Raw genomic sequence first — 144,179 nt, forward strand, 5'->3', positions numbered from 1 at the left:
TAATATATATAAATATATGCTTAATTAATAAAGTAATATATATAAATATATATAAAATATATACATGACTACAACAATGTAAAAAGGACAGCAAAATGAAATTCAACTTTATGTAATTATAATAGATCAGGTAAGAATAGAAAAAAAATCTTTCATTAAAAGATAGGAGATTGTATAGAACATTACATATGATAGAATTAGACATTTTCCATGTGTATTGGTTTTGTTAACCTTTTTTTTAAAAATTTCCTCACAAGGGAAGACTTGCTAGAATTGGGTGGAAAAGGAAGGAGAGAAGGTATTTTTGTAAATGGATGGGATGTAAAGGGCATCATTAAAGTTTTAATAATAATAATGATAGCTAAAGTTTATATAATGCTTATTATGTACCAGATACTATGCTAAGCACTTTACAAATATCTCATTTGAATCCTTACAACAACCCTGAGGAGTGCCATTATTATACCCATTTTGTTCTTTGTGATTTCATTTAGGGTTTTCTTTGCAAAAATACTGGAATTTTTTGATACAAGAGGCAAACACAGGTTAAATGACCAGGATCCCATAGCTAGAAAGTGTCTGAAGACAGATTTGAACTCATCAAGATGATTCTTCCCAACTCTATGTCCAGCACTCTATTCATCTAGCTGCCTCTATTTTACTACTTAACTTCAAGAGGTCATGTCTGTGTATCACCTACATTTTTCATGTCTCTCTCTCCCAGAGTGCTAAATTTTATGATGATTTTTAGAAAGAGAAAAAAAAAAAAAGACTTGTATAACACCAAGGCATCAAAAGTCTGTCATATGAAGAACCACACAGCTACCGTCTTCCATTTCTGCACAGAAGGTATGAGGACGTATTCCAACACTTAGCGTAGTGCCTTGTATACAGTAGGTGCTTAATGTTTGGGGCTTTTTTCACTTCTCTTCTTGGGGTCAAATTTAGTCATATTTGTCAGCATTCAGTTTTCATTGATTTTTCTTTGTTCCTTTTTTCTTTCCTATCTATCTAGTAGTTACCATTTAATCTCTCTGGCTTCGGTTCGCTCATCTGTGAAACAAAAAGCGTTAGCTTCCAGTAAGGGTTTTTAATGCGGTTTCAGGGGCCAAAAAAAAGGTCATCTTTATTTCGATATATTGGTTTCCCTTATAATTCCATGTATTTTATTTTACGCGTTGGAGGAGGGGTCCGTAGACCTCCCCGAAGTGCCAAAAGGGTCCTGGACACATGAAAAGAGGAAGATTTGACGATCTCTGAATTCTAAGTCTTATGGTTCCGTGCCTCAGCTCCGTTCTTTGGCATTACTACGTTACCTTGGGCAAGTCATTTCCCCTTCTCCGGACCTCAGTTCCCGGCCTTGTAACAGGAGTGAGTAGCGGGGGGGGGCGCTCACGGGGACGTTAGTCTTGGACTTCCCGGGATAGCGGACATACGGAGGTTCCCTCTGGTCCGGATCCAGGGCGGGAGGCGGCCCCGAAGACGTGACCACGCCTGGCCCGCGGCCTGCCACGAAGTGACTGCCACGTCAGGACAACTTCACAAACCGTGTGCGGGGTAGGGGGCGCGACACCTGGTCTTGCCCAGGGGGCTGCGCGGGCGGGCGGCGGCGGCGGCGGCGGGAGGACGGAAGCCCTGGCGCGGCCCCTCCCCCGGCTCTCCAGCCCAGCGACGGCCCCCGCGGGCCCGGCCTCCTGCCCGGGGCGGGGCGGGGCGGGGCTGGGAGGCAGGGCTAAACTCTAGCCGGGCGGGCCCGGCGGAGGCAGAGAGGCGGAGCCCGAGGAGGCGGCTGCCGCGGAAGCGCGCGGAAGGAGGCGGAGGCGGAGGCGGAGGCGGAGGCGGCGGCGGCGCGGGAGGCGGAGCGCAGGAGAGGAGGCGGAGCCATAGCCTTCGCCGCCGTCTCCGCCGCCGCCGCTGCGTATCCCTGGCGCTCGCTCGGGCCGCCGGGGGCGGGGACTGGAGGACGCGGCTTCCTCGGCTCAGGAAGTCTCAGGGACCAGAGCCGAGCCAGCTGCTGGGTGCGGAGCCGAGGAGCAGGAAGCGGCGGCGGAGCCGGAGCGGGGCGGCAAGGCCACCATGGAGACCCGCTACAACCTCAAGAGCCCAGGTAGGGAAGGGAGCGGCCGCCCCCTCCCATCTCCTAGCACGCATGCGCGGACGGACAGACGGACTGACGGACTGGCAGCTGGGGAGGCCTTGGGCCGCCGCCCCTTCACCTGTCACGGTCTGAGAGCCCCCTTCCCTCCTGACTTCGACATTTGGACCGGGCTGAGCGAGACCTCCCGGAGCGAGCCTGGGCCCAGGGAGCCATCCGCTTGTCCAGTGGCCGGCCCAATTCGAGCTCTTGGGAGAGAGGGCCCAGCTCCGACTTGGGCTCCTGCCCACGCCCTGCCCCCACCTTGCGACCTGGGCCTCAGCCCACTCCTCTCCCTCCCCCCATTCTTCTTCCTCCCCTTTCATTCTTCTTAAAGGGGCGGCATCCTAGAGGCAGCCGGAGATGCTCCGCCGGCTGTCCGCGCCGTCTCTTCCGGCTGCTACCCCCGGACTGGACACTTTTCCGGCAACTTCGCGGACCCGCCTTTTGGGACGGGATCGGGGGTGCTGGTGTGTCTGCGTACCTGAAGACTAGGTGTCTGTGGGGAAGTAAAACTGAGCAGGGGTCTGTGGAAGTGTTTCTGGGGCAGACCGTCCCCTCCCCCCTCGGCACCTGGGAAATGCGGGAAGAGGCGCAAAGGGGAGCGCCCGGAGAAGTCAGAGGACCTGGGTTCAAATTTGGGCCTCTGTGACCTTCAGTAACCCCCTTAATCTCTCTGGGCCTCATTTTCCTCCGTTATAAGGACACTTGGCTAGGGGACCCCAAAAAAGTCACATTTCCCTCCCTAAAACTGTGATCCTATAAAAATGTGGGTCCTTTAGCTCGATATGACCTTGGGGGATCCATCCTTTCTGAGATTGTTTTCTCATCTAAAATGGGGGAGTTGGCCCTGGCCCCACTTCAAGTATTCTTAACCTGGAGTCACATGAGTATTTTTTGGGGGGGGGGGAAGAGTGAGACTTATGAACTTGGATAGGGAAATCAATTACATCTTGTTTCACAAACTTGTAGCTGAAATTTAGTGATTTTTCTTAATTATTTAAAAGGAGTCAGTAACAGAAAAGAGTAAGAACTCTTGTTTTTATAGTCATCTCTAAATGTCCTTGTGGTCTTAGGTTGTTAATGAGTTAACATGGAACCTGAAAGCTTTTACCTAAAACACTTTTTGATTAATTATCATTGGCCTTACAACCCTTTCTATGAAGTGAGTGTTGTGAATATTTCAACTAGGTGAATCCTAAATTCCCTTCTGAATCTGTAGGTCATCAATATCATGCAACTTCATATATGTGTACATTTTACACATGTATATGTATGTATCTATACCTACCTACTTATCCATCCACCTATCTGCCTGTTCTTGGAGTCAAGGATAAATTCGTCCCTGACCTGCTTTGTTCATGTCCTGACTGTGTGATCCTGTAAAAAGTCACCTAATCTCAGATATTGTAAATTGTAAAGCAGATGTCTATTTGCAGTGGGAGAGGGAATTTCCTCTTCTGGAGTTCCCTGTCTTCTGGAAAACATGGCCCCAGACTATCTACTGATTCCCATATATATATAGCCAATATTTAGGGTGGAGGGGGGAGTGGAAGATTGTTGGGACCAGTAATTTCATGGGGGTAGGGAACTTTTGATGAGGAAACACTCCATTGATAAGAATCTGTGAACAAGCACTTCTTTTTTTTTTAATTGACAAAACATATACATGGGTAATTTTTCAACATTGACCCTTGCAAAAACTTCTGTTCCAACTTTTCCCCTCCTTCCCCTCACCTAGATGGCAGGAAGTCCCATACGTGTTAAATATATTAAAGTATATGTTAAATACAATATATGTATACATATTTATACAGTTGTCTTGCTGCACAAGAAAAATTGGATTTAGAAAGAAGGTAAAAATAACCTGGAAAGAAAAACAAAAATGCAAGCAAACAATAGCAGAAAGAGTGTAAATGCTATGTTATGGTCCACACTCATTTCCCAGTGTTCTTTCAATGGGTGTAGCTGGTTCTGTACATTTCTGATCAATTGGAACTGATTTGGATCTTCTCATTGTTGAAGAGAGCCACTTCCATCAGAATTGATCCTCATACAATATTGTTAAAGTATATAATGATCTCCTGGTTCTGCTCATTTCACTCAGCATCAGTTCATGTAAGTCTCTCTGAGCCTCTCTGTATTCATCCTGTTGGTCATTTCTTACAGAACAATAATATTCCATAACATGCATATACCACAATTTACCCAGCTCTTCTTCAATTGATGGGCATCCATTCAATTTCCAGTTTCTAGCCACTATTCAAAAAGGGCTGCCACAAACATTTTTGCACATATAATCCCTTTCCCTTCTTTAATTATCTCTTTGGGATATAAGCCTAGTAATAACACTTTTGGATCAAAGGATATGCACAGTTTGACAACTTTTTGAGCATAGTTTCAAATTGCCCTCCAGAATGGTTGGATGCATTCCCAATTCCACCAACAATACATCAGTGTCCCAGTTTCCCCACATCCCTTCCAACATTCGTCACTGTCTTTTCCTGTTGTCTTAGCCAATCTGAGAAATGTGTAGTGGTACCTCAGAGTTGTCTTAATTTGCATTTCTCTGATTAATAATGATTTGGAGCATCTTTTCATATGGCTAGAAAAAGTTTCAATTTCATCATCTGAAAATTCTCTGTTCATATCCTTTGACCATTTAACAATTGGAGAATAGCTGAATAAGCACTTATTAAATGTCTATTCTGTATGCCAGGTACTGGGAGAACAAGACCAAGATAAACAAGGAAGTTGACATTTTATTAGCATAGCACACGTAATAATTATTCACATATGGTGCTTTGAGGTTTTCAAAGTATTTTATTTATACATTATCATTTAATCCTCATATTTACTCTTGTTAGGTAGGTGTGATCATTATCCTCATTTTATAGATAAGGACATTGAGGTACAGAGAGCTTAGGTGATTTGTCCAGTGTCAAACATTTGTATCTCAGTCTATGCTTGAAATCTAGTCTTCCTGACTCTATAAGGCAGGGTTTCTAATATGTCTCAGTATGAATACTTCATATGAAGGAGGAGAGGCCGAGAAAAATGAAATCCCTTATTAGTTAGTACCTGACCTGACACAGTAATCTAGGATTCTGAACTAAGTCTAGAACTATTTCCACTATCTGGTACCTCTTTTGTTAACTACATAGATGTTTGTATATGTTCTCTTCATCAGGGGAGAAGGAATTCAAAACAAAAACTGCTCTCTTGTTTCTGGAAAAAATGGAAAACATTTCTTGGAAAATAATGAAGCTCTTTCTTAGTCCTCAGATTTTTATTCCTAGCTTCTCATTTGGTTTGAGTTGGATGGGTAGGTAGGAATACAGGCAAACTGGCCTGTTATAGAAAGAGCTGGCTAATATGTAAAGAGCTGCTGTGTTTTTTTTTTTTTTTTTAAGTAAAAAGCATTGAAAATTCTTATTTGAAGAAAATATTTTCAAATCTTTTATGAACCACCTCAGATGAACATGATATTTGATCTCTCCCACCCCTTTCCCATTTAAGTAATTAAGTAAGGTCTTTTCTTTTTTTCTTTTTTTAATTTAATAGCTTTTTATTTACAGGATATATGCATGGGTAACTTTACAGCATTAACAATTGCCAAACCTCTTGTTCCAATTTTTTACCTCTTACCCCCCCCCACCCCCTCCCCTAGATGGCAGGATGATCAGTAGATATTAAATATATTAAAATATAACTTAGATACATAATAAGTATACATGATCAAAACGTTATTTTGCTGTACAAAAAGAATCAGACTCTGAAATATTGTACAATTAGCTTGTGAAGGAAATCAAAAATGCAGGTGTGCATAAATATAGGGATTGGGAATTCAATGTAATGGTTTTTAGTCATCTCCCAGAGTTCTTTTTCTGGGCATAGCTGGTTCAGTTCATTACTGCTCCATTGGAAATGATTTGGTTGATCTCGTTGCTGAGGGTGGCCTGGTCCATCAGAACTGGTCATCATATAGTATTGTTGTTGAAGTATATAATGATATCCTGGTCCTGCTCATTTCACTCAGCATCAGTTCGCGTAAGTCTCTCCAGGCCTTTCTGAAATCATCCTGTTGGTCATTTCAGTAAGGTCTTTTCAAACACAATCTCACTTGATTGTATAAATTCTTGAAGGTGAATTGTTTTGAGTTTTGTTTTTTTTTTAAATAGTACATCTTATTACCAAGCTATTATCCTAGAGTATATATTTGGACATTGAGCCTAATTTTTAGAACACATTATTACTATTATGCTTATAAATACTGTTTTCACTTTTTTTAATTTAAGAGTTCAAGGTTGCTAGTTTTGGTGTGTATGTATATATTTAAATTATGAATTTGAGCACTTTTATAAAAGTAATAAGCAGTAGCCTGTAATATGCTAGTTTTTCTAATCTTTATTAATGCTAATTCACAAAACTCTTCATATAGTAAATCTGTGCTTTTCTGCTGTGTCAAAGTTAGTTTTTCTCAAGATTATCTTAAAATAGAAATGTGGGTAATTATAATAATAATTATCATTATTAGACAACCCATGGTTTAGTAGGGTCAGAAGACCTGGGTTTGGATAAGGATGGATATTTTATGGTGTGGGATTATGGATAAGACAGTTTGCTTCTTTTTCTTAGCTTCTCTCATCTATAAAAAGAGGAAAATAACAGCTGAATTACCCATCTAAAAAGGGTAAAATCAGACTTTGGTAAATTCTTTAAAATATTATAACACTATGTGTTGTTATTAACTAGTTTGATGACTAGTTAATAGAACATCCACCAGAAAGTTCTGATATATGATATACTTATATACTTGTAGATTTTACTGTTTGCCCAAATTATTAGCCCTTGACAAGCCTGGAAAGAATGACAGAATTCTGAACCTATCCCATATATTTGCCCATCTCCAAAAATAAGCACAACTTATAAGCTGTCCCCCTCAATGCTTAGCATGATTGTCTGAAATGAGAACATTTGTTGAATTCAATTGAATCTTGTTCTTAAACTTTAGATTTTAAAATCTTTAATCAAAAATACCAGATTTTTTTTTTTCAGCTAGATTAAAGTTTTCTGCTTCTTATATCTAACTTCACTTGCTTTTTAACAGTACATCAGAATTTGTCAGTAGACTGTTTTTGAAGTCCTTGTGTTGGGATTGCCAGACTTAAGCCCAAATCCAAATTCTGCATCATTTGAAGTTTCTTTTAAATGTTTTGTTTCTTTTCCCTTTGAGTTCACTTTACTTTTGAGAAGATCTCTAACTTTTAAATGAAGATCATTGTTGGAAGAATAGAAGCATTTTGTTTGCATTTTGCCTTCAGCCTGAAAATTGTAAACAATTTAACAATTTTTAAATGGTCTATGTTCTTCCTGGTTCTCTCTTGTGGTATCCTCTGGACTTGAGAACTGACTAATTCTGTAAGCTGCCTTCACTTCCTGACTAGTGGAATCAAACTGAAGAAAATTGAATGACAAAGCAATTGCTGGAATTTCTCTTTAGACTTTTCTTTCTATTTGAAGAATGTAACTTATATTTTGCTCATAAAATACCATTTGCCAATCTCAGAAATTAAGAAACTGCTTTAAAAATATGACACTAGCATCCTATAATTTAGTAATGCTCATATAATAATTATTATTTTTACCATATGAATTTTGCTTTCACTATGACTTTTAACTTTTTAAATGACTGTTTTGTACAAATCATCCTTAACTTTTCAGGATGCAAACTGGAAGTAGTCACAGCGTCAGAGATTTAGAACAATTAATTTTAGGGATAATATAGTGCAATTAACTCATTTTACAGATAAGGCAACTGAGACACAGAGAAGGTAAGTGCTTAGGCTCACCTACATGGTAAGTGATAGAGCCAGATTCCATTAAAACCTAGAATTTTCCATTGTACCATGGGATTAGTACTAATGATAATAATAGTTAATATTTATGTAGTGCTTCCTATGTGCTAGGTACCATGCAGAGTGCTTCACAGTTATCTCATATGATCCTCACAACCCTGGAAGATAGGTACTATTATGATCTTCATTTTATAGATGAGGAAACGGAGTAAACAAGGGTTAAGTGATTGTTGTCAGGGTCACACAGCTAATAAGTATTTTAGTTAGATTTGAGCTCAGGTCTTCCTGAATCCAGACCAGGTGTACTATCCACTGTGCTCCCTATCCTAGCTGCTTTTAATTTGTAAGATGGAAGAGTCAACATGCCTAGCTGGGGATCTAAGAACTAGAGTGATTTTGACTGTCTTTCTGACTTGCTATCTTCTATCCCTAATCTGGTTGTTCCCTAATCTGATTGTTTTGATCTAGATTTTTATATTTCTGACTCTTAACTTGGTGACTCTGATTTCTGATTGCTCTTTAAAATAGTTTTGTTTTTACATTCTTGAATTTAGTATTTCAGTAGGAGGGATTCGATCTCCTTCTGTCAGAGACAAGCATAAGCTCCAGGCATTCTGCAACTTTCATTTTGACAAATTTAATAAGAAGCTTACTTTAGTCATTAAAATTCTGAACTCATTTAAGTTCTGAACTTTTACAACCACAAATATCAAAGAAAAATTGGTTCCCTCTGGGGAAGAATAATAGGGAAGCAGTTAGGATATGACTGATCAAAACTCTTTTGCTATTTCCTATTCCTGTCATCTTTCACCCCTACCTCTTCTTTGGGAATTTTCAAGCCTGGGTTCCATGAAGAGAGCTCAGAGAGAATTTCATCTTCTAGGGGTTCTGCAGAGGTGTAGGGGTCAGAAAGTGAGTAGTCACACTGAAAGGAAAACAAATTTATTAGTACACTGAGAAAGATGTCTTGTATCAGTAATGGCTTCAACTTTTTAAGGTATAGCTTGGGTTTTTTGGTATTTTTTTTTTTTTTTTTTTTTTTAGGTTGACTTGCAGTACAGAACCAGTGAATTGTATTATAAGGTAGGATGGAGATGGGGAAATGGGCAAGCCTTGGGATCACAGGAATCATTAAAAATCACACATTTTCTTGTGGGGGATGCATTTTTCTGAGATTTGCCTTAACCAGAATTTGTGTATTGGCAGCAAAATCTCTTAAGGTGGTGGAGGCCTCTTTTAAAATGGAATCATTCTTGTTCATTCTATTGTTACCAGTAGGGACAGAAGACCTCACAATTCTGTTTCCTTGGTCTCAAAAGTTATTTTACCTGGGGAGCAGATGTTTCTCCCATTGCCACAGTATACAAACAGATTCATCTGCTTTTTCCACATTGCACTTGACATCTTGAATTCTTATTTTAACAAACCCCCCTTTTTAAAATAGCTTTTTATTTTCAAAATACTTGCAAAGATAGTTTTCAACATTCACCCTTACAAAACCATATGTTCCAAATTTTTGTCCCACCCTTCCCCCCATCCACTCCATAGTAAGCAAGTAATCCAATATGTAGAACTAGAAACTCTTGTTAAAGTCTAAAATTCTTTTTTTACGGAGACTTTGACATAGTGTCTACCTTTTTCTAATTTTTCTGTATAACATTGCAAATCTATCTGCTTTATGTGTTTAGCTCCAGACTGGGGCTGATGAGGTCAGCCTTCTTTGAAGTTACATTGGATTTAAGGAAAGGACTCAAAAAGAGAGGCTTGTTTTCTTGGTAATTCTTCCAGAGTTCTGTTATTGCTTAAACTGAAATTACTAGGGGTATAATTTTTTATTATTGATAAAGAAATTTCATTATATCAGAGATGATTAAAGTAGTTATAGTTACATGTTCTATCACATACATCTATTATTTAGAATGTCAGTAGAATACATTCTTGTTTCAAACTTAACTATTTTTGTTGAGGTTACTATTATTATACTATACACCCAAGTTTGTAGTTATCCTTACTCTTTACTTCCCTTTACCTCACATATTCAGACAGTTGCCACATCTTTTCCATGTTATATCCACAATATTTCTTGCATCCATCTCTCTATTCATATGACTACCACTCTAGTTATGATCCTCATCACCTCCCACTGGAATTCTTGCAGTAGACTTCTCTCAGCTATATGTAGTTGACAAATTGATATTTCTAAAGCTCACTTAAGACCATGTCTCACCTTACACATAAACTTCAGTGGTTCCTTATTACTTCTAGAATCAGATACAAACTCTTGTTTGATATTTAAAGCCCTTCATAATCTGTTTCCAATCTACCTTTCCAGCCTTGTTATGTATTACTTACTTTTTTGCACTGTACATTCCAGTTAAATTGTATCACTCTTATCTCTGTTCTTGTACTGACTGTCTCCTATACCTTATGTACTCCTGATTCTCTTTTTTTTTCTCTATGCAGTTGGGGTTAAGTGACTTGCCCAGGGTGATGAAGTTAATGTTAAGTATCTGAGGTCAGGTATGAACTCAGGTCCTCCTGACTTTGCCAGGTGCTCTGTCCACTGTGCCATGTAGTAGCTGTCCCTCTCCACTGCTTAAGAATATATTTCCCCTTCAAATCTCACTTTTTCTGCAAGCCTTTCCTTATTTTCCCCAACTGCTTTTATAGCCTCTCCCCCTTCAAATTACCTTGTATTTATTTTGTATATCATGTATACATGTTGTCTCCAAATTCTTTTTGGGCAGTGCCCTATTTTATAATGTCCCGGTTCGCTCTTTGGAGGGCCTCAGGATCAGAGTCAGGATCAGTCAAAGTCCTTGGTCTTTAGGAGGAGAAGTCAAGGAGGCATGCAAGTTGCCACGACGCGACTCATTAAAGATGAATCCTGGACTCAGGAGTCTGGAGACTAAAATCTTCTCTCTTCAGCGTACTTTCAAGAGAGTCTGACCCTCTCCCTCAGCCCTCCAATCCTTGTCTCTGATTACCTCATCATAACATTCAGCAAGCACCAATCCTGAGGAGACCCATCACATTTATCATATCATATAGAACCATTATCTCACATTGAGTAGATAATTAGCTTTGAGTACTCTGCTGTCTTTAAATTCAAATATCTTTTCAGAGTTCCAGTCTTCTACACTATTTAGATATATTTTTTGTATTTACAGCACCTAGCACATTGCTTGGAACAAAGTAGGTACTTAAATACTTGTCGATTAATTGATGTAATTTCATGTTCTTCAAGAAGTCCTTGTGCATATTTTGGATGTTAATAATTTTGATTCTGGTTGTGATAGAAAAAAACCAAGTAACAATTTTAAAGCAGTTAAATTTTTTTTTTCTCACTACTGAGTCAGCATTTTGGGGAAAAAGCTTCAGGATTATCATCAGAATACCTGGGTTGAGTCCCAGCTGATTGCCTTCTTGATAATTTATTTTGTTCATGATAATGAGTAAATCATTATTTTTAATCAACAATTCATATCTCTGGATCTCAAGGATCCCTTATGCAAAAATGACGAGGTTCATAAAATTAGTGCATTAGAAGTAGAAAGCCTTCAATTACATGAAGGTCTAAGATACCTTCCAACTCTAAAATCTTGTGGGCGTATAATACAGATTTTAAAAATTTCTATTGTATTTCATTATTTTTAATTAACAGGAATTTATTTTATCTCTCCATCTTCCCTTTCTCTGAAAAAAAAAATTTCCTATCAGCTTAGATAGTCAAGGAAAACAAATTAAAGCATTGGCTTCCTTTAAAAACTTGTGCCTAATTTTGCATCTTGAATTCATTACCTCCCTGTTAAGCTGTGGGCGGCATCACTCCTCTGGAATTGTTTGTTATTGAATCGATGAAAGTTTTTAATTTTTGAAAATTGTCTATACAGTGTTATTATTTATAAATTATTCTGGTTTTGTTAATTTCATTCTGACTCAGTTTATTCAGTTCTTCCTAAATTTCTCTGAAACTTCTTTCATCTTTTTTTATGTGTTTAATAGTACTCCATTACATTTATCTGCTATGACTTGTTCAGTCATTCTTCAGATGATGGGTATACATGGTGCGTTAAAAGTTTCAATTACATTGACTAAAAGACAGTGTACTTTAATTGCATATTGCCTATTTAAACTTGGAGAAGGGAGAAAAGGGGAATTCTAGTGTTATTTAGAAAGGTGTTGAGGGAGAATAAAATATGAAAAAAGAAGTGTAGAGCTTCTTTTAAGGCATTAATTGACTTCTGTGCTTCTGTATTTTTTATATGTGTTGTTGTTGTATGAATGTGTATATACACATATGCATGTATAGTTATTCTATATGAATATATTCATTTTAGAATGGCAAGAAGTATACTAACCAAATTGGTTCTGCCCTAATCATTATAAAATAATGATATTTTTATGTAATATTTTTTATCATCTAAATGTTTTGCATTTACAGCAAGTTTTCTTTAGAGGAGAAGGAAAAGCATTATTGGCAAGCAATTTATATAGTGAACCAAATCTCTCAGAACTTTGTCTCAACAATCTTTTTAAAAGGACAGATTTGATTTTGATTACATAAAGTTAAAAAGGTTTTGTACAAACAGAACTAATGCAGACAAGATTAGAAGAGAAGCAGTAAACTGGGAAACATTTTTACATTCAAAGGTTCTGATAAAGGCCTCATTTCCAAAATATATAGAGAATTGACTCAAATTTATAAGAAATCAAGCCATTCTCCAATTGATAAATGGTCAAAGGATATAAACAGACAATTTTCAGATGAATTGAAACTATTTCTAGTAATATGAAAAGGTGCTCCAGATCATTATTGATCAGAGAAATGCAAATTAAGACAACTCTGAGGTACCACTACACTACACACCTGTCAGATTGGCTAAAATGACAGGAAAAGATAATGAGGATTGTTGGAAGGGATGTGGGAAAACTGGGACTCTGATACATTATGGGTAGAATTGTGAACGAATCCAACCATTCTGGAGAGCAGTTTGGAACTATGCTCAAAAAATTATCAAACTGTGCATACTCTTTGATCCAAAAGTGTTACTATTGGGATTATATCCTAAAGAGATCTTAAAGATGAGAAAGGGACCAACATGTGCAAAAATGTTTGTGGCAGCCCTTTTTGTAGTGACTAGAAACTGGAAATTGAATGGATGCCCATCAATTGGAGAATGGCTGAATAAATTGTGGTATATAAATGTTATGAAATATTATTGTTCTATAAGAAATGACCAGCAAGATGATTTCAGAGAGACTTGGAGAGACTTACATGAATTGATGCTAAGTGAAATGAGCAGAACCAGGAGATCATTATACATGGCATCAAGAAGATTATATGATCATTTCTGATGGATGTTGCTCTCTTCAGCAATGAGATGATTCAAACCAGTTCCACTTGTTCAGTAATGAAGAGAATCAGCTACACCCAGAGAGAGAACTATGGGAAATGAAGGTGGACCACAACATAGCATTTCCACTTTTTCTTTTATTGTTTGCTGCCATTTTTGTTTTCCTTCTCAGGTTTTTTTTCTTTTTTTCTAGATCTGATTTTATTTGTGTGCAGTGGAAATAAGTATACATATATTGGATTTAACATATACTTTTACATATTTAACATGTATTAAATTACCTGCCATCTAGGGGAGGGAATGGGGGGAAGGATGGCAAAAGTTGGAACAGAAGGTTTGGCAAGGGTCAACGTTGAAAAATTACCCATGCGTATGTTTTATAAATAAAAAGCTATTAAAAAAAAAAAAAGGACAGCGATTGAATGTTTGGTCTACAAAAGGCTATAAAACTGGTTATACTCTTTGATCCCACAGTACCATTACTAGGTCTCTGTGCCAGAGATCATTAAAAAAAAGGGAAAGAACCCACATATACAAAAAATGTTTATAGCAGTTCTCTTTGTGGTGGCAAAGAATTGGAAATTTAGGGATTCTATCACTTCGGGAATGACTAAACTAATTCAGGTATATGAATGTCATAGAATACTATTTTTTTATAAGCAGGAAGATTTTATAAAAACCTGGGAAGACTTAGATAAACTGATGCTAAGTGAAGATGGAAACATACTATTTTCACTTTTTTTCTTTCTTGTGATTTTTCCCTTTTGTTCCACTTGCCCCTTTTCCTTCTTTCACAACATGACTAATACGGAAATATGTTTAATAAGATTTTACATATATAATTTATTATCAGATTGCTTGATGTCTTTGGGGAAAGAGAGGAGGGAGGGAAAGATAAAAAACAATGGGAATCAGAATCTTAGAAATGTTGAAAATATATATACATGTAATTGGAAAAAATAAGATACTATTATTGAGAACAAAAAGAATGTTAGATATAGGTTTACTCCATTGGTATCTGCTTCTCTTTTTCTTAGTAGATTTAAGGTTAACAATTTCTTTTCTTTCTTTCTTTCTTTCTTTTTTTTTTTTAAAGCAATGTAGAATAACTATATAATGGGCAAACAATCTGAGCCTCTTCATCTTCCAAATGTGGGTGGGTTTTTGATTCAAGTTAGCTAAACAATTTACTATGCACTTACCATGTGTAGAGCATTATACTAGGGAATAGAGACACTACAATTAAAAAAAAAACCTGTTCTCATGGAATTTATACTCTTTTCCTAGTTATTCCTTAAGAAGACCATCTACAATCAGTTTCTCCACTTTCCTCTTGCTCTTGAAACTCTCTGAAGTCTGTTTCAGTTGAAACTCCTTTCTGCAAAGATTTCTTAATTGTCATGTCCAAAGACCTTATTTCAGGCCTCATTCTCCTTAACCTTTCTTTTGCATTTGATACTATTTACCATTCTCTTCTGCTTTGGTTTTCATGATACTGCTTTTTCTTGGTTCTCCTACCTATCTGATGGTCCTCAGTCTCCTTTGCTGAATCTTCATATACAGGCAGTGCTTACTAAATTTTTATCTCTTCCCTCTGTATTAATTTAATTGGTGATTTCATTAGCTCTCTTGAATTATTGTCTCAATGCAGATGATTCTTAAATCTATTCTGTTAAACCTGTTCTGACTGCTCTTATGGTTTCTAGGCATGCATGTCTCTCTATTGGACCATCTCAATCTGGATTTCCCATGGAAATCTTAAACTCAGTATCTCCCAAACTGAACTCATTATATTTCCTCCCAAATCCTCCCTTCCTCTAAACTTTCCTATTATTTTGGAGAATACTATAAAAAAAATAATAATATAATAATACTCTTCCAATTACCTAGGCTTGAAACCTAGTTATCATTCTTGACTCCTCACTCTCACTCCCAATTCTTATAAGAATCCAGTCTGTTGTCATTTGTCAATTCTATATTTATAACATCTAACATACTCTTTTCCTCTGACACTGTCTTCACCCTGGTACAGGTGCTCATTATCTCACAACAATCTCTTGGTTCTATACATTGTTGTTTGTGTATTACCTCCCCTATAAGGTTGTCAATTTCTTGCAGAAGTAGTTGCCTTTGTAGCCCCAGAACTTAGTACTATTCTTGGTACATAGTAGATGCCTGATAAATAGTTGTTGACTTCTATTTGGATTGGAGGTGGGAAGGAGATGTAACTTGTTCATAGATGTTTACACAAAATATATATAAACTAGTCCTACAAAACCGCTTTGTGTAGCAACTGGCTCTTAAACTTTGTGTTTGAAGTTAAGGACGCTAAATGTTGAGACTTGAGGACAGTCGTGGAAGATACCTTGATGGAAGAGAATTTTTTAGGTGGCATTTTGTTTCATTGGTTCCAATATCTTTTTTAATCACTAGGCATTAAATACAGTGAGGTCTTGCATTTTCCAGTCATTTGTGTAATATAAAAATAGTATACTATAGATAAGTATTTTCTTTTTATAATAGCTTTTTATTTTCAAAATACATACAAAGATAGTTTTCAGCATTCACCCTTGCAAAATCTTATGTTTCAATTTTTTTTCCTTTCTTCACTCTCACTCCCACCCCTTCTAGGCACAAGTAATCCAATATAAGTTCTTCTAAACATATTTCTACATTTATCATGCACAAGAAAAATCGTATCAAAAAGGGGGAAAAATGAGAAAAGGGAAAAAAAAGTACTCAAACAACAAAAAAAAAAGATGAAAATACTAAGCTGTGTTTCACATTCAGTTCCTATAGTCCTCTTTCTGGATATAGATGGCTCTATCACAGGTGATGGCCTGAATTATTTCATTGTTGAAAAGAGGCAAGACCCTCACAAATGATCATGACATAATCTTGTTGCTATATGCAATGTTCTCTTGGTTTTACTAAACTTCACTTAGCATCAATTCATGGAAGTCTCTTCCAAGCCTTTCTGAAATTAGCCTGCTGATCATTTTTTTTTTTTTTTTGGGAACAATAATATTCCATTACATTCATATACCATAACTTATTCACTTATTCAGCCATTCACCAACTTATGGACATCCACTCAGTTTCCACTTGCTTATTACTACAAAAAGAGCTGCTACAAACATTTTTTGCACATGTGGGCTCTTTTCTTTTTTTTATGATCTCTCTGGGATACAGACCCAATGGAGACACTGCTGGATCAGAGGGTTTGTATGCACAGTTTGATAGCCCTTTGGGCATAGTTCCATAGATAAGCATTTTCAAAAGCTTCTCTGTTTCACTTATTTTCATCAAGGGCACTTTGAGTATGTTTGTAGACATTAAGAATCAGAGATTCTTAAACTGGAGGGACCCCTTTGGAGGACTGTGGGAAAATTTCAGAATGTCAGTAAATTTGGATGGGAAAAAATACATTTTTATTTTAGTACTTTTAGTTTACTTTATAATCCTGTGCATTTAAAAACATTATGAAAAGGTATTCATAAGTCTTACCAGACTCACAAAGGATTCTGTAATATCAAAAAGGTGAAAAGGCTTGGGCCTAGATCAGTCTTGGAAAGATTTTGTAGATAAGAAAATAGATATGGGACAATGTAGTTATCTTGATGTCCTCATGATTGTTATTTTTAGTTGTATTGTCATTGTTGATTTTCCCCAATCATTCAAGGGAATATTCTTCCACACTCATGTATCTTGAATATTTATCTTTAGTCTCCACAAAACGATATCTTTACCACAGACTGACTGTTTATACATGGTCTAGCACATTGAAGTCTGAGATATCTAAATTCAAATGTAATTAATTTTTTCCACTATTAGTGATGGTCGAAATAATGTTAGCAATGTTTACAAATTTTTTTCCCTCACATGTTTGTTGTCAGCTTTCCCATTTCATTGTTAGTAATTTTGGGGTGATCTGAGAATCTCATGTCTATCTAGATTCTTAAAATTTATTTTTTTCTTCACTGCTTTTTCTTTATGGGATGATAATCATTGCTCTACTATTCTCTTTTGTATGATTTTTATAAATGAGTTTTTATTTTAAATTAGTATAGCTCTTGAATATTATATTTCTTTGCTTGGCAAAGATCACAGAATTATAGATTTTGTGAGTTGAATGGATCTCAGTTAATATTTAGTCTTAACTCATGCATAAAAGTTATCTTTAATGTATCCAAGAAGTGGTCCTCAACCTTCTCCACATAGTCATTTAAGAAGATAGACCTCATTGGGGCAAATCATTCCGTTTTGGGAACAGCTTTAATTTTAGGAAATTTTTCAAGTCTAAATATGCCTTTTGGTGACTTTTCTATATTACTTCTGTTTCTGCCCTTCAATGTCAAATACATACAGCAAGTCAAAGTGCTCTTTCATATGAAAATTCTTTTGAATATTTGAATATTAATCTTTTCTGAATCCTTTCTTCATGCTAAGCATGTTCAGTCAGCCTATCCTCATAAAACCATAGCGTCAAGGCCCATCACCATCCTGGTTGCCCTGCTGAGTATTTTACCTCTTTATCAATGCTGCCTCCCAGAAAAGAGCAGATTACTCGTAAGTGAAGTTGGATAAGGATGAACCACACTAGAACTTGTCTTTCTCTATTTCTAGAAGCTATGTCCCCATTAATACACCAAAAATTTTACAAGCTTTTTTGTCTGCATGTATCCCTGCTGACTCATTGAACTTGCTGTCCACTAAAACACTAAGATCTTTTTCAGAAGTGTTCTTTACTTGTGCTTCCTAATCGTTTTATATTTGTGTAGGATTTTGTCAAGGGGAGGTTTTGGGTACCCCAGTACAAAATTTTACATTTATTCCTGTTGTCATTTTGAGTACTGAGAGATATTTTTGAGGTATTTTTAAAATTCTTGCATTAATTTTCAAAATTTTATTTCAGCTGTCAAACGTTTAATGAAAGAAGCAGCAGAATTGAAAGATCCTACAGATCACTACCATGCTCAGCCTTTAGAGGTAAGTTTTCCAATAATTGTAATGATCCAAGTTGATCACATTTATAGAGGAATTGACAGTTTAAGGTGTTTTAGTAGCCATTTTAAATAATTTTAAAATCATTTCCTTAAAATTTTCTTTCTTTAACATCATCTTAAGTAGAACTACTTGACTTTGCTTATTGAGATAAGAACTCTTACTCTTGTCCTTTTAACTTGTTTAGCTTTGAAAAACAAGTTGAATTTGAAATGAGGCATCCAGTTGGAGATGTTCAGTAGACAATTGGTGATTTGGAATTGATGCTTGGGAGAGACCATTCTGAGTATGTAGACCTTAGTATTATAATAGAAATTATAATTAAACCTATGGGATCTGATGAGGTTGCCAAGAGAGACAGTGGGAAACGGTTTGGGGGGAGACACAGCATTAATGAGCCAAAAAAAAAGACCAACAAGGAGCAGTTAAACAGTTAGAAGGGAAACCAAGATAGAGCATTGTCATGAAAACCCAGAGAGGAGAAGAATATCCAGAATTAGAGAGATTGTTCAGTCATGTTAAATGCTTTAGAGAGGTCAAAAAAAGGATGGAGATTGAGAAAAGATCATTTGAGAAGTGAGTGATAAGAGAGGAATTGGAGGCAGTGAGTACAACTTTTCTAGGGGCTTAGCCCTAAAGCAATAGAAAAATATAGGATAATAGTTCAAAGGGGGGTAGAATTAGGTGATGATGATCTTTATAGCAGAAAGAGACCTATGTATGTTTGTATGCAATAGGGAAGGAACAAGTAGATAGGGAAAGACTGAAGATTGAAGAGAAAGAGAGAAATGATTGTAGTGGCTTGCTAATGAAGCACCACAGGAGGAGATGGGATCAAAAGTGCATATAAGGGCTTGACCTTGATTAGAAAGAGTTTTTTCTTTAGGGATTGGCATAACAGAGAAGAGAATAAAGATAATTTTGAGATCATAAGAGTTTTGAAATGGAGAAGAGGGAACTCAGGGTAAATAAACGAACTATATTTTCTCAGTACAGTATTAGCTGATGGTGTGGAGAGAGTAATATGGAAGACTTGAAAGAAGTGAAAATTTGGAAATGCTTGCTGTGGGGGAGCACAATAGATTTAGAATGAATTTGGGAGCAGCAGGATTATCTTAGTCCAGTGAGGGGCATGGTCAGTTGATAGGACAAGTGAACAGGGAATTAAAGAATAGAGTATTACAGTTCTTTGTAATATTGAACTAGATAAGTATAGAGTTGAAATTAGGAAAGGAGGAAAATGAAGCCATAGATGGCCTAGAAGCCATAGGAGGGTACTGAGGAATTGAGAAACTAAAGTTCATGATGAAGAGGAAGCATAAGTCTAGGAAAAATGAGGCATAAGGAAATAAGAATTTTTGAATTCTTGTTTGGAGATCAAAGGTGTGACTACCAATATATGTGGCTGAAGTGGATTAGTAAAGGAAGTAAGTGATGGGGAGATAAGATTGAAGACCTTGTAAGCTAGGATTTTGAAGGGGACATTGACTTTAATGATGAAATTTTCTATTATGAGAAGAGGAACTCTGGAGATAATATTGTGGGCCATCTCTGAAAATGGAGAGGGAATAATTTGAAGGCTAGTAGATAATTGGGATTGGTTAATATTTGGGATGTCTCAAAAGTCTTTTCAGCTACTAGAGTCAAACTGCATGAAAACTTTCAGGATAACCTTGTATTTGGATGGAATGAACTTTTAAGGAGAAAGGAACACAGCATTCCAATATTTTATTCCCCCTCTCAGTTAACAAACATTTATTTTCTCTTGTTCCTACCTCATTCTTACACTAGAAGAAAAGAAAAAAGAAAAAGAAAATCCTTGTAACAAAAGCATAGTCAAGCAAAACAATTTCTTGCATTGGTTATGTCCGAAAATGTACATATCTTTCTGCATCTTGAGTCTGTCACCTCTGTGTTAGGAGGTAGGTAGCATGTATTATGAAGTTATATCAACCAGTTAAGAAGCTTTTAATGAAAAATATATTGTGTTAGATATTAAAATGTTATTACACATTAAACCTTTTATTCTGGGATGGTAAATTTATATTTCATCTGTTGGTAACTGAAGAATACAAAAGCTAAGTGCTTTTCTAGAACACAGCCATTCAGTTCTCAGGCAAGATTATAATATAAGTAAGGAGTATGACTTCTCTTTTTTTTTTTCCTGAGGCAGTTGGGGTTAAGTGACTTGCCCAGGGTCACACAGCTAGAAAGTGTTAAGTGTCTGATGCCATATTTGAACTCAGGTCCTCCTTACTTCAGGGCTGCGCTAGCTGCCCGTATAATTTTTAATTTCTAACATGATGTTCTATTACTTCTGTGCCTTTGCACTGACTGTCCCCCATGATTGATATTCTTGCCTTCGTTGCTGCTACCTTTTTAGAATTTACAACTTTCTTCAAAGTTTAGCTTAAAAACCAGTTATTATATGAAGTTTTTCTTAATCTTTCCAGTTGCTAATTTGCCTCTTATATGTATATATATGTATCCTCAGTAACAGCAGAGATTAATAAGCATACTGGCACTTAGTAGGCATTTAATAAATGCTTATTGATTGATTGATAAATCATGTAGATCTCCTTTACTAATAGCAAATAGTTCATCATCTTTCTTTGCTTAAAACTTAACAGAAGGGTATCTCATATATCACTGTTCAAATCCATTTTTCTTCAGCTTCATCCTTTGGATTTTTATGTTGGGGATGGGAGGTAGCAATCATTAAGTGCCTACCATGTGCTAGGCCCCTTGCTAAACACTCTACAAATATTATGTAAGTTGTTGGGTTATATGTGGTAATCTGATAACAACAAGACACTTGGCAAAGAGTCTCTCTTTTTTTATTGGAGGGTGCCATGTCAGGTATGGACACTAGAATCTGTGTACATAAGTGACCACCAATAATAGTATCTAATTCTTTGTTTTATGGAATAAAGGTGATCTATATCTATAAATGTGTCTTTGTCCAGAGATGAGTCTGAATACTCTTTCATCTTTAAATAACCACCTTAAATATTCATCATTAAACCCTAAAAACAGGTTATTATGTGAATAGTAATGTACCTTGATAGTTATATCAGAAAAGTAAGGTATACTTGTCCTTATATTTTTGGTAATGTTTCATAGTCATATATGATTGTTTTCTTTAGGATAACCTTTTTGAATGGCACTTCACTGTTAGGGGCCCCCCAGATTCTGATTTTGATGGAGGAGTTTATCATGGACGGATAGTATTGCCACCAGAATATCCCATGAAACCACCAAGCATTATTCTATTAACAGTAAGTATCCTAGACTTTAAGAATTCCTTTATTTTGAGTAATTAGATTATTTTGATTTTTTAAATAAGTAGCCCACATAATTTTTGTATTGCATGCTGAGAGATATATAGAATTTTTTAAAAATTTAACAAATTTAACAAATATATTTTAAAAGTTCAGGCAGATTTAAAGTTGAACAATATTTATATGTGTTTTGGAAAACAACATAAATAATTTTGGCATGCTCTAATTTAATAGTTCAGAGTATGTTTGCAAGGTCACTGTAGATTTTGTCATTATATAGTATGCTAGATGTTCAGTTGAATTCTGTCCTTGGGTTCTAGGCTTTCTAACCATGGTCAGACCCCAGAAGGAGTTGTGATTTTGTCCAAGAATTTCCTATGTAAATGAATGTGCCTAACTCTTTAAAGTAATTATAAATCTTTTCCAGGAAAGCCTTAAAAAAGCTTCTGGGACTTGATATATAAACAAATTGTAATCCACAAACAAAAACTACTGAAGAACCACCCATGGGGAATCCCTCCTTGATTTGAAATCTGATCTACATCTCCCCTATCACCTTTGTCAACTATGGCAGTTTCCATAATTCACATGACTAGCTGCTGCCATCAAAGTTGCTGAGAGTGTTGGACAGTCCTGGAATATCTAAACTGCCTTTTTCTTGCTTGTCCATACCTTCCTGTATCACACCCATATCAATACATTCAGAGATTAAATCTTAGAGAAAGGACTCAGTACTTCAGCACTTCTCTCAGCACCTCAGAATAGTAGTCAGGATCACACTCAGTACCATAATTCAGCTTCATTCTGGGTAAAATATACTTTTGGAGATTGACTGGAGAAAACAGCCATTAAACCAATTTCTGAGAGAAAATGCATTCAGAAGTTTGACCTCTCAAATAATGAAACAGTCTGAGGATTTCTACTGATTGGGAAATGCTCTTCAGTAATGCTGATTCTCAGCCCATCTGTGCCTGCCTATTCCATATTACTCTTGTCCATGTTCTCTTACAATGTAGAATTCCTTCTAATATGGTGAGAGTCTTCCTTGCTATCTCTTAACTGTAAAGGGGGTCTAATGGAATACTCTTATCAGCTGCCATTCTTTATTATCACCATATGACCAGGCCATCTTTTCTTTCTATGTACAATTCCTGATCTTTGAAGTTCCTCATTGGTTATATGTTATAGCCTTTTCATACCTCTCTGTGACATTTACCTTTTTTTGGAGGCAATTATATTCTGCCATATAGCAATTCCTGCAGAATATTAGTACTAAAAATAGACATTTGCTTTCATCATAAATTTGTGGTCTTTAGTTTCCAAAAGTTAGTCCAGATCACTTTTCTCTCCTATTCAACTCTAGAAAGAACTTCTTATCCATCTGATAAACTGATGCTTTATACATACTGATAAACAAGCTTTATAGGTTATTCCCCAAAATACAGGTAATAGGCTTGAGACTAATTCATATTTTATTTTGAAACTTGACTTATTGACATTGTTGTCATCTTCTAAGTTTCTGCCTTGATCCTTTCACCATAGCATATCTCTGTGGTCGGGTCCATTTTTGTTTTTTTACTCATTTTTTTCTGCCTATCTCTTGACATTTTACTTTTTGTAAAAGTTGGGCTCTGCTTCTGGAGTGGCCTAGGCACTGTCCCAAGCTTATTATGCCAGAGTGGGTTTAGGAACTTCCTACTGGCTTGCAAGTAGTGGGGTGTAGTTAATGCTATCTAACACTTGATTTTGAGTCACTGCTGCTGGCTTGCGCTGCAGCTCAGAACCTCACTGCTGCCTTATACTGACTGCTGACTTGCCTGGATAGAGGCTTACTACTGATTTGCACTGGAAGTGGGACTTTGCTGATGGACTGCCCTTTTGCTGCTACCTAATTGCACTCCCCTTTCACTCTAATGCCACACACCTTTCCTGTTGATCTTCCAAACTGTCTTGATGTAGAAAACTGTTTTTCTGCTGTAAAATTTGTTCTGAAGCATAGAAATTGCAAGGTTATTTGGAAGAGAATTTGGGAGAACCCAGGCAAGTTCCTGCCTCACTCATCTTGGCACCAGAAGTCTTACAGTTATTTTGAGTGACTTGATTTGGAAGAACTGGAATGAAACTGGGGGAGAGTACAGGGCAGTCTTTTTTGCAAAGAAAGTTTCTTGGTGAAATCAAAGGTGTGTGTTCTGGGAAGTTCTTCTGAAAAGGAGACAGTCTTATTCATTTGCCATGTAGAGAAATAATAAGAGAAATTCAAAGTGGAAATTTCCTGAAATCTTGCAACAAGTTGGGAGTAGGGAGTAGGGGTGACTTGCAGAGGCTTTTATATCTTCCCAGAGTTTTTTCTTTCAGCAACTAGAAGCTTGATCTCTGGAAGAGTCTGGAATATAACTACTCTGCTTCTTGCTACTTAACAGTCATGATTCACATTTGTGCCTTGACCTTTTTGCCTTTTGTATAATTATTCCCTCAATTCATCTTCTAGTGCAACTTGAACTAGTATCTTTTCATAAATAACTAGTATACTAGAAGGGTTAAAGGCACTGGGTTAAGGAATCTGGAGACCTAATTACTACTCTCAGCTCTGCCGCTAGTTGTTATGTTAATGTGAACAACTTGTTTACCTGATTTGGGCCTGGGAAGGAGGATAGGTTGGGGGAGGTTGGACTCAATGATAGAAAGTTGCTTTCAATTTCCCTAATATTCTTTTGTATCTTAGTACAAAGAGGAACCATATTTTTTATTTGTTTCCCGTGATAGAATCTAATGTGGTAATGCAGAGTTAGGAACTAAATAAATACCTTTTAGGTTATTATATTTTTGTGAATTCAAATTAATATTTTAAATATTATTAAAAGCTAAGAGTTTTACAGAAATATTTAAAACATGTTTGTGATAAGTATAAATTATTTTATCTTTAAGGCTAATGGAAGGTTTGAAGTAGGCAAGAAAATTTGTTTGAGTATCTCAGGACATCACCCTGAAACTTGGCAACCTTCATGGAGTAGTAAGTGTCAGTTTATTGCTGTAATTAACTTGTTTAAAGAACTTTTTCTTCCAAGATTAACATGATCACCTTACAATATTAAATATTGAATAGAAAAACTGTAAATTTAATTTAATTTTCATTTGCTTTCAGCTAAATACAGGATGGGGGATGGTGTTGGGGTGTTTAATTTTCTTAAGTATTCCATGTTATGATAGGTGGTGGGGAGTTATGGCACACACCCTCTCCCTTCCCCCCAATCCAGTGGTGGGAATCAAATGCTTTTTAATTTCACATATAGATTGAACATTTCGTTATTCATTTCAGTCAGAACAGCATTGTTAGCCATCATTGGATTTATGCCAACAAAAGGAGAAGGTGCCATAGGGTCTCTAGATTACTCACCTGAAGAAAGAAGAGCCCTTGCCAAAAAGTGAGTAGTTTACTTTTTTTTTTTAATCTGGTGTTTTAAGTTGTTTTTCAAACCTACAAAGCATATACTTTGAAGAAATGATACTTGTTTTTTTCCTAACTTCATTTTTAACTTCATGTTCTGACTTTTCTTAAATCTCAAGTTATTTAATTAACTTCACATAAAAGTAACAGTAAATGACCTGATATTTTGTTGACAGAAGAACTTAGTGAAATTCCATTAGAATTGTTTTAGGAGTGGAATTTTTTTCATAATGTTTCAGTCAAATAGAGTAGAACTCTGATGGCATGGTTAAGTTAAATACCATATGAATTTTTGCTCTTAAATTTCATCTGCTTCCTCAGTCAGAAGCTAAAGAAATTCTCATGTCAGGTTTTTGTTGTATAGTTGAGTCTGTGAAATGAAAAGAAGGGCAGTTCTGCTAAAAAAAATTTCCAGTAAATTTTCTAGTAGTCTGCAAATGATGGGTGTGCCATCATTACCATCTAGAAATGACATAGCTTTTTCTCCTAGGTGCACTAAAAGATTTTTACAAACATTCAGACATTTTTTGAGTTGCTAGGTACTGACTTTATAACTTAAATATTTTGATAAGACAGTAATACTATATGCATAATGGGAAAACTAATTCATAGGACCATAGATTTAAAGCTGGAAGGAACCAAAGATGTTAGTCCTAAGCCATCATTTTACATATGAGGAACGAAGGCCCAAAGAAGCAAACTAACTTACCCAAGATTGCACATGTAGTAATCATCAGAGGTGAGATGTGAACCCAGGTCTCCTAATTCCATTTAGCACCTACAGTATGCAGATTTTAGTAGGCTTTGGCATAAAATGACAACTCATAAGATATTCAATTCAGTGAATATTAATTTATTGCCTACTTGGTAGTGGTAATATAACCCCTTATCTTCTGACTCCTACTTTTATTTTCAACCTATCATAGATCATGGCATTTAAAGATAAAAGGAATAAAAAGAGATCATTAGATCCCTCACTTTCAAATGAGTAAAGCCATGTTGTTTTTCAATTAGCTAAGTAAATATATTGTTTGGAAAAATGTACATATGGAAAGTTTTTTTGAATATTAAATGGGAACCAATCACCTTAAACATGATGGGTTATTTTGAAAGACATTTGATACATTTGTAGTGTAGTTGAGTAAAAATATGTGCATGTGTGTGTGCAATATTTATGCAATATAAATAATGTGATTTCTCTTTTGGATAAATAAATACTGTATTTTGTAGACCTGTGTTAAGCTAATGTTTAAAAGCTTGATAGAATTCAGGTCTTTATTTTGGATGGAAAATCTTTTCTTGTATTTAGCATCTGGAAGAAAAAAATTTCTTATTTCAAAAGAAAAAAATTTCTTATTTCGAAATTTATATTGTAGAAGGTGGATTTTTCACTCTAAGGTAAGAAAATTATATTTTTGTTGTGGTGAACTTGTATTTATACTGTCATAAGTGTAACTATGTAAAATATGAGTATTTGTGAGAATGCTACTGAACCTTTTAAAAAATATAGCTATTTATTGAATTTACCCATATGGTTGAGGGGCAGGAGAATATATGTTACACTTAATAGTTTTGTTTTGAACAGAAAAGATTTCAATTTATGGTTTGATTCTATCGAAATATTCTGATTGGAAAAAAAATTTAATAATGTGTGCTAATTTTTTGAACCCATAGTTAGATGGCCAGATTTGACTTAAGAAAAAAAAGAAATCTGAAAAAAAATCTTTATTTTAGTTTTTCTAATATTTTTAAAATTTGATGTGACTTTAAAATGTACTTCAAAATGTATATGATATTCAAGGAAATATTTTCTTGGTTGTCCAACCTAGAAAGCAAATGAGTGCATATGTGGGATGAGCTTTTTGATAATTTTCTTTTAAAACAAGTTTATTTGTTCAGTGTTCATGTTTTGTAAAAAGGGAATCAGGGTTAAATTTAACTACTTCTGTTTCCATTCAATGAGAAAGTCCTTTTTAGCAATCATTTTAAAATTCTTTTATTTCTTTAGGTCACAAGATTTCTGTTGTGAGGGATGTGGCTCAGCAATGAAGATTGCCCTGTTACCTTTGTCATCAGGAAGTAATTCAAGTCAGGCTGATCAAGAAGCCAAGGAACTTGCTAGACAAATCAGTTTCAAGGTAGACTACATAATGAATTTTTAGAAAGAATTCCTCCCATTTTCTTGTCAGGAAGAAAATATATTTATTAGGGTTCTATAATAGTGTGTTTGTATTCTTTAGGAATAGCCATACCTATACTTTTGGAACTTATTCTAAATTAATGATATTTCACACTTTTGTCTCTGAATCTTAATTAGTTGCTCAATTTGGCACTTAATCATTTGTTGTTTTGCCTCATGTTGCTATAGCTTTTATTTCTAACTAGATTAAAATGAAAAGAGCCCTGGATTTAGTCATAAAATGTTTAAGCCCCCAAGTTAGAAAAGTGAAATATTGGAATCTACTACTTAATTAGCTGTGTAATCTTCGGCAAGACACTTAACTTTTCTGAGTTTATTTCCTCATTTGCAAAATTTGTGCTGTCTAACTTATATGATTTTTCTGGGAATTTTATTGAAATTATATTGTGTAAAAATGCCTTAAAAATTTAAGGTGACATTATTATCAGACACATTCTTTGGTATCTTTCACAGTGCTGAACACATAGTAGAGTTCTGTAATCACTAATCATGAATTGCTTTAGCCTCCTGTGTACCAAATGTTAGTTGTATCCAAAGACTTTACAGTCTTATAGAATATCAAAAACAAGAATTTTAGGTAGTTAATATAGAAGACAAAGATTGACAAGTGGTAATATAGAGGAAGCTAAGTTGGGCTGAATAGGGAGTTTTATTTTAGGCAAAATTAAATGATTATTTCCCTATTTGTGTAACTTATGAACTTAGTTTTATGTATCTTTTAAAATGCTATATAAGACCAATTATATGAAAATTAAAGTATTTTTATGTAAGGGCTCATGGACATAATTTTTTAAAAGATATATCAATTTTATAATAAAAATATGAAATTTTTCTCAAAGTTGGAAGAGAAACATTTAATTTCTCATCTGCTGTTGTTCATTTAATAATTAGGTTTTTCTTTTTTACCAATTTATTTTTAATTTTATTTACCAGTACAGCAAAAGGTAAAGAGCAAATTATAGGAAAATATACTTTAATTTCATATTATAACTAGTCTTAAAAAAAGGGGGATGAGAGAAGGATAAGAAAGAATGACAAAAGAAATAGAGAGGAAGAGAGAGTAGCAGAAAAGGAGAGAAGAGACAGAAATGGAAAGAGAAAAAAAATCCAGAAAGGGGAAGACATTGAGCTATAGAAAGAGAGAGAGGAGAAACAGACAAGAAACCAAGATGGGAAAGGTAGAGAGAGACAGAAAAGATACATAGAAGAAAGCAAGAAGGACTCCATAACTTCCAAGACAAGTGAATTGTATAAGTTATACCCTACTGTGTGGACTACCTAGAGCACTTGCTTATCTGTTTCTTCATAAAACAGTAATTTTTAAAAAAATCTCTTACCAGGCTACCCCACCTGTTTGATCTGTTTTATTACCTTGTCTCCTTTCTCACTCTTCTCTATTATAGTTTCTATTCCATTTTTTCCATCTATGTTTTGCTTCCATCTGCTCTGCCAATTTTTCATATTCTTTCTACCATCTCTGAATCACAGCACACCAATCCTGTGCTAACATGTAAAGAGGAAGAGATTAGGATTTCTACCACTATAGTTGGCATCACCTGTTGTTTTAAAAAAAAGTTTTATTGATGTCTTTATAGATTGCAATCATTTTTCTAACAGTTTCCTTCCCCCCCCCCCCCCCCGGAAAAAAAAAAAAAACCTCTCCAACTGTGTCTATCTACGTCTACTTTCTTCCCTAAAGCCTTACTTTACCAAGAGGAAAAAGAAGACTCTTTCTATAGCCTTTTGAAATCATTATTGGTTTACTTAATCTGAGTTCTTCTATCTTTTTTGTATTTTTATTTATGTTATAGTATGTGATTGTTTTCTTCCTCCTGTTTTGTTCCATTGGCATCTGTTAAGTGAATCTTCTCCTTCTTCATAAGTGTCATTTCTTAGCCTAAAATGGAATGCCACTACTGTTCTCCATTAAGCAGATGTTCTTTTTATTTCTTGAGGGTTTTTTGCTACTGCAAAATGTGCTGCTACAAGTATTTTGTTTTATATATTGGAATTTTGTTTTTATCTTTGACTTCCTTGGTGTAAAACTAGTAGGATTGCTGGAAATGAACAATTAGCTTTGTTTTCCAGAATGGTTGAATGAATTTACAGCTTCTGTAACAATTTCTTCATGTTTTCTTGACTTTCTATAACCTTTTAAACATTATTTTTGCCTTTTATCATTTTTGCTAATTTGAAGATAAGATTTTTCAGTTGCAATATTCAGTAACTTGGAGAATTTTCCTATATGGTTATTCATATTTTGCATTTCTTCTTTTGGAAACTGTTTGGTCATGTCCTTTGAGCATTTTTTCTTTTGAAAAAAATTGTTTGCTCATGTCCTTTGAGCACTTATCTACTTGGGAATGGCTCTGTTCATTATATATTTTAGAAAAAAACACAGATTTCCCATCCCCCCTCTCCCACTCTATGGTCCCCTTATTTTAGTTATTATGATTCCAGTTGTGCAAAAGTTTTAAAATTTTGTATAAGCAAAATTTTTCATCTTTTATAATTTCCTTTATCCATTGTTTAAGAATTTCCCCTCAGCCAGAGTTTGAAAGATATTTCTCCAGTTCTACCCTTTTTTAAAATATGGCTTTTTTTATATCTGATTTTATCTGAATTCTGCCTTCACCATCTTCTCTACTCTTATTTTCCTTGCTCCAATTAAAACTCATGAGATGCTTAGCTCCTTATGCAAAAACTGAGCTTCTCTTTTCTGTGCTTGCTATCCTATGGGTAAAATGCTGAGTTGTGATCCTTTTGTGAGGATTTTTGGTAGTTTTACATTAAGCAGATGTGATTGACAAACTTCATTTAGGAAATTTAAAATTGAATCCTAAACTTATTTCCCTTTTTTGTTATAATGTGGGAGTGGTAAAAATGATGATTATTAGATAGTCACACCTAAATACCATTTGTCTTAGGAACAACTGAACTCAGTAGATACATATGACTTTTCTTTAGTGTGCTATGTAGATATATTGTACAAATAAATACTTAGGCCATTTTAGGCATATAGTAAACAAAACTGTAGAACTGAAGTAATGGGACTTTTAGAAAATTATTAGAAATGAGTTTGTTGGGTGATTCTGTCCAAATGGAGTACCTGCAATACTTGATCATATTAAAAAAACAACAAAAAGTGACATTCCTAAAACTCTGGTTTAATGAAATAGGTACTTACCGAGGCATTTGAATTGATATAACAGATGTTTGCCTTTTTCCTGTCCTGTTGTTCAAATCTATGTGTATACCAAAGCTCCATATCATACAAGCCCCATATCACATACACCTTTTTTTCTTTATTTGGGTGAGACAATTGGGGGTAAGTGACTTACTCAGGGTCACACAGCTAATAAATATGAAGTGTCTTGAGGCTAGATTTGAATTCAGATCCTCCTGACTTCAGGACCTGTGGTCTGTCTGCTATGCCATCTAGCTACTCCTTCACCCTCTCTTTAAAGCATTCTTTAGCTATCCCATTCCTCACTGATTATATTTTCCTTCTCTTTTGTAGGTAGCCATTATTGACAGATTAACATTTAATAGTTTTCTGTTATTTCTTTTCTGTCATTCTTATTTCCCTAATTAGATTGTAAATTCTTGGAGAGTAGAGACAATATTTCATGTTTCTTTTGTATTCCCCAAATATGATTATAAACATTGAAGAGAATTAAAAACAGATAAAATTAAGTTTATGGATTACTCTGCAGTTTTTCTTCTTTATATATATGTGTGTGTTTGTGTGTATATATATTTTTTTCTTCTTCTTTTAGGCAGAAGTCAATTCATCTGGAAAGCCTATCACTGTGCCAGATTTAAAACACTCTTTCTCCATAAGTGATCCACAACAGGAAGGTAGATCTTCAACATTCCAGGATACAACAGCCAGTACATCGGTATGACTATTATTTCATATATCATTATTATTATTATTATTGATATGTGAGGGTATGGGAAAGAAAATAGATTTGGGAACCAGCTCTAGTTCTGCCATTAACTATTTACATAAACTTATATAGGTTGCTTTTCTCTCAGTTTGTTTTCTCCTCTATTAAGTGGCATGACTAAATTATCTATAAAATTCTCTAATGCTGTAATCCTGAACATCTTTGGTGTGCTAGACTCTGTAAAATGAACTAAAGGACATGACATGTATTTCTATTTATGCTTTAAATAGATTAGCATCTTTTACTTTTTTGTACCTAGTTTCACCTACTTGGTTAATTAAAGCACTTTGCTTATATTAAGAATAAAGGAATGACTTTACTCTCTGTGGTGGCTAGCTAGTTCCAGGTTTAACAGATTGCACCTTTAACCTTAATCAGTTATTTTTTTAGGTTTATACCCTAGATCATGAGGACAGGATGAATATATAAGCTCAACTACAGTTGTACTTATTATTCATATTTCACTTATATTTTAGATTTCACTATTATTCAAAACTTTGCTTCAGAAATCTTGCATTCTGAAATTTCCATTCCTGGCCTTTTCTTTTACCCCACCCTCTTATATACTGAATCTCTTCTTTGTCTTCATTGTGAATTCCTTGAACTTTCTCTTTTATTCCTGTTCATTACCATCATTTTGACTTCACTTGCCTCCTTTCTCAGCTTGAACCTCATTATCAACTATTTTAATAATATACTCACCACTAATTCATCCTCTTTATTGTCTTAACATTTTTACTTTGCCAAATCCTGGGTGACCACCTCTCCTTTCAATTTATAGGTTGCTAAGCAAGGTTAAAGAATAAATCCTATAATTAAGCTGCTTGGCTCTATTTTATATTCATATTACCTATTTCTGACCTAAGTAGACTTCACTGCTCTGCTATGTGACTGCATTTTTATTCATTTCCTATTGGATTAATAGCCAGTTTTCCATATTTACTGTTCCTAACCTTTTCTATTTTCTTCAAGTCTTTAGCCATAATCTAGCTTCCCTGAAGTTGAGCACATGGCTTCATTTCATACTTTACAGAAATTTGAGCAGTGCATTATGAGTTCTCACAACTTTCCTTCTCAACCTCTAAATCTCTTGTCACCTTCCTTTCCTGCTTAGTTTTTCTTTTTGAGAAGGAAATAGCTCCTTTCCAAGCCAAACTCTTTCTGGTTCTTTTGTTCATTCTGTCATCATCTTTTTGGGATTTGACTCCAATAGTCTCCCCTTTTGAATCTTTCTTTTTTTTTTTTTTTTTTTTTTTTTTTTTGCTTTAGTGCCTCCTGTATCTATGATCCATTGTTCATTTCCCTTATCCTAAAATAACCTTTCTTCAATCTTATTATTCTCATTAAACCATTGTCTTTTTTTTTTTTTTAATCTCTTCACTGCTAAATTTATCAGATTAATCTGTACTTGTTACCTGTACTTTTTATTGAATTAATTATGCTTAGGAACAAATTCTTTACTACTATTGGAGAGAGAAGAGAGCTGTGAGATTGCAATTCAGATTTAGCTCTCTCTACCTAAAGATTAAAGTTCATGTAAAGATTTCTAAGTATTCACACAGATGTAAAAGTCCTGTGAATTCAATTTACAGCTCAAAGAGGGGGTCAGGAGCAAGCCAGCTTCAAAGGAAAGGAACATCAAAGAGGGTTGCAGTTGTTGTTCTTTTCTGAAACTATTTTATACTCTTGTTATCAGGACAGAGAGCTTCTTAAGCTAAAATAACACTTTCTAGTATTTTCCAGAGGCTTCTGAAGGTTGTTTATTGCTCATTTAAGAATTAGAGTTTTTTATGTCTTTATCAGATCTCATCCCATAATCCCTGGAAACCTGGCTTCTGTTCTCCCCACTCAATTGAAACTGATCTACAGAAGGTTACCTTTGAACCTCTCCCCTCTCCCCCCCCTTAAAACTAAATTTGGTGTTATTTTCTCAGTCCTTATTGTCTCCCAACTTTTCTGCAGCATTTGTTGCTGTTAATTGCTTATTCTTTCTAAAATCCATTCTTTTCTTGACTTCTTTGACATAGTGCTACTCTTGTTTTCTTTCTAAACTCTTTTTTTCTCTTTAAAAAAATTTTTTCCCTCCCCCTAAATATGTGTATTTCCCAGGTTTTTGCCTTTTGTGCTTTTTTCCCTCTCTGAAATGTCTTTGATTTCTTCCATTCCCATAATATGAACAGTCATCTCTATACATCTTGTCTTGACCTGTTCCCCAAGCTTTGGTCTTGAATGTAACTGCTTTCTGTATATCTTTATCTGGACATACCCAATTTAAGGCTTTAAAAAAGTCTGAAATAAAATTTAATTATTTTGCTATTCCTCTTCAATCTTGTCAGTTTTCCTTTTAGAAACTCCTTTGAATCTTTTTTGTGTCTTCTTCCCCATTCTCACTACTGCTTTACTACTTTAGGTGAATATAGGAAGGGAGAATGTTCTAAACATAGGGAACAGCATAAGAAAATGCATATAGATTGTAGGAAAGTGAAGGCTGTTCATCAGAAATGTTGACTAGTAGTTCAGTTTAGGGGGGGAGTATAGAGTTAGAAGAAGTAAAGATAAGGTTGAGAAGTAGGTTGATAGCAGATTATATGGGAAGCTTTGAGCCTGTAAGAGGTTTGGATTTTATTCACTAGATATTAGGGAACTACTTAAAGGTTTTGAATAGAAGACCATCAAGAAGTAGTCTGTGCATAAGGAAGAATCATTATCCCATATAAAGGGATAAATTGGAACAATATAAAACCAGACTTAAGTAGGCTAGTTGGAGCCTTTGTAATAATTAGTAATGAAGGTTTGCAGTGAGTTGGAAATAGGAAGAATAGGATGATGCAGAAATATTGAGGTTGATTATATATGACTTTATGTTGTGTGCTTTTTAGAGCCCCCAAGTTGAGTTGCCAAAATATACTATCTGGACTAGCTCTCTGGAGGATCTCAGAACCAACCTTAGTCTTTAGATGAGGCAAGACTCCTGTGGATGGTCAAAACATGAAGTCCGGATATTCCAAATTCTCTCATCCTTATATGCCCTAATATCCTTATATAACCAAAGCAACACTGCTCATAGGCTAATATGCGGAACTATATAAACAACTTGCCTATTGTATGCAGGTGACTCTTTTCCACTTGGTATCACTCTGCTTTAATTACAACACAGGTTGTCACTGCCTCCTAGACTTCTCAGGAAGGCTGAGAGCCCTTAGGGAAAATGGGGAGCCGAATCAGACATTGTCAGCAGGTTCCCTCTGGGCTGAAGGGTCTTATATCTTACCCAGAGTTCCCCCACTGTGGCCCTCTACAACTTTGATTGGATTTAGGGGATAATGTGGAAGAAAATTAAAAAAAAAAACCAAAGATAATGACTATGCATGAATGAATCATAGTAACATTGTCATGAGAAGTAAGGAAGATGAATAGATTTTAGGAGAAAGATAATAAATTCAGTTTGCAATATGTTGAATTTGAGGTAATTGCAAGACATCCAGATTTTTTTTTTTTTTTTTTTTATTTAATAGCCTTTTATTTACAGGATATATACATGGGTAACTTTACAGCATTAACAATTGCCAAACCTCTTGTTCCAGTTTTTCACCTCTTACCCCCTCCACCCCCTCCCCTAGATGGCAGGATGACCAGTAGATGTTAAATATATTAAAATATAAATTAGATACACAATAAGTATACATGACCAAAACGTTATTTTGCTGTAGAAAAAGAATCAGACTCTGAAATATTGTACAATTAGCTTGTGAAGGAAATCAAAAATGCAGGTGTGCATAAATATAGGGATTAGGAATTCAATGTAATGGTTTTAGTCATCTCCCAGAGTTCTTTTTCTGGGCATAGCTAGTTCAGTTCATTACTGCTCCTTTGGAAATGATTTGGTTGATCTCGTTGCTGAGGAGGGCCTGATCCATCAGAACTGGTCATCATATAGTATTGTTGTTGAAGTATATAATGATCTCCTGGTCCTGCTCATTTCACTCAGCATCAGTTCATGTAAGTCTCTCAGGCCTTTCTGAAATTATCCTGTTGGTCATTTCTTACAGAATAGTAATATTCCATAATTTTCATATACCACAATTTATTCAACCATTCTCCAACTGATGGACATCCATTCAGTTTCCAGTTTTAGCCACTACAAAAGGGCTGCCACAAACATTCGTGCACATACAGGTCCCTTTCCCTTCTTTATAATCTCTTTGGGATATAATCCCAGTAGTAACACTGCTGGATCAAAGGGTATGCACAGTTTGATAACTTTTTGAGCATAGTTCCAAACTACTCTCAAAATGGTTGGATTAGTTCACAACTCCACCAACAATGCATCAATGTCCCAGTTTTCCGCATCCCTCCAACAATCATCATTATTTTTCCTGTCATCTTAGCCAATCTGACAGGTGTGTAGTGGTATCTTAGAGTTGTCTTAATTTGCATTTCTCTGATTAATAATGACTTGGAGCATCTTTTCATATGACTAGAAATAGTTTCAGTTTCTTCATCTGAGAATTGTCTGTTCATATCCTTTGACCATTTTTCAATTGGAGAATGGCTTGATTTTTTATAAATTAGAGTTAATTCTCTCTATATTTTGGAAATGAGGCCTTTATCAGAACCTTTGACTGTAAAAATATTTTCCCAGTTTATTGCTTCCCTTCTAATCTTGCCTGCATTAGTTTTGTTTGTACAAAAACTTTTCAGTTTGGTATAATCGAAATTTTCTATTTTGTGATCAGTAATGATCTAAGACATCCAGATTTTTAAGTAAGTTAGGGCTAACATTATATAGTAGTGGTTTTAGAATGACATCTCTTAGATTGTGACTCATTTTTTCAATAAATTTTGTCCAAAGAAATTGGTTTTGTACTCTTAGGGAGGTTTCAGAGAAACTACCGTGGCTATTTATTGGCAAGCAATATCTTGCCAGTCCTCATGTTCTCGATTTGCTCTCCTGTCTATGGCAACTCATCAGTTTTCAGTCAGGGGAAAAAAGTATATGGGATTAAGAGTTGGTTGGGAAATGTGGAACAAACAAGTTGTTTTAAGTAAGCCTTGGTAATCTTAGGTTATTTCACTATAGTTATTTATTTACCATTCTGTACTCCGTGTTAAAATCTACTGAATTTTCACTCTATTAGCATTCTGTAGCATTTAGAATATTTTATGTTCATGTTGAGGCAGTAGAGAATTCTTATAAAGTATTTTAAGTTATGCTAAGAAAAACACTGTGAGGGAGAGGGGGAGAGAGAAAAGAGAGTGTGTGTGTGTGTGTGTGTGTGTGTGTGTGTGTGTGTGTGTGTGTGAAATTTGGGTATTAGAAAAAAGTTAAATTCTTCATTTTTGTATCTTAATCTAATCCTATGCTCCTAGTAAACATTTAATGAATGTTGTATTGCATTGGATGATCTTTTCTTTATTCAGTTAGGTTACTCCTTGGTCTGTTTCTGGATTAGCAGTTTTTTTCATTTTGCTGGGCTTACCAAAGCATATTCATAGATTTGAGACCTCATAATCAATACCTCACCATGATGGGTTGAAAATTTATGTCATAAATTTAAACAAGAACCTCAATGGATGAGAAAGGTTGAAGAGGCTTGTAGCAATGCCCACATGGATACATGAGTAGTGAAGGATTTGAAAGTTTCCATTATACTTTTATTTGCTTTCTTTGAATTATAAAGGTTTTCTATAATTTTTGTATCGGAAAATTTGTCAAGAAAGCAATTATATACTTGCCATATCTGCTATTTCTTAAAATTAATTACAGATTTTATTGTAGTTATTTATAGGAAAAATGAGATTTTACCAAGTCACTGTAGATACATGTAGTTTGTGTTTTGGGGAGGTGGTGATGTGTTTCCTGGTGTTTCCTCTTTTATTAATGACATTTTCCAACTGAAACATAAGAACACAATAGTTGTTAAGGCTGGAGCATTTTTATGGCCTATTGGTGATATCATCATATCCATATTTATTGGATATAAATTCTGTTAATAATAGCTTAGCTAACATTTTCAGTAGCAGTACTTTTGAAGTAAAGCATACTACCATGTTATTGTCTGCCTTTGATATCTAAAACTACACATAATAACTATTTTTAAAATGAGATTCCTGCCTGTATTGAAATTGACAGGAAAAATGGAAGGAAAATAAAATAAAAATTTCAAAGGAAATACCTTTTTTTTTTTTTTTTTAGCCAATGTCTCTTAAGTAGCCTTACTGAATATCTTTTTCTTTAATAATAGCTTTTTATTTTTCAAAATACATGTTAAGATAATTTTCAACATTCACCCTGGCAAAACTATGTGTTCCAAGTTTTTCTCTTTCCTTCTCTTCCTCCCCTCTCCGCTAGACAGAAAATAGTCCAATATAAGTTAAACATTCTTCTAAACATATTTCCTTTTATCATGCTGCACAAGAAAAATCAGATCAAAAGGGAAAAAAAATGAGAAAGAAAAAAACAAGCAAATAACAACAAAGGTAAAAATGCTATGTTGTGATCTACATTCAGTTTCCATAGTCCTTCCCTCAGATGCAGATATTTCTCTTCATCACAAGTTTATTGGAATTGGTCTGAATCACCTCACTGTTGAAAAGAGCCAGGTTCATTCAAGTTGATTATCATGTAATCTTGTTGCTATGTACAATGTTTTCTTGGTTCTACTTACTTCACTTCACATCAGTCCATGTAAGTCTTTCTAAACTTCTGCTGATCATTTCTTATAAAACAATAATATTCCATTGCATTCATATACCGTAGCCATTCCCCAACTGGTGGGCATCCACTCAGTTTTTGTAAATATTTTTCCATTTCACTTATATAGTTTATTGACATTTAATTAAGCAAAATAATTCCTTATAGTTTAATTTCATCTTCATCAGTGATGTCGTCACTTTTTAAATTTTTTTTGCAAGGTAATTGGGGTTGTGACTAGGCCACCTGAATATCTTTATATACTTGATGTACTACACAGAATTGTTATAATCAGAGGGCTTCCCTTCATATGTAATTTCAAATTATTTTCATTTTCTAAAATAACAAAGAAAACCTAAAACCCACTGTGCTTATTATTATAAGTTGTCCTGCTAGGTTACCAATGAAGAATATAAGTCAGAGACTAAGATCAGACTGAGTTTGTTAACCTGATTTTTCAAGCTACTCCTCAGCAACAAGGAAACTATTTTTCTTTTCTTTTCTTTTCTTTTTTATTTAATAGCCTTTTATTTACAGGTTTATATGTATGGGTAACTTTACAGCATTGACAATTGCCAAACCTCTTGTTCCAGTTTTTCACCTCTTACCTCCCACCCCCTCCCCCAGATGGCAGGATGACCAGTAGATGTTAAATATATTAAAATATAAATTAGATACACAATAAGTATACATGACCAAACCGATATTTTGCTGTATAAAAAGAATTGGACCCTGAAATATTGTACAATTAGCCTGTGAAGGAAATCCAAAATGCAGGTGGGCAAAAATATAGGGATTGGGAATTCAATGTAATGGTTTTTAGTCATCTCCCAGAGTTCTTTCACTGGGCGTAACTGGTTCAGTTCATTACTGCTCCATTGGAAATGATTTGGTTGATCTCATTGCTGAGGATGGCCAGGTCCATCAGAACTGGTCATCATATAGTATTGTTGTTGAAGTGTATAATGATCTCTTGGCCCTGCTCGTTAAGGAAACTATTTTTCAAAGCATGAGTCTTGGTCAGAGAAGAAAATCATCTATGTGACATGAGCACAGGTAGCAGAAAATAAGGGAGCCTCTCCTTCAGGCTTCAGAGTTTCTGTTATCTGTACATATAATGTATGTATACATACAATACTGTTACTTGTACATTACAGAAATTTTACCTAAAAAAATTTCATTCACTTGCCAGATCTTGTGGGTTTTTTCCTCTACCACATCACATATATCCCCTCTGTTCATTTATTCAATTGATACTCTTTTTCAGGCCCTAATATCTCGCCTGCATTTCTTATTGATCTGTCTACCTCAGATCTCTCCCCACTTCAGTCCTTCTTTGCCAGAGCTCCCAAAATGATGTTCTTAATTTCATTCCCTTTGTTCACCTTCTCAGCAAACTCCATTGGCTCCGTAGGATTTCCAAGAAAAAATTTTTGCGTAGAATTGTAAACTTTTCAATTTTTCACAAACTGGCCCTTGTTGCTGCTTAGAAAGAGATCTGACATTCTGCTTCCCTCCATCCTAGAGCTCTATGATCCATTTATACTGCTGTTCTCTTTGAATGCAACACTTGGTCTCCATTCTCTGTGCCTTTGCTTTGGTTATTCCCCTGGCATACCTGGTATACTCTCCCTCCCAACCTTCAATTTTTAGCATCCTTGGTTTCTTTAAAACTCAGCTACTAAGTAAATGCCACTTTCTTCAGAAGAATTTTTCTGATTTACCCTAGCAGCTAGCATCCCCTATTTATGTATATAGTTATCTCACTCATTAGAATGTAAGGTTGAAGGAAGGGACTCTTATCAAATGAGAACTATATAAATAGCTTTTGAAAACCTCAAAAGAGGTTTAAAATTTTTTTTTTATAAATGCTAGCTGTTTTCTTTATGTTCTCAGTGCATAGCAGTGCCTGGTACAGAGTGAGCACTTAATATAATCTTATCGATCAATTGAATATTTTTAAGACTTGATTGGCATGAGGAACACTGATACAATAAATAGTACCACATCAGAAAGTCTTAAGCTAATACTTGAATGTATAGGAGCATGTTTTAAATTATATATAGTCTTTTAATATTCCTGTATATTTTAATCTTTTTTAACTATTCTATAATTTAAAGTGAAATTATTTCACCATTTTCATATAAATTTTACATAATAGTGATTATATAATCTGGTCATTATGGAAACTGCTGAGACCTCCTGGTATTGGGCCAGGGCAGCTGCTGTGAGAATAAGTACTACATAAATGCAGTGAGAATTTATTGTCAAATCCTGGATAAGCTATGTTTTTAGCAGTGAGGGGGCGAGGGATTGGTAAAAATTTTAAACACGTCAGAAAACGTCAAGCCATCTGTTGCATCTTGATACAAACTTAAAACTTTTTATAGTCTTGTAGGAAATAAGAATGTCTCACTCCCAACAGTGAAGACTATCTCTTTATTTTCCCCTCTTTACCAATTTTCTTATCTTCTCAGTCGGGACTGAAGTCCTAAATGAACTTTTGTATTTTCTAAAACCCACAAATAACTGATTCTTCTGTTTACTGAAAATTTATTGGCAAGTATGAAAAGATTGTCCTCTAAACTGTCACATTTGTAAATTTGTTATTTAGCACTGAAAATTTCCCTAGAACAAACTCACAAGATAACTATTTAATCTATAATATAGCTAAACTATAAGATTCCTTTTAAAAATGAGTGCAGTAGGCTAAGTGATCTTGAGACATCTTTCAGCTCCAAGATGACACAATTCTAGTAGTACTAGCTCATTTGGATTCTGAGAGCAGAACACATAACGAGAAAGAGAAGAGAAATGCTTTTTTCATGGTTTCCTTGGAGCAGTGCTAGTTCTAGGGAAGATTTTGATGTAGGCTTAGTTTATCTTTGCCATATCCTCACCCCTTTTCCCACCCTACCCTTATCCCTTACCTTATATTATTCTTTACTGTAAAATGCTAAGAATCACTGATTTGAAAAAGAACAGGTCTCAGTCTATTATGTATCTGAAGGGGGGGAAGCTTCTTTCTGTTATTCAGTTCAACAAACATTTATTAAATATTTGCTCTATGAAAGGTATCATGCTAGGTTTGGGGGTAACAAAAACGATTAATAATCTCTGCCCTCAAAGAGCTTATATCTATTGGTAACTGCTTAGGAGACTCTGGTGGTAGATAGTTTGTGAAGGTATAATAGTAAATAAGACTGGAAAGATGTCAGATTTTATTGTAGAAGGTTTTAAATGTCAAGTTGTTGATGTGTTAATGTTTTATCCTAGAGGCACTGAGGAGTCATTGAAGATTTTTGAGAAGGACATGGTCAGATTGGTGTTATAGGAATATGAATTTGGCATCCTTTGTGGAGGATACATTAGAGAAAAAGAGACTAGATCCAGGGAGACCAGTTAGGAAGATACTAACACATAAGAGATGATGAGGGCCTGAATTAGCTCATTAAGTTGAAAAAATATTAAGACACAAGGTATATGGTAAGGGTAGAATGGTAAAGTCTTGGCAGCTGTTTTTACACAGAGATTGAAAAAAAGAGGGAAATATAAAAGCTGTCAGCATTGCTTCAAAGCTGTAATCCAGAATGATTTGGAAGGATGACACATTTCCTAACAACTAGTCATTGAGCCTCTGCATAAAAATCCCTTGTTTTGATAGGGCTCTTGTTAAGAATATATTTTTTTTTTAAATTGAGCCAAAATATGCCTTTGCAATTTCCTCTTACTCCTCCTAGGTTCAAGTAGTACACATCTAATTCTTTACACAAAATAAGTTGGCTACTTAAGAGCACACTTGTAGAGCTGAAAGGGCCCTGAGAGGTCATCTTCTCAACTCTCTTCTCTTATAGATGAAGAAACAGTAGGCCCACAAAGAAAAGACACCAGTCTGGGCTGTGCAGGTAGCCGCAGTGGGTCTGGTACTGCCATTATCAGAATTCTTTACACTGTACTGGGCTGCCTCTAAGATCTGAAGATAGTATCCATGTCCTTTCTTATTCTTTTCTTTTCTAGCTAAACTTCCCCAGGTACTTTACACAAATGTGTGGATGACCCAGTTTCTAGTCCTCACCAACCTGGTTTCCTTTTTTGGATGTACTTCAGATTGTTATTGGCCTTCCCAAATATTACATAAAGCCCTCATGCTGCATTAAACATCCTCTCACTTTCAACTTCAAAATGTCATCGAGGTCTATCCTCTTACTTGTTCCAAGGTTCCAAAATTGCCCTACTCCTCAAAATTGCTTTTAGTGTAACTTGGTCCTATGAGGAAAGTAGTTTAAACATTCCCATTGTGTGAATAATTGATAACCCTATAAAAATTCCAGAGATATTTGAATTTTTAAGGGGGGATATTAATCCCCTATCTACAGAATATTGATGAGTATAACAAAATCAAGTAAAAAAAAAATTAAGGCCATGTAAGGAAAGCATTCGGTGGTAGGTAGGTTATCATGAAGGCAGGCCAGTTAATTGTCTCCAAGATCAAATCAACTATGGTGTTCCGTTTTCTTAGAATTTTCTCTTATTCTCCATGCGAACAAAATTTCTCTAATGGTCCTAGATTTGTTCATTATAACTTTCATGGGCTGGGATAGTGGGGTCTTGCATGAGGTGGAGAATGGGATAAGGGTGAGTATTGTTGGTGGAAGAGGTATAAATTGAATGCTTGCAAGCTGAAAACTGCCTATCTTTCCTTAAGACTTAAATCATTATTGTCGGTTTTTATCTTTTAAGCTTTTTTCTTATGTAAAGGAGCAAAGTGTTAACAATTGCTGAAAGCTTAGTTGTATCAACTAGATTTAGATCAATGGTCCTTGACATATAGATGACCATGTGAAGGAACTGATGCTAGTTAAAGCCTTATAATTAGATAAGATTGTCTCTTTTTGCATTTGATGAACCTGGATAATATCCAAATTATATTAGTATTTTAAAGGATTAGATTGTGGCAACTAGGTGGCACAGTGGATAGAGCACCATCCCTGAAATCAGGAGGACCTGAGTAAATCTGGTCTCAGACACTTAACACTTCCTAGCTGTGTGACCCTGGGCAAGTCACTTAACCCCAATTGACACCACCACCCCCCCAAAAAAAAACCCCCAAAAAGGATTAGATTGCTTATATCACATAAGCATATGTTTAAAAGCTGAGGTGCTTTCTAGGAATTGGACATTAGTTTGGGTAAGCTGTTTGTTTAGGCTAGGTTTTGGGGAAGGATGAGATTGGGGCTTTTAAAACTGATTAGCCAAGCAAGTTATGTAAAGTAAAATATTTGATTTAATTTGGATCAGTCTTAGGCTATCTGGCTTTTTGATTCCAATCTCTGGATTGCTAGTTCCATATAGATATTTTTATTCCTTTTAGGAATTTGTGTTTCTCTTAGAAACTAAGGAATTTTGCTATTTTAAGTGAAATTGAATGTGTTCTTACCTGTTGTAACTTTGGCAACTAACCAAGAACAACAAATACTTTATTTTGAATGTTTTCTAGCTCGTTTACCATAATTCAATTCAAGTAGCTATTTCCAGTTATTTGTTTATATTAAGAACATTAAGATTTATGGATAATTTGTAAAGTGATACTGCTATGTTATTTAATTTCTTTAGGTAGCAAAAGTAATAATCTGGCATCCCTGAAGTCAAAGAATCAGAATATATGAAAAGTTAATGTCTTTACTACTGTCTCCCTTTATGTTATTTTTAGAATCTATAATTGTGTCTCCCCTATAAATTCAGGATACTTAACCTGTGTACCTCATAAGGTATATTAAGAAATAGAGATATGGTCTATTAAACCTTTGTTAGGTTCTTAGTAGAAAAGTATCACAAATTTAAGATGATAGTATTTCTTCCTCAGTTAAATTACTACTGATAGCATATCAGTATTTGAATCAAGAGATGACAGAGGTGGAGCTGGTAGTAAAAAAGTCAAATGAGGCTTGTGTTTTTTCTTCTGCTTCTGTGAGGAGCAGAGGTATATGCGTTACACACACACACACACACACACACACACACACACACACGAATAATGTAATCATTATAAGTTTCTTGTGATGGGTTAAACAAAGAATTCAAGAGAAATGCCAGGATCAGGCTTTTTTTCCTGATCAACGAACAAAAGTATATCATAGTAAAAATTAAGCCTGTCCCAAATGTCTTTAGCCCACAACTACCCAGAAGAATTCTCTCTTTCCATTATTGCTGTCCTAGCTTAGAACACATTGCCTTTTAAGCTTCTTTGGGATTGTCTGGCACAGATTATGACTATGGGTGACAATACAGTAGTTTTGAGTTAAAAGAGTAACATGTCTGTTGTGAGGTGAAGCACTATATTGTATCCAGTTTTATTTGATGAATGTGCTTCCAAGGCAGATTGAATAATATTGATGTTCTATATTAGTGCATGATACAGAAAAGTTACATTAACTGCTGCTTTTGATCTATGAAACTGAAAGTAGGAGTCAACTTGTTTCCTTCCCCAGATGTCCTGAGGAAAGAGATAGTTTCTATACTTTCTAGTAAACGTAGTATTAGCAAGTATTGCTAGAGTACTACTGGAGATTAGCTTGGGTAACTAGTCAGTAGAGAAGACTCTGTGTAAATCCTTATTCTTACCCTGCCCCATAAGTCTGTTTCATCAAATTTAAGGTCAGTTTTAGGAGCTTAGAATGGTTCTTGGTAACCCTGTTCTTGTCCAAATTTATTTCTCTCGAATATATTCTAACATGTAGTGCTTGTATATTTGTGTATGTGTGTCTCTGAGTGTTTTTTTTGGGTTTTTTTTTTTTTTTTTTTGCTTCAATTAACTATTCTTAAAATTTCTTAGTATGATGCTCAGAACATTGCTGCAACTTCCCTACAAGAGCCTCCCCAAACCATTTCCAAGAATACCTCCATGAGCCCTCGACAGCGCCGGGCCCAGCAGCAAAGTCAAAGAAGAACATCGTCGAGTTCATCTGATGTTCCGGTCCAGCAGCCAAGAGCCAACCCCAACACGGATCATATTGGATCAGCCGTACTTATTGTCATCCTGACTCTAGCATTGGCAGCTCTCATATTCCGACGAATCTATCTGGCCAATGAGTACATATTTGACTTTGAGTTATAACATTGCTTTTGTCTTAAGAGCTGTGACTCGAATGCTTCATTAAACATTCTGCAGTGGGTATGATATAAGAACTGTTTACAAAAAAATTTTTTTTTGTATTTGCCCCTCACCTCCCTTTTTGATCCTTATAATTGTCAGTATATATTTAGACAGATTTTGAGGCTAATTATGTCGATAGAGAGTATATATTAGCAGTTAGCTTAAGGGACTGGAAGTCATAAATCCCACATCCCACCACTGGCCTGCATTATGACTCTTGGAAAATCATTTGTAACTCTCTATGCCTCAATTTCTTTATGTATGAATTTGTGATAATTTTTTGTAAAGTTCTTTGAAACTTTGGATAAAAAGTGGTGTTTAAATTCCAAGTGTTACTAGTAGCTCAATGCCCATTTGTATTGAGTACTAGATCTCTGCTTGAGTGGAATAATTGGGGAGCAGAGAAGAATTGAAGAGACGGAAGCAAAGCCCTCTTGCTTCTGGGGTTCAGATTCTAGTGTTTTGCTTAAATGTCATTCATAGGAGGTGAAGTAAAATTGGGCATTTTATGAAATTTATGTGCATGTGAGAAACCATGTTTTAGTAAAGGTGAAAAATTGCTTCAGACAAAAGCACTTAAGGAGAAAACGTTACCAAATTTGTGAAGAGAATATTGACTAAGAAAAGAGAATGATGCTTTGTGAACGTTTTCTTTTACTCACCAGATAGTTTCAAATCCCCACAAATTTTTAGTTTTAGTGAAAGAAAGGGTCCAGGCAAGAAAATAATTTCTTTTTCCATTGAAGTTACATAAGTTGATCTTAAGATTTGAATGTTGTCTCTGATTATTATCAGTTGTATATCTTTTTAAATTGAAGGTTATATAACATGTTCTTATAACACTTATAAATAAGGAATCTAATCATTCACCCAGTGCTACTATCTTTTAATTATTCCAAGATATGCATAATGTATTGAAGAAATGTTTTGCCCATCTTTTATGAAAAAGCAAGTAATAGAAAAAAGTGAGAAAAATGTGTATTTAAGATGAAATCAATGTGATTTAAGCCCAAGACTTAACTTTAATATAAAAAACCATTCATTTACAGGAGTATGTCATGCCAGTTACCCAGGGTTATTCCAATGCCTTGTGGGAAAACAGAGCCATGGAAATATTCTCTTTGTTCTTTAATACATGTAACTCAATGGCAACATTGCAGGCAATCACTGGGGCAGTATTATTGAAAAGCTTTGATTGTATTTCTTTTCTTGTTGTTGTTGTTGTTGTTCTTTTTTTAAAAATTTTTTGAGTCTGGGTCTCACTATCTCACCCAGGCTAGAAGGGCAGTGGCTACTCAGGGCCCGATTCCACTGCTGATTGATTAGTTTGGAGCTTTAACCTGCTTGTTTTTCCATCTCCGCTCCCTGGGGGCTCACCATATTGGTGCCAGACTTAGTGCAAACACCTGGTAAGCTTTAGTCTTAATTGTGGCTCAGAATTCCCAGGTTCAAGCAAACCAACCAGCAGCCTCAGCTTCCCTAGCAGCAGATACTACAGGTGTGCGCCATGATGCCTGGCTGATTGTATTTTTAATACAGGCAGCTCCCAACTGAAGAAAGGGCTGTGTTCTTAAAATTTATTTGGAAATTATTTGTTTTAGAATACAGAATGCATTTGCTCACCAGGAAAAAATATTATGGTGTGTTTAGATTCTGAGGCCAGCCCGAAAAAGACTTTAAATCAGAATGTAACTGATACAAGGTCTTAATCAAGTTTATTATGCAGTTTTAAACCTTTTAAACTTGTAACTTTTAAACTTTACTGACATAGGTTGTAATTATGAAACAATCTGTAAGTAGCATTGAAAGGCAAGTTTAATTTTGTTATTAAAGTTGATGCATTTCTTCTTTTCATCCACACAGTAGCTAGTTTTCATTTGTCACAAGATTTAAAATGAGAACACATTGTGTAAATCTATGTAATGTAGTTTTCCTGAGCCTTAATAAATTTGCTTTGCAATGATATTTACAGATTGTGTCTATCATGTCTGCAGCCTAAATTATTAAGCTTCAGAGAGCACAAAGACTTTGTGAAGAATCCTCCCCCAATACTGTATTGGTCTGAAAATAGGCTGCATCTTTCCTCTTAAATCTGGTTTAAATATAACCCAACATGGTTTGCAATTAACATTCGTTCTCCTATTCATTCTTTCTCTCTCTCTCTCTCTCTATCTCCCTCCCCTCTTCTCTCTCTCTATCTCCCTCCCCTCTTCTCTCTCTCTTCTCTCTTTCTTTCCTTCCTTCTTCCTCTTTCTGTATTTTTCATCTCCCCATCTCATTTTAAGAATATGGCCTATATTCAGATCAATATTTCACCTATGTTAATGATTGTGAAGGTGCCATAACTTATTGAATTTTTGTATCCCTATTCCTTAGTCCAGTGCCTTCCACATAGTAGGCACTTAATAAATTTTTGTTAAGTTGCATTAAGAGTTTAGTAGGCCACCAAGCCTTTTTTTGTTACTGTTTCTTTGAGAAAATGTGTTCTGAATTTCAATTCATGATGCTAAAACACTTCCCATGTAGGGCCACTGTGGAGTGGCCTTTTTTATCCAGTGAGAAGGGAATTCACTTGTCTTCCCCTGCCTCATTCACTCTCCTTTTCCCAACCACAATACCCAGGATGGTCACTGTTCACTTGATGAAAATAAATACTTGCCCTTCTTTCCTCTGCCAGTTTCCTTATCTTTGATCCTTAAATTCCTGGAGAGAGGGGTGCATGATAGCTTGGAGAATTTGTCCTATGATCTAAAGAAAGTTTTTCTAACAATCTAGCATGAGACAGCCAGCCATTTCCATGTATGAGAATTTGTTGAAGTTGGTTGGATGTTCTTGGCTGTCAAGCTGTGATCATTATAGTAAAAGGTTTTTTGTTTTTGTTTTTTTCCATTATAGTTATTAGTAAAATGACCCAACTGTCCACTTTGTCACTCCTATCTTTTCCCCTTTTCCAGCAGACACCTTTGAGCACAGCAAAAATTACCCCACCCAACCCCATGCTGCCTTTCTTCTCTCACAAGTTCTTAAGGACAGATACTTGTCATTCTGGCCTCTTTGGGGGAAATTAGGGAACAAGTAAGACTGCAAGGAGTGGGAAAGGATTCTCATTTAAATCTTTCCCCTAACAATATTCAAGAAAACAAACTTTTGCTTCCTTATTGCAGATTAGGGACTGCACATGGAGAGTGACCTCGTAAATCAACCTGTTATGGTTCCTCCTTTTAGTTCCTTGTATTTGTAGATGTGTTATTCACAGCTGCTTGTAGTCACAGAGCCTAAGTTTACATCAAGCTGATTAAAGTTAGCAACTTAAAAAAAAAAAAAAAAAAAAACTTATTCAACGTCTGTTTCATATAGAATTTTTGGGAAGATGTAATTAATTAGCTTTTCTCATTATATTGGGGGGGGGCTTTTATTTAGCACTTTGTTTTCAATGCTGCTTATTTTTCTTTATTATACTAAAAATAAATACTCAGTGTTTCATCAACATCTAAAGCTTTTTTTTTTTTTTGAAAGATTAGACAATTTTCTATTGTGTTTTGGGGAAAGTGAAATTTCTGCTCTGAAGAATAAAGAAAAATTTTCATTGTTTCTAAAATAAAATCTTATGTGAAAACCAGTCACTTCCTACACCTAGTCAGTTTCCTAAGCACTCTGAATTTTTCCACAGTATTTCTTGAATCTGACTGTGCCTCTTCACATTCATTGCCACCAACCTAGTACAGGCCTTTATAACTTTATTTTTTGACATTTTCTTTTTAAAAAGTTAACATTCATTTTTTAAAAATTTATTAAATATTCTTCCCTCCTTTCAGCCCTTCCTCCCCTTGAGAAGTTAAGCAATATGATATATAGAGGATATAGAAAGTCATGCAAAACATTTCCATAGTGCCTTCATAATTTATGACCTGGATTATTTTAATTAACCTACTGGTCATTTTGTGTCAGTATCTTCACTCTTTAGTTCATACATAGCTGCCAAAATCCATTTGTAGGTTCAACCATTCTCTTGCACAAGTCTCAAGTGAATCCTATAATAATGGTTTTAACCTACCTTTCCAACCATATGTCATACTAGTTCCCTTACTAACTCAATGTTCCTGTTGGAATGGACCTGTCAGTTATTCCTATGTTTGTCCTTCCCCTTACCAGGCTTCCCATCACCCATCCACTTGAAATATATTTCCTACAAGTTCCTGCTGAAGTCCTGTAGTTAGTAGTTGCTTAGGGTTCATGGAATAGGTTGGAACTACCACCTCTTCTTACCCCCTCCCCCACTTTACCTCACCCTGCATATAGGTGTGTATATAGACAGGTCTAAATTTAGATAGCACTGGGTTAAAGCTAACCTGAATTAATCAAAAATTCTGAATTATGGAATATATTTAAATTATTCATTGAAAATACAGAGACTTAATATTTAAAGAAAAAACCTTTCAAAATAGTCATGTTAATAAGCTTAGATAAACTCATTTCAATAATGCTGTCATTTCCCAAAACATTTTTTGAAGTCTTCTTTTGGAATTGTCTTTAGAGCTACACAAGAATATGTAGTCAAATTGCCTTATTTTGCATCCCCACCCCACTCCCTGCTATTTTAAACCAAAAAAAAGCATGATCAGACACACCTTATTAGCCCCCTTACTCTAAATTTTTAGCCTTCTGGCTTTTTTCATTTTTTAAATTAAGCCCCACCTTAAAAGAGGTTGCCATTATTGAAGATATTTTATTAAAGACAATTCAAGAGTTGGCAAGCCAAGAAGGACAAAAATTCATTTGCTTTATATCTTTATAAAGCTGACTGGAAAATCAGCTGAACTTTTCCTGAATTTATGGCATTGAATCTTTCTCCTGTTTATCATGCACATATCCTTATCCTGAGGGCAGGCTTTCTCTTTCCCTGGGTAGTTCTGACCTAAACCTACAGTCAGACATTCATAAACATCTTCAGTTGCTCCAGGGCTCTGTACTTAAAGGTTTTTGTCTTTAGGCAAAAGTCTTTATTTGAACCTCAGTGATCCTTTTTATCTTAGAAACTTTTAGAAAAAAACTTTTTAAAAAAGTCTTGACTTTTTTAATCTCTATTTTTTGTTGTTGTTATTTTTATTCTGTTAATTGGACACATAATATGGGATAGGTAGAAAGAAATACAGTATCCAAATAAGGGAAGTTAGATGCTATGTTAGAATATAATACTTTGGAAATTTCCCAACCTAATCACTAGCACTTAAACCAGGTCTAAATAAAGGATGCTTGTTTCTCATATCACAAAATCTCAATTGGAAGTGATTCAAGGTCATCTTTTTTTTTTTTAAATTTTTATTTAATAGCCTTTTATTTACAGGATATATACATGGGTAACTTTACAGCATTAACAATTGCCAAACCTCTTGTTCCAATTTTTCACCTCTTACCCCCCCCCACCCCCTCCCCTAGATGGCAGGATGACCAGTAGATGTTAAATATATTAAAATATAAATTAGATACACAATAAGTATACCTGACCAAAACGTTATTTTGCTGTAGAAAAAGAATCAGACTCTGAAATATTGTACAATTAGCTTGTGAAGGAAATCAAAAATGCAGGTGTGCATAAATATAGGGATTGGGAATTCAATGTAATGGTTTTTAGTCATCTCTCAAGGTCATCTCCTTAAGCAGGAATCCTGTGTAGAACATACACTACAAAAACTCCTCCAGACTAGACTTCAAGAAATCTTTCCAGAGACAGCAAAGTCAGAATCTTTTTACTGGTATGAGTCTGGTTTTTGGGACAGGACTACTGAAAAAAGTTTTTACATATATTGAACTAAAATCTGTCTCTCTGGAATGTCTTTCTTTCTGCATTTAGAGACTACCCTGCTTCTCCATGATAAGCCTTCAGATAGCTGAACGAAATTTTCACTTCCCCTCTTCCCACTATTTCTTGATCTAATCTTTATCTCAACTGGTTTTGAGTCCCCTCACTTCTAGTGCCTTCCACTAGAGGCACACCAGTTTCTCAAAAAAAAATCATGCTCTGCCTATGGTCTGACAAGGATAACATATAGCATATAGGATCAATCACCTCCCCTCATTTTGAAAACTAGAATTTGATAGATGCAGTCTTAAATTGGGGGGAATGGAAAGGGAAGCGGATATTAAGAATGGTTCAGTTCTTAGGCCATTTACAAATAATTTAAATGAACTAGAGAAACTAAACTAGTGGTGTTGGCATTCCAACTATAAATGAAAGCAGAAGAAATTTCTATTTCTTGGACATATCTATTTATTGGAAGGATTCTTCTCAGAAAGGCAAATAAAACTGATGAAGTTGATTTATTTTATCCCCAAATGAAACATATATTTCCTGACTGGTTAGTTTACCTTGGTGTGCTCATGGTGAAATTGAAGAAATGGATCACCATAAAGATAATTAGAATCTTTGCACCTACAGCTGGCACTGGATGAAAAATTTGTATGAACCAACTGCAGTCTATATATAATGACTTTAATGCAAAGGCAGACATAGGGAAGGCTGGCAAAAAAATGAAAACAAAAAAAGCTTCAGTATGAAATGATAGAATTGAAAGAAGCATGGTGTCCAGGACTAAAGCATTTAAAGGAGGTACAGCAGATAGAGCTCTGGGACCAGAACCAGGAAGACTTAAATCCAAATCCAGCCTCAGACACTTACTTGCCATGTGACCCTGGGCAATTCACTCAGCCACAGCCTCAGTTTCCCTATCTGTTTTGTTATCATTTCTGACTCTCTTATACCAAATGGGGTTTTCTTGGCAAAGATACTGGAATGGTTTGCGATTTCCTTGTCCAGCTCATTTTATAGATTGAGGAAATAGGTGAACAATAATTGACTTGCCCAGGGTCACACAGCTAATAGATCTGAGGCGAGATTTAAACTCAGATCTTCCTGACTTCTTTTCTTCTGTCCTATCCACTGTACCATTCCGTTGGCTCCAAGGCCAATCAGTAAGTTAGCAACAAGTATAGGATTTTTTAAAAAACAGTTTTAATATATTAGTATAAATAGTACTTATTGGCTAATTAAGTTTCCTAGGAGAACACATTCCTCACTAGAGCTCCCTAATTAAGGTTCATTTAAAAAGCGGGGGAAAAAAAAGGGGGAAATGGGTTCATTACAGAGGAAGCTAATCTTCATTAAAACAGGCTTTCTCAGGACCTTTTAGAAATAGCTATGCAATTTGTTTCTTATATAAATTAAAAAAAATTTTTTTGAACTTAGTCATCAGTAAATATGAATTTCCATATATATATATATGACAACTAGATAGCACAGTAGATAGAACTCTGATCCTGGAGTTAAGAAGAGTCCAAATCCATCCTCAGACACTTACTATTCCTGGGCAAGTCATTTAACCCTGTTTGCCTCAGATTCTCATGTATAAAATGAACTGGAGAAGGAAATAGCAGATCACTCCAATGTCTTTGCCAAGAAAACTCCAATCTTCTGGAAGACTTGGACATGGACTGAACAACCACTATTGAGATTCTTGTCTGCATCCCTCCTTAATTTCCTTTCATGTATTTTACCTATGTACCTTAAAGACTAGATGAAAATATTTAAGACTTTTGTGAAAATATCTTCCTTTTTGGTGTAAAATAGGTATTAAAATTCAAAGCATTGCCTTTATTAATGTCTCTTTGAGGCTAAAAATTAAAGAACAATTTGTTAGATAATTAGTCTCATGATAACTTCAATTCATGAATTTACTCAGTGTTTTTGCCTGTACCTTTGCATTCTTACAAACCTTTCCCATTCAGTCCATCTTGAATGCTCACAAGCCTTCCAAATGAAAATGACAGCTTGCTTGGTTTTATGTAGCCTGAGAGAAGGAGATTAATGATGTAAGCAAAAAGCTGTCATGGAGAAGGGATTTATAAAAATATATATATAACAGTTTCAATCAAAAGACTGAATTTCAGAATCAAATGGAAACGGAATCTGACTAAACAGGAGAAACTTCTTAATGGCCAATCACCAAGCAGAAGTGAGGGAGAGAGAAGAGAGAGAGAAAAAAGCCCTGATCACCAAACGAAACTACTGCTTCAGAAAACAGCCTTCCCTAATAATGATCTTCCAGGTTCAGCAAAAACCTGGGATTTTCAGCTGAGTCAGTCCGGAAACCAGGAAAGACTTGTCCTGTAAGAAGTAACTGGACAGTAGCCTAGTTCCTCACTGCCTTTCCCAAAATGCCTTATTTTCTCAGACTCCTTTTACTCCTTTTTTACCTCATCCTTCTTGTGGAAAGCAGGAATCCCAGGAGGAGAAGCTGGTCTGGACAGCTGGAAATGCCCAGGCTAAGGTAAGGAACCAGAGGAGGGTTCTGAAATTCTTGGGCATATTCTTCAGACTTCCATGTAACATTTGGTTGACCCTCTTGCTTGAAAGTCTTATTTCCTCATTAGACAATGTTTCTTGGAAGTCTATTATATGATGGAATTACATTCGGAATTAATCTGCAAATTCCAAGGAATTTGTCAGATTTGGATTTTCCCCCCTTCCAAAGGTTTGGAATGTTAATTATGCTACTACCCCCTCACAGTGAATTTACACCAAGCAAGCTCCTCTTAGTCTTCCCAGAACAGTGTTCTTTAATCTTAGTGAAGCTGGGGTTTCTAAACTACTGTCAAAAAAAGGGCTAACTTCCTATAGCTCTGTGAAAACAGACTCAAATACAGTATCCCTGGGCAAGCAGCAGGATTCAATTCATTCAATCGTCAAAAGTTTTATTAATCATCTGCCTACTGTGTGTGAGACAGACATAAAGACAAAAAGGGAAACAGTTAAATGATAATTCATTCAATTTGTTATTTTCCCCAGATGAAACTCTTGATTTAAGAGGGAAATTTCTGAAAACTATGTGTGGAGGGCATTGGGGAACAAAAGCTTTAATCCTCAGATTATACTTTAATTTCTCTTCACTAATATTTTATTTTTCTAATTACATGTAAAAATAGTTTTCAGAATTCATTCTTGTAAGATTTGGAATTCCAAATTTTTTCTCCCTTCTCCCCAAGTCAGCAAGCAATGATTATACACATCCAATCAATATACTTTTCTTTCTCAATGTTACTATATGTGAGAATCAATGTAGATAAGTTCCATTATCAAGGAATCATGCATCTTCCAACCCCCTATCATCCTTAATAGATATATGCAGAGGGGAAAGCCCCTTGAAAGCATTCTTTAGTGTGACAATAGGACTTAATCACTTCATGATTTAGAGGAAAAGATAAAATAATACAAATCTACCAAACTGAATTAAGTGGAATATGAGGAACTATAAATATGGTGCTTGTTGGAAAAAGTTCCAAGAAATGTAGGTGAGACATGGAACCTGTATAGGAAATGAGTAACACTATCTGGGTGTTTCTGCTTAATTGTTTTTCCTTATACAAAGGAGGGTTCAAAGATAGGGAAGGATAGTTAAAATGACTGATGAAAAGACAACTGTAATCAGCAAAATAAAATGAAATATATTAACCACCTTCAGATTATGATTTTTGTAAATATAAGTTAAACAATTTAGATTTTTTAAATTGGCATTTAATTTTTTTAATTTAAAAAATAACATATAAATACACAAAACAAAAATATATAATATGACTTTCCACTGGGCATAAATAGACTCAGGATCTGTTAAGTCTGTGAAGATTTCATTTCTAAATATATTCTGAACAAACCAGGGAACAGCTAAGATTGACTGTTAAACATCGATATTGGCTCCATACATAGTAATATAAAAATGTTACTGAATTAAATTTTAATTATTAAATATACAGTGATAGTATCTTTGAAAATAAGTTTGTTATTTCTTTATTTCTTTATTTCTAGAGGGTGATAGCTTATTCAGGGCTTATCTGTTCTTAAATACATAAACAGCAGTTCTTGAGACTTCAATAACAAACATTTAAACATTTTTTAGTCATAACCCTTTAAAGTATATAAAACATACATAATTACTTTCAGTTTTGCAGATGTTTATATTTAAATCATTAAGTTACCGAAATTTGTTTTTAACTATGCAGATTTTATTCCCCCTTTTCCTACACACAAAGAATATGACTCATTTTTTTGAGGAGGTTAGGAACAAGAGGGAAGATATAGATCTGTCACTCCTTCTATGGACAGTTCCTTCGCTTGTGCGATTCAACAACCTTTGTTTGACTTGTAGTCTTAGAGAGTAGTCTGGGATACTGAGAGATAAGCAGAACTTGAATTAATGTGATCCTGAATTCAAGATCTACCATTTCTTCCATTATATCATGATATTCCTTCCTCTTATTGCATACAAAATATCTGTAGTATAGTCTCATGAAGTACACTGCATTCTCTTCGTTCAGAGTTCAAAAGGGTCCCAACAAATCTTAATTTATTGCTACCTAACTTTATTTCCTTCTGCCCCCAAATTCCCCAAGTTATTTCTCCACCATAATGGATAAGCAGAGTTCATATTGGTAAAGGACATCACAAATGTAATAATACCTGAACTAAGTATTGTGGGTCTTGGGAGTTATGGCTACTAATAGCATTCTCTCTTCCTACCACATAAGTCTTCCAGCTCTGGGCTTGACTGTCAGTCCCAACTCCACTGATTGAGAAATCATTCAGCATTTATTAAATGCCTACTTTGTGACAAGTACTGTGCTTCATGTTGGGGATGCAAACTACAATGAAACCATCTGCCTTCCACAAGCTCACAGTCTTAATAGAAAGCGAATAGACACTTTTAAGTATATAAAAAAAAAAAAAATTAAGTAATTGAGAAGGTAGTGCACTAGCCACTGGGGAGGAGACTCAAGAAAGACCCTCATGTAGGTGATAGTATTTGAGCTGAGCTTTGAAAGAAACCATCATTTTAGCCAAGAAAGACTAGTGTGAAAGTCATGGAGATGGAAGATAAAATTGTACATGTGAATAAAAACAGGATCACTTTGGCTGGATTGTGTGTGAACAGGAGTATTGGATGATAAGGCCAGAAAAATAAGTGGATGCAGATTGTAGACATTTAAGTGCCAAGTAGAAGGCTTTGTGTTTGATCCTAGAAGTAATAAGGGACCACTGAAACTTTTTGAAAACTGAGTGATATGGACTTATAGAAATTTATGCTTTAGGAAAATCACTTTGCCAGCTGTTAGGAGGATGGAGTGAAGAAGAAAGAACCTGGGGAAAAGAGACCAATAAGGAGATACTGCAGTAGTTTATGGGAAGGTGATGAGGGCTACTAGGGTGGTGGCCCCATGAATGGAGAGAAGAGCCTGGATAGGACAGATTTATTTACTATATATTGTTTATCAGGGCACTCAAATTCTTGCTGGAAGGACTATTCCTCCACCATAGCATTTGCTTTTTTAAGTTCTTTATAGCTATTTCCAAGGTCCCATTGCATCTTGGAAAATCCCATGCACATTTCTTGCATGTGGTCCAATCCTGTGTCCATTACTATTTTCTTACACAAGTCATTTGCATTTTCTTCATTTTGTATATTGGTTGAATGCAGAGTATCCTCAATAGAGAAGATATGGGGGAGAAATGTAGTCCCATTTACATGCAAATAAGAATTTGCCTGATAAGAAATTTCAAAAGTCAGGAGAATTATAAAAGTAATTTTTGGGATGATAACTATGGACTACTTATAAGACCTTTTGTTAATTAACTCGCAAGTTTGTGGAATTTTTTTTTTCATTCATGACACTCCAGGGTTATGAAATAATAAGAAATATCAGGAGCAATCAGTTAATTTGCCCTTCCCTATCTTTGATCTCTAGCTGTCTTCAGGGTGGATACCTTAACCTGAATCTTCTATTGCCAGATAAAATGTGTTATGGCAAAAATTGTCTCCCAAGCCTTCCTTTGATACAATTTCTGCATCACCCTAGGTTAGTGCATCCACATAAAACTTAATTATAAAGTTTAGATTCTTCCTTTCTCCTTTCTCTTTCCTTGTCTTCTTTCCTTCTTTATGTACCTTTTTCTCTCTTTCCTTTTTTACTCTGATTCCTTTCTTTTTTCTTTTTCATTTTTTCCTTCTTTCCTTTTTAATGACCTTTTTTCCTTCCCTTCTTTCTTTACCTTTATTCCTTTCTTTTTCTTCCTTCCCTTCTTTCTCTTCCTTTCTTTGCTCCCTCCCTTCTTTCCTTATTTTTCTAAAACCTCTCACATTCCCCTGCTCCAGCTCATTGCCAAATTCCTACTTTAGCAAACTTCATGGCAAAACACCCTGTTGCCAAAGTCACTGTCCACATCTGTCCACTTACCAACAACCCTCCTTGAAGAGATAAGATAGTGATGTCAAAATCAATCTGGAGTTGGAGTTAAAAAAGTTCGGTTTGGATTGTTCCTTACTACCTGTATGATTTTAGTACAAGTCAAATAACTTCTTTTGGCCTCATCTGTAAGATGAATGAATTGTACTAGATAGTTTCTGAGGTCCCTGATCTCTTCTGGAATCACATAGAAATTTCTGACCCTAATCTTGAAAACTTTCCATTCATAGGGACCCTGGTCTGGCAGAGTAGAGAGGACATTAATCTTTCCTTTTTTTTTTTTTTTTTTAAATTACAGCCTTTTATTTTCAAAACATATGCATGATAATTTGTCAATATTGATCCTTGCAAAAATTTATGTTCCAAATTTTTCCCTCTCTTCCCCCCATCCCCTCTCCTAGATGTTAAATAATTCAATATATGTTAAACATGTTAAATATATATATATATAGTAAATCCTATATATATTTATTTATACAATTATCATGCTGCACAAGAAAAATTTCAAAAAGAAAAAAATAAGAAAGAAAACAAAATGCAAGCAAACAACAAAAAGAGTGAAAATGCTCTAGTGTGATCCACACTTAGTTCCCACAGTCCTCTCTCTGGGTGTAGATGGCTCTCTTCATCACAGATTATTGGAATGAGGTCATTAGTTTCAAAATAAGCAAGACCTGAGTTCAAATACAACCTGAGATAGCTTCTACCTGTGTGACCCTGAGCAAGTCAATAACACTTCAGTCTCAATTTCCTCATTATGTAGGGAGTCTGGCTGGATCTGTCCTTCCACATCTAAATCTATGGTCTCATGATTCACTAGTCAGCACTACCCTCTCTGACCTCATATACCTCTCTAGCCCAGTTTGTTAACTTCTCTTCACTCAAATCTTATCTTGATCTTTCTTCTTCATCTGGTCCTTTTCCTTACTATGAACATTCTCACCAAACTGTTACAAATACATGGAAGAGAAAAACTTCACTCTTCTCTCTCACAGTCTGGAGGGCATCTGTTTCTGGAAGCTTATCTAAATTAACTGGCCATTCTCTGGCCCACCAACATCTCATCTCCTCTTACTTCATTCAGCCTTTCACTTCCCATTCCCTTTCTTAGAAATTTGTTCATACTGAAAACTTGTTAATCGTTGCCCAGGTGTTTTGCTTTTGTTTTCTTTTTGATTATCTAGTTTGTAATGAGAGACTTATCTTGATTAGTAGATAGATTAATTGCAGGTGAATTTAGCCATTGTATTAGGGACATATTAGAAAAAAGAAAGTATTCAAAACTTTCCCAACAATGAGAAGAATTAGGGGGTGATGGTAAAGGAGACTTCTGTTTTAAATTAAATTTTATTTTTCAAAATGAAATAAAATCCACTTTCTCACCTCTATCCCCATTTGAAAAAGAAAAAGAAAAAACAAAGCTTCTTGTAACAATATGCATAATAAAGCAAAATAAATTCCCAATTGGTCAAATCAGAATAATATATATCTTGTTTTCTACCCCCAAGTCCATTACCTTTCTTTCAGGAGATGGATAACATGTTTCATCATAAGTCCTCTGGAATTATGGTTGGTCATTGTGTTCTTCAACGTTCTTAAGCCTTTCCAAATTGTTTGCTTTTACAATATTGATGCTATAATACAAATATTTCTTCTGGTCTTGCTCAAGTCACTATGAGGAAATCACTGACTTCATACTAGCCTTCTCAAATTTCTCTGAAACTATTCCTTTCATCATTTCTTACTGCACCTTAGTCTTTTGTAAGTAGGTGGAGCATCCAAGATGAGCTGGAGCAAATCACTGACTTCATACTAGCCTTCTCAAATTTCTCTGAAACTATTCCTTTCATTATTTCTTACTGCACCTTAGTCTTTTGTAAGTAGGTGGAGCATCCAAGATGAGCTGGAATCTGGGTATATGTTTTTTTTTATTCTCTAAATCAGTTAAATGACTACTGTACTGTTTGTCATGCTCTCTTCATGGTTGCCCCTAGACTACATCCTTCATAGAAAAAAGAATGTCTTAAAAATTAATGAATTATTTTAATGCAACAGGCACTTCCCAACAGACACTCAAACAACTCCCCTTTTAAGTCCACTTCCTTTTCAGTGAGGGCCAGCATGCATCTCTACTCCCATGATCTCAATGGGTTCACATTGTCCAGTCATCCTAACATCAGAAATTTGCACCTTCTTCAAACCGTATCCCTCCTTCCCCTGAGATCCCAAATAGATTATAATTATAATAGTGTCACTCTCTTTATTATAGTTTCTTTATTGTTAACAAAAAACCAAACAAACAAATTCTTAATCATGTCATCATCTGTTCTCTCAATGTCTTAAAAAACACTCAACTCTCATTCCTTTTTTTTGATATTTATGAGGACTTTTTTCATTTCCTACATCTGTAACTTTCTGAGAAAAACTTATATGAGAAAGATTACAGAATTCTAAAACTTTTTCAACATAAAGCTTTCTTATCTATCTAGATTCTTTATTAACAGAAATCAGATCCACGCTTCCTAGATGCCAACCTCACACCCTTGCACTATTCCTACAACATGACACAAAATTTTTCTGTCCTATAATAGTCAAGGCTTGCTTTTTATTCATCTTTATTCTCTGAGAGCCTCCACAGCTGTGAATCATAACACTTGAAGGAGTTGCAAAGCAGCCTTTACTCTAATGCAGATCTTCCTTGTGGATTGGAAATGAAATAAATTGGAGACAAGAGGGAAGAGAAGTCAGAGATGAGCGATTGCCTCTCAGTCTCCTTGTATCCTCCTCCTCCTCCTCCTCTCATAGCAAGAGATCCATTCTACAGGTCTGAGTTAGACTTCCAGCAGCCACTGGCAGATGACTCCCATATCACAACATATGATTATCCACTATGTTCAAGACAAAAAAAAAAAAAACAAAAAAAAAAACTTTTCAAGCACATCAACCTTGTCCCAAACACACAAAGAGCAAAAACTACCGAGTTTAATATTCTTATGCAGAATCTCTGTGATTTTATCTCACTTGGAACTCGTGATGTTCCTGAAATCAGAGACCATAGTGTCAAGGCTATGCTTTGACTAGTAGCAGGCTGTTGTGTCTTGTGAAAGAATGAACTTGATGTGTCCAGTTTTCTTTTAAATAGCAAAGCTTAAGTTGTTCATGGAACAGGCCATTCAATAGCTATTCCTTAAAAAACAAACAAACAAACAAAAATCTCACAAAGAACCTTTCATTAATGGTCCCAGGATTTAAATCTGAGTTCTCTCCTTTGGACCACAGGAGTTCAAGGACCTCAGTTATTCTAATCCTCGCTTCTAAATTGATGTGGAATTGTGTTCTGTTAAAGAGGGATTTTCTCTTTGAGATACATAGAGGCAGTTAGCCTGCCCGATTTATAATTTAATTTCTATGATCTGTTAAGCTCTCTAGTTGAGCTCTTCATCAGAATTCTTGGCACATTTCTGCCAATGAAGACAATACACAATGTCCAGTTCTTACTTATTTCTGTGTCAGAAGATCTGGGCTTTAGATATCCCTTCTTCCCCTTTAACAGAATTATCCCTTTGAGACCATATTTAGCCAAGAGGCCAGTTAGTTCTGGAAACCCGTGCATATGGTACTATTACTTTAACATTACACACATTTATTTTCAATGGCTTCAAACTGGGGTGCCATTCAAATTAAAAACATTTAATACTTCCTAGTTGTGTGACACTGGGCAAGTCACTTTTGCCTCAGCAAAAAAAGCAAAAAAAAAAAAGAATGGGGGAAATCTGATTCAGAATGATTCTGTAACATAGGTCAACTTTAAAATGTAAGAAGGAATTTTCTGCACTCTGGAATTTCATCTATCTCATATTCTTTTGTACAGTTAATTCCACTTAACTTTTCTGCTTACTAAATCTATTTTGAATGTCTCACCTGGAAAGAAAGCCATCTAGAAAAAAGGAAGCTCCCTTACTCTTTCTCTTCTCTCTGTCTGTCTCTCCCCTTCTCTGTTTCTCTCCCTTCTCAATCTTCAAAAATGAAGTTTTTGTTGGAATCTATATCTCAAATCTACATCTATATCTCTACCCAAAAATAAAAAATGGAAACCAGTTAAGTTAAATTCTTATTGAAAGGGAATTCTACTTTCTGAGCATGAAACAATTATAAATGAGGGCAAAGTAAAAAAAGCTCATTTAGTGCTTGGGAATGAAGGACTGCTTGAGAGAACAAAAAGAGTTCATAACATCATAGAGGTGGCTCGGTGGTGCAGTGGATAGAATGCTAGGCCTTAGGCAGTTACTAGCTGTGTTGCCCTGTGCAACTTTTGTTTAGTTTTCCTCTCCTTTGGAGGGGGAATAATCATATCAACTAAATCCTAATATTGTTTTGAGAATCAAATGAAATTATATCTTTGAATTATTTAGCCTAGTGCCCAACATATAGTAGGTGCTATATAAATGTTTATTCCCTTTCCTTTTTTCTTATTTTTCATAACTAAGGTTTAGGAGTGAGAATCATCTCAGGTCCTCTCCCCCATCTCCTAATCTCAGGCTTTTGACTAAAGCCAAGTCTCAGTAAAAACTCCTTGCTGCTAAAAGACTTTGTGCTCATGGAATCCTTGAAGGACAGGACTATCCCAAAAGATAGGTTGCTGGGAATGTCCCAATGGGATTATAATACTTGCTTATTTATTTTAGAGAGAGGTTGTGAAGACTCTTTGCAAGACTCAAAACGTGTCAGAAATGGGAGCTAATATAATTACAGCCACAAGTGCTGTAGTAGACTGGCATTCAAGGAAATGGAGCATTCTCCAGGTTTGATCCTCAGACCGCAGGAGGTTTTCAAGATTCTTTCGGTGGAATTGGTGAAGTCAAAACAATTTTCATAATAATTCTAAGATATTATTTGACTTTAAAATGCTCTTTCCTTTTCTAACTCATATTTCTGTGAAATTAAATATTATTCATATACTTCAACCAGATCGCAACAGATTGAATACTGAAGCAGATGTGAGAATCCAGTTGTCTTCTATTAAGCCAAACATTAAAGGAATTTGCAAAAATATGTAAAAAATGCTGTTTGCAATGATTTTTTGTTTGTTTGTTTTGGAAAAGATAGTTTTTTTTTGTAAAAAAAAATTGTGTTTATTATTGTTATTTTAAATGATTAAATACATATTATAAAACTTTATCAGCTGTAATTTCTAAGACTATAAATATATTATATAGACCTTAGATACACAAAAGTTTTTTAAGGTCTTCATTTGTACAGATCGAGCCAAAACAAATTGGACCAACCAAAGACCAACGAAGACAAATAAGTTCCTTAGTCAGGCAACCTCCCATTCAAAGTATGATATGGCATAGTTTTGAATCTTCATATGCAAATCAATAACCAACATTAAGTACCCTATTGTATTCAAATTCTTCCAAGGCTAGGTGCTAGAAAAGTTCAAAGTTTGGATATGACATAGTCCCTGGTCTCAAGGAACTTGGGACTCTCTTTGGGACTATTCACATTCAGTCATCATCAAATAGCTAAGATTTATGCAGTGCTTTAAAGTTGGCAAAGAGAGGTCCTCACAGCCACTTTGGAAAGCAGTCAATCCCCATTTGACAATGAAGTTCAAGGGGGCTTGTCCAAATTCACTACCTCTATGTTGTCTGTAAAAGCTTCTTAAACTCTGGGCCACAGTCCCGTGTGGGGTCCCATAACTGAATGTAGGGGTTGCCAAAAATTTGGCAGCAGTAAAATTATCAGATATTCCCCCAAGATTTAATTCTTTATGTAAAAATAAATAAACAATCCATCTCATTAATATGCAAATTTGCTTTCATCTTTAACAAATGGTAAAATTATACGTATACCAAAGAATTGTTTCAAAATAAATTTTCTTATGATTTATTATCAATAAATGTTTAATTTGTACATCTATTTTTTTAAGCCTATGTACCAGGGTTGAGTAAAAATTCTCTGGTTAAAAGTGGGTGGAAAAAGGTTAAGAAACTCTGCTGTACGTACTTCTCAGCCTTGTATTGGAACAATCTTATCTTTCCAGAAAACAATCTCTTTTAGCAATAAAGAAACTTAGTATGATTCAGCTTCAGTCCAAGATTTGAGACTGGGGGTTAGAAAGGAAAGGACCTGAGATGATTTCTTACCTTTAACCCCCAAATAGGGGAGATATAAAAGGAGAAAAAAGTCAAGAAAGGCAAGGTGCACTACAGCATTGTTTGTATCTGATTAGAATTAAGAAATACATTCATTTCATTTGAGCTTCATTACAACCCAGCAAGCCAGCTGCAGTTATTATTATCCCCATTTTATAGATGAGGAAATTGACTTCCAATCAGAGTTTGATTAGTATCTGAGACCTTCATTGTTTCTAAGTCTAGTGATCTCTTCCACTATACTGGATTGCAAAATAACCACTATTTGTCAGCAGTAACAACAGTAGCTAGAGTTTGTATGGATATGTTTAGGAAAACACTTCTCTCACAACAAATCTCTAGTGTATGTGTGAGTGTATACATACATTTATATATGTGTATATATGCAAATATATAAAGTATATATATAACTATAAATCTATAGTGTGTATAAATATAAATATATGTATGTGTATGTATGTGTATATATATACGTATACACACACACACACACAAAGTGTTTTTATTAGCTCTATAGGGAGGATATGCATGATGCTTTGATCTACCACTTAGAACAAAATGACATCATGTCTTAGAAGAGTAAAACAGAGAACTAGAAAATATTTTTCTATTATAACCTTTCATTGAATTTAATTTAAAAATAAAATTGATGCCTTTTATTTTTATATCTCATTCATTTGTAGATATACCCCATCTCCTCTCCTCCCAAAAATTGAATCCTCTTCTCTCCCTTCCCCCCCCCCCCAGGCAATTGGGGTTAAGTGACTTGCCCAGGGTCACACAGCTAGAAAGTGTTCCGTGTCTGAGACAAATTTGAACTTAGGTCCTCCTGACTTCAAGCTGGTGCTCTATCCACTGAGCCAACTAGCTGCCCGTTGAATCCTCTTTTGTAAAAAAAAGAAAAGCAACTTAAGCAAAAAAAAAAAAAAACAACAACATGTTATAATGACTGCATCTGATAGTATGTGTTACCGTCTACTCTCATAGTCTCCCATCTCTCTGATTAGAGGTAGGATATATGTTTGTTTCGTGATCTGTTCTCTAGGATCATTACTAGCTATGTGTTCTCTCTCTCCCTCCCTCCCTCTCTCTCTTTCTCTGTCTCTCTCTGTCTCTCTGTCTCTCTCTGTCTCTCTGTCTGTCTCTGTCTTTCTCTGTCTCTGCCTCTCTCTGTCTCTCTGTCTCTCTCTCTCTCTCTATCTCTATCTCTCTCTCTGCCTCTCTCTCTGCCTCTCTCTCTCCCTCTCTCTGTCTCTCTCTCTCTGCCTCTCTCTCTCTGCCTCTCTCTCTCTGCCTCTCTCTCTCTCCCTCCCTCTCCCTCCCTCTCCTTCTCCCTCTCCCTCTCCCTCTCCCTCTCCCTCTCCCTCTCCCTTTCCCTCTTCCTCTCCCTCTCCTTCTCTCTCTCTTTTGACTTATCCAGTGTCACATAGCTGGTAAATGTCTGAGCTTGGATCTGAACTCAGGTGGTCCTCAGTTCAGGTCCAGTGCTCCATTCACTGAGACACCTCCCTAGTCCTTCCTCTCCTTCCCTCCATCTTCAGCTCCCTACTCCTGACTTTTAAATGTAAGCCTCTTTTGAGTAATCAAATTTCACTTACATTTCAACCATAACTTTTTGAGCAGTGGTAGAAAGTTCAACCAAGATTATGGACAGGTAGTTCAGATGAGTCATACTGGCAACTTTACCCCTCCCAGTCTCCACTGATACTTCTAAACAGATATGATAGGAAAAAAATTATCCATATCATGATAGAAAAATTTTTTTCTAAAGGACAATGCTACAGTATATACTTTTTCACTATCTGATTCCGTTTGTTTGTGCTATGGAATAGTGTCCAATGGAAGAGGTTTTATTTTGTGTCTTTGCAGTCACTTATATAAGAAGACTCATGACATAACTAAATTACAAAAAGGAAAAACCGAACAACTTCTGAGAGTAGATGAGCATGATTTCACCATGAGGCCAGCCTTTGGAGGTATGACATTTTTACTCCCTTTATTATCTGCGCATTGTGTCATTAGTTTTGCAGAATCTTTCCCTCTGTTCTTTTCTGTGCAGCCAACTCTCTGCATAATAGTAACTCTGACATTTATATGGAGCTTTTAAAGTTTATAAAGCACTTGACAGGCATTATCTTATTGAGCCTGACAACAGCCCTTTGAGGTAGGTGCTGTTATTATTATCCACTTTTCTAGGAAGGAAACAGCCTAAGAGAGGTAATAATGCCTTGTTAGAAAAGGTTTGCATGTAGTCAGGGGATGGGGTGGAAAATAACAAGTTCTTCTCAAACTTAGAGAATCTTAGGCCTTAATCTTTTTCAATAGAATATAAGTTCCCAAAAAGTCAAACGCCATTTCTTTTCTTTTCTTTTTCTTTTTTCTTTTCTTTTTTTTTTTTTTTTTTTGGTCCTTGTATCCCCAGGGAATAACACTGTACTTTGCACATAGTGGGAACTTATTAAAGACTTGTCATATTCAATTGCATTGAAGGACAAGTTGTATGTGCCTTTCATCTCTCTGAGAATGAGGCTTTAATTAACATTTGTGTTTTGGAGCCTGCTCATAAAGGAGCTGGGAGAACCAACTACTAAATTTTCATTGTAAACATTTGTACTATACTACAGTATAAGAGCTTGATTTTCATTTTGTTGCTTTTCTGTAATTAAGGAAGTGATGAGGAAAAATATTTAATAATGTAGATTAAACTTAAAAGTGGATCTTTTTATGTAGGTCTGTTTATTAAACATTTATTAGCACACACCTAAGATGTATAGAAGTGGGGCAAGTCAGCAACTCAATATATATGGTATTTGCATCTCATATAATAATTATGGAGTTGGGACAGAGCTCAGGACCTCCTGAACTGGTTTATAAACTTCTAATCCATTATATTTATTGTAAGATTGGGCCTGGTGGTCTTGAGATCACTGTAACAGTTTCCTCTTAATAAAAGATGTAATTTATGTGAATGGAAATTATTGATATTATTAGGCCAAATTAAAAAAAAAAAAGATTAGGTTTGATAGTTTTGAGGCAGTCTCCTAATAAGGGAGACTAAGAGCTAATAGAATTTGCTCATGGAAAAATAGCTGACAATAAAATTTTTGAAGGTTAGTACAACTATGTCCCCACAAGTAATATTTTGTCTACTGCCAGCTTGTCTTTCTCCCTGATAACAACCTCCCAAAATAATATTTTGCCCTGACTCCTGACACTCATTTTGGCCAGCTTCAAGAGGCCATCCAGATGCATAGAACCTCACTCTCAGAAGAGCACTTTGGAGCCCCCTCCCTTCCCATTAGATTTTCCCTTCCCCTTCAGCAGGAGCACACTTTCTTGAATGGAGCATCCCCTTTCTGCTGAATGAAGCCATGTCCCCGTGTTTTCCAACACAGTGCTGCCCTTATGTGAGTTATACTCTTGTTAATGTATTTGCCTGAATTGTTTGTCAAGTACCCTTTCTCTCTCTCTTTTTTCCCCTCTTCCCCATTGCTTACACTGAAGCTTTGCATTGAACTGACTCCCATTGTTTTACATGCTACTCCCAGCATCCAAATTCTTTAAAGGGTTGTTTTCCCCAGAAGTATTCCTCTGACCCAAGAGCCTTTCTTTAGATATAAACTGGGTACCCAGATAAGGAGTTAATTTATTGACCGTCATATCTAGAATGGAGGAATATGTGACACGTGAATCCAATTGTAGAAAACAAGAGTCAGCAGGAGAACCCTATATACTGCCATATATGACTATATTAAGTCAATTAAAATGATTTTAGATGCTGCACAGACAGATATCAGCACTTCAAATATATATCAATCTCATGGAGTGGCTTATAAATATGTCATTTTTTTCAAATTTTTCTTATTATAAACCTAACAAATAGCTAATTTTCTAAACTAAACCTTTTCATATAAAAATAAAAAAAGAAGAAAAGAAGATATTTGAAACTGAATCTCTATTATGTACTCTTTGGTTTTTCAAAAAATATAAACTGAAATGAACATGATACCAAACTTGATCTGCTTCTCTGGGTCCCTTTCTGAATTTTCTTCTGCTTTTTTGGTATATTTTAAACATTTTATTGATATTTTTAAAAAATCTTAATGCATGACCCCTAACTATGCCCCATAGTTATGCCCAACAAAAAACAAAGACTCTCCCTTATATTATCTAACATAACAAATTCATATAGCAAGTACTGTTTTGGGCTTTTTTTTTTTGTATCCCTAGTGCTTTCCAGGGTGCCTAGCACTTAGTAGATGTGTTTAAAATCCTTATTGACCTCACATGTTAACTTACTCTAAAAGACTGATAATGCAGCATGCTTCCCACTTCTTCGCCCAAAGATGATGGATTATAAAGGCATATTGGGTTCAAATGTTTTATTGCTGATGCTTATTAGTTGTGTGATCTTGGACCTGTGTAACTTTTATGTTTTTTTTTTAAGGGATCTCTAAATGTTTGATACTAGTTGGAATTTTCTTTTCTCTTCTTTTTTAAAAAATTTATTCCAGTTTTAGTTTCTATGGAACCTGGCTCTATCTTCTGTTGAGTTTGGCGGAGGTGGTCTTGCCCTGTGTTGCCCTAGTTTCTGGGGTTAGGACCTTTGGGATCTTTGAGATTCAGACTGATGATGGATCTTTCATATGGCAGTTACACATGTAAAGTTTATTACACATGGAGTGGCACATTAGATAGAGTGCTGGGCTTGGAGTCAAGAAGACCCAAGTTCAAATTTCCCTCAGATACTTATTAGCTTGTAAGACCCTGTGCAAGTCACTTAATTCTGCTTGCCTTACTTGAGCTGGAAAAAGAAATGACAAACTATTCCAGTATCTTTGCCAAGAAAAACCCAAATGGAGCCATAAAAAGTCAGACAGACATGACTGAACAATAGCAAAAAAGGATGATAAAATATCAAAGACAAGCCAAATTAACCTTTGGAACTAGAATATTTTTTTTTAAAGGAGAATATTCTTAGATCCTAAGAAGGGTTGATTTAACCCTTCTAACCTTATTATTTAGAAGAAGAGATTAAAATAGAGAGATTAAGTGACTTGTTCAAAGTCACAAAAGTAGTAAATGGTAAAGCCAGGGTTTCAATCTAAGATCAATGACCTTATTCATAATGATAATAATAATAGCTAACATTTATACAATACTTTAAGGTTTGCAGAATTTTATCTTTTTTTTTTTGCAATTTTTTAAACAATATTTTTACAAATATCTTATTTGGTCTTCACAACAACTCTGGAAGGTTGGTGGTATTATTATCCCCACTCTAAAAATGAGGAAACTAAGGAATACAACAGTTAAATGACTTGCCTAGTATCATATCCTTTGTAAATCGATGAGACCAGATATAAACTAAATGACTCCTACTTTAGTGTACTATCCACATAACTGATTCTAATTCAATAATCTAAGATTATTTGGCAATATTAATATGTACAGATTATGTAAACATTTCCATTTGTTTCCTCTTCCTCAGGCACCTATCAGAGCATTTCAGCTGAGTCTTTGAATAAGCTGCTTTGGTTAATACTTAAAATAGCTCTATCTCCTTTAGGAGGAAGTTAAATTTTCAAATGCTTGGTATTCAGGCCTGTTTTGGTTGGGCATTATTAGTTATCGGCCCTCACAGACTTCAGGGTAGAAGGTAAGATCTGAGTCCTTTTTTCCATAGCCTGATCATATCACTTCATGCCCATTCTATGGCTTTTGTTCATGCAATTTCCTAGTCACTTAAGGTTGGGTCTTCTACTTTCTCCTCCTTTTCTAATCAGTCAGTAAGTATTTATTAAGTATCTACTAAGTTCCAAGCACTGTTCTAATGCTGGGGATACAAAGAAAGGCAGAAGATAGCATTTTGCCATGTTTCATTGTAATTGTTGGAACCATGGATCAATCTATCCCTAAATTATAGCTGTTTGTGACACTGGATTTGGCTTTCAAATACTGGGTGACTCTGGGCAAGCCAGAGCTTGACCCTGTTTGCCTCAGTTCGCCTCAGTTCCTCATCTATAGGATGAGCTAGAGAAGGAAATGGCAAACTACTCTAATATCTGTACCGAGAAAACTTCAAAACTTCAAAATAAGGTCACAGAGAATGTGACAGGACTGAAATGACTCAATGACAACAACAAATGATAGATCTTTTCTGGAAAAACTATAGTATTAATATAAGCTGCTTCTAGCCAACAGAGGGATACCACTGACAACACCCCAAGCTCGGATCACTTGTAGGGTCAATAGATTATCCAAATTGCAGGCAGGGAGAGGTTGCAGAAGTATCCTTGGAACTGTCTCTATTGGGAACAGGAATAGTTAGAAACTACTGGTCGGAGCAGAGATTCCCAGGAGTTTACCTTGAGAGTGGAGATAGAGATGGAAGGGGCAATGATTAGAAATTACTATTCAGAACAAGGGTTCCCCAGAGGTTATCAGTGTCTCCTAATATCTCTTTTTTGGGGCCAACCTTGAATATTATAATTTTCATTATAAATTTGAATATTTTGTTGTTGTTCTTTCCATTTATATTGTTATAGTTATTGTGTATATTGTTTTCTTGATTCTACTTACTACATTCTGCATCAGTTCACGGAGAGCTTTCCATGGTTCTCTGTACTTCATAATGCTCCATTACATCAGTGTACCTTAGTTTATTTAGCCATTTGCCAATCAATAGGCATTTGCCTTGTTTTCAGTCTTTGCTACCACAAAATATGCTACCATAAATATCCTGTGGGTTAGATAAATTCTTAAAATTCTTTCCAGTTCTGTTTATGAGCCATAATCCCCATTTTAGACACACTTCAGGATTGTTTTTGTGACATCTTTTCCCCTTCCAGGCTGCCCTTGATGCTCATTTTAAGTGGACTTGATCCATGTGAAAATATTGGGGTGGGGTACAATGAAATCTCATACTCCACTATTACCCCCTGAGATATTTTGAGCCATGGATCCATTTAGGAATGTTTATTCCTAGATGAAAGAAAAGAGATTTAGGATCCAGATTTGTTCAAGTCCCAGCTCAGCATTTACTAGCTATAAGACTTTGGAGGTTGGCCCCTTAATCTTTTTTAGCCTTAATTTTTCTCCTGTAAAGTTGAAATTATGTGTTTATATATGTAGATACATGAATATATATTCATATAAATATGCATAATCAAGCAAAACAAATTCCTGCATTGGCTATGTCCAAATAGTTATGTGTCATTCTATATGCTAAAGCTATCACTCTCTGTCAAGAAATGGGTAGCATGACTAAATGATAATTTCTGCAGCTTATTAATGTACTTTTCAGCCCCCTTGAGGATAAGCAGATAACTTGGGTAATGGTTCTGTGGAGGAACTATGAGTTAATATGGATGTATTCTATGCTAATGTTAGGAAAGATTAAAGGAAAAAAGAAAAGTGGACACAGAAGATGAGATGGATAGAAGGTGTCATGGAAACAATGTACATGAACAACTTGGAGAGACTTCAAGAGATAATGGAGGATAGAAGGACCTGTCATGCTATGGTCTGTGGAGTCACAAAGAGTCAAACATGACTAGAGGAGTGAACTATAACTCCCCTTTCCTTGCTCCCATCCATTTTCTGTTTCCTTAACAGAATTTTCCCTGTGTCCTGACCTTTAAGTAGTAGTTGATGGAGGAATTTGACTAAGCAGCTGAAAACCTTTTGGATGACCCTTTTAGTTTAGAGAGGGAAAGGATTAAAACTCTAGCAGCTTCCTAATGATCCCATGGATTAGTGAAATTGGAAATCTCTTGACATCTTTCTGTGACTAAACAGCAGCTGTCTCATTCAGCTATATGCTTGCTTTTAAGAACTCTGTGTGTGTATATGTGTGTGTTCCATTTGTCCTTAGAATTCAATAGAAACTCCAGATTTCTGGGGCTTTAGCTTTCCTGATATTTTTATAGGATTCTCTTTGGTTTTCATACCTAGTTACCTATCTCCCACTTCCCTTGCTTCCTCTTTATTAGTCAGAATCAAGTACAAAATTGGACTTTCCCTTCTTGCATCCTCTAACTTCTGACAGATGGAATTGTCAACAAAGCAAGCCTGACTTTAGCAGAAAGGGAGATCTAGGAGACATAGAGATAGTTGAAGTGGCTGATCCCTATTTTCTCCTGTCTCTATACCAGATTTTTAGTTCATTTACAGAATTTTTCTTGTCATTCATTTCCACTTTTCCTTCCTCTTTCCCTTCCTCTCTTCCTTTCTCTCTCCCTTCCTTCTTTCCTCCCTCCCTTCCTTCTTCCCTCCCTCCCTTCCTTCTTCCCTCCCTCCCTTCTTTCTTCCCTCCCTCCCTTCCTCCTTTCCTCCCTTTCTTCTTCTCTCCCTTCCTTCCTCCCTCCCTTCCTTCCTTTCCTCTTTCCTCCCTCTCTTCCTTCCCCTTTTCCTTCCCTTCCTCTTTTCCTTCCCCTTTTCCTTCCCTTCCTCTTTTCCTTCCCCTTTTCCTTCCCTTCCTCTTTTCCTTCCCCTTTTCCTTCCCTTCCTCTTTTCCTTCCCCTTTTCCTTCCCTTCCTCTTTTCCTTCCCCTTTTCCTTCCCTTCCTCTTTTCCTTCCCCTTTTCCTTCCCTTCCTCTTTTCCTTCCCCTTTTCCTTCCCTTCCTCTTTTCCTTCCCCTTTTCCCTTCCCTTCCTCTTTTCCTTCCCCTTTTCCTTCCCTTCCTCTTTTCCTTCCCCTTTTCCTTCCCTTCCTCTTTTCCTTCCCCTTTTCCTTCCCTTCCTCTTTTCCTTCCCCTTTTCCTTCCCTTCCTCTTTTCCTTCCCCTTTTCCTTCCCTTCCTCTTTTCCTTCCCCTTTTCCTTCCCTTCCTCTTTTCCTTCCCCTTTTCCTTCCCTTCCTCTTTTCCTTCCCCTTTTCCTTCCCTTCCTCTTTTCCTTCCCCTTTTCCTTCCCTTCCTCTTTTCCTTCCCCTTTTCCTTCCCTTCCTCTTTTCCTTCCCCTTTTCCTTCCCTTCCTCTTTTCCTTCCCCTTTTCCTTCCCTTCCTCTTTTCCTTCTTTTCTAGTTTCTCTCCTCCCCCTCTCCCTGTCTCTTTCCCTCCTTCCCTCCCTTCCTTTCTTGTTTCCTTCCTTTCTTCCTAGATCCTTAGACAAAAGGTTGTATTGCAAGTCATGATGGCATAGTTGAAAGAGCCCTGGACTTTTGAATTAGAGAATTTAGGTTCAAATCCCTACTCTGCGATTTATTATCTATGTGATCTTGGGTGGCCTTTAACCCCTTGGAACCTCAGTTTCCTTGTTTAGTGTATAATGGGATTTGTATTACAGTTCTCAGAGGGTTGTTGTGAAGATCAAAGGCGATAGTGTTTATAAAGTGCACTGTAAAATGCCAACAAGAGAGAGCTATTATTACCTTTCCTAAGTATAAATTTCTTTTTTTCCCCCCCAGTAAGTCTCACTCAAATGTTTCCCATCATACATCCCCTCTCTAGCTTGTAGTTTCTCACAAGAGTAAAGATTCTTGATATGCAATGACATGCCATCATACTTTTTGTCAAATTTGTTCCTTTCAAATAGAGTGGGTCATTACCTTTTCAAATTCCAGTTATATGTCACATCCAAGTCAACATAAATGATAACTATGAGCCTTCCATGTTTTAAGATCTTTAGTTTAAATTCGTGTTTATTACATATACTTTGTACATTTACATAAGGACATCTGAGATCATGAGTAAAATTCTTATTTCTGATTTGGGATTTAAGAGACTTTGTTTCCTGTGAATTATTGGTTGTTTCCTTCATTTTTAATTTAAGAACCTCTTTATCATGTATATAAATAAGTTTCTAGACAGATATAGTCTTCTTCGCCCTTGTTAGGTACATTCTAAACTTGGCTCCAGGATCATTATTTCTACTAACTGCTCTTGTTTGTAATTCCAAATTCTTTTCTCTGCCACCATCTTATTAACTAAATGTTAACTTCCCTGTATAAGACACACTATCCCATGATCCTGGGCATTTTCACTGTTTCTGATGCACAAGATGCTCTGCTCCCTTATCTCCATCTCCTAACTTCCCTGGTTTCCTTCAAATTTCAACCAAAATTCCACCTTCTACAGGATGCCTTTCCCAATACCTCTTAATTCTCATGCCTTCTCCAGTTTATCTGGTAATACTTCTTATTTGTGCATAGTTGTTTACATCTTGTCTCTTCCATTAAACTGTTGACTCTTTGTCTTTCAGCTTTCTTTGTATCCTCAATATTTAGCCCAGTGCCTGGCACATAGTAGGCACTTAATGAATGTTTATTATTAGTTTTCTGTGTCTCATTTTCTTTTTGAAGCTCACAGCAGAAATTTTGGAAACAACATCTGCATCCCTAAAACCTTTAGTTTCTTGTCCAAGACCATCTGTAGAGATTCCTTTCTAGGTTCCTTTTGGTGATTATATTTGTCCCCATATAAATCACCAGAAGCAGATAGTCATTAGTAAGTTTGCCAAATCTCAGAATGTTCTCTACAATGAATTGCTGCTGGCTGATTTTTTCAGTAATCAGTACTATGCATTTTTTCATCTCACAGAACCTGCGAATCTTCATCATCATTTAGTAAATGAATGGATGAAAAATAATTAAGATTTTACTAGGTACCTGCCACTATGCTAAGCACTGGGAGTCCAAATTAAAAATGAGACAGTCTCTTCTCTCTTTTTTTTTTTTGTTTGTTTGTTTGTTTTATTTTAATAGCCTTTTATTTACAGGTTATATGTATGGGGAACTTTACAGCATTGATAATTGTCAAACCTCTTGTTCCAATTTTTCCCCTCCTTCCCCCCACCCCCTCCCCCAGATGGCAGGATGACCAGTAGATGTTAAATATATTAAAATATAAATTAGATACACAATAAGTATATGACCAAACCGTTATTTTGTTGTACAAAAAGAATCAGACTGACAGTCTCTTCTCTTAAGAAACTCGATGCTTTGGTTGGGGAGAAAATACATAAACGAAAAATCAGCTACAGGGCAGAGGCTTGGAAGTCCTGAGAGTACAGAAGCAGAGAGGATGGCAAGACCCCAATAATGTTAGGTTATATCAGTAGATCAGATGTCAGTGAAGAAGGTCTGGAAACTGAATAAGCAAGGCAGAGGATGAAGACTAATGAGGGTAAGACTTCAATCTCTCCATAAAAAATAGATTTGATGACTTCTTTCTCATCTAAATAGTGTGAGCAACCAAGCAGTTAATAATAATAGTAATAATAGACAGAATTTATTTAGTGCACACTATGTGCCAGGTACTTTACAAATTTGCTCTGCACAACAACCTTGAGAAGTAGGTGCTATTATTATCCCCATTTTGTAATTGGAGAGACTAAGGTAGATCAAGATTAAGTAAACAGGGTCACACATCTACTAAGTTTCTGAAGTATTATTTGAATTCAGGGCTTCTTAATGTCAGGGTCAGCTGCTTTATCTACTGAGCCACCCAGCTGCCTCATACTTAAATTCAGGGTGGTTCGGGCTGGGTAAGAGGAGAAGGGGAAAACAAGAAGGAAGTGGTTCTGATGGTAGAAAGTTTTTCTGATACTCGGCTCCCAGGATGTTCTGTGGATCAGGAGAAATTAATTTGTTGTTAGCATCTAGACTACACCCTCTATGGGAAGAATCCCAAATCTACATCTAAAGGTGCATCTGCATCTAAAAGTGCAATGTTCCTCTTTTTCCCTTCCTTCTTAGTGATACATTATTTCATGTTCCTACAAACATGGATTTGTCTTCTTATTTGCCTCCTCAGATTTATTTTATTCTTTGTTTAGCTCTTTAACAAAAATAATTGCTTTTTATTTTCAAAATGTATGCAAAGATAGTTTTCAACATTCATCTCTGCAAAATCTTGTGTTCCATAGTTTTTTCTCTTCCTTCCCTCCACTTCCCTCCTCTAGGTAGCAAGTAATTCTGTATATGTACAATTTTTCTAAACATATTTCCTCATTAATCATGCTGCACAAGAAAAATCTGATCAAAAAGGAAAAAATGTGAAAGAAAGAAAAAAGCAAGCAAACAACAACAAAAAAGATGAAAATAATATATTATGATTCACATGCAGTCCCCATAGTTCTCTTTCTGGATGCAGATAGCTCTCTCCATTACAAGTCCATTGGAATTGGCCTGAATCATTTCATTGTTGAAAAGAGCCAAGTCCATTACTTTGTTTAACTTTTAAAGCAATTTTTTTCTTCAAGGAACACATCATTATCTTTGATAAACCTTCATTTCTCCACTCCTTTTATCTTCTCCTCTAATAGAGAGACAAACCTGAATTTTTTTGTACATTAATACTACTTCTTGGCAGTGGTAAAAGCACAAATAAGGGTTGTCCCAAAGGTCTTGGTGTAGTTTTGAAACTTAATAGCTTAAAACAAGCATTAAGATTTTTGATATATCCTGCATAGTTCAATCTCTAAACATCATTGGAAAACTGACCTTTAGTACCATATTTAGTAAAATTAAAACTAAGTTTTCTGTGGCCCTTGCTGCTAATGATGAGACAAATATTTGTTCATTGAGGGGGAGAGGGCTAGGAAATCTGGCACAGGAGCTTCTTTGCAATCTTTGTTCTTGGGTTTTCCCTTGAGCTCTCTCCCCAAAGGTTTCCTAAGCTATTTGTCACTATTTTCTCCCAAGATCCAAATTGAGTAGCAATTAGAAAATTTCTACCCACTCTTTAGGCAGACAAAAAAACTACTTTCTCTAAAAGCTTTCTGAGAGGTAAAGTAATTTGCCCAATGCCACACAAAGCTAGTAAATAGCTATGTTTTTTCACTGGGCATGATCCAGGGCTTCATTTCTTTCTTTCTTTTTTTTTTAATTATAGCTTTTTATTTACAAGATACACGCATAGGTAATTTTTCAACATTGACAATTGCAAATCCTTTTGTTCCAGCTTTTTCCCTCCTTCCCCCCACCCTTTCCCCCAAATGGCAGGTTGACCAATACATATTAAATATGTTAAAGTATAAGTTAAATACAATATATGTATACATTTCCATGCAGTTACTTTGCTGTACAGAAAGAGTTGGACTTTGAAATAGTGTACAATTAGCCCAGGGCTTCACTTCAACAGGCAATTCTGTTTGCTATTTTCGGACACTATGGATTTATTTCTCTGTAACCTCCATACTGCTTAGCACAATGCTAGGTATGTAGTAGGCATTTACTTTCTATTACTAAGCAGTAAAATGAGCTCTGTGGTACTTAAGTAATACTCTGGATAAAGCAGTCCAAAAGGTTCATCTTCCTCAGTTCAAATCTGGCCTCGGACATTTATTAGCTGGGTAACTCTGAGCAAGTCATTTTACCCTGTTTACCTCAATTTTCATCTGTAAAATGAGCTGGAGAAGGAAATGGCAAACTACTCTAGTATCTTTGCCAAGAAAATCTCCAATGGGATCACAGTCAGACATGACTGAAATAACTGAAGAACGAGAAGAGCCCTATCATTGGTGTTACAGAACCCAGATGCAAATCTAGCTTTTCTGCATATTTATAGGATATTGGGCAAATTGCTTTACCTTTCTAGGATTTGGCTTCCTTATCTATAAAATGAAGGGACTAGACTAAGTGATACATAAGACCCTGCTTGACCTTGCTTCTAACTGTACATCTATAGTCCTACAAAACAGGTAACAAATTTACTGTTTTCTGTGGTGTCTCATTCCTGAGCTCTGCCAAAGTATTCACTGCCTTATTCCCTGTGGAATGGGAAGAATAGTCAAGGATTTCTGACTTTGCATGTAATATTTGGTTGGATTTTCATGACAAGCCTGAAACTCTCTTGACTTTAAGAAGCCTAAGTCTGTAGTTAAAATTCAGTCTTTGCAACTGCTTGCTGGGTATAAATCCAGAGGTGATGGTACATGTATTCCTAAGACCCAAGCTTCTCTTGAATCCTAGATTTTTCATCTTAGCTATTCCGGATCAAATATTTGAACAAACATCCTTGCTCTGGACACCAAGTTTCATGTTCTTTGAATAATTTAAAGGGAGCACTTGTTGAAGCCTTTTATATGCTTGATTCCTAATTTTTCTCATTATAATTATCCTGTGCTCTGCCTTCTATATGTATTTTGTCATATCACTGGATCTTTAGGACTTTAAGGATAGAGGCTTTGTGTTTTCTTTTATACTTATATATATTGATGCTGTATCATTTTCATTGATTCTATTTACAATTAATTGATTTTGTTCTGTTTACAGCTTAAGTCATGATTCTTTATCTCTGACTTTATTTCTGAGTTCCACTGGTCTGCTATAGGTTAAGTTTAAAAACCTACTTCTTGCCTCAAGGAATTTTGCTAAGCTTGAGAAATGTGTGTGAAAGAAAGGGACTCAGACCTGGTATCTTTATCAATCTGTCCTTTGAGGATGTCTAGTTTGGTGTCCCAAAGTCAGCGATGCTTTCACTTAGACTCAAACAAATCTTAAATCTCATGAAAGAAGAAATGGAGGTGGGGTCATTGCTAGCCCTCATTACCAAACTTCCAACCAATTATGTTGTTCTCTGAACTTCAGTTTTGTAACCAAACATTTTGTACTGAATCCTATGATGTCATTTACTCTATTCTGTTCTTTGCTCTGTACTCCCCCAAAACCTATATAAAGGGACCAGTCTTCTTTGTGTTCTTGACATAAATGAAGATAAGTCAATGACCCATTTATTGACAGGTAGTATACCCTGACTATTAAATCTTATCTCATGCAGAGTTTCCCCATTGTTAATTGCCCATTTATTTAATTTTTTGCTGAGGCAACTGGGGTTAAGTGACTTGCCCAGGGGTCACACAGCCAGCAAGTGTTAAGTGTCTGAAATCAAATTTGAACTCAGGTCTTCCTGACTTCAGGGCTGGTGCTCTATGCACTGAGCCACTTAGCTGCCCCATAATTGCCCATTTGTTTGTTTTTTTTTCCTTTTTCCTTTTTTTTTATTATAGCTTTTTATTTACAAGATATATGCATGGGCAATTTTTCAGCATTGACAGTTACAAAACCCTTTGTTCCTAATTGCCCATTTGTTAAGTCCCAATTGCAACACCATCAAAATTTATGACATCATAGATTTTGATCTAGAAGAGATCCTTTTACAGCATCACAATGCTTATTTGAAAGGGAAGAAGAAAGGACACCAAGTCCTTATGCCCAGAGTCAACAGAGAAAAATTTAGCATTGAGTATGTCTATTTCAATCTCAGTTTCCTCATCTGTAATGTGAGAGGCTTGGACTAGTTCTAATTCTTAAAATGGCCTTGCAAGTTTCTGTTTGGTTTGTGAAGAAGAGTGTCCTTGCTCTAGGTTCATACATGTATTCTTTTATCTTGGTTATAGGGGAAGTAGTAGTAAGTAGCAAGTCTGGTCAGGGAGGGAAAGGGGCAGATAAATGGGGACAAGCGAACTTGCATAGTCTCATTACTGTGTACATCTCTGTACCTTGTCCCTAAAGAACCTGACTGTATAAGCATGGTGTGATGAAAAGAACATTGGGTTTGGAGTCCAAAACCTGGATTCAAATCCTGGTGTGACCTTGGACAAGTTGTGTAATTTTGTGGTGCAGTAAAAGAGTTCTGGACCTGGAGTCAGGAGTTTGAATCTGACTTTAGGCACTTACTAGCTGTGTGATCTTGGGAAAGTCATTTGACCCTGTTTACCTCAGTTTGCTCCTCTGTCAAATGAGCTGAAGAATAAAAATGGCAAATCACTCTAGTATCTTTGCTAAGAAAACCCCATATGAGGTTATGGAGAGTTGGACATGACTGAAAATGACTCAACAAAAACAACAACAAAAAAAGATCCCTTCTTGTTCTAAAAAGGATGTTTGTAAAACACTTACCATAGTGCCTAGAACATAGTAGACACTTAATAAATGCTTATTACTTTCTCCTTCCCTTCTGCAGCTTTACCACTTACTTCCCCTTTCTGCCATGATATTGGAAATACATAAAACAGCACCTTTGAGGAATAATTTCATAAAATAAGGGCAGCAGCATTTTTCTTTTGGGGGGGACCCAACTGGGGTTAAGTGACTTGCTGAGGGTCACCCAGCTAGTAAGTGTCTAAGACTGGGTTTGAACTCAGGTTTTCCCAACTCTGGGCCCGGTTTTCTATCCACTGCACCATCTAACTGATCACAAGATCATAGAATTAATAGAATTTGAGCTGGGCTGGTCAAAGTCAATTAGTTCACCCTTCTCCTTTTCCAAATGAGGAAAATGAGGCGCATGGAGGTTAAAGGTAATGTTTGCAGTGTCAGGATTTAAGTCCAGGTCCTCTAGGTCCAAATCCACTGATCTTTCTGAGGAGATGAGGACATCTTGCTATTTCATAGCTTTGGGTGTCGCATAAGCTCAGACTTCAGCTCCTGCTAAGGGAGGGGTTCTCTATTGACTGTGACAAGAAGTCCAAGCTGAATTTTGCCATCTTCCCAGTTATAGTAAGGTCTGTAACTCCACCCTGACCCCTGTACCTCATTGGAGCAATCATATTGTGTTTTCATAGTAAACAGCGAAGCCATCTATGACATCTGCTGCTGTAACCGAGATATCAGCCACTCCCTGTGTACCCACCTCAATTAGCTAGATCATTTCCTACTTCCTGCCTCCCTGCACTTTTGTGGAGTTCTCAATGTGTACTTCACAGAGTTCCAGATCAACCCCTTGCCTTGTCCCCAAATATACTTCCCCTGGTCACCTCCTCATCCATTATCTGCTAAGGTCTGCCATGAGCTATTCTCAGTAACTGAAACAGATGGCGAAGACTCATGTTAAAATAAATACATGATCTGTTATACCCTGTATCCAATAATGTCAATGCTGTCGTTTTCATGATTAAAATCAAACAAATCATTCAGTTTGTAGATTGGTATCCCACTGGCTTCAAGATTGGTCCCAATTATCAGCCATCAACTCTAGGGCCATGGGGGGATTTAGAGAAAGTTCAGTGAAGTATCTGTGCTAAATAACATAAACAGGGATTGATACCAAAGTGTAGTTCTGCTGAGATCCCAAGTTTGATCTATGAATGCCAGGTGGGCATTTGTACACCACTATGTTACTATGTAGGTGAAGGTAGAGAGAAAAGAGAATTTGGCTGCTCCTGAAAAAGGATTATGGGAAAATGGGGACAGAATTTATAGAGGGTCAAGATGAAAATAAGGAATTCCAAAAGGTTCTCTGCAACCAAGCCTATCTGGAATATCCATTGCTTGTTAACTACAAACTGATTTTTGCCACATATTAGATTTTTCCTCACTTGAAAAAAAATGACATAGGACATAAGTAAGCGGCTAAAGATTCACCAAAATACCAGAAACATTGGTATGAACCAGAAACTCAGTGAGTGTGGTATATGGTTATAAAAGATTAGTCCTTAAACAGTTTGGTTTTGTTATTCTGCAGGCCCCGCAATTCCTGTTGGTGTGGATGTGCAGGTGGAAAGCTTGGACAGTATCTCGGAGGTGGATATGGTATGTAACTATAACATGAGGCTAGTCTTGCATGGTCAGTGAGGGAGCTAATGCTCCATTGAGGATTAAGAAGGACCGTGTAACTGGAGACAACACTGCCATTTGTCCAAATTGGGCTTCTGGGCAGGGAAATGGATACTCAGAGGTGACAAATACAAAACAATGAAAAGGGTACTGAATTTGAAATCAGAAATCTTTCAAATTTTAACTCTGCCATTGACACAAGTCTTTTAATCTCTGTAAGCTTCAGTTTCCTCATCTGTAAAATAGGGATAGGAATTAGAACCATGAGGGATTCAAAAGATCATCTCCTTCAAACTCTGTACTTTATGGATAGGAAACTAAGAACCAGCGATGAAAAGGGACTTGTTCATAATCACACAGGTAGTGAATGTCAAAACAAATATCCGAACCCAGGGCTTTTCATTACAGAGTGCCTCCACTGATTTCCATTTGCCTGTTGTAAACATTTTCACTGGCTGTCCCCCAAGCTTGAAATGCTCCCTCTTTTCATCTTTGCCTTCTTGCTTCCCTGGCTTCTTTCAAATTCCAGCTGGTTTCATCTTCTATAAGAAGTCTTTCCTGGTCCTCCTTAATGCTACCATCTGCCCACTATTGATTATCTCCAATTTTTCATATATCCATTTTGTTTGTATGCAGTCATTTTCATGTTATCTCTCTGCATTAGACTTAGTTTCTAAAGATCAGGGACTGTGCCCTTTTTTTTGGATCTTAAGCACCATTTCTGGCACATTGTAAGTGCTTAAGAGATGCTTGTTGATTGTGTGATTAACTACAGTCAGGGCTCCTTTAATTGTATCATGCTTCCTATTTCCTTGAACAACATATGTCCAATAAAAATCTGCAATAAAGAGAAACTGAGGCACAATTTACTAGCGAGAGTAGCAATTTCCAGTAAAAGGGATCCAAGGTCCCTTAATAGCCAAGCACCTTTCTAATAGGCAGAACTCGGTTACATAAAGTATATAAGGTACAGTGAGGCAAAGTAAACTGAGACTATGATTGGTTTACCATAAAGATAAAAGCTGAGCTTGATTCAGAGAAGAGATTTCCAGGACCCAGGACAATAGGGAAAGACAGAATTGCCTCATGATACTTTGAAAAGTCTTGTGGTGGGCAAACATACTACAACCAGGTTAACTTTTACCTTTTCCCTCCCTTCCCCCTTCCTTGGTGAATAAAAACTTACAGATTGAGTCTTTGTAGTTAGGCTGTAGGCTAAGGTGTAGAGAAGTTAAACTCTTACAACAAACTTTACCACTGAGATATATACAATCAAGTCTAAGTTTGATTCATAAATATTGATTCCAGTGATTAGATTGATATAATTCTTAATCAATAGTTCAATCAATTTTTAATAAACAATTGAAAATAAAGTGGGATGTCAATTATCAATTTCACAGATAGCTCATAGCATTGCAAGGAAGATTTTATTCAAAGCAGGTTCAGAGCTTTTTGTCTATTGGAGGCTCTGATTGCTGTCCTTCTCCTGTTCCATGATGGCGTAGAGGTTTTTGCATGGCCTGGTGCTAGCTGATTAACTCTCTCCCCATCCAAGAAAAAACATAGCACATGTTTGGGAGAGTTATAAAAGGGATAGGCCTAAGGGTCTTCAGGAAGTTAAAGTTCAAAATGCCAGACCATTGTAATACTGCAGTTTAGTCTCTTACCTCAAACTGGGGAAAGTTTGTTGGAGCTGGGCCTGGTCTGACTTTTTTTCAATCTTCAGTCACTTTGGGAGCTCAGGAGACATATATTCAGTGGTTGGAACCTTCGTTTAACAGGTCTAATATCAGCCTGCTTTCTGGGGATTGTAGGTGGGGATATATTTCTGGCCCTTTAGGAACAACCCAAAACTGGATCCAGTGCTCTAGAGTAGAAGTGCCCACAACTGATGTATGGTTCACATATAAGGTGGTCTGTGATCAATAACACCAGAAATGACTTCTGTTGGGATGTGAAAGAACTGTAAGGGGATCTTCTGGCCTTGAATAGCTAACAGTTTAACTGGTAATTATAACATGTACATATATAGGAATATACAAAATAGATATAGATATAGATAGACTATAGATATAGGTATAATAAAATATATAATATATAGATTATATCTATATATATAGATATAGATGAAATAATTTGGGGAGAAAAACATAGTGTGAGTGACTTAAGGAAGAATAGGTCAGGAAAGGCGGGTGACATTTAAATAGAATCTTGAAGGAAACTAGGGATTCTAAGAAGTTCATTTGAGGAGAAAAGTAAATTCTAGGCAAGGGACACAGCCAGAGCAAAGGCACATAGGTAAGAGATTGAATACTGGACACCCAAAAGTCCAGTTTGGCTAAACTCTAGAGTGCAAGAGCTGGAATTATGTGTAATAAGGCTAAAAAGGTAAGTTAGGGTTGGATGATAAAGGGCTTTTGTTTATTCAAACATTTACTCAAACATTTCAGGCATCAACCAAGAAAATGTAAGGAGATATTTAGGGGGCACGAGTATGGATCTCTATTTAAAGCAGCCTAAATCACACTAAGTACGCAACTGACTATTCTTCCTAAGAGGAAACGAGGTCAACTCTATTGTGTGCGTTGTCAGACAATCTTTTGGTTTATAACTGCACATTTTTTCCTTTTAAAAATATTTTTCAAGTATGATTTTGCTGTCATTTTCTTCCTATTGGATCTGGAGTGGTCCTTTTTTTTGCCTTTGACCTTGGAACTGTCCCATAGAAAGAAACACTCTTGCCCCATATTGTTGCATGCCAGAGTTCTATATAACAAGAAGTCATGCTTCTAGGGTCATACTTTTTAGGGTGTTCTTAAAACACAGGGAGACTGAAGGGTAATTTGTAAGTTCAAGAACACCAATATTGAATATTTTATTGTGGTTGTTGAATCATTTTAGTCATGTCAAATTCTGTGACCTTGTGCAGTTTTCTTGGCAAAGAAAACCATTTCCTTCTCTAGCTCATTTTGCAGATGAGGAAACTGAGGCAAATGGGGTTAAGTGACTTGCCTGGGATCACAGAGCTAGTAAGTATCTGAAGTCAAATTCATGAAGATGAGTCCTTCTGAATCCTTAGTTTTCTTCAAAGCCCAGAACTCCTACAGGCCTTTTCTGATTCCACAATTGGTAGTGCTGTCTATCTCTTGAAATTACTTTGTATTATTTTGTTTGTTTTTATTCCTCTGAAACACATGTTGTATCTCTTTAGTAGAATGCCAGGTCTCCGAGGACAGCATCTGTTGCATTTCTATTTGTATTCACAGCATTTAGCACAGTTCTTGGCAAAGTAGGCACCTAAATAAATGCTTGTTTACTTGGATTGAAGTCATTACTTAGTGTCCTTTCTTTCTTTTTCCTGCAGGATTTTACAATGACTCTCTACCTGAGGCATTATTGGAAGGATGAACGACTCTCATTTCCCAGTACCACTAATAAGAGCATGACATTTGATGGGAGGCTCGTGAAGAAAATTTGGGTCCCTGATGTCTTCTTTGTCCATTCCAAAAGGTCATTCACTCATGACACTACAACTGATAACATCATGCTCAGGGTATTCCCAGATGGTCATGTTCTTTACAGCATGAGGTAAGGCACCCATCCAAGTGTGGTTTCCCACAAGTACCATCTGGATCTGCGTAGGTGCTGTGGCCTTCAAGCTACTACAATCCTGCTGAGGTGATCAGCAACATCTCCTCGTGGTTAGAGAACTGGCCAGATTTCAGAGAAAAGTCATGCGAGCCAAAGGGGTTTCTGGATAAGCCAGAAAGATGCAGACTAGAAAAATGACCTTGTTCAAGAAGGGTGGAGTGCAAGGTTATTAAAGTCCATAGTGTAACACTGGTGATGAAGAGAGCTGATTAGCCAGTACTTGACTGTTTCTTCTCCCATTTCTCTGCTAGATAAGGGGTAGACTGAAGGAGGGAAGGAGGAATGGATTTGGGATATTGCTTTTTCTTCAGTTAGTACTTTCTCCTCCTTACCCCTTTCTCTCTGAATATTTAATTAGCCACACACGTTGTTATAACACAGCTCATTTTTTAGCACAGGGGCAATATAGAGGTCCTCAAGTCTATGTGGTCCCTTTCTCTATTTTATAGAGTTTATTTCAAAAGAAAAATTATGATAATTAATGATAATTTAGAATGGGCAAATTTCCTAACATTTGGACACAGTTTTGGCTCTTTGTCATGACTTAAATTTTTGCTTATCTCTAACTAACTGTTGGCCTTTTTATGTTTAAGGGGAAAAGCAATCAGGAAATAAGAAATGTTGAGGAAAATAAATAGCAGAGTAAACTATGATAGCCTATCTCCATTCTTTTGAAATTGAAGTTATGGAGAACAAGTCTATCTTCTCCCCCTTTGGTACCATTTTTGGGGTCAGAGTACCAAGTTGGAGAGACCATTGTTGTGAACAATTGGCCCTTTTCACAGGTTTAATGTAGCAGATATTCAGAGAATTCTGGGAGAACCAGGCAGATCCAGAGACAAACTATCCCTGCAGGTGCATGGTATAGCTTTTCTTTAGCCTTCTAGGGAGAAGTAGGATTGTGTAGTGAATAGTGTGCTAGCTAAGTAGTAATGGACTGGGAAAGATCTGGGTTCAGAGCCTAATTCTGAGACTTATTAGCTTTGTGACCCTAAGCAGGTCACTTAATAGCTACACTGCCTAATGCTTAGCTTTGAAATCATGGGCTCAACATAGATCCTAATTTTCATTTTGTGACTAAGCAGAAATAAGAGGATGAAAAGTGTTAAGTCCATGTCTTATGAGGATCAATTGAAGGACCTGGGAAGGTTTAGCACGAGGATGAGAAGACTCAGGGGGCATTACATAGCTGGTAAGCATTTGAAGGCCTGTTATGTGGAGGAAGGATTAGATTTACTCTGTTTAATTGCCGAGTAGAAAATGCAAAGGGGCAAATTTAAATTTAATACAACTAAAAACTTCTTAACAATTTTTGTTGTTAGTTATGTATAACTCTGTGACCCAATTTTGGACTTTCTTGAAAAAGATATTAGAGTGATTTGCCATTTCCTTCTTCAGTTCATTTCACAGATGAGGAAATGAGGTAAACAGGGTTAAGTGACTTGTCCCATGTCACATAGCTAGTTAAGTGTCTGAGGCCAGATTTGAATTCAGGAAGACCTGGTACTCTATCCACTGTACCACGCAGCTATCCCCTTCTTAAGAATTAAACCAGGTGAAAAGTAGAATAGACTCCTTTGAAAAAAAAATGGTGGATTCCCTCTTCTTAGAAGTCTTCAATAAGAAGACCTCTATAATATACACAAAGTGTATGATGTAGTGGAAATGCCTTTCCTAAAATGCAGTGAAGTGTTTTGTGTACGGCACGACCTTTGAGATCTTATTTCATTTTAAAATTTTGTGATTCTGGAAGAATAAGGAATGTGCAGGAGTAAAGCATTTACTCCAAATGACATGTTAAGTTAGTGATAAAGACCCACAGACCATGGCTAATTATTTCATTAATAGGTTTGTGTATGTGGTTATAATATTCTTAGGTCTGCAAATCGCTGTAATATATATACTGGGTTTTTAAACCTTTTAAGAAAATAGGAAAGAAATGGCCTCTTCCCCCCCCCCCCCATCCTCCTTGTTCTTTCCAAGATAAAACAAAACAAAACAAAATCTCAATTCTCTCTTTTAAAAAATACCCTTTTTTTTTTTTTTTTTTTTTTTTTAATTCTCCAGGATTACAGTCACTGCAATGTGCAACATGGACTTCAGTCACTTTCCTTTGGACTCACAGACATGCTCTTTGGAGTTAGAAAGCTGTAAGTGGTTCCCTTATCTTGTATTACAGGCTTTCCTTCACCTTAAAACTTCAGGGCTTTTTGAAACTTTTTCACCACTATCAGTTTAGTGTCACCTGCCAGTAAGAAGCACTTTTTAGTTCAAGATTGGGCTATGTTTTGTGTCTTGTGTAATTCTGATTTAAAAACAAATTCCCTTTCTTGTCTGCTCCCTCTCTAAGATGCATACACAGATGAAGATCTGATGTTGTACTGGAAAAATGGGGACGAATCCCTGAAAACAGATGAGAAGATTTCTCTGTCACAGTTTCTGATTCACAAGTTTCACACGACATCCAGACTGGCTTTCTACAGCAGTACAGGTATTATATCTTTGTCCTACCTGGAAGGCCACAAAAGAAAGAAATGATTGCCTAGTTTACCTTTGCAAAGCAACATGGAGGTGATATTTCTGCAGTTTGGGATGACCGAGATGTCCTAAAATCTTATTGTTAGCTCTTCCTTGATTGTAGTATTCACCATCACCAGACTAAGCTCAGTCAGCCCTTCCAGGCCTGAGAGCACAAAGAAAGAACCTCAGTAAGAAGTCAGACTCTGCCACCTATTACCTTTCCAAGTGACCCTGGGCAAATCACTAAATTTACCTATGATTCAGTTTTTTCATCTATAAAATGAGGGGAATTGGAATAGAGCTAAAGTTTCTCCCAACTTTCAGTCTACTCTAGTGCAGACTCTTATCTCCTCATGTCTTAGTTATTATAATAATCCTGTAGGATTTCTTAAACTTCTTCCTCTTGAGACCTCTTTTCTCCTAAAATTTTTTTATGTGATCTTAGGTATATAGATATATAAAATAGACACACAAATCAAACATTTACTGATAATAAATCATAATTTCATGACTCCCACATTCAGTTAAGAGATCTCCATATGGAATACAACCCACAGGTTAGGAAGCTGGACAGATATCCAGAGAAAGAAAAAGAAGTTTGAATGCAGATTAAAACAGACTATTTTTTTCTTTTTTAATTGCTTTTTCTTTATTATGTTTTTGCCCTTTTGTTCTAATTCTTTTTTTTCGCAACATGACTAATGTGGAAATATGTTTAATATGATTGTTATATAACCTATATCAGATTGATTGCTTTTTGAGGAGGAGAGTAGGAAAAAATGGAAATCATAATCTTATAAATGTCAAAAATTAATATTTTTTTTTAAAAAGAAGCTAGGCAGTAGCCTCAAGAATTTTCCCATTCCAATCTAGCCTTCATTTAGCCCCCAAAGTAGTTACCTTAAAATATAGGTCTAATTATGTCACTTACCACCCTCCTCCCCAATAAATACACACTCAGGAGCAAATACAAAATGATGTTTGGCATTCAGAGCCTTTCATAACCTAGTCCCCTCCTACATTTCCATTCTTCTTTCATTTTACTCCCCAGCACCCACTCTTTAATCCAATGACACTCTCCTCTTAGGTGTTCCATAAATAGGATTTTATACCCATTTTATAGGATCCCACAGCTAGTAAGTGTCTGAGGTCACACCTGAATTCAGTTTTTTCTGATTCTAAGACAAGTGCTCTACCCACTGTTCTACTTAATACCCCTCCCCTACTTTATGTAACTTAGTCTCTTTTATCAACTAAATGGAGATAAAAATATTTGTATTTCCTATCTCACTGAGTTGTTATGAGGCTTAAATAAGATAATGTTAAATAGCAATAAATTAATTATTAATCAATAAATTATTGATGTGATAATAAATAACATTGTGGTTAATTAATTTAACTAATGAATAAATAAATTGATGTCAATAATAAATAACATAAAATGGTATTTAAAAGTTAGCATAATTATTAAACTTTTGGTAGGAATGTGCTGGTAAATGTTTAACAAACAACTGTCCTAGGGGGAAAAATGCAAATAACATACTTCTAAGTTTAACCCATAATAGTAACACTTTCTCCAGCACTTTTTCTTGTAGACAATCCACAAAACAACAAATCAATTCCTGATTTATAGCATTAATAAGATATAAATGCTCACATTGAAATATTAACAATTAGGGTCAGTTTGGTACAATAGATAGAGCATTGGCCATGGAGTCAGGATGGACCTGAATTCAAATGTAGTCTCAAACATTTACTTGCTGTGTGATCCTGGGCAAGTCATGTAATCCTGATTGCCTCTAAAGAAAAAAAAATTAGCAATTTTTTGCTGATCACAAGATGATCTGAGCTAGCTCTTCCAGCATATTCTACTTTTGAGTGAAAGTATTGGTTCCAGAGAAAGTTAAAATATTTATAAATAAATATAAAATAAAATAAAATAGGCAGAAGCTGTGTAAACATAATCCCCAGTGAAAGTATGGTGTAGTGGAAAGACCCCTGCATTTGGAGCCAGAGGGCATGGGTTTAATTCCTGCTTTCTCACTTTCTGCTATATCATCTTGAGAATGTCTTCTCTCTGAGACTGTTTCCTCATCTGTAAAATGAGGATTGGAGGCAGGTGGGAATAAACATCCTCTGAAGTCTGTTCCAAGTCTGAATCTATAGTCCCATGACATTTCAAATTAGACTACAATTCACTGAATATTGCTGGACATTGAAGATATGTGAGGACCTCAGGGAACAGAACTACCATTAATGAAACAAAATCTGTCACTTTATCCCAGGTACTCTGGGTCTTTTTTTTTTTAATCACTGAATCCATGCTTCTACTTTGGAGAAGAATGCAGTTAATTGTTCCAAAATGCCTTTTTCACTTTTTCTCTTTAATCTCTTTTTTTAAAATAGAATTCTAAAATATCAGAGTTAGAAGGACTGCAAAGGCCATCTAATCCAAGCTGCTCCCAAACAGGATTCCTGTCTGCACCGTCCCCCCAAAGTGGCCATCTGTCCCTCGGAGAATTCTATAGCAATTCTACAGATTGAAAGCAGCTATAGTTAGATGTAATGGTTAAAAGCTGGCTTGGGGAAAAGGAGCAAGGAACAGTTTCATTCTCTTCTTGTCCCCCATCATGATATCTTGTGTAAAGATGGCTCATCTTCATTGTCTCTCTGTAGCACTTTCACTCTGGTATACGATATACTTCCTATTCATAACAGTACTCTTTTGAGATCCCCACTATAGAGTTGTTTTTTTTTTTTTAATCTTCTCTATTTTGGTAGTCTTTCTTTGAGGGTTTTCAGTGGTCTCAAATGCAGTGTACTTGATTTGTTTTTCTTTTTAAATAAGTTACTCTGTACCACCTAGATGAGCCTGCCATCACAGTGGTAGCCCAGTAGTTTTTAATCTCGATGGCCTTTTTTGGAACACTTGAAACTTATTTTTAAAGTCTCTGGATTTGATACCTATGTTTCTAAGGCAACTATCACCTCTGGCACCTTAGCACTAAGACAAGAGGATAAGGATAAAAGGAACACTCCCTTCCTCCAAGAAAAGGTACCGTGTAAGGCCAAGGTTTAGTGGGATTTCATAGGATCACAGAAACCTAAGCCATAAAGGAACAGAGGTCACTGAATCTATTTATTTCAGTGCTGCCTATTCTGGATGAATGGGAAAAGGGGAATAATTAGGATGAACTGACTTTATGGAATAAAGGATGAAGGATAAATGTTCCCTAGAATATGCATTATTCACTTACTTGCTGGCGTATAATCTCATATTAACCTCCATTCTTTTTTGTTGTATAGGTTTACAATCAGATTGGACTCTTAATGACTTCTTTTTGGGGTTTTCTTGGCAAAAATACTGGCTAGATTTTCCTTCTCCAGTTTATTTTACAGATGAGGAATTGAAGCACAGGGATAAGACTTGCCTAGGTAGTAAATGTCTGAGGCTGGATTTGAATGCAAGTCTTCCTGATTCTAGGTCTGGCACACTATCCACTGTGCTACTTAGCTGCTGCCATACTAACTTACCCTCATTAAAATCATTTCCTATGTTTGAATGAATACTGTAGCATGCAATTAAAAATATAACTGGAGCACCGTGGTTGAGACTTTACCTCAGACACTGACATCTAGGAAGAAAGTTTATTTCCTTATATGTTCTTGCCCTTTCAAGCATTTCACTGGCTTCTCCTCCCAGTAATATTGGATGGGAAGAACTGCCTTGTTGAAGGTTGGTCAATGAGGTCTTGGACTATTGGAACTTGGAGAAAGTCATAAGAAAATATGCTAGGTATATTTCATCCTCCAGCTGAATTTGTTTCAGGTGTTAGAATTCCTAGTTACAATTCTGCTCTCAGTTTGTCTCCACAGTACACTTGCTACTTTTCCAAATAACCTTACATTCTAATCATTTCCCCCTGGATGCACCAGACATATTCCTAGCTCCTAACTTTGCCTTAGTTGTGTAATATTCTGCTTCTCCTCTTTACTTCTTCAGCTCAAGTCCCTTTCTTTCATGAAGCTTTCCCCCATCTGCTTCAGAAGATTTACATCTCCCTTCTCCTAAAGCACGTATTGTTTATGATGCTTAATGGACAAGGGCTAGACCTGTGATTTCATTATAAATATTATGTAATGAACATTTAAAGTATTTTATTATAGATTTAATGAGGCAGTTACATTACAGGAAGTAGATACAGCTTGAAGTCTAAGTTAAATCCAGCCTCAGATACTAATTAACTGTGATCCTGGTCACTTAACCTCTGTTGCCTTAATTTCTTCATCTGTAAAATGGGAAAAATAATAGCATCTATCTTGTAGGGTTGTTGTGAGGATTAAATGAAATAATTGTAAAGTGCTTAGTACAGTGCGAACATATATATAGTAAGTGCTAGCTAAATTATCATATTCTTTTTGTACAGCAAAGTAACGGTTTGGTCATGTATACTTATTGTGTATCTAATTTATATTTTAATATATTTAATATCTACTGGTCATCCTGCCATCTGGGGGAGGGGGTAGAGGGTAAGAGGTGAAAAATTGGAACAAGAGGTTTGGCAATTGTTAATGCTGTAAAGTTACCCATACATATAACCTGTAAATAAAAGGCTATTAAATTAAAAAAAAAAAGATAAATTATCATAAATGATTCTAAAGTGAGCAAACTCCCTCTACCAATGCAACTTCTCATTTTACAAAGCTGCCTAGAATTCTGAAAGGTTGTTTTGCCCAGGGTCATACAACTAGACATGAACCTGAATCTTCCTGGCTCTAATGCTGATTTTCTATTCCCAAGATCATGTAGTTTCTCTTAGTTAATAAGGTCTTTAATTGTTTCTTAATTGGTATATAGATTTCTTCCTTAAGCTATTTGAGGGACCATACTCTTATCTATCTCATGAGCCCTTAAATGACCAGCCCAGTACTGTTATCAAAAGATTCTCCTATGGCACAATAGTATTCCATTACTACTTTTCAGCTTGTTCAGCCATTCCACAATTGTTGGGCATTCCCTCAATTTCTAATTTTTTGTTACCACAAAAAGAGCTGCCACAAATACTTTTGTACACATAGGTCTTTTTTTCCTTTTTTATGATCTCTTTGAGATACAAACCTAGTAGTGGTATTGCTGGATCAAAGGATATGTACAGTTTGCTTGCCTTTTGGACATAGTTCCAAATTGTTCTCCAGAATGGCACCCTTCCAATTTGATAAATCCTTTAGGCCCAGGGGATTTAAACCCATCTCTTCTACCTCCCAGAGCAAGTGTTCTTTTTTACTCTAGAGAGGAAAAAGTTGGAGCAGCAAGTGAAAGTTACAGAAGGAAAAAATTTCAGCTAAATATAAGGAAACACAGGAGGTTATGGATTTTCTATTAGTGGAGAATTGTCCAGTTGGGGCAGGATGACTGTTCAATGGAAATATTGAAGAGAGATTCTTGTTCAGGTATAAAGTAACCTTTGAGGTACCTGCCCTCTCTGAGATGCATTGATGTTTGGTGACATTTGTTATTTCTTCATTTTTTTAGAGAAGATTTTTTCTGAGTGTCAGATTATGAGCTGGTGATAGAACTAGAGTAAGGCCATAATTGTTACTTCTATCAACTCCCCCTACCCTTCTGCAATTTACACATAGATTAAGAGTTTGGCTCTTAATTACTTTGTGAATGAATCAAGTATCAGAGTCCAGATTTCTTGACTCTAAGCTAGTTGCACTGGATAGTAGAGATTAAGGTCCCAATGGTTTGTGATTGTGAGCAATGTAGTATTGTTTTCTTTCTTAAACTAACCGGACATCTCCTCCAATTTAGCATATTACTTGCTGGTATTATATAGAATTAGATAATATAGATTGAGTTAATAGATTTGTGAAAATCAGCTATGAGTTCATATTAAGAATTGTTTTGACTTCTTTGAAATACCTATATATCTAAGTGATTTAATTGATTTAAATATATATTAAACAAATAATTTCTATATCTGCTTATCAATCTCTGAAATTCTAATTGATATCAATATTTATGTCTATATCTATACTGAAGTCTAGAATCGGAAATAGATATACATTTCCACTATAGATATAATTTTCAATGGAATTTTAAAAATATATATGTATGTTTCATTCATTCATGAAGCATATATATATATATATTTTAAGAAATCTGTTGAAAGTGAGAGATTTGGGAATGAGAGGATATGATAGAAAAGATGACTAGATTTTTTTACCTCAAATTATACCTCAATATATTATTTCTTCTGGTTAACAGGGTGGTACAATCGACTGTACATTAACTTCACCTTGCGTCGCCACATCTTCTTCTTCTTGCTTCAAACCTATTTTCCTGCTACTCTGATGGTCATGCTGTCTTGGGTATCCTTCTGGATTGATCATAGAGCTGTGCCTGCCAGAGTTTCACTGGGTAAAAAATATTTCAACAAGTTCAAAGTAATGTTGTCAATTATCCACTTATGAAAAACCATGTAAACTCCTCCTCAGAGGCATTTTATGCAGTTTTTGCCCAACTTGTACAAACTGAGTTATGACTCTGCTGAGGAAAATAAGTGAGAGAAAAAAGTTTAAGGTGTTGTACCTGCCATCCCCTTAGTTATGTACACATCCTTCAATGGACTATCAGATACCAGATGACTGAAATGAATGAGACTGAAAGAGAATATTCAAATGCAATTATTAAAAGCTTCTCAAGTCTAACTCTACATTCTGGAACAGCATCTTCCTGGAACATTTCTAGCCCTATTAGCGAATGTGAGGCAAAATATTGTTACCTTGGGGAGGTGAAATATATTTGCCAGGAAAATGGTCCTCTTGTTGAAAGTTAAATCTTGAGGACTCTGGTAGGGGGAAGTAGTGAGGAGAGCATATGGTAAAATTTCCCCAAACTTTATAGAGAACAAGAACGTGTACTTGTGACTCATGAATCATATTAGTAATTATGTAAGGAACCCAAAATTTAAGCCAGATTTTAATTTTTAATCTTATTTTATTGATTCTTTTTGTTTATCATTTTTATTTCTATTTCATTCCATTTCCTTCTTCTCTTACCCAAAATTCCATTTCTTGTAATAAGAAAAAGATTTAAGAAAGACAAAAAGTAGTCAAATCAATCAATTCATCAATTATAGGATGGTATTACCAATATTGCACACCTTTTGTCCTCCACTTCTGCAAAGAGGGTAAAGAGATTAAGACATTTAAAAAAAACTTTATAAATTCAATGTCTGAACTAACTTTAGGGGCCTTTCCAGGTAGTACAACTGTCCTCACCATGTCTACAATCATCACTGGTGTTAACGCCTCCATGCCTCGAGTCTCCTACATCAAGGCCGTGGACATCTACCTGTGGGTCAGCTTTGTATTCGTGTTCCTCTCCGTGTTGGAGTATGCAGCAGTGAACTACCTGACTACCGTGCAGGAGCGCAAGGAGAGGAAGCTTCGAGACAAGGTGAGAAAAAATTTCTTGTTTAGTTTGTCTAAGGACAGAAAAGTAGCAAGAATTTATTCCTTGTTTATTTTGTATCAGGCATAACATTAAGTACTGGGATACAAATACAATAGCAAAAAGAAAGTTCCTGCCCCCAAGGGGCTTAGTTTCTAATGGGGTAAAATGTCACATAAAAAGGATCTCAAAAGGGTTGAGGCAAGGTAGAGAAGGTAATCAGATGAGATATTGGTGGTAAAATTCAGACAGTCACAGCTGAGATGGAACTAAAGCATGGCCAATGAGGGCTCATCCCTAAAACAGAGACCATGAAGGGAATTCAGGAGACATGAGCACTGGTAAAATGGAGAGATGTTTTAGTATGGGAGGGTCCAAAGTGCTTGTAGAATCCCTAGGATGAGAAGGTAAAATCTGGTGAGTCAAAAGAATAGCAGGGGAGGGAAGGGACAACTAGGTTGCACAGTGGATAGAGCACCATCCTAGAAGTCAGGAGGACCTGAGTTCAAATGTGATCTCAGACACTTACCACTTCCCAGCTGTGTGACCCTGGGCAAGTCATTTAACCCCAATTGCCTCAGCAAAAAAAAAAAAAAAGAAAAAAGAAAAAAGAAAGAAAAGGAAAAAAAAAAGCATAATTGGGGAGAGAATGTGAAGAAGAGAGATGAAAAGTTCCCAGCTATAAAAGGGTCACCTCGAGAAGTGTTTTAAGAGTTAATCCAAGACTGCTTATCTTTCCCCAATGGAAGAATCATATAATGTGAAAATTTCTTTGTTTTAGAATAATGTGGCCCAAAGAGAAATTCAGGAGCCCTTTTGAGGGTCTTTTGTCCCAGTGGTAAGTGTAGAAACTCTGGAGAAAAGACAGATTTCAACTGAGGAATCGTCTAAGAGAGCCACAAAACTTTTTACTTGGAAAATAATTGTAAGATACTTGTTTTATTAAAATAAGACAAATTAGGCTAGTAATATTTATAGACTCATAGGATAATTAGAGCAGGAAATAACCTTAGAGATTGTCTAATGTGATCCTCTCATTTTATTAACAAGGAGATTGAAACCCAAAGAAATCATAAATTATAGGATTGAGAGCTACAAGAGGTCATCTAGATTGACCCTTTTACAGATGAGGAAACTGAGGCCCAGAGAAATTAAGTGACTTGTCCAAAGTGTGATATACATATTATCCAGTGCTAAGACCCACACTACTATATTATGCAGTTAAACTAGCCAGACAATATCCATTGCTACCAACTAACTTACCATAGTTTAAAATCTACAGTGGGTGTATCTCTAGAGGAGGAACCCACGTTTATGAATATAATTATTATGCAAGTCATTCTTAAAAGTAAGGAAATGATTTTTATTTACATAGGTGAATTCTAAAAACAATTGAGGCAGTCCATTTTTTCCATGATGCTCTATTTTTACAATTGTCTCTTGAATATTTTACATATTTTTTTGTGACTGTGCTAGATAATTTGAGAGGATAAAAAGAAACAAGCCTTATCCACAGTAATTTTACTTCAACATCTGAATATGTTTTTAACTTTCTATTTTATACTCTGTGATTGTTTTTTGAGTATTCCTGTAGCAAATGCTAACTTTTTTTTTAGTCTTTAATCTGCTGCATTTCCCAGCATCCTGGGAGCATTTAGTTCTGCTGTCTTCACTGATGCTAAAATGATGTTACTGTAAGAGATAGCATCTGAGAATACATGGGGAAGAAAATAAGCCTGGTAGAGAGAGACTTATTGAGAGGGGTTATCCCCTCATAGCCACATATGCAGATAATAGACTGAAATAGTCAATTATAAGGTTACTCATAAGATTATGGGATCAAAAGTCAAAAATTCAAGGACCCCAATCTAGGTCTTTTTTTAAAAAAATCTTATTTATACCTGTTATTTTTTACATCTCAGTTATTTCTAGAAAGAAACATCTCCTACTCACATCTGTCAAATGACTTTTTTTCCTTACAACAAAGAAAATTTGTTGAACAAAACCAACACAGTGACTGCATCTGATAGTGTATATAGCATTTTGCATCCACAGTACTCTACTTATTATTGAAAAATGCAAAGTGTTTCTCATCTCTTCTTTGGGGTCAAGAGGGATTTCTCAGTGTTTGCAAACCCTCTTATTTTACTACTGAGGTAACTTAGGCCAAAGGAATACTTTTGAACATCATAAATTATATTTCTTGATGATTTCTTGAAAATGAAAAGGGAAAGACATACTCTCTATATCATTTGATTTTTATAAACCTATATAGCTACCCCAGTACAAAGTACTGTGTAGATCTGTATCCACCCAATAATCCAAACCATTACTTACAAGCCCTCAGCAATATATTTATTTTTACCAGTCAATCAAATCATTCATCAATCAATCATTTAAAAGGTATTTATTGAAATGGCATAATAAAAAAAATAGCAATAAAATATTTCCCCACAAATTTGGGGCACACTGCCCCACAAATAAATGTACCATCAGTAGAAATAATAGACATATATAAGCACAGAGGGACACATAGCTAGGGAATATGTATTATAAGAGCACACATATAGAGAAATGCACATGTAAGGAATGCAAGGGCGTAGGCCATATATGTGGAGGGACATACACCCATAGGGAACCTAAGTGAAATGGTATATACACAGAAGGGAAACTTGTGCCTGTGGTACTGCAAGGTGGTTGATATTTTCTACTAATATAATTGTACTGCTCCCAAGCAATCCTGTTTACTCCTAGTCTCACATGAGTTCAGTCTCTGCCAGACAATTAGTCTCAGTAAGAAATTGCTTCCTGCTGATTTTTCATGGATGCTTCCACTCGGCATCAGTTGCTGCTGGATTTTGCCATGTACAGCTCTCCCGGACTTAAGGGTATAGAGCTTCTTTCTGTCTCCTGCTGGAGACCTCAACTAAATCACAGGAAGGATGGTCTCTGCCCATCCTTTTTTTAAAACCCAGAGGTTTTTTCCTTGATGCAGTTCTTTTAGAAAAGGCAGAAACCCTAATACATAGAAGCCATTGGATTTGAGAGGGATGGGGGGAAATCTAGCTAATATTTTTCCCTAGAAGTTAGTATTTATCTATTTCTCAGAACTTTGACTAGGAATTCCCAGAAGAGTCTTTGCCTTTAGGTGCCAAGCTCTTGGGAATACTGAGCAGCCCTAGCTAGCTAATGCTTTCAGATTTGTATTTACTTTTAAGCTTTATTTCCTGATCATGGGGAATTTTTTTTTTAAGATATCCCTTTCTAACTTAATGTCAGAAAATCTCTTAACACATTTCTTAATTTCCAAAGCCAAAACTATTCCTGAGCATCCATTTTAATAGAAGTCTTTCAGCAAACTTCCAAGGTTTCCTTGTTTCTTGATTCTAAAATTCTTTTGTCCTCTCCTGCAGATGAATATCGGGGGAAAGGTCCTGGAACAAAGCAAAGTCCAGGGAGCAAGGTCATTGTCTCTCTCAAGTCCATGTGTATGTATACCAGCAAAGTCTTTCTTAGTTTTGAGCCTTCTCTACAGATACAGGGAAGGGTTCCACATTGGGAAGTGGAAGAGAGGGTAAGGGAAAATGATTAGTTTAAAAAAAAAAAAGAAAAAACAATAATAAAATGTTTTTAAAATGTTTAGACCCTGGGCAAGTCACTTAACCCTGTTTGCCTCAGTATCAGCATCTGTAAAATTAGCTAGAGAAGAAAATGGCAACTCATTCCAGTATCTTTGCCAAGAAAATCCTAAATGGAATTGGGAAAAGTCAGACATGACTGAAAAAATTGAATAGGAAATTCAATTGAACAAGACAAGAATGAAAAAACAATTGAACAAGCCATAAATATAGTATATTCTCAAAGAAAGACAATAGAGACAACTTTCCTGCTACAAATATATAAAGCTAATTTTAGTCTTCGCAGAGGACCTGAAAAATTATAGCCATCACATGCTGTTTACTTTAATAAAATGCAGTTTCAAATTAAGTAAAAATGAACAGATTGTCATAATCATTTTACATGAAAAAATTGGGTGAATATACCAAATAATCATAGAAATAGAATTAAATTACATTTAAATTATTTGAAATGATTACCTCATCTTCCTGATAACAAAGAAAAGACAAAGGACAATTTAGACATTTGAAGCTATTGTTTCTCTACTTAAGTAAGCCTGCACAATATGGATAAGATATTGGATAGTAAGGGACAGTTAGCTGGTCCAGCAAATCAAGTGCTGGGCTTAGAGTCAGGAAGATTCATCTTCCTTTAAGTTCAAATCTGGCCTCTGACACTGTAACTTTGTTAAGTCAGACATGATGAACAACAATAACAACAGTAAGAGCAAAAGGAAAGTTCTGCTCAATAAAGAATCAGAGACATGACCTTTCTCTCTTCAGACAATTCTTTTTATGTTCCATCCATTTCTTTTATTCAAAGAATTTGAAGTCTAAGTTCTGTCGATAGGACCAAGGTCTCTGATTCATACCCAATCAGTTGCCAAATCTTGTCAATTTAACCTCCATCTTGTATGTTGCTTGTATTCCTTTCTCTCCATTTGACGAGGGGAGCCCCCAAAACTCTTTCTCTTTCTCTCTCTGACTTTGGGAATGAGTCATGAGGTAAAAGCACTTGAAGGAGAAGAGAATCTCCTCTTTCAACCCTGTCTCAATGAGAGACCATACCAGGGAATCAGATAAAGTGGTTTATTTAGGTGGGGCTGGTTAAGTCCTGGGCTAAAGAATTCCAGCCCTATTCAATTGAAGATCTTTTATTCAATTCAGCTCAAGCTGTACCCAGCCCCTTCAAGAGCAACCCCCAGCTTGTAGCCAAGGCTTATAAAAAACCCAATCTTAAACCCTCTCTTTGCAGAGGAGCTAAAATGATAAGGAAACTCTATTTCTTCCTGGCATAGCAAGCCTCTGCCTGCTGGGATGATATTCTCTTTCAGCCCTCTCTTTATCTCCCTCACCTATTTCCCTAACAAGATGAGATTTTATACCTCTCTGTGGGGATCTCTCTACTAGAAACTTTATTTCCCTGCTGGAAGTCCCTAGTGGGACTTTTCCACTAAGGAATTCAGTCTTTCTTCATGTATAGCAAGGCTGACTTCCCAATAAACTTCTTTTTGCCAGTCTAGCTTTTTGGGTTTGTAAATTCCTTTATGAAGGACCTCTGCACAGCCAGAAGGGAGTTTCCCCAAACTCCCTACCCATGCCTGAATCCCAAGGGGTTATAGGGGAGCCAAGCCTCTCCCTTTGGTTCCCTGAACCCTGAACCTGCCAGTAAACTCATCATTTAACTCTCTGACCACCAGGGACCCTAATCTTCTTTTGGTTCCCTGAATCTAATCTCATCATTTAGTTCCCTGACAACTCTAAATCTAGACCGCATCATATTCACACGGTCATCCTCCCTCTCTTCCCTAGTTCAGACCCTCATCACCTCTTATATACTATTGCAATAGACTCCTCATTGGTCCCTGTCTCTGGTCTCCTTCAATCTGCCTTCCATAGAACTGCTGTATTGCTTTTTGCAATGTGAAGATCTGATTGTGTTAGTCCCTTTTTTTTTTTTTTTTTTTTTTTTTTTTTTTTTAATGAAGCTCTAACTTGCCTCTAAGATGATATACATCCTCCTCTTTAATCTTCACAGTCTGGCTCCAGATTAGACTTATTACACATATTAATTTTCTGTATTCATCTATACTCCAGTCAAGCTGGCATTCTGGTTCTTCTTTGTAGGTCACATTCCATCTTTTATGTCTGTATATCTCTTATTTATTTCCAAAATCCTTAGTTTCTTTATAAATTCAAATAAAGTATTATTTCCTACAGGAATTCTGATTCTGATCCCCCACTTCCTAATCCCCTCTCCATAGGGATCCTTTTTGTTAAGGAGCCTAGGCTCTGAGTTGTTATCATAAACCCCTATTTACACTGCCTTTCTAGGTCCCCAGAGCTTGGCTAGTTATTTGACCTCCCAATGGCACTAGCGGTAACCCTGAGGGGGTGTGAATATTTTCTAGTACTACAATTTATAAACCCCCACTATTATCTTGGATTATTATCTTATTATCAGTGGATATCAATTGGGCAGCCAGACCTAACTGGCTTTTAGAAATAGGCATTTACTAAGGCAACCTATTAATAACAGTTGGTTCAAAATATTTCCTGCCCCAAGTTTGGTTCATATTCTCCTACAAGTGCATACAGAATCTAGGGGAAAATGAGCTCAAGCTTAGAGAACATTCATTTGAAATTTTGACTAAAAGATATCATGGCTTCTGTTGACTGGAAATTCTTTTCTTTTTTTGATGGAGTCCATGTGAAACTCCCCTAAGGTATGGGAAAGCTTTTTTCTGGGCTCCTTGTAGTATCCTGAAGCTGCTTTTCCTTATATGTTTAAAATGTCCTCAGTGCCCTCTACCACCAGCCACTACTGTTTTGGGGATGCTGCTAGGATCTTCATAGTAAATTCAAATTTTCCTGACTTTTTAAGAGATTATTAGATCTTTCTCTGGTTGGGGAGAGTGATAGTAGGAGATAAATGTTCTTTACCTTCTCCTCTTTCTCTCCCTACTCAAATTCTTCCCTTTCAGGGACATGATGGGAACTGTTTCCACCACTGGGTAGGGCATACCTACTCTATGCCCTGAGTTCCAAACCAGCTTCTTTATTTTATCCAATACCCTAGGGGTATGACTGAATCTTCTTAGCTAATCCCAACATACTTCCAATGTAGTGCCATTTCATTTAATCTACTAGCTTTCATTCTTTCCAAATTGATTAAGGATTTTTGGCATTCAATTCAATGACTTTTATTAATTGATTCAATAGAGGTATTTTCACCTGATTAAAGTAATTACTTGAAGTGATGAAATTGATGATTGATGCAGTTGACTGTCTAATCTTAGGCATGTGTTTAATACTTAGGGGCTGCTAAGTGGGACAATAGAATGTTGAGCCTGGAATTGGGAAGATCTCAGTTAAAATCCAGTTTTAGTTATTTACTAACCATTGGACTAGCCATTTATGTTTTGTCTGTTTCAGTTTCCTCAATCATAAAATGGAGATAATAATAGCACCTAACTACCAGGTCTGTTTTGAGGATAGAATAAGATATTTGTAAAACTTTTAGTACAATTTCTAACACATGAAAGGTGCTCAATAAATGTTTGTTCCCTTCCCTATTTAACTGTATACACGTGGTTAGTCCCGAGAGAAGTAAGATTTTTGCAGGAATTAGTCCTTTTTAAAAAATCTTTTTTATCCCCAGCATTTAGCTTAGGGCTTTGCACATAGTAGGTGCTTAATAGATGCATCTTGATCAGTGTATATACTCTCAGGCAAAATCATAAAGTGTCTATATATTATAGTAGTGCTTTCTTAATATGACCCTTTAGGATAAAAGAAGATTTGGGATATTTTCTTCTACTGGTCTAAAGATGGCTTCCTAATAAGTAAATTTCTGATTTATGGACATGTTAATTTGTAGCTTCAAGAAATATAGGAAAAAGTTACACAAATGAATTTCATTAAATGCCAAAAGCTATTGCAGTTATTGGAACTCAAGAACAGAACACATTTTGTTTTCTCTTTTTGCTTTTAAGTGTTATTTATAAATATACAAATCATAACTATCAATCCTAGTGTTTGCTTCTTTCCCTCCTCCTCTTCCTCTATGCGATAGCGCAGAAATAGAAGTACAGAAACCAGAGAATTAGAAAGTACTGCTTTGGAAGTTGAGAGATTTGAGCTTTAAAACTTAGCTCTGTGAATTATTAGCTGAGGGACCATAAGTACTTTTTCTCTGGGGCACAGTTTTCTGAAAAATGAGGGAATTTAAGTGTTTCTCAAAGTGTCATGCAGAGAGTCTTAGAATTCCCCAAGACTTTTTTCAGGAATCTATGAGGTCCAAATTATTTTCATAATATCAGAAGGTTATTAGTCTATTAAAATACTCCTCCCTTTTCCAAGTATATATTTTTATGAAGCTACATTTTCTTTTTGAAGTAATATCAGCAAAACAATCTCTCATAACAGATTGCATGCAGAAACATGAAAATCCAGCTGTCTTCTATCAAGCCAGATATTAAAGATTTTACAAAAATATATAAAATGCTATCACAAAATTTTATTGTGTTGAAAAGTATTGTTATCTTCCACAAAAACATGATATGATAAATAATAATGTAATTTTATTATTTTATAGTAAATTAATAAATGTTTTAAAATTTTATCAGTTTTCTTTTCTAACATGGCAAATATTAATAGCTATAACCCATATAAGAAAGAGTTCTTTGGAGTCATCAATAACTATTAAGAAGTTAAAGGAATTCTAAGATCAAAAAGTTTGAGAACTGTTAGATTAGGTGGTAGCTAAGGGCTCTGCCAATTTTAGATCCTGTGATCCTATGAGGTCTGGATTTTATCCAGACCTTGGTTCTTCCATTCATTTGCTCTTATGAGTAAGCATTTTTCTTTCCCTGGTACTAGTTATCTTCTTTTTCAAGTGAAGGGATAGATCCCTAAGGCCCTTTCCAGTTCTAAACCTATGATTCCATATTATTTTGGAATGAAACTAGAAATCCTTAAATACATTGAATAATGTATAAAAGTCAGTTTTGTGTATTTTGTAAAACTACAGGTATACTCACTCTTCTGTGCTTTAATGGATATGTGACACTTTGGCCCCACATATTACTATGGATTTATACTCAGATTTGAAAGAACTAAACTTTAAAAGTTGATCATTCATCTAAACCTTAGCTAATATCTTAAGGCGTCAATAAACTGGATGTGTTAATAAACTGATGTAGAAACATGTCATTTTTATTTTCAGGATTTTTAAAAAAGCAATTCCTAGCTTCTAACTTAAAACTTGAGAGGAAAAAACCCTTTTTCATTTTCGTGAGGTATTTCAGATTACAAATTGGAAATACAATAAAATCTTGAGAATTTTCTTTTTTTTAATGACTGAACTTCTAAAACTCCTCTCTCATATAAAAGACAATACTTTCAGGCCAATTCTAATTTTACCTGAAAATTTTAAAAAATAAATATTTTATTTCTAAAATTTTGAGTTCTAAATTCTCTCCCTCAATGAGAAGGCAAGAAATTTGACATAGCTTTATATATATGTAGTCATACAAAACACATTTCCATTTGAATGAAATTATTAATATCTCTTTGCCATATAAAATTTCATGACATTCACTGGAACATTTTAAAGCTCTGCAGAAATAGGAGCAAGTTGGATAATTTCATCATCTCTGTTTCCCAGATGGAGAAATCAGGGCATTGAAGGATTAAGGATTAAGGCCTGCAGACACAGCATGAATCAGAGATGGAGAGAGCCAAGAGTAAATCCTGATTTCCAATGCAGGCTTTGATATATCTCACTACCTAATCAGCCAAAAATGTCTCCAACTAAACTGTAAGCTTTAAGCAAGCAGGAGCTATTCTTTGTACATTTTGGTGTGAAAAAGGCTGTTTGGGTTTAGTTCAATTTAATTCAATAAATGTTTATTAGACAATTACTAGTAAGGTAAGCAACTAGGTAATATAGTGGATAAGGCAGCTGGACTCAATGTCAGGAAAACGTGAGTTCAAATCTGCCACATATACTTGCCACAAATACCCTGGGAAGGTCACTTAGTCTCTTTAAGACTTCAGTTTCCTTCACTATTAAATAGAGATCATAATAGCATCTATCTCCTAGGGTTGATGTGAGGATGTACAAATTCTTTTTTTTATTATTATAGCTTTTTATTTACAAGACATATGCATGGGTAATTTTTCAGCATTGACAATTGCAAAGACCTTTTGTTCCAATTTTTCCCCTACTTTCCCCCACCCCCTTCCCCAGATGGCAGGTTGACCAATACATGTTAAATATGTTAAAGTATAAGTTAAATATAATATATGTATACATGTCTAAACAGTTATTTTGCTGTACAAAAAGAATCAGACTTTGAAATAGTGTACAATTAGCCTGTGAAGGAAATAAAAACTGCAGGCGGACAAAAATAGAGGGATTGGGAATTCTATGTAGTGGTTCATAGTCATCTCCCAGAGTTCTTTCACTGGGTGCAGCTGGTTCAGTTCATTACTGCTCTATTGGAACTGATTTGGTTCATCTTATTGCTGAGGATGGCCAGGTCCATCAGAATTGATCATCGTATAGTCTTGTTGTTAAAGTATATAATGATCTTCTGGTCCTGCTCATTTCACTCAGCATCAGTTCGTGTAAGTCTCTCCAGGCCTTTTTAAAATCATCCTGTTGGTCATTTCTTACAGAACAATAATATTCCATAATATTCATATACCACAATTTATTCAGCCATTCTCCAATTGATGGGCATCCACTCAGTTTCCAGTTTCTGGCCACTACAAACAGGGCTGCCACAAACATTCTTGCACATACAGGTCCCTTTCCCTTTTTAAAAATCTCTTTGGGATATAAGCCCAATAGAAACACTGCTGGATCAAAGGGTATGCACAGTTTGATAACTTTTTGAGCATAGTTCCAATTGCTTTCCAGAATGGTTAGATGTATTCACAATTCCACCAACAATGTATCAGTCTCCCAGTTTTCCCACATCCCCTCCAGCATTCCACATTATCTTTCTCTGTCATTCTAGCCAGTCTGACAGGTGTGTAGTGGTAGCTCAGAGTTGTCTTAATTTGCATTTCTCTGATTAATAATGACTTGGAGCATTTTTTCATATGGCTAGAAATAGTTTCAATTTTTTCATCTGAGAATTGTCTGTTCATATCCTTTGACCATTTATCAATTGGAGAATGGCTTGACTTCTTATAAATTAGAGTCAATTCTCTATATATTTTGGAAATGAGGCCTTTATCAGAACCTTTGACTGTAAAAATGTTTTCCCAGTTTATTGTTTCCCTTCTAATCTTGTCTGCATTAGTTTTGTCTTGTACAAATTCTTTTGAAAACCTTAAAGCACTATATAACTATTAGTAACTGTTGCTGTTCATCCTTTGTTTTTGAAGGGGACCAATGATATCACTAGTGACATTTTGACTTATGTATGGATTGGATTTAAGTGAGGCAGAGCTGTGCAAAGTCTTCAGCCTCATTCTTTCTTCCTGAATTATTGACTTAACTTTTTTCCTGATACTGATATTAACTATTATTATATATAAGGCATTTTGCTAGACTCTGATGATATTCAAAGAAAAAAATGAAATCATCTTTACCCTTAAGGTGTTTACATTCTATGATATGACGTCTACAGAGTACACATTTAAGGCCACTTTGAATTTAAATCTTTTGCAAGTGCCTACCCAAAGTATCTTCCTCCCCTCCTCCATAAAAATGATAAATGTCTAACTGATAAGAAGGAGATGATTTGTATAATAACATTTGTAAAAAGGGATTGAATTTGTTTTGTTTCATTCCAGAGGGCAGAACCAGGCTTGATGTCAGAGAAAACTTCTTTACATTGAGAGCTGTTTCAGAGCAGAATGGGTTACTACAAAGCCCACCCTAGGGGCAAGGGGCAAAAAAGGCTCTAATCTCATCCAAGGGGAAATTCCAATGTCTTTTCAAGCAAAGGCAGGATAATCACTTACTAGCTTATTATATAGGGGATTTCTGTTTAGAAATGGATTTGCGCTTTAAGCTCTGAGGTTTTGTGATTCTGTGAACTTAAAAAAAGTCAGTGGGGCTTCATGTTAAAACAAAGAAAGCATCATCCTAATTGGATTGTTTTTATTTAGTACTTTTAAATGCCTAATATCTACCATTTTCCCTTTGATTACTCTTAGGTCCCATGCACGTGTGGGATGCTTCATTCAAGAACCATTATGTTGGATGGCAATTATAGTGAATCAGAAGCCAATAGTCTAGCAGGCTACACAAGAAGCCACATAGTGACTGATGAAGAAAAACAGGAGAAAATTGTGGTCCATTTGGCCCTGAGTGATGAATCTAACACATCCAGAAAGAAGGGACTGAAGGGCCATATGGGGCTACGGATCATTCAGAACACTCATGTCATTGACAAATACTCCAGATTGATATTTCCTATCTTCTACATATTTTTTAATTTAATATATTGGTCTGTTTTTTGCTAGATATGATATGACAAAACACCTATGTTAAAGATTAGGTGTGTTTACACAACTGGTACATTCACTTCAGGGTGAGAAGAACACTCAATTTGGAGTTGGAGATCATCTCTTCCATTTGCTGGTGTGATTGTGGATCATGTCAGATTCCTTCTTGGTCATATGAGGAAATTGGATTAGATTAACTATAAGGGTCCTAACAGTTCTAGTTCTATATCCATAATCCTGCTATGTGACGAAATTCTCCCTCCCTTGCTAGATGGCATAGGATCAAGAAAAATAGAGTTCAAATCCTTCCTCAGACTTCAGAGAATTTCTCTTTGGATGAAATTGGAACCTCTTTTTTTTGTCTGAGAGCAAAATATCTCAGCTCAAATTAAAAGAGAGCAATGAATTCACCCAAAGGAAAACTCATCAATATCTCAAGGGAAGCAAACAGGAAATCGAGGACTCATTGAGGAGCCAGCTTAGCCTACATATCTGTTGCTTCCTAAATCTGTCTGTCTCCATGTGTCTGGAATTACTCCAGGAGAAGGCCTGGAACCACACATAATCTTTCTTGAAGGGAATTTTTTAAAAAAATCTTTCTTCTTCATAACTCTCATACCAATTCTTCCTTCACATGGACATACAGTATTGTGTTAGCATTCTCTCTACTGATTATATGTGTCTCATGCAAAATGCCTAAGACTTGGTTCTAGCTAAGCATAGATATCTATGTGTTCCACTTGTTTTCTTTCCCTGGTGTTTTCTGTGTCATATCTTTCTTTCTGGCCAAGTCCAACTCTCTCTGGATCTGTCTTCCATACCTGTCCTGGGAGCTAACTAAAGAAGCTCTCATTGATAGTTTATGTCTAATAGTGTTGTTGTTAACCCTTTGTTTTCCAAAAGGACCAGTCACATCCTGGGTGATGACTTTTGTGTGAATTTGAATTTAAGTGGGAAACCAGCAAATATCCCAAAAGACCTTTAACAAGCTGTTGAATCAAAAATTTATTTATGTAGGGAGATAAGGAGAAAAAAAGTGAAATGGAGGACAACTTCATGGGGATTGGAATATTGGTGATTGGACACTGGAATTCAAAGTAACCAAAATAGCAAAAGGGAAAGACCCCAAGCCAAAAGTGACTCATTCTGTAAGGATCTTATGGAAAAGTGTTAGATTGTCTTAGATAGTTAAGTAATATTGTTTGCTCTTAAGAACACCTAGAACAGACTAGAGGAGGCTCACTTGTCCCTTTGAAGCCATGCTCAAGTTTTTCTAAGAATTATCAGGAATTATAGAGTAAGTAATTCATGCCTTTGCCTCATGGCCTTACCTCCTCAAGCAAGCCAGGACAATGTACAAATTTAGAGAAGGAATAGAGACTTGATTATAATTAGGTGATAAATGTTTGGTTTTTTGGGAAGAAGACAGAATTAGCTTCTTTTTGCTTCCTTTTCACATCTATGCTCCTTTTTTTACCCATGCCTGGTGCTATATGGTTATGACAAACAAACAGTTCCCCATCCTGCCTCTCAGGCATGTTGGTTCTTCCAAATGAATATCTGGTAAAATTTCAAGGAGTTCTGGGGAGTTGTCTGAAGGGAGAAGGGCCTCTCTTACATCACATCATTCAAGCAACTGTTCGTAGGTAAGGCAGCTCTGTAAAAGACAATAAGACTGGGGGTTACAAACAACCTCTTCCATCTCCTTTTCCAGTTCCACGATTCACCGCCCCCCCCCCTTCCTTTGCTATGAGTTGGAAGAAGTCACCTGCTGCCCCACTCTCTGTCTTCCAATATTTTAGTAGCTTGTGGAGAATCTGGGACCCAGGGTGCTTCATTATAATCTACAGTAGTTTATGAAGTCACACAAGACATGCGAGAGTGCTATCATTATCCAATACGTTCACTGGGCACTTGCCTAAGGACCTTTAAACCCTAAGAATCAACAAGATTATTAGGAGAAATATTTCTATTTCATCACAAATTATTTCCTTTTTTTGGTTTGAGGGAACAGGAAAAACAGACAGGCCACTTGAGAATTCTTCGGTCATGGCAATCCATGAAACACACAAACAAAACATAAAATGATACTGAATCGTGTGCCTACCTTCTACTTCTGTAGAGTGATAGAAAAGCAATGCAGAAGGGATTATTTATACAGTTTAACTTAACTGTTTGTATTCTTAATGTGAAACTTTGTAAGTGACCAACCAACAGACTTACTACTAGAGGAATTGGATGAAATCAGTGTTTACCTTCTTACTATAAATAATCATGAGACAAGAAATAACTGACTATTGATGTATGATTTATTACCAAATCAGTTGTTCATGTACACAGGATGTTAACTTTCAGAAAAAATAAAAATCAACATCAAAATGAAAGAAAACATGAAGATATGGGTGCATATCTCAATGCTGTTAAAATTACTATCGATAAAAAACAGTAAATAGACACAACTACAGACATGGCCATTGATAACCACCATTTCCTGGGGAAGTCAATGATATAAATGATATAAAATATAAAATGATATAAAATAATTATTACAAAAAGAAGAAAAAAAGAATAAAAGAACTTCAAATTTATTTCAAGCAGCAAACTCTTTATCCAGTGAAGGAATGTGGTAACTATGGGTAACTGATTTATAATAAACTCATTTGTCAGGAGAAGATTATGAGGTATATCTCTTTAAAAAATTGAGACGTTCTATAAGGAAGAATTAGTTTACAGAAAGAAGCTTAGCATGAGAATCAATTAGTCATGCCAAAAGCATTTGAGATGAAATAAAATGAAATTTTTTTTAGTGCTTACGATATACTAAGGCTGGGAATATAAATGCAAAAAAGAAAAACAGTCTGTATTTTCAGATACAGTATCTCAAAGTGAAAGACAACAGCACTGGCAGCCAGGGAAAGGAATTTTAGTTAAGGGTTGGGCAGTTCATCACAGACATTATGAGTTGATCAGTTGACATGCTCATTCTAGAAGAAATGGTACTATTGATCTGTTAAGTACAGCAAGATGTGGAAAGCAAAGGAGGGGAATCAAGTTTATCATAGGAAGTAGTAAAAATGCTTGGGAGGATGACTATATAAATTGTGATAATGATGTCGAGTCAGCTTCATGGAGTGGTCTAAGTAAGTTGGACCACATTGGAGACATATTCGATGAAAACATGAGAAGGGAACAGGTAGGTTTTTCAAATGATGTATAGTAGAACACTTTATAGTCATACAGTTGGTTGAAGAATGCATAGAACACAAGATTCCACTGTGCTTATTTATGGCTCTGAAAAAGCATTTGACTTCATTAGATTAAAGATTCTACTCCACCAAAGTATAAAAGATTTCTTGGTATATAAAACATTAGAGCTAACTTTCTTTGTTCAATAACCTTCTTTTCAATTTCAAGCTATAAGATGGAAATGTGCTTCCACACAAAGCACAAAGGTAGAGAGAGAACTGATATCCAAGGCAAGGTCCAAATAGGAGAGATTCTTTCCAGATAATGAAATCCTCCATAGGATTCATTTGGAGGTGATTGTGTTGATTACAGCAAGCCCTGGAACATTGTAGAGCCTCCTAAAGGAAATCTATAATTGCTCAAGAGTTTGGCCTAACTATCCATGTAAAGGGAAAATTTATAAAGAACGGTTCTTGTCCTTACAATGATGGGCTCTATGGACTGATACATCAATTCATATGTCACAGGCAGGCACTGCAGATGGAGAATTGAACAGGAGGAGAGTGGGCCAGATTGATTTTGGAATTTTGGGAAATTGCACCATTTTTTTTTAATGATTTACAAACTGAGGCCCTTGTAGAAAATCCTCTTCCCTAGGGAGCTTACACTCTCCATAGTGTAACAGGATCATTAGACTTATTTACACAAGGTCAGGCTGAATTTCAGAAGAACCTCCACTGAAGATTCCCTCTGGTGTGTATTGTTGCCTTAGTGTTGTTTTTTTTTTTTTGTTTTGTTTTGGTTTTTTTTTTTTTTTTTGATAGCATGCAGGTTCTTAAGGAGGATACCAGTAGAACACAAACTCTAATAAGTCCTAGTGAGATGGAAATATTCAGGCATAGATCTGGCAACAGAGAACATACTTGTCATCTAAGGATAAACCTGGATAAGTGTGGAGTCATAAAAAAACCATACATACCAATGAAAACATCATTAATTTAGAGCTAAAGATCATAGGATCATGACTCAAGAATTGGAAAGAACTTTATCTATCCAACTCTCTCACTTTACCAATGAGTAACTGAGGCCAGAGAAATTTAACAAGTTGTTTAAGGTAACAGTGATAGAGCCAGAACTAGGTCCCAGGCCTTCTGACTTCAAATCTTGTACTCCTTCTACTGTGGTAGTAGAAAATTAAAATTAATTTTATTAATTAGTTAATAATAAAATCACTGATCCTTGAGGTTTTAAAGTGATCTGATTAACCAGTTCACTCTATATAAGCTTTGCATGTGACGCTTCATTTCTCATGGTATTTCAGGTGTTTGTCAATATGACTTCTTTTCCTCACTTTGATGCTCAGAAATGACATGAAAAAGGGAAGAAAAGAAGACATCAGGTCTTAATTTAGGCTCTCTGCTCTCAGATATTGGCATGTACCTTGGGGCTAGATGGCTATATTCACTTAAATCATTTAATCCCTGTCTTTTTTTTTTTTGCATTTGGGAAATTTCTTTTTTTTTTTTTAATTATAGCTTTTTTACTTACAAGTTATATGCATGTGTAATTTTACAGCAGTGACAATTGCCAAATTTTTTGTTCCAATTTTTCCTCTCCTTCCCCCCAACCTCTCCCCCAGATGGCAGGTTGACCAATACATGTTAAATATGTTAAAGCATAAATTAAATACAATATTAGTATACATGTCCAGTTATTTTGCTGTACAAAAAGAATTGGACTTTGAAATATTGTACAATTAGCCTAATACCCCGTCCTTAATGTGAAATGATATTTAAGCATTCAGAGTACCTAAAATATTTAGATTTATACAAAGAGCAGTGATAACTTATATGACCCTCTGAATTAGACCACTCCCTTAAAATATATGTGTTGAAGTCATAGGCATTTGGATGTTTGGCATTTTTTTCCCTCCTTTTCATCTGCATTTTCACTGAAAAAGAAACAATACCTTAGCTTGAAGCATTTCCTGGGGATTAGTTGCTGGTTGATAAACAGCTGATTCTCTTAGTTCTCATTAATCCCAAAGTAAATACTACATGTGTTAATCATCTCTGCTTAAAACTACAGGTGAAATTGAAGGCTTCATATCCTAAATTCATCCAAAGGACAGTACTCTGAATAGTTCTGATTAAAAGCTAAATCCCAGAGGCAGGTGGGCCCTCAGTGTCTGCCTATGCTTTTCCTGACACAACGGAGTAGAGAGCTTCTGTAGGCTCTTGACCTGGAATATATAAACATATCCCATTAGCAGATTGGGATAAAACACTGAATGCTGGTATTATGGAAAAAAGCTTTGACCTGCTCTGCAGACCCTTAGATGTCTCATTACGTCCTAAAGTCCTTTATCATGAAATGGCATTTGTGTCATCCAGCGAGAGCACCAGATTTGAAATTATTTCAAAAGATAATTTTAGGGAAAAAAGAGAGGGGAAGTGCTGAAGGAAGATAGAGGAAAAGAAAAAATAATAAGGGAGGGAAGAAGAAAGGAGAGAGATAAAACCGAAAGAGGGGAAAGGAAAGAAGGTTGAATGAAAAGGAAAAAAAAAAGGACAGTTCTCAAACACAATAAATTCCTGTTCATACTAAGTAGTCAGGGAATAATTTTTCTGGTTAATCTAATATTCGAATCAATTCACAGCACACACACATATATATACATACATACATATTACACAAATTATCACATTTCAAAGAATTCAACACTAAAATCTCAAGCTAATTTAATATTTCTTTGATGATTCAGAAGATATTTCAGTGTTTTACAATACCTCTTGGCCACCATTAAGAACATTAATCATCATTGTACTGTACACTACAGAAATGATCCTTACCATCTAAATTGTCTTAGTTATTTGGATTCCATAAAAAACTGTTGGTTCTAGTTCTTTGCTTTCTGGAGTTCACTATCTTCTATGAAGTAAAAGCCAGTTAATTTGTAAAATGAGTAAAAAAAAAAAAAAAAAAAAAAAGGCTTTATGGATTGCTTTATTGGTTTTCATGGGATTTGAAGGCTACAAATGATGGCCCATTATAGCTCTAAGAGATAAAATGACATTTTACCTACTCTGGAATCAAAGATGATATTTCATGTTAACACTTTCACACCTGGTACCCCTATATCCCTTAGGACCTTGTTATTTCTTAAAATACTGTGATTTCCCTTTACCTACCTCACAACATGGATCACAGTGTTTTTATTAGCATATTAATATTTTAAGTTTGGAGAAATATTGATTTACCTGAGATCCATCTTGATTGTGATATTGTCACAAACTTGACTAGCCTCTGGCTAATCTGCTGGGAAATTTAGTAAGCTGGCTCTAATTCAAAGATTGCTTTCTCTTTGTTTCCATCAATAAATTTCTTTTTTTATGCAACCACAAGTCATATAACATATTACTGTCAGACTAGACTACTCTTACAAAGATTTGGTTATGCTTTTACTAAAAAAATCCATTGTCTAATGAATAAAGTTTAAATTATTTTGCATGATATTTAAGACTTTTCACAATTTTGTTAACACACTGCATTTCCAGCCTTATCTTATGTTATTCTCATCTACTCATGCTATGTTTGAATAAGTCACTTTGTTTTCCTATGCCTCAGTTTCCTCATCTATAAAATTAGACTATATGGTTTCTGAAGCTTTTTTCCAGTTTGTCTATGATCCCTGAACATGCCTTTCTGTGCCTTTGTTTATTTGGTTGCTAGAATATCTCCTTTCCCCTCTTTACCAGTTAAATTTTTACCCATTCTTTAAACACCAATTTAAATATAAATTCCTCTATGATGCTTTCCTTGACCTCCTTAAGCAGTAATGACATTTTCTCCTCATCCCTCACATAGCACTTGTATATTGATAATATATTTATCATCAATTATTTTGTATTATAGTTACCATGTGCTTTTTTGCATAAACATTTTAATTTTTGAATTTTAACAGTCCAAACAAATGTCAGCTATATAACATAAATATAGGCTATATGCACACAATTTATAGCCATTTACATAGATGCAAGAATAATAAATCTCACAAGAATGTCAATGTATTTCAGCTTTCATGGAGTCAACTATTTAAATACAACTGATGGGTCATAATTTTAAAATTCATATATGTATCGGTATAGACAAAAAATAAACCCCCCCAAAACTACACAAATTCCTAAGTGTTATTAGAATTTTAAACTTGAAAATTTAAATTCTTTGGAAGTAATGTCTCAGTACCATGTATTTATCATATTACTTTATTGAATTCTGGGAGGCCAGGGACTTGAATAAACTTTATCTCCTGCCTGGTATAGTACTCTGCCTACACTGTGTAAGTCACTGTTGTTGAATTATTTGAATGGAATTCGAAAAGAATTGTCTTAGTAAACATTGTAATTACCCAATTTCGTGAAGTTTTAGAAAAAAGTAATAAAATCAGCCCTGGTTACATATTAGAGGCATAGTTTATAGCAATAAATATTATAGTTTAGGAAATTCCTGATCCTAAAAAAAGAGACCTTACATCTCTAACTCACTAAATGGGATAGTCATGGTTGAAACTTTTTCATATGAAAAAAAAGTCCTTCAAGGTGTGGTGGGCTGGAGATGTTTAGCAGATGGAAAGTAATTTTATCCTAACCCTTGTGTGCGGGGGGCCATCATTTTTCAGCTCCTTTCTTTAGGTATCACATGGGCTTAACTTTTCCCTCAGTCAGTGACCATGCTTTCTAATCTGGTGTTGGGAAAGAGAAATTTGTTTGAGGCTTCTCTGCCTTAGAAGGGGGAGGGGGTTAACCCTTTTCTGCTCATATCCTCCCATCAAAATACTATTGGATTGTTCTGTGTCTAAATATGTTACAAAGTTTCCCTTTTCCTGCTATCATTAATATCATTAATTATAATAATAGCAATAATAATATGTAGCAATAACATCTCTTTTGTTATATCTCAAGAGCCCTGCTGGAAAAAAAATATAAAGTCAAAAAAAAAAAAAAAAAAGAGAGAGAGAGAGAACTTTCTTCTATGTGACCATAGTTTCTTAAAATGCATTGAATCTCCCCAAGAATACACTCTCTCACACACACACAATCTTAAATAAACTGCTTTCTTTCAAGAACTTATGACTAATGTAGAAAGTGAACAGTCTTGCAGATATGAGGAATGGGATATAGGGTCAGGAAGAGAACAAGAGCAAGTAAAGACCGAGAAGGGATGAGAAGAGATAGATGTTTTACCAGTTTTTCGTCCTGACTCCAGAAAAACCACTCTCATTTTGTACTGGCTTTAGGTGACCTTATATAATTCAGCTATAGTGTTTTTCCAGCATCTTAACTGATTGGAAATAACAGGAACAGAATAGTGAAGTACTGAGCACCTGTCCAAGGTGCTGATATAGCAAGCCTTTCTTGTCTGTTGCTTGACTCCCACTTGCTTTTCCCAAGGTTGTACTTTTTCTGTCATTCACAGGGCTAAAAGAGTCATCTCATTGGTACAATTTCTTGGCACTGAGGACTCAGGTAGAAAAGGTTCTTCTAAGTGTTATTAGAATTTTCATTTCCTGGAAGGATTAATATAAAAATGAGTACGTAGATAAGTAACATGAAGGATAAGTAAGAAGAGATGCAGCTGGAGTGGGGCAGAAAAAGCACATTTACCCAAAGATATTTCTGAGCTCCTTTTACACAGTTTTATTAAAAATGTCTTTTTCCACTTTAATTTTTTTGGAATAATGTCTCAGTACCATGTATTTATCATATTACTTTATTGAATTCTGAGAGGGCAGGGATTTGAATAAACTTTATCTCCTGCCTAGTATAGTGCTCTGTCCACACTGTGTAAGTTGAATTATTTGAATTGAATTTGAAAAGAATTGCCTCAGTAAAAATTGTAATTACCCAATTATGTGAAATTTTAGAAAAAAGTAATAAAATCAGTCCTGATTATAGTCTTAGAGGCATGGTTAAAATAGAGGCCCTCAAAAGCATCCTGAGATCCTGGGAATTGTTCCCATTGGCAGTAAATTCAACCATGACCATCTACCACCTTGGATTTTTTTAGGAGACACAAATAGAAGGTTAGTAAGAAAAGCTGCAACTCAGGAAGGAAGTAAAGAAAAAAATAATGTTTTGTATCACCCTTAGAAATAGAGATAGAAAAATGAAAAAGTAATGGATCTTCCTTCATGCTGCAGCTATGTAAACTTTCTTTTGGTTTCAGATTTGACCTGAAATTAGCAAGGAAATCTCTTGGAAAATTGGTTTGTGTTATATGTAGTAGGGATTAATGGTTTCTTATGCAGGTTCCTTTTTATTTTAAAGTGTTTGTGTTTGCTGATATCTGTCAACTTCAGAATATTAATGTAACATTTTAGTATATTTTAATGTTGTTAAATATTTTCCAGTTACATTAAAAAATTTTAATGTTCATTTAAAAAAATTATCTCCCTACATTCTCCATCCCTCGAGAAGGCAAAAATTATATTAATTATATACTGGAGGTCATGTAAAACACATTTCCATATTAACCATGTTGTAAAAGAAGATACACACACAATAACAAGAAAAATAAAGTATGCTTCAATTTGTACATCAGTTTTCCCTCTGGAAGTGGATAGCATTTTTCATCAAGGATCCTTTGGAATTATCTTGGATCATTGTTTTTCACTAGTTAACTCTTTCATAGTTGATCATAATTATAATGTTTCTGTAACTGTATCCAATGCTCTCCTGTTTCTTTCACTTTGCTTTGCATCAGTTCATATAATTTCCCCCTATTTTTCTGAAACCTCTTGTCATCTCTTATATCACAAGAGTATTCCATCACAATTATATACCATGATTTGTTTAGTCATTTCCCAATTAGTGGACATCTTCTCAATGTCAAAAAAAGAGAAGTATTTTAAAAGTTAGTTTGTGAATCTGAAACCAACCTGTTTTTAAAAATATGGATAAAAATGGAAATGTAAGTGGGGATGAATAGTTGTCAGCCTGAATTAGAAAAAGGGAAAATTACTGAGCAAAATGAAAAATAAATTGAGATTAAAAGGGCAGTTTAAATGAATTTATCAAAGTATTTTGTGATTTGTGATTATAATAGTCAGAGATAGAAGAGATAATTGAGATCAATTTGCTCAATACATTGGAAGATGTTGGATAGTATAATTCAGGATTGTCTGGGTGGGGTTGACAAGCCAGAGAAGTGAGAATTTCCCTAAGTATACCCCAGCTCTTAATGCCAGGAGAGAGGTTCTAACCCAAGGGTTAAAATTCAAGCTCTTAGGTCCCTTCCAGTCTAAAACATATGATCTTTATGACTTAAGTAGGGATTAGCAGAAATAGGATATAGGAAGGAGAGGTGGGACGGGGTAGAGTAACCCAGAAGGGAGGAATTAAAGGACTCTTGATAGGGAAGGAGTGACTGCGGCTAAAGATAAACTTCAAAGACAAACTTTGCATGCAAACCCACAAAATCCCTTTCCTCAAATGTGCTGGGTACTCAGGTTGCCCACTGAGAAACAATAGTTGAAGTGCATTTAGAGTCTAATCTTAGCTTTGCTTCTCACAACCTGACCTTAGTTTACTCATTTAAAAAATAAGAGGGCTGAACAACCTCCATGGATTGTTGTGAAGAAAGGATTCTGTAAACCTTAAAACCATTCTCTAAATGTAAATTGTTATTTTTATGTTAATAACCAACTTTAGTATGAGCAACAGGTATTACTGATTGGTATCATAATGACAAAAATAACTAGCAATTATATAGTGTTTTAAGATTTGTAAAGGACCTTACATTTACCTTGGGATTTTGGTGTTTTTCTTAATCCCATTTCACATATGAAGAAGCTGAGGCAGGCAAAGGTTAAATGATTTGGCCAGGATCACACAATTAGTATTTCAGAAAGGATTTTAACTCAGATCTTCCTGATGCCTAGCCCAGTGCTCTTACCTGTTTTATCATCCAGATGCCTCAATAATGAGAAGAACACTAGATATGGAATTTAAAAAAAAAAAAAAAAAAAAAGGAACTGGGTTTGAATTTGAACTCTGCTATTTACCACCTGCACTACTCTTAAAATAAGTTACTTCCTTTTTTTAAAGTCTCATTTTCCTCATATATAAATGTATAAATGCTCTCTAAGTTACCTTCCAGCTCTAAATCCCATTTTGCCTTCTAGATCATCCCAATGAATCTGTTTTTCATAACAAGATTCTACATTTGTGGGAAAAGTATAATCCCCTTTCATCAATACCTGAAAAGCTCAGAGAATTAGGAATTCTAGAGTATGTTGAACTCATAGATTCTAGATGATAGACTTGGGGCTGGAAGCACAGTCATGAAATCAAGAAATTGAAAGAAACTTTAGTGGCCATAGAAACCAACCCTGTTCTGAAAAGAAGTAGCACATTGGGATATGATAATATATGCAATAAGTAGTTTATTCAGCTTCTACTTGACAATCTACAATGAAGAGGAACTTTTACTTCTTGATACCCATTCAAAATAGTTTTTATTGTTGTTAGGAAATATTTTTCTGTCATCAAGACCATTTTTTTTTCTTTTGCACATTTTCCCCTTTGCTTTGAGCGCACAGAATACATCCAACCCCTTATTCTACTGGAAAGCTCTTTTAGGATTTACAGACAGTTATGTTCTCTCTGAGTATTCTCTTCAGCTGACTAAACATGTTCCTTCATCTGCTCCTCATATAGCAAGGACTACCCTTCTGTAGATTCTCCATTACTGAACTGTGGTGTCCAGAATTGAACATAATAACCTAGAGGCAGTCTCACTAATCTTTCTCAGATTCCAAAAAGAGAACAAAGACTTCCAGGCCCACATATGTTCCTAACTACCATTGTACTCCCAAGTTTGAGCCCACTCTTCCTATGAGTACAGTTAGTCATTAGATTAAAAAAAGTACTGGCTTGAACTAGGAGACAAAATCTGGTACTGGATCTGGTATTATCTTCATATAAACTCTTAATAGAGAAGTCCAGGGCATTTGAACTACTATCAGCATATTCACTATAATTCAGTTTTATTATTAAGTATGAATTACAATTAATTTATTATAATTAGTTTGGTGTTAATTACAGTTTATTTTATTATTGCCAAATATACTTTGTTTATTGCAATTAATTTAACATTAATGTTAGGAATCTTATGAATGTAATTTATTATTATATATATATTATTATATTATATTATATATAATATATTATTAATATTATATATATTATTATATATAATGTTTATATAAAGTACATAATGTAATTATAGTTAATGTTATAATTAATAAACAGCAATATTATTTAGTACATCAATAATGTTTATTATTAAATATTATAATTAATTATAACAATTATTATAATTATAATTCAGAGATTAGGGCTGGATAATACTATGTTAGTTTTGTTGTTGTTTTACAGGCAATTGGGATTAAGTGATTTGCCCAGGATCATACAGCTAAGATATATTAAGTGTCTAATGTCACATTTGAACTCAAGTCCTCCTGACTCCATGGTTGGTGCTCTATCCATTGGGCTATCCATATGCCCCAGTGCAAATTATTTTTAACATGGTATTGTTCAGAGGCTGGCCTCATATACTTGACACTTCCTAGTTGGGCAACTTCCTAATTAATCCTAATTGTTTCATTCCTCCCCCCCCCACCACCACGAATATCTTATACCTTATTTTAAAATTTAAAAAGCATATCATATGATTGAATGAAAACATGAAACCCCAAGACTTGTTTTACTATTTCATTAAAGTACATAAGAAAAAGAATACAAATAATAGCTAGCCTTGACATCAGTTTTAGGGTTTGCAAAGTGCTTTACATATGTTTTTCATTTGAAACTTGCAACAATCTTGTAAGTTAGATGTTTATTCCCCTTTTATAAATGAGAAAACTGAGGCTAAGAGATTCCCTTGCCCAGTGTCACACAGACAAGCAAGTGTCTGAGATAGGATGTAAAATTGGGTCTTCCTGACTCTAAATTCAATTTCTGTCCCCTTATTTATATTTTTTGAAACAGCTGCTTATGCAAGATAACTGTATAAATATATATACTTATATTGGACTTAACATATATTTTAACATATTTAACATGTAATGGACTACCTTCCATTTAGGGGAGAGGTGAGGGGGAGGGGAAATTTTGGAACAGAAGGTTTTGCAAGGGTCAGTGTTGAAAAATTACCCATGCATATGTTTTATAAATAAAAAGCTATTAAAAACTAATTTTTTAAAAAAGAAACAGCTGCTTATATAGGCCAAGTTATTTCCTTCAAAGTAGTCAGAGGGAGAGAGGAAAATGAATGGTAATACAGTGTGACAATAGGAGGATACATGCTGTGAGTGAACTTGAGCTTTCTATCTATTTCTCCAACATCTTGATTTCCAATTCAGCACTGATTATGTTGTATGACAATCCATACTTTCAAATTAAGCTTATCCTGTAATTATGTTAAAGTACAAAACCATTTTTTCCCCTTTTTGATACACTGGAATATTCCTGAACATACTCAGCACATGCCCTTAATGTGGAGTGACTAGTCCTTTGAAGTCACACTGGCTCTTTATAATCACTGCTTTCTTTTCTAAATGTTCACTGACAGTTTGGATCTATGCTCAAAAAGTTATCAAACTGTGCATACCCTTTGATCCAGCAGTGTTACTACTGGGATTATATCCCAAAGAGATTATAAAGAAGGGAAAGGGACCTGTATGTGCACGAAATGTTTGTGGCAGCCCTTTTTGTGGTGGCTAGAAACTGGAAACTGAATGGATGTCCATCAGTTGGAGAATGGCTGAATAAATTGTGGTATATGAAAATTATGGAATATTACTGTTCTGTAAGAAATGACCAACAGGATGATTTCAGAAAGGCCTGGAGAGACTTACACGAACTGATGCTGAGTGAAATGAGCAGGACCAGGAGATCATTATATACTTCAACAACAATACTAGATGATGACTAGTCCTGATGGATCAGGCCATCCTCAGCAACAAGATCAACCAAATCATTTCTAATGGAGCAGTAATGAACTGAACTAACTATACCCAGAAAAAGAACTCTGGGAGATGACTAAAAACCATTACATTGAATTCCCAATCCCTATATTTATGCACACCTGCATTTTTGATTTCCTTCACAAGCTAATTGTACAATATTTCAGAGTCTGATTCTTTTTGTACAGCAAAATAACGTTTTGGTCATGTATACTTATTGTGTATCTAATTTATATTTTAATATATTTAACATCTACTGGTCATCCTGCCATCTAGGGGAGGGGGTGGGGGGGTAAGGTGAAAAATTGGAACAAGAGGTTTGGCAATTGTTAATGCTGTAAAGTTACCCATGTATATATCCTGTAAATTAAAGGCTATTAAATAAAAAAAAAAAAAAATGTTCACTGACCATCACTTTAATAATATGTTCTTGAATTAATCTTAGAGATTACCCAGTGTAGTGGAGTTGATATGTAATTAATCCACAAGGTAAATAGAATTACAATTATAATTCAGACTCATACAGGACAGCTCAATTAGAGACCTCATACCCCTATAAAGAATGAATAAGATAAATTTTGAAAGGGCAGCTAGGTGACATTCCTAGCAATTCCAGGCTGGAGTCTTTCTGAGTTCAAATCTGGTCTCAGATATCTAGTAGCTGTGTGACCCTGGGCAAGCCACTTAACTCTGTCTCAGTTTTATCATCTACAAATGAAGGATTGGACTTAATATTTTTAATGTTCCTTCCAACTCTCAATTTGTGATCTTGTAATGAATCCAAGATCTTATTCATGTGGATACTTCTTCCAAAGAAAATAATCAATTCATGCCTTCTGACTTTCTTGCATGGTTTGTGTCTATATCCTCCTGTGAACTGCTTCTAAAGGATCCATCTAACATGTTGGAGATATTCTGAAGACACCAGTATAGAACTCAGACTATATCATTATTCCTCGTCTGTGTCTTGTCTACCTCCTTTTCTGCCCTAGATAAAAAGATGTAATCTGTAAACTGTTTGGCTCCAGTGACTAATGCTAAATCTAGCATATAGTGGACACTTAATAGATGCTTGTTGAATTTTAATTTAAACTTGGCCTCCTGGAAGTGATTTCAGTTTCTGTCTTAGACACAATTTCAGTCTCCAATGTTTCTCCCATCTAGACTTTGGCTTTTTGAGCATAGTTTAGTCTGTCTTATCACTAACCTACCTTTTGCTGTTGGCCATACTTCAACCTGCCTGTTTCTGGGATGGAATCTGTATCTTTGTTTCAGTCCTGACTCTCAGCTTTACTTGTGAGTACCCAGACCTGTTGTTTAATTGACTGGCTTATGCTTATGCTCCAGCTAAGGGTTTAAATTTTTGTGCCCAGGGCAAGCTGTCTCAAACCCATCATTAGATAAAATTTTAAAGATAAGTTATGTAGGAGATTGGAAAGTAGGAGAGGGAGAGTAAAGAACATAGTGAGACCAGACTTCAGAGGTTTACCTTTGTGGTTCATTATTTTAATTAGTTCTAGGTTCAATTGTTTCAGTTCTGCTAAAAGACTTTAAGTGTTATAAGCCCTCTTTAAATGTAAAAATATTGGTTCAAAGTCCTAGTCACCCTACCCCAGGTATAGTTCTATTTCAGCTCAACACCTGTTTCTAAACCCCACAAGTTGATAATTGTCCCATTTTAGGCATTTCTTGATTTAAGACCCAAGAGCTATCCTATCATAGATTCTCTACCATGTTCTGGTAGCCAGATGAAATCTTGATAGCACAGGACTAAAAATATTTTTTGTACTGCCAGGTGTTCCATTTCCAAGGGCTTATCCCATGGTCTCTTCTTATTCTCAGATTTCTTTCTGGCACCATGGAAGCTATTAATTTAGATGTTAACTGATGACTCAGAAAGTCCTAGAACTAAAAGTGACCTCAGAGATCATCTTCTACAATGTTTTCATTTTACAGATGTGAAAATTCAGATCCTAAGAAGCCTAACTTATTTGTCTACTACATCAGAGGTGAGATTTACTATATACTATGTGTCAAACTCTTGAAAAGATCAAGAAGATGGAACTGAATTCTATGTAATTATAGTGACCAAGTGTGGCCCCAAGAAAATATGAAAAAATGATCCCTTCTTTTTTTGTTGAAGAAGCATGGGTATGGGATGTTGAGTATGTTGTCAGACATAATCAATGATTAATTGGTTTTGTTGAACTTTTTTTTTAAATTAAATCTTTGTCACTTAGGGTAGAGAAGAGGCATATAAAAATGAATATGATGTCAAAAATTAAAGTCATCAATAAAACTTTAAAAAATTAAGCTACTAATTTTAAAGAGAAAATGAAACTACTTGCTCTCTCTAAATACTGTGGGTGAGACAGAAACTAGGTTTGGGACAAGCAATTATACTTCTGTTACAACTAATAATGGATACAAGCATTCTCTATAGCTGCTAAGTACCATTTTGTTAGAGGCCAGTCTAGTTTAATATGTTTGTTTCCAATAATTTCTGTTCTATTCTTGAAGGAAGGGTTTCTAACGTGCTCACAAGTGAAAAAAATTATGAGACCATGACCCAGGCCCTTGAATCTCACATAAAACATTTGTACCACTTGAATCCATTTATCATATATTTTTTTAAAATATTTTTATTTTTTCCAGTAACATATAAAATTTTTACATTTGTTTTTAAAACTTTGAATTCCAGATTCTCTTTCTTCCTCCTTACCAACCCTTCTCTATTGAGAAGGCACATATGAAGTTATGCAAAACATTTCCATAAAAATTATATCATGTATTTTTGTATGTTACAGTTAGCAGGATATATATTTTATCTTCTTACTAGATATAACTGTAAACTCCATGAAGGCAAGGATTACGTTTTACTTAAACGCTTTATTTCCTCCTATGCCTAGAACAGTGTCCTGCACACAGAAGCTACTTCATAAATGCATGTTTACTTGAATTGTCAAACAGAAAATTGTGATTCTATTAACTTCTGAGATAAAGGAGTTAAAGTGTGAAAAGGCTTGATGAATTGTCATTTTCACAGGTTATTTCTAGAAGTCCACATCTTAGAAGTTTTGAATCAGCTGAATTCTCTGCTCCAGAACTGAACAGATGGATGGGAGTAGCAGCTGCTAAATTTGCTGGTGTCAAATTCTCTGGTAATAAATATTTCACAAGTCTTCCTTCCCTCCTCTACATTCTTCAGAAGAGGCAGTTCCCAGGAGCACAGTTACAGACTTGAAACTAATAGTCAGGTACTTGGTGTGCCAATTTTCCTAGCCAACACCTCGATGGGTGTCAGGGATTCCTTCAAAATCCCACACCATTGTCCCTGGAGAAGGGCAAAATTCCCAATCCAAATGAGACAGGACTTCCCTCAGTTACAAAGGAGGATATGATCATTGCTTTATCACTCCTTGGGATAGTTTAAGACCGAAAAGATTGATCAGAGAAGGAGAAAAGCTTTACAACATTTAATTTCCTTTGGATCAGACAACTTCCCAGGTTAGGTAGGCATTTTCCTGATGGTCTTTGAGCTCTTTAGAAAGTTCTCTTTCTGAGAGTCAGGAGGGGTCAACAAGCATTTGTAGGTTTTTGGAATTTCTGCCTACTGGCATGACATCATGGAAATTCAGACTGAATGCTCCCAAATTGTTTTGCTATAGAGAAGTCTTCCAACTCTGATGGTTTCTAATCTTTTTCTAGCCGGTCCTCTTGTTCTTTCCTATATCTTTCCCTCAATGCCCCTAAGCCAATAAGGCATGTTAATTCCTCTATCAACTATTAGCAGTTAGTTCTTCAATTCTCAATACAACTCTATGATGCTAATTATGTGTGGTAGTATGAAAAAAATAAAACACTGACTTGAGAACCAAGGTTGAGCTCAAATTTCACATATAACATTCATTAACTGTGTGAATTAGAGGAGGGAGACAGCCTTTTAACCTCTTTTGTCTCTGTTTGCTAATCTATAACATGAGAAGCTTGGATTAGATGATGTTTGATGTCTTCTTCAGCTCTAAGATCATATGAAAGGATGATTCTGTGGAGAATGGCAACAAGCTGTTCTCCATCATCAGTGAGGGCAGAATAAGAGTAAATGAATTAAAACTATTATAGATGAGACTTATGAAAAACTTCTTCATATTGAATATATATCCCTCTTGTGGGAGTGGAATAGAATTTACTTTTTCCATGAGAATCATGGGATATGTAATATATTCTCAAGAGAGCTGTTTCACTAACAATGAAATGGCTAAGACATTACACAAAGAATTTGATAACACCCTCTAGATTAAATCAATATAAACTTTGATCCTGGACTACTTCATGGTAAAGGTAAGAAAAGATAAGAATCGGGACAAATATATGACAAAGTATGGCTTAGGAAGAAGCAGTAAGAGAGGCCAAAGAATTTCTATTACACTGAAGTCTCATGATTTTATATCATGAACTTTATGTGAGGAAAGTATTGGTACCATATAGGATAAGCACCAAATAATACCCAATAATCAAGAACAAGATAAATAGTATTTTAGTGGAGAAATAAAAATCGTTATTGATGAGGAAGTTAGTCTTGACTCAATTTTCTGTGTGTGGGCAGACAATCAGTTTGTCAGAATGAATCTCAGAATCAAATAATAATGATAAAAAGATATGACATTATTAAAACAAACTATTTCAACAAGTAACTGTCAATAAATGATCAAAAACAGACAGAAGTGACATTGACATTAACTATAATAATTTCATCCAGAAGTTTGACTGGTATAAATTAATTTCAATAACAAGTAAACCATAATAGACCAGAAAACATCAGCTACTTGAATAGCTGATGTAGTTGTTAAATGGAGGGAGATGTGTGCCAAAGGCAATCCCAGGTTAAAATTTAAGCTTTTTATAAAATCTCAAAAAGTTGATGGAATATCTTTCTGACCTCCCCATTAGACTATGAGCTGCTTTTAGAGCAGGGATTGTTTTTTCTTTGTTTGTTTCTCCAGCCCTTAACACAATATCCGATACAAAATAGGTATTTAATAAATGCTTGTTGACTTGGATGACTATGAAAGAAATATCCTTATAAAGTAGTGAGAAGTAGACATAACTCAAGGGCATTTCAGGAGGAAAGTGAAAGAAGGACAATAAACAAAAGAAAAGTGGAAAAGATTTGTAAAAATTATTATAAGAATTGGTTTTTTCATAACTTATGGAAGAACCATTCTGTATTTGAATCCTAATAATATGCCTGTGCTGATATGCTTATAGAGAAGGGGTTCTTAATCTGGTATCCAAGGATAGATTTCGAGGGGACCATGAATTTAATTTTTCTTGATAACTATATTTTTAAAACTGGTTTCCTTTCTAATCCTATATATTTTATTTTATACATTTAAAAACATTATTCTATACACTTTATCAGAGTGCCAAAGGAGTCTGTAACACACTAAAAAAATGAAGAATTCCTATTTTAAAGATGTTTTTAGAGGAAGAGAGACATCTACTTTTTCCCTTTGTCTTTTATTATAAGGTATACTTGTCAAAAGAGATTGCCCTCTTTGATCTTGTTAATGAAATCAAAGGGGATTTTCCATTCTAATTTTTATCATATCATTCATTTTTCCCTTTTTTCTTTCACATTGTCTCCCCTCATAAATTCCATAGTTAGAAACCCCTGATGAAGTGTTTGGTGGACATGTTTGTCTTTGGTCTAAAAGAAATAGACAAATAACCATCCTTTTAAATTAAATAATCTGTTGGCCTTATTAATAAAATGATTTAATTGCCAAAAAAGGTATGTTAGAGGCAACACATTTATGAGTGCATTGAAAGACCAATATACAAATATATCTAAAAGAAGGGCAAGATAAAAATGGTATGGGAGGGAGGTATACATAGACGTTGTAAATAATGAAAAAAGAGCCTGGGAATATAACCTATATGTCTGCTGTTGGATCTATTCTCTTCAAAATCTCTATTTTTCCATTTATACAAAAATTGAGGACATCCTTGAAGAATTAGGAAGGATCAAAAAGGCTTTCCCAGTGACATTAACAATTAGTACAACTTATCATTTTACAATTAACCTGAGAGCTATAGAAAATATTAAATTCCATTGTGTTTGTTTGCTAATTGACAAGAAAATCATTTTGTGTAACAAAATCTTATAGATTTGTTTACAACAAAGTGTAAATCTAGAGAAAACATCAAAATCATTCAAGATTCTTTGGAAGATATAATAGGAATAACCTTCATCAATGATTACCCTACCGAAAAATGAGGTGGGTCATAAAACAGATATCTGTAGCTCAATGAAAGTATTTGCAATTGTAATGAAGGAAATTAAACACAGTGTTAAAGTTAAAGAGGGATTTTTGATAAATGATGAAGTCCTCCAGATGTGCTGAAGTTTCCAGATGCCATTGTGCTGATTATATCAATTCCCAGAACATTGCAAAGCTTCTTGAAAGAGATTGTAATCTACCTGTCCGATTGGCTAAGATGACAGGAAAAGATAATGATGAATGTTGGAAGGGATGTGAGAAAACTGGGACGCTGAAAAATTGTTGGTGGAACTGTGAACGGATCGAACCATTCTGGAGAGCAATTTGGAACTATGCTCAAAAAGTTATCAAACTGTGCATACCCTTTGACCCAGCACTGTTATTCCTGGGCTTATATCGCAAAGAAATCTTAAAAGGAGGGAAAGGGACCCACATGTGTAAAAATTTTTGTGGCAGCCTTTTTGTAGTGCCTAGAAACTGGAAACTGAAGAGAGGCCCATCAAGTGGAGAATGGCTGAATAAATTATGGTATATGAATGTTATGGAATATTATTGTTATGTAAAAAAGAAATCAGGATGATTTCAGAGAGGCCTGGAGAGACTTACATGAACTGATGCTGAGTGAAATGAGAAGAACCAGGAGATCATTATACATGGCAACAAGAAGACTATATGATGATCAATTCTGATGGACATGGCTTTCTTCAACAATGAGATGATTCAAACCAGTTCCAATTGTTTAAAAAAAGCCATATACACCAAGAGAGAGGCCTGTGGGAACTGAATGTGGACCACAACATAGCGTTTTCATGCTTTCTGTTGATGTTTGCTTGTATTTTGTTTTCCTTCTCAGGTTTTTTTTTTCTTTCTAGATCTGATTTTTCTTGTGCAGTAAGATAACTGTATAAACCTTTATACATATATTGGATTTAACATATATTTAAACATATTTAACATGTATTTGGACTACCTACATCTAGGGTAGGGAGTAGAGGGAAGAAGGGAAAAATTTAGAACAGAAAGTTTTGCAAGGGTCAATGTTGAAAAATTGCACATGTATATGTTTTGTAAATAAAAAAGCTTTAATAAAAAAGAAAAAAGAAAGCCACACACAAAACAAAACAAACAAACAAAAAAATGAAAAAGATTGTAATCACTTAAAGGAATTTGGTCTGTCTGTCCACACAAAGAGAAAGTGGATAAAATTTATTGCTTTGATTGCAACATAGATTTGGATGAATTTGTCTAAATGTATGTGCATCTGGGACAAAAGGTAGATTGCTAACAAGTTGTGCTCAACGTTGACAAAAGATTTTAAATGTGATCTGCACTGAACTTGTCTCTAACTTGTGATGGCTAGAACTGATCAAAGCAGGCCAGAGGCACGTGAGTCAGAAATCACATAGCAGTTTAATTTCAAAATAAGGAAAATGCTTGCAAGTGGAAGCCCAACTTCTTAAGAAGAAGGGCTTGCTCACTTGTGGCAAGATAGGGCTTTGAAGCATAAAAACTAGAAAAGCGGGGATCCTACACAGTTATTCTTGGGTCTTGATTAAACAGTTCCCATAGCAGGCATTTTGGGGATAAAACAGGCATTCTTGGATCCTATGGGAACATTCTCCAAGTTACCAGAATCATTGACCCTTGTGATTGTCTCAAGCCTTAAGGTTCTTTAAGTCTTGTGATTATCCAGCAAGGCACAGAACTAGAATTAGCAGGGCAGAAACAGGAGTGCAGCTTCTTAATTGGTTCATTTAGCAATTACAAGTGTAGGGATTGATGTTCAGAGTATCAGGAGATATGACTGATCACTTTCTGCTGCAGTATGTCAGTTGTTGTTCCAAGTCTCAGGTCAAGATCCCCTGGAAAACGGGTAAATCATAACTCTCAGTTCTGGGGTTTGAGATCATTTGTCTGAGATCATCAAACAAGGTTTTTCCTAATCTTGACAGGATTAAATAAGAAGAAAAGAGATGGGGAGATGACTTTTAAGAAACTACAAAGCTACTTTAGTGAACTCATGTATCCTATGGAAACAAAGGCCCATTTTAAAAATTACCAACATTTAGGGGCAGCTAGGTGTTGCAGTGGATAGAGCCCCAGCCCTGAACAGGAGGACCTGAGTTCAAATCTGGCCTCAGATAATTAACACTTCCTAGTTGTGTGACCCTAGGCAAGTCACTTAATCCCAATTGCCTCAGCAAAAAAAAAAAAAAAAATTACCAACATTCTACTAGTGTTGCTTTGTGCTAACAAGACATGAATGGAATTTAACAATCTCAGCAGAATTAAAAATGACTATTACATCTCTCCATAGTCTCTAGAGCAATGGAAAAGATTATGGTGAGTATTGGCTATAATCTAGAGGAATGACAAAGAAAAATAGGAATAAAAGACATCACCAAGGAATTGTATGATGGAGAAGTATGGTGGATTTGGACAGGGATTGCAGGTATCTTTGAGATTTCAAAAAAAAAAATATCACATTCCAGCAATATCTGGTGGCATCAATGCCCCCTGGATGTGGAAAAGATATGGCTAAGTGCTGCAAGATGGACAAACATGAATGTAATGTGCTTTGTTGGAGTAAACAGCCAAATGAATGTGTTCACAGCTTCATTTGAATATCTGGATCCTGCTAGGAGAAACTGTGGCTTTCTCTCCTCCTAAAAACCTGAAAAACAGGAAAAACAAATCAGCTATGTAGATACAGCTGTAGTGATAGCTAGAGGGAAAGGAATAGATAAAATGACCTCCTCTTTGTAAACTATGTTACTCACGCCAGGGGCAAAAGTGTGAAATGGGCCTAGATGATTTTGAAATGAATGGCCAGGGCTGGGTTCTCTGAGAAACTGTGTAAAACTTGTAAAATTTTTCTTTGCTAACTTTCCATATCTGCTCTGTTTTTCCTTCATTTTAGGTCTACATTATTACTCCTTCTTACCCAATGAAATGAAAATACTTATCCTTACTCTTAAATAATGTTAACTAATCCCAGCAAAGGGGTTAATGAATAATTAGGGTGTTAATTATAAAATTCCATTATAAAATGGAAGAGGGAGGCCTTTAAGGTTTTTTTTTCCCTTTGAAATTTCCATGAAATCAGAAAACAGCAGGAATGCTATACTCCAAAGAGCTCAAAGAAGGAGGAAAAGGATCCAAAGTACAAAAATATTTATAACAGCTATTTCCAGTTTGGCAAAGAAGTGGAAATTAAGGGGATGCCAACCAATTAGAGAATTGGTAGGCAAATTATGGTGTATGAGTGTGATGGAATAATATTGTAAAAAGAACATTTGCTCTTCAGGACTTACAGATCAGTTAGTGAAGCAATATAAATAAATAATTTTACGATATAAATATAGCTATGTAGATATCACATGGGCAAGAAAACATATGGCTGCGTATTTCTTTGGGTTCAGCACTTCTCCTCTGGCAAAGTGCCCAGGGAAGTAGATGGATGTATTATCATATTATTATAAGTATATGCATCATTATGTCATCCTTTTTAGGACCATAAACTTGAGGGTAGAAAATAGATTTTTAGCTAATATTTGCATTTTCATGGCACCTAATACATTATTCTGCACATAATAGCTGACATTTACATAGCTCTTTAAAGTTTCTAACACATTTTATATATGCTCACATTTGATTCTCTAAATCATATTGTGAGGGAGGTGTATTGTGATATGGGAGCTACCTGCCAGTGGCTACTGAGAGGCATTTGTGTTGTCTGACTTCTCTCCCCTTCCCCATGTCTCCAATTTATTTCATTTCCAATCCACAAGGAATATCTGCAAAGACTGCTTTGTAACTCCTTCAAGTGTTAGGATTCACAGCTGTGGAGGCTCTCGGAGAATTGACCTGCCCCTTCACTTAGGTATGGTCCTTAACAGAGGTGCTGTTATTTTTCACATGAGGAAACTGAGGCTGAGAGACTAAGTGACTTGCCCAGAGTCACAGAGCTAGTTAAATGTCTAAAATAAGATTTGAACTCAAGTATTATTGATTGCAAGTCCAGTACTCTTATGCACTGCACCACCTACTTGGTCAATGTAACAAATTAGAATCCATTTTACAGATGAGGAAACAATGTCCAGAGGAGAGGAATAAATTTTGTGAAGGATCTTGAGACTTTTCAATTGACCCTTGATTTAACTGAATGACTAGAGATGCTTAGTCTGGAGAAGAGAATGCTGAGATGTGAGCATGATGTCTATGGATCAAAGATGTGAATTAAATTCATTCCAACTGACTCCAGAGGGCAGAACCTGGAGCAAATAGTGGAAGCCTTCAGGAGGCAAATTAAGGCTTGATGTCAAGGAAATTTTTCCAATATGTAGAACTGCCTCAAGAAGAGGAGGGTCCCCAGTTGTGACGGACCTGGCCATCCTCAGCAATGAGATCAACCAAATCATTTCCAATGGAGCAGTAATGAACTGAACCAGCTTTGCCCAGAGAAAGAACTCTGGGTGATGACTAAAAACCATTACATTGAATTCCCAATCCCTATATTTATGCCCACCTGCATTTTTGATTTCCTTCACAAGCTAATTGTATAATATTTCAGAGTCTGATTCTTTTTGTACAGCAAAATAATGGTTTGGTCATGTATACTTATTGTGTATCTAATTTATATTTTAATATATTTAACATCTACTGGTCATCCTGCCATCTGGGGGAGGGGGTGGGGGGGTTAGAGGTGAAAAATTGGAACAAGAGGTTTGGCAATTGTCAATGCTGTAACGTTATCCATACATATAATCTGTAAATAAAAGGCTATTAAATTAAAAAAAAAAATTTTTTTTAAAAAGAAGAGGAGGGTCCCGCTTTTGTGATTTTGTGAAAAGATACCTTTCAAGTTTAGATTGGACTATATGACTACTAGAGTCCCTTCCACTTCTAGAATTCTGTGATTCTATTGTGGCCACTGCTGGATTTTTGGAAGGTTTTGTTTGTTTGTTTGTTTGTTTGCAAGGACTCACTCATTGTCCAGACTTCCCTTAGAGCTAGAGAACTTATAACTCATCACCCTGAGCAGATTCCTATCAGAACCTGCCAGTTTCCCTAGAAAAATGTATCACTGCCATAACAAGGGATTTTGGTGTCTAACAAAAACTATGAAAAACTTTGGCAGATTGGGATCATGGTAGGGTGTTGGGAGAGAGAGAGAGAGAAGGAGAGGAAGAGGACGAAAGAGAGATCCTGTGCCCCAAAGGTAGGCTTCAGAATACCCTTGGCATGAAGTAAAACTTCTATATTATTTAATTTTTAAATTTTCATGTGGTTAATAATTTGCAATTCTATTGTGGAAAAATTGTTGCATTTACTAGTAGTTGAACAGAATTCAAATTTCAATTCCAAATCTGTGAAATTTTGTGTAAATTACTTTCTTAATCTGTAAAGTAAGGAAGTTGAATTGGATGACTTGTAAAGCTTCCCAGGCTCTCAATTTATGATCCTATAAGCCATTTGTTCATGTCCTTTGACTACTTATTTCTTGGGAAATGGCTCTTGCCCTTATACATTTGTGTTAACTCCTTATAGGTCTAGATCATTGGCTTTTTCCCAGCAAAATTTTTTGCACTTGACAGTTCTTCTTATTCGTTCTTCACTAATTTGATTTGTGCAAAAACTTTTCAATTTAAAATGATCTATTTTGACCATTGCAATGACATCTATCCCTTGTTTGATTTAGAATTCTCTCTAAACTTTAGTTGTGAAAGAGCCTTCCTTCCGTTCTCTTCAACTTTTAAAATATGACCCTTTATATTCAGGTTATGTTTCTGTTGGGAGCTTACTGTGATTTGTGGTGTGATTGGTGCTCCTGATTCTTCATTTTACAGTTGAGAAAACAATAGCTCATAGAAGCCAAAAATAATTTCCATCTGTATTAAAAATATCTCATTTGAGACTTCAACTATTTTGTGATCAACAGTCAGGTATGATGGTGTCCAGTGAGATTAATGACCTGACCAAATTTAAGAGAGTATGGAGCTTCAGGTTTTTTGCTTCACAGACCAGCACTTTTTCCTGTTAAGCCACACAATTTTCAATGGTTTGCCCAAAGTCACAGTAAGTAATTTAAGAAAATAGTGACTGCTTATTCTAAAATTCAGCTGATCTCTTCTCTTCCAGTTATTGTCTTAAATTCTTCAATATGTCTCCAATTTCCCAAATTTATGATTTCATTTGGATAGAGCTAGGAACATCATACCTCAGCACTAGCTCTGGAATTCCTGATCACTTTTTTCTTTCCCCTGTCTTTAGTAAACATTCCATATAGGAATCCAGAGCAGAGACATAGCACAACCTAGTGGCCTTATACTTTTCTCCATTGATAAAGAGTAGGGATGCATGTGGGAAGAGTATTTGAGAATGGGTAGGATGGGCAGTATTTTTGGCACTTAATTTGCAGTCCAAACTCCATTGAAGATGAGTTAGTCTTTGGCAAATTACTTCATCACTTTATCCCTGAAACAGAAAACAGTAATCACTCCGTAAGAATCAGAAATTATGAAGAAATAGGGATAAAAATAATATCATTTATATAATACTTAATGTTTGCAAAGCAGTTTATATATATTATCTCAATTGGTGGAGCTGTGAACTGAACCACTCTGGAGAGCAATTTGGAACTATGTCCAAAGGACCATCAAACTGTATATATACCCTTTGATTCAGCAATATTTTGTATCCCAAAGAGATCATAAAAAAGTGTTTATAACAGTTCTTTTTGTGGTGGCAAGGAATTGGATATTGTGGGGATGCTCGTCAATTGACGAATGGTTGAACAAGTTGTGATATATGATAGTAATGGAATACTATTGTTCCATAAGAAATGATGATCAGGTAGATTTCAGAAAAACCTGGAAAGACTTCCATTAACTGATGCAAAATGAAGTGAGCAAAAACAGGAGAACATTGTATACAGTAATGGTAACTTTGTACAATGATCATCTATGACAGATTTGGCTCTTCTCTCTAATATAATCATCCAAGACAATTCCAAAAGACGCATAATGGAAAATTCCATCTGCATGTAACCTAAGAACTATGGAGTTTGAATATAGATGGAAGCCTATTATTTTTACTTTTTTTTTCTTTTCCTCATGATTTTTTCTTTTTTGCTCTATCCTCCTTCCACAATATGATTAATGTGGAAATATGTTTAGTATTATTTTATACATATAACCTATATCAGATTGCTTGCTGTCTTGGGGAAGGGGAGGGAGGAAAGAAAAGGAGGGAGAAAAGATTTGGGAATCAAAATCTTACCAAAATGAATGCTGAAAAATACCTTTATATGTAATTGGGAAAAAATACTATTAAATGCAGAAATTAAGAAAAAAAGATCACCCTGGGTCACAAAGTTAGTAAATGTCTGAGGCAAGATTCAACCCAGGTCTTCCTGACTTGAATTCCTCTGTACACTGAACCACCTAGATGCCAAATATTTTCATAAGCATAGTTATAGGAGTGGGGCGACATTTTTTTGGGAGGCTGAAAAATTAAAGTTACCTCATAGGTTTATGGATAAAATCTTATGCATGTCATATAGAAATACATTTTTTCTTTTTAAATAATATTTTATTTTTAATTACATGTAAAGACAATTTTAATATTCTTTTTTAATATAAAGTTTTGATTTCCATATTTTCTCCCTTCCTCTTCTCCCTGCTCTGTAAGACATTAAGCAATTTGGTATTGAATACATAAAAATATATAATTTTTTCCAGAATGCCTAGGCCAGTGAGATTTCTTATTGAAAGATATTTCCAGGATTCCATTTATTATAATTGTGGGACTATGGATAAATGTATTATAGGGAGATGAGAGGAGCAAAAGTCTAGAGTGAAGAGCAGAAGCTGGTGTAGCAGTTATCCTGCCTTTTAAGTGTTGGTAGAGCTCTCTGTACCAGTAAAGTCACAGGTGAATTGGTAATTAATTTATGAAATTATAAAATTATGAAAGTGGGTCAGGCAAAGTCAATTATCTGGACACTCACTAGGAAAGATCATAATGGCAGTGGGAAATGGGATTGTAATAACTTTAATAACCACAGAGAGTATACAGAAAATACCAAGACCTGTAGAGAAAGAGGTATAGAGGCAGAGTGTATATATGAGGATAAAAGAAAGGGTAGTGAAGTCAGGCAGCAGGAGGAAGAGGACAGGGAAAGGATGAGCCACTTGCATATAGCCTAGGATTAGAGTTGGGAGCAATTCAGCAACATGGACCCTTAAGAGATGGAAAAATGCCCAGGGAGTAAGAGTTTGAGGTCCCATTTTTTATAGGGGTTTTGTTTGATTTGTTTGGTTTTGGAAAACAGATTAATTCTTATTTGTGCCACTTTGTAGTTACTTCATTAAATCCAAATCATTTCAGAGTTTTCAGTGAAACTTTAAAGTTAACATATACACATCATCTGAAAACTGACACCACCATTTGGTGTTCTGCTGGTTTTAACTGCTGAAGTCAGGAACTTGTGTAAGATTTACATAATACAGGCCAAAAGGCCTGAGAGCAAAGCTTAGATGGTTTCTGCTAATTCAATTGGTAATGTTGGTTAATACCTGATACAATTTGTAAATTATGTTCCTTTCTTTGATCAATTTGGATGTGACTTCCAAGTTTCTCTTTGCAATCTTATTTCCTACTAGTGTCCCTGTAGACTGGCTACTGAGAAAGTTACCATATTGATCAGAAGGGTTTGGGGGAGTGATCAGAGGGATGAGAACAAGATATGTACATATGATATTTGCAGGGTTTAATGTTAAGTATTGGGCATACCAATATAGTTTCTGACTTCAAGGAATTTATAACCTAATAGAAGGTCCATGCCCTTACATATCAATAAATATAATGCAGATTTAAGATGTGATAATCTTAAATAAGCAGGTTCCAAACAAAGCACTTTTAGAAAATTTGGGATCAGATTTTTTTTCAGTTTGAATAAAGGTTCTTAAGCTGGGGTCTGTGAACTTCTTTTTTTTTTTTTTTCCTTTTCTTTTTTTTAAATTTAATAGCCTTTTATTTACAGGTTATATGTATGGGTAACTTTACAGCATTGACAACCGCCAAACCTCTTGTTCCAATTTTTCACCTCTTACCCCCCATCCCCTCCCCCAGATGGCAGGATGATCAGTAGATGTTAAATATATTTAAATATAAATTAGATACACAATAAGTATACATGACCAAACCGTTATTTTGCTGTACAAAAAGAATCAGACTCTGAAATATTGTACAATTAGCTTGTGAAGGAAATCAAAAATGCAGGTGGGCATAAATATGGGGATTGGGAATTCAATGTAATGGTTTTTAGTCATCTCCCAGAGTTCTTTCTCTGGGCGTAGCTGGTTCAGTTCATTACTGCTCCATTGGAAATTGATTTGGTTGATCTCGTTGCTGAGGATGGCCAGGTCCATCAGAACTGGTCATCATATAGTATTGTTGTTGAAGTATATAATGATCTCCTGGTCCTGCTCATTTCACTCAGCATCAGTTCGTGTAAGTCTCTCCAGGCCTTTCTGAAATCATCCTGTTGGTCATTTCTTACAGAACAATAATATTCCATAATATTCATATACCACAATTTATTCAGCCATTCTCCAACTGATGGGCATCCACTCAGTTTCCAGTTTCTAGCCACTACAAAGAGGGCTGCCACAAACATTCGTGCACATACAGGTCCCTTTCCCTTCTTTATAATCTCTTTGGGATATAAGCCCAGTAGTAGCACTGCTGGATCAAAGGGTATGCACAGTTTGATAACTTTTTGAGCATAGTTCCAAACTACTCTCCAGAATGGTTGGATTCGGTGAACTTTTTTAATAAACATTTTGAAAACTGTATTTTAATATATTAACATTCTTTATGTGCATTTTATTTTATACTTTTGAGAACATTATTTTGAGAAGAGATCTATAAGCCTTACCAGAATACCAAAGGAGTCTATGACACACAAAAAAATTAAGAGCCCCTAAATTAGGAAGAATGGAGGAAGCCTTCAGGAATAAGTAGTACCTGTTCTTTGCCTGAAGCAAGAAGAGAATTTCTTCAAGGAGGCAAGACAAAAACAGGCAAGACAACAAAGGAGAATAGTTTATATTTTCATTTGTCTATGAGTGGGAATATCTGAACTTTGCCCCCTGAAATTTGCTAGTTTTTTCTTTTAAAGGTACTGAAACAATCTTTGAGACTTGATTGATTCAGTGGACTAAAGGCTAAATAACTGATAATATTTTTTTTGGTTGCCTGAGTATAAAGTAGCTACTGGGAACTCTAAATGTTCCCTGATAGTTGGTTGGCAGATAACTATGAACATCTCAGAGGATGGGAAGTTTACCTTAACTAAATCAACTCAGGTTGATCTTAATGCATAACATTTTTGAATATCCTTCTCCTATAATGGTTAAATAAATCTTTTGCTAACAGCTGAATTATTTAAAGTGTTTCATTTCATTCTAGTATTCTAGTGCTGAACATAAACTACAAGAGAACCTATCTGAGTCAGACCCAACTCATAGCCAGCTGGAATGGCGGGCATAATGTGGTATAAGATTAGAAAGGTCTCAAACCAATTGTAGAAGGTCATAAGTGCCCAGCTGAGGAATTTGTTTCATGCTGAGAAAACTCAACCTCATTTGAAAAGGGAAGGGGCTTGTCTCTACCTGGACTTAGTGTGATAATAGCCATAGTGCCAGATGTCAACTCTACAACAGATCTAGAATAACTGAGATAATTAGAGAGGTGAGGGGTGAACTTTCATTCTACAAAATTAACATAAGTAAGTAAAACATTTGTAGTGAATAAATGCAAGGTAATTGGGGGCAGGATGTTAGAAACAGAAATAACAGTTAAGGAGAAGAAAAGCTTCATGAAGACAATGGTGACCAAAATGTTCTTTGAAGGAAGCTATACTTCTAAAAACCATTTCCATTCATTTTTAGTTCTTTAGGGATACTGGAATGAACTTACAGGTACAACAATACCTGCTGTCTTCTCAAATTACCCACAAAATGATGTATAATTTTAAAATTCTATAATAGTGATCAGTGGACACTGCCAAAACTAAAGACCAGCAATAAGGATTCACTCCACCTATTATGTTACAATTTTCTAATGAATGGACAGCCATGGTGATATTTTAGACTGATCTCAATCACAACACACCACAAGCCTGTCATCATCATCAATGACAACAATAACACTGCAATGACACCATGCACACAACAATATAAGAGGTATAGTAAAACAATCCATCTGGTCAAAGAGCGATTCAGAGGAGAAACTGTTTTTGACTGTCGATTGCAACCTAGGAAAAAAAAGGAAAATAGATAATTTAACCAAGAATGTTCAGTGAATACTGGAGAAGACAGGGGATGAAATTTCAGCTTGACCCAACCTTCAAGACAGAGTCACATATACACACAGAGAGGTATCCCAAGCAACCCCCTAATTTGTAACAGGGTGCCAAATATCCCAAGGTTTATATAGTTTGGGTTTCAAAATAAGCCACCAAAATGCTCTGAGTTTCCATTGAAATGAATCTCCTCCATCAGACCTGTAAGCATTTATGACTTTGTATCACATTGAGAACAGGAACAATTTAGAATCATAATTTTAGAGATAGAAGTAACATTTGAAGTCATCTAGTCCTTATTTACTTAAAGTAGAAAGCCCTAATGTATCAAGAACCAACATGTGACAAAAGAACTTAAATATAGCAAAAACAACTAACATCAACCTACCTCCTCCCCAGCAGCTTCTCAGCTGCTGAATGGGCTAAATTTGAGATCAGAGGATCTGGATTCTAATCCTGTCTCTGCTATTTAATATCTATGTGACCCTGGGCAACTGATCTAACCTGATTTGACCTTAGTCCCTCATTTGCAAAAGGGCAGGGATATATATGTGTGTGTTTGCATGTGTGCATTGGATGGTCTTTAAGATGTCTTACAACTTTAAATCTATGGTCCTAGACCCCATATATCCAAGGAAGGGAAGGAGAAAAAAATAAGCATTTATATAATGCCTATTATGTATTTAGCACTTTTCTAAGAGCATAGGTTTCAAGTATTATGTAACTACATCCAGACCCTTCTCTGCCAAGACAGAGGAGAGAAACAAGCTCCACTATTGATCCTTTGAAATTATGCTTCATTCCTGCATCAGTCAGAGTTCTAAAGTCTTCCTTTATATTATTGTTCCCAGAGGCTATTTTTCACAAAAATATACATGCTCTACCTAAAAGCTAAAGGGCCATGAATAACTTCTAAATATCTTTGCCTCAATTTACTCAAAAATTGTCCCTCAGGTGGGACTATGGACTCCTAAAGTTATCTTATCTATCATGAATCCCCAAAGACCCTAAAGAGAGATAGCAGTATGGCATTTTCTCATGTTTCTATTTGGTAGTTTCACCGTGGTTTTCTACTGTTTCTCTTCAGAAGGGCATGTAAGGCTGTTCTTATTTCTCCCCACCAAATCATCATTAGAATGTATGTTCTTGAGGGCAGGGATGTTTTAATTTTCCAGCCTTTTTTAAAATTCCCAATCCTTAGTATAATGTACTAAGCAAAGAGTTAATGCTTGATAAATGCTTGTTGTCTGACTGACTGGAGTACCAACCTCTAAACTTGACTTGGAAAAGTCACAGAAGTGAGCTATTGGCTTGGTTAAAGTTTCTAAATACTTCTGGAACTCCATCTCTGTGAAGGGCTGGGCAGAGAGACAGCTGGTCATTGATCTACTTGGCTGACCAACCCTTCATGAGCCTTGTAACCAGATCATACCAGCCACTTGAAACCACTCAGCCTGACCAAAATAGACTATGTGAGGGTCATGTGGTTGACATACAATATGCTACTCTCCTTCAACAATGTGTAAACAGTGTCTAACTAGGGAAGTGATCACTTGTGTCTGGGAGTCCATTCCCTTTGTGTTGTGAAACACAGAACATCAAAAGGGTCTGAAAATTATAAGCCCTAAATAATAACTGATCTGATCATTCCCTATAGTGGATGCATGCTAAATGAATATTAGGAATACTTTAAAAATTTTTATTTTTAATTTATGGAATAAAACAAGCATTTTCATAACATAGTATAATAAAAAGAGAATTACATACTACTGCAAATTTACTATGCATAATTTGCTATTCCTTTCAAATATACAACAAAATTATCATGTCATTTTTTTTTCTGCCCTGCCCATCCTAGAGATGGCTACCATTAGACACACAAATAAACATGTGTGTGTGTACATATATATGTAAATCTATTCTAAACATAACTTCCATTTATCAGTTCTTTCTATAAATGCAGATGACTTTTTTATTCATATGTCTTTTGTTTGGGCATTTATAATAGACAAGATAATTTTAGGAGTCAATAAATGAAGAAATGGCACTCTACCTCTGAAAAGGTCTCTAGGGAGCAAAACTTCTTGTCTCAAAGTTTCTAGGAGTAATGACTATTATGAACTATTGCATAAGTTAATATAGGCCTAAGATAATATAGTGAAACCCTAGATTTCCCCAGGAAATCCAGGGTTATCTGTTCACCTTAATCATGAATTTAATACAACTTTATCATACTGCTTTCCTTGACAAAATCCATGATTCCTAGAGAGATCAGGCAATGGATTATGAGCAATCTCAAATTGGCTTTCAAAGAGTTCTTATTTCAGCATGTTACTATCTCTAAAACCTTTCTGTGGAATTGTCCCAAAGTCAACACAAAGAAAAGTGACGGCTCCAATTTACCCAAAAACTTTCATGCAGATTTCCATTTTCAAATAAGGATTATTTCTTTCATTGCATGTATATCCCCTAGTACAATACCTAACTTGTTGATTAATTGATTAAAATAGGTTACTATAAAGATAACTTGAAGTATCAAAAAAGCGATAAAATCATACATTTAAACTAATTACATCTTTTAAAAATAACTTGGACATATAATAATTATCATCTATTACTTATTCTATCCATGTCTCTTTACTGTCTCTTTATCAATCTGTCCCATGTTAATGTTTTAAACTTTTTAACTTGAATGTGGCTAAAACAATATTTTTTTATTTTGTTTTCCTGACTTCACATTATTTCCTATCTATTTCTCTGTCTTTTTATTTTATGAATATAATTTGGAATTCAATTCCAATTGTAGAAAACAAATAACTAGTGGAGAATTCCATGCTTACATAAAGGGATTTGATTTGAGAAGAGCATGTGGAAACCAGGATCCTTACTCTTCTGGCTTCCAATTTCTTTTCTTTTTTTGCAAAACATGCAATTTTATTTAATCAGTTTTCATATTCCATATCCTTGAGAGCTAGAGCATCACTTGGATACTGTGTTCAATAACCTTTGCAGGAAGATTTTTTCTGAACTTGATGCTAACCATTCCACTGTTTCCATGAGCCTGGGTAACTTTTTCCCAGATCACTCTTATTCTGTTGGGTTTTCTACCAGGAGTCACTGTATTGTTTTTGGCTTTGTATATATAAGCACATCTCTTGCCCAAATAGAATTCAGTTTCATTTCAAGCATAGATTCTTCAATTTTCAAAAGACCGTCTTTTCCCTCGGCTTTTGTAGATCTTATTTGTAGCCCGTAAAAATGGCTTCGGACCACAGTTTTCCAGAAATTTTGCTGTTCTGAAAGTTGTGTTTCTGGCAGGCCTCCTCAGCTCCAAGGTGGAAGAAAAAGAAAGTGCATGGCTTCCATTTTCAAGAAAGAAAATAAATGGTTCCAGATTCTCTTCAGGGACAGTTCCCTAAAGAAAAATGCAAAGAAGCGATGTGTAGAGGGGCCACATCTCATTTATTTCTTTACTTCCAACTTACCTCACTAGAGATTTCAAGGAATTTCCTTTTAGATGAAATTTGGAACTCTCAATTTAGTTAAGATGCTCCATTCACAATGGGAAAGTTCTTTAAGTCTGTCTATCGTCTGATATATTCTGATCTGTGTAACTTCTCTGATTTCTGCTCGCTATTTGCTTGGATAAATATATTGATTTGCTCTTCACTATCCATGTGAACTGATATTTGGTGGGAAGAGAATCAAGCCTTTAGATGTATAGATTGAAGCACTTCTTCCTTACTAAAAGATACTAATAAAGAGTGCAGCTTGAACTTAAAAATTATTTCCTCGAAACTAAAAATATTTAGTGGGATGGACAGATATAATTCTAGTTCACTAGAAAAGCAGAGTGGCTAGACTTGTGGCCCTAGCATCCTGCTCCAACTTCGGGCAAGAATTGAAGTATCCCTTGGAGAAGGACAGATAGAGATGCCAGAGATATCCTTTCATGCCTACGTTTGGGCCACATCTGGACAGCCCTCATGGGCAACACAGAGACAAATACACATCCATACCTGTTGGATCCTCACAACAATCCTGTAAGACAACAATCTTATGAACAACATGCTATTACTATCTCCATTTTACAGATTTTACTGAGTCTGAGAGAAATTGAACCACTTACCCAGGGTCATATAGTATTTAATCTCAAGTCTTCCAGATCTCAAGTTTAGTGCTCTTTGTCCACTGAGATGTTTAGCTCCCTAGTCTGTTACAATAACATATCACAGTTTGGTCAGCCATCCCCTTATTATAAGACATTTAGAAGGTTTCCAGACTTTTATTAGTTTATAGAGGCAGCATGTCATGGTAGATGGAATATTGAATCTAAAATCAGAAAACCTTGTGTTTGGATCTCAAATACTTACTAGATGTGTCACTTTGGACAAGTAACTTACTCTCTTTCAGATTAGTTTCCTCATTTGTAAAATAAGACCTTATCTTCAAAATAGCACCAAGCTCCCAGGGATTTTTACAATATATATATTTTGCAATATGTATATAAAGTTCTTTGCAAACCTTGAAGCACTATATAAATGGGAGCTACTATTCTTAATATTACATATACAGCTAATAAATGTTTTATATAGCTTTTTGTTTGTGTGCTTTGGTAATACTCTTAAGGAAGGTGCCAAATAGTGAAACTACTATATCAGTGATGAGTATACTATTCTTTTTTTTTTTTTTTTTTTTTGATTTTTTTTATTTAATAGCCTTTTATTTACAGGTTATATGCATGGGTAACTTTACAGCATTAACAATTGCCAAACCTCTTGTTCCAATTTTTCACCTCTTGCCCCCCCCCACCCCCTCCCCTAGATGGCAGGATGACCAGTAGATGTTAAATACATTAAAATATAAATTAGATACACAATAAGTAGAGTATACTATTCTTATAGTATACTCTAGACTATTCTTAAGAAGATCCTACCAAATTTGCAGTGTCTGAGTTGTCTTTTATTTAACAAAGGGCAGCTAGATGACACAGTAGACAGAGGGTTATGCCTGAAGTCATAAAAATTTATCTTTCTGAGTTCAAATCCTGGTGTTAGACACTTGTTATCCCTATGACCCTAGTCAAATTACTTTAACCCTGTTTACCTCAGTTTTCTAATCTGTAAAATGAGTCAGAGAAGGAAATAGTAAACCATACCAGTATCTTTGCCAAGAAATCCCAGATGTGATCACAAAGAGTTCAGTTAAACTGAAAAGTAACTGAACAACATGTTAAATAGACAAATCAGATTTAGAACTGGAAGTGACTATAAGTTCTGAGATTTACTGCTGAGGAATGAGTTAGTCCAATATCTTCATTTTATAAATAAGGATACAGCGAGTCAGAAATGATACTCAAGATCACATACTTCATCAGAAGAGATGAAATGTAAATTTATAATGTAGAAAACAATATTTTTGATAGGCTAAAATGCTAGCTGTTATTATTGCTCTTAGACTTCAAATCCAATGCTTTGCTTCATCTTGGGTGCTGTGGAAACTTGGTTTAAAAAAAAAAAAACCTAAGTGACCTCCCCTTCAAAGTTCTTTTCAGTTATATAAATTTCGCCTTTA

At 35.6% G+C, this 144,179-nt stretch overlaps 2 protein-coding genes and 1 pseudogene across 6 annotated transcripts; 2 read left to right on the forward strand and 1 right to left on the reverse strand.

Moving 5' to 3' along the window:
- The first annotated feature begins 1,856 nt into the window (after window positions 1-1,856).
- On the forward strand, window positions 1,857-48,566 carry UBE2J1 (ubiquitin conjugating enzyme E2 J1). Of its 2 annotated transcripts, none has more exons than XM_012549219.2 (8): window positions 1,857-2,107; window positions 18,265-18,338; window positions 21,500-21,631; window positions 24,560-24,644; window positions 24,951-25,056; window positions 27,088-27,217; window positions 31,059-31,181; window positions 44,759-48,566. In XM_012549219.2, exons 1-8 carry the CDS (start codon window positions 2,077-2,079, stop codon window positions 45,038-45,040), a joined length of 963 nt encoding a protein of 320 aa, XP_012404673.1. In that variant the 5' UTR covers window positions 1,857-2,076; the 3' UTR covers window positions 45,041-48,566. The 2 variants fall into 2 exon arrangements, with proteins under 2 accessions (XP_012404673.1, XP_031820389.1); XM_031964529.1 differs by lacking the exon at window positions 1,857-2,107 and adding an exon at window positions 2,506-2,629.
- A 3,913-nt stretch (window positions 48,567-52,479) lies between these two features.
- On the forward strand, window positions 52,480-109,104 carry GABRR2 (gamma-aminobutyric acid type A receptor subunit rho2). Of its 4 annotated transcripts, none has more exons than XM_031964530.1 (10): window positions 52,480-53,403; window positions 65,395-65,501; window positions 80,931-80,998; window positions 84,387-84,610; window positions 86,741-86,823; window positions 87,024-87,164; window positions 93,465-93,617; window positions 94,462-94,658; window positions 98,066-98,140; window positions 106,448-109,104. In XM_031964530.1, the coding sequence occupies exons 1-10, from the start codon at window positions 53,291-53,293 to the stop codon at window positions 106,754-106,756; spliced, it is 1,470 nt and encodes a 489-aa protein (XP_031820390.1). In that variant the 5' UTR covers window positions 52,480-53,290; the 3' UTR covers window positions 106,757-109,104. The 4 variants fall into 4 exon arrangements, with proteins under 4 accessions (XP_031820390.1, XP_031820391.1, XP_003769327.1 ...); XM_031964531.1 differs by having other exon boundaries at window positions 84,387-84,532; XM_003769279.3 differs by lacking the exon at window positions 98,066-98,140.
- A 32,439-nt stretch (window positions 109,105-141,543) lies between these two features.
- On the reverse strand, window positions 141,544-142,593 carry LOC100922571 (annotated as a pseudogene).
- Window positions 142,594-144,179: the final 1,586 nt, after the last annotated feature.

Source organism: Sarcophilus harrisii, chromosome 4 (genome assembly GCF_902635505.1).
Source record: "Sarcophilus harrisii chromosome 4, mSarHar1.11, whole genome shotgun sequence".
NCBI classification, from domain to species: domain Eukaryota; kingdom Metazoa; phylum Chordata; class Mammalia; order Dasyuromorphia; family Dasyuridae; genus Sarcophilus; species Sarcophilus harrisii.

Bases quoted from the DNA above. Each gene is read 5' to 3' on its own strand.
- UBE2J1 (XM_012549219.2), top strand. From the start codon at position 2,077: ATGGAGACCCGCTACAACCTCAAGAGCCCAG. The intron at 25,057-27,087 runs GTGAGTAGTTTA...TTATTTCTTTAG, and splicing joins AGAAGAGCCCTTGCCAAAAA to GTCACAAGATTTCTGTTGTG. The intron at 31,182-44,758 runs GTATGACTATTA...AAAATTTCTTAG, and splicing joins ATACAACAGCCAGTACATCG to TATGATGCTCAGAACATTGC.
- GABRR2 (XM_031964530.1), top strand. From the start codon at position 53,291: ATGCCTTATTTTCTCAGACTCCTTTTACTCCTTTTTTACCTCATCCTT. The intron at 53,404-65,394 runs GTAAGGAACCAG...GTGTCTTTGCAG, and splicing joins CTGGAAATGCCCAGGCTAAG to TCACTTATATAAGAAGACTC. The intron at 86,824-87,023 runs GTAAGTGGTTCC...TCCCTCTCTAAG, and splicing joins CTCTTTGGAGTTAGAAAGCT to ATGCATACACAGATGAAGAT.